General features: G+C 42.7%; 1 protein-coding gene, 2 long non-coding RNA genes, 1 other non-coding gene and 3 pseudogenes across 11 annotated transcripts; 4 read left to right on the top strand and 3 right to left on the bottom strand.

The window, feature by feature from the left end:
* The first annotated feature begins 913 nt into the window (after positions 1-913).
* On the top strand, positions 914-1557 carry LOC140599112 (uncharacterized). Its single transcript, XR_012001851.1, has 2 exons — positions 914-1053; positions 1318-1557. It is a non-coding gene; the product is annotated as an uncharacterized lncRNA (long non-coding RNA).
* A 2802-nt stretch (positions 1558-4359) lies between these two features.
* LOC112925793 (small ribosomal subunit protein eS24 pseudogene) lies at positions 4360-4897 on the top strand (annotated as a pseudogene).
* A 27698-nt stretch (positions 4898-32595) lies between these two features.
* On the bottom strand, positions 32596-34066 carry LOC140598943 (uncharacterized). The gene is made up of 2 exons (XR_012001463.1): positions 33782-34066; positions 32596-33278 (listed from the first exon to the last, which is right to left on the bottom strand). It is a non-coding gene; the product is annotated as an uncharacterized lncRNA (long non-coding RNA).
* Positions 34067-38906: 4840 nt separating this feature from the next.
* Positions 38907-39010, top strand: LOC112925859 (U6 spliceosomal RNA). The gene has a single exon (XR_003236217.2). It is a non-coding gene; the product is annotated as a U6 spliceosomal RNA (small nuclear RNA).
* A 15867-nt stretch (positions 39011-54877) lies between these two features.
* Positions 54878-126456, bottom strand: RALA (RAS like proto-oncogene A). 8 transcript variants are annotated; one of them, XM_072760044.1, is made up of 7 exons: positions 126147-126397; positions 81876-82029; positions 79597-79750; positions 71280-71435; positions 69016-69224; positions 63543-63717; positions 54878-56885 (listed from the first exon to the last, which is right to left on the bottom strand). In XM_072760044.1, the coding sequence occupies exons 4-7, from the start codon at positions 71391-71393 to the stop codon at positions 56763-56765; spliced, it is 621 nt and encodes a 206-aa protein (XP_072616145.1). In that variant the 5' UTR covers positions 71394-71435; positions 79597-79750; positions 81876-82029; positions 126147-126397; the 3' UTR covers positions 54878-56762. The 8 variants fall into 8 exon arrangements, 7 of the variants coding, with proteins under 7 accessions (XP_072616145.1, XP_072616148.1, XP_072616146.1 ...); XM_072760047.1 differs by having other exon boundaries at positions 79583-79750; positions 126147-126379; XM_072760045.1 differs by lacking the exon at positions 126147-126397 and adding an exon at positions 84853-84937.
* On the top strand, positions 57132-58199 carry LOC112925808 (AP-3 complex subunit sigma-1 pseudogene; annotated as a pseudogene).
* Positions 90651-101096, bottom strand: LOC112925838 (aspartate aminotransferase, mitochondrial pseudogene; annotated as a pseudogene).
* Positions 126457-144179: the final 17723 nt, after the last annotated feature.

The following is a 144179-nucleotide window of genomic DNA, read 5'->3' as shown; positions in this document are numbered from 1 at the left end:
CAGGGTTAGAATCCTAGGGTTGGGATCCCAGGGTTAGGACCCCAGGGTTAGAATCCTAGGGTTAGGATCCCAGGGTTAGAATCCTAAGGTTAGAACCCCAGAGTTAGAATCCTAGGGTTAGGATCCCAGGGTTAGGATCCGAGGGTTGGGATCCCAGGGTTAGGATCCCAGGGTTAGAATCCTAAGGTTAGAACCCCAGGGTTAAGGATCCCTGGGTGGCGCAGTGGTTTGGCGCCTGCCTTTGGCCCAGGGCGTGATCCTGGAGACCCGGGATCGAGTCCCAGGTCGGGCTCCCGGTGCATGGAGCCTGCTTCTCCCTCTGCCTGTGTCTCTGCCTCTCTCTCTCTCTCTCTGACTATCATAAATAAATAAAAATTCAAAAAAATTATAGAACCCCAGGGTTGGGATCCCAGGGTTAGGATCCCAGGTTTAGCTGCGCAATGAGCGACCCAGAAACCCAGTCCCGCAGTCCCGCGGCGCTCCGCAGGCCGAAGCCGGATTTGGGGTGCGGGAGGCTGAGACCGAGGCGCTGCAGGCGCGATGCCCTCCCCGGGGTGCGTCACCGGAGGGCGCCAGAGCATCCTTCTCCGAAAGGAATTTCCGTCCACGGAAACCCCATTAGGCTTCGATTCCATCAACTACCTGCCCAAAGCCACCGTCTCCCCCGAAATGAGACAGAAGAGGGCGGACAGGTGGCCGCGCAAGGAGTCTCCCGAGGGGCCGCGAAGTCGTCGACGTCATCCGCTTTGTTAGACACGCACCTGCCTCCCCGCGCGCTCTCCCGGCCTCTACCCAGGGCGCAGGATGGAGGCTCCAGGGGACGCCGGCCTCCCGGCCCGGCTCCTGCAGCCCCTGCGGACGCCCCGGCCTCGGACAGCTTCTCCTCCAGCGTTCCCGGTTCGCACAGGGGAAACTGAGGCTCGAGGGGGCACCGGGACCTGCGCAGAGTCGCCCTACAGCTCAGCCTTGCGGCCGAGGGGATACTTTCCTTTTAACCCATGAGCTGACCCCGGAGTCCCCCGTAGGAAGGGCTCTCGGTCCACTGATGCAAGGGTAAGAGAGGGTCTGCGGCCCAGGAAACGGGGTTCAACGTGCAAAAAGCTAGCGGGGTCTGGGAGGGGCGGGGGGCGGGGGGGGCTGGGAGCAGGAGTCTCCGGCAACATCCCCGTGTGGTGCTGCCATCTTCTGTTCAGCTGGGAAATTAAACCCAAACTGGCGTCAAGCCGGCTTTTCCAACAAAACTGAGTTTTGTAAAAGAACTGGCTACGTTTCTTCCGTGATACTTTTCTCCTAATGCATTTGTTTGGTATTTGCAAGCTGCATGATCATCGCTAGAGAAATACGAGAAGACAGATAGGAAGAGGCCTGAGAATTTGACAAGGATCCACTAAGAAGTTAAATTAAAGACTTCAGTCTCAAACAAACAAACAAACAAACAAACTCCAGTTTCTTCTAGACTCAGCCGGTAGGCGTGTGAAAGGTCTGTGGCTCTGGCATCTTTTATAATGGGCATTTGCAGCATGATCGCTGACTCACGAATTAAAATGATAGAGAACATTTGAGTGTGTACTGTATGCTGTATCTATATTTTATGTGGATAAAGGATTTTTGTGGATGAAATACGTCATGGACACATACCGTGTCCATACTTCATGTGGATTCGTTTATTTAATCCTTACCATAACCCCCTCCCCCAAAGCACATGCCATTATTATCCTCATTTTACATAGAAGGAAACCGAGGCATAGGATGTTGAATATCCCAAGGTCGCACACAGCGGATACTGAGCTGAGCGCCCACCCCGCTGGGTCTGACCTGGAAGCCCATGATCTTTTTTTATTATTATTTTTATTTTTTTATTTATTATTTAAAAAATTTTTTTGGAAGGCTATGATCTTAACCAAAAAGCCAGTGGTTCTCAAAGTGCAGCCCCTGGACCAGCAGCACTATCGCTACCTGGAAACTATATAGCACTGCAAGGGCTCAGACCCCACCCCAGACTTTTCTAATGGGGGGGGCAGGGGGAGAGGGCAACCACCAGAGTTTTAACCAGCCTTCCAGGTGACTCTGCCACAGGCCAAAGCTTGACAACCACTGATCTAGGCAATACCATCTCCAAACACTAGAATATTTTTAAAAAGCAACTCTGGGCCTCGACCTACCCTAGAATTCAGAATGTAGACATCATTACGCTGTCGTTTATGTGACTTCCCGTAATTATGGCCTATTCAAAAGACACTGTCCAGGAATTAAGTAAAAAAAAATTGTTTTTGAACATAATGCTTATATAATTAAGACCCTAAAAAATATTAGCTGCACTTCCCAACCTCCTCAAGAGCTGTGGTGACTAGATGGGATTTTCTGTTGATCATAACTGAGTTTTGACTTTCCTCTTCTCTGGGCAGAAGAGGCCCAAGGACAGGAGTTGCAGGTGGTTCTGAAGCGAAGCAAAGGACTCACCCAAGGCATTTAGACCAGAGGGTGGCAGCAGGGAATAATCCCACCTTCGCTCTGCAACAAAACACAGAGTGAACATTAAAGAGGCAATTCTGTAGGCACTTTTCCCCCCATCGGCTTTTTCTGACACCCCTGGGCCTTGCCTGCCCTGCTGCCTTATCTGCGGGCTGCCGTGGTGTGGGCAGCCCCTGGGCTCACTGCCCTTCCAGCCCCCATGGGGCTTACTTCCATAGTGGAGGGCTTCACTGTTCCTCTAGGACACCCACTTCCTTCCGTGTGGGGTGGGGGGGGCTTTTGGAAAGAAACAAGTGGGTTGGTTCCAGCTTTATGGTTGTCAGTTTGTCTGTCCTTGCTCTACCCCACTTCACAAACATCTTCATCTCTACCTCTAGAGCACCTGCCTTGCAGATTTCAGGCCCCAGGACCAGCCTAACTAGCTTCCACCAAAAATATTGAGTGCCTGGAATAAGTCCCCCTATTGCAGATCACTCCCAGTGGTGGTGGGATTTGTCGCGTTGGACCCCGATTAATAGACCAGAACACAAAGAGGAGACCCCATCTGAGGCCAGATGATGGACAAGCTGGGAGGGGTTCAGGAATTGGGCCTGGCGGAGGAAAAAATATATATATATCCTGGAGACTCCAGATGTCCCGGCCAGCTGAGTGAACCAGGGGATTGGTAGGATGACTCAGTTTTCAGGGGAAAAAAAGATCAATCAAAATGTGGTAATCCTGACTTCCTGTGCACAGGGTCACAGGAAAACCAATGTGGTGGTTTGATGAGAGGATGTTAGTGGGGCCCGCCTGGTCTGAGCAGCCCAACCACCCACCTGCTGAGGGAGCCTGATTAATTTACTGAACCTTCTTTGCATTTGTAAAATGAAGAGGTTAATAGCACCGGCCTCATAGGTCGCTGGGAGGTTTACATGAGTTAATGTGTGTAAAGCCCCTAGAATAATCTGCAGCACACAGAAAGCACGATCTAAATTTCTTCTACTGATTTGTCGGGTATATTCATCATTACAGGTAACTGGGGTTTCACCTGGGCCTCTCGGAGCATCCCTCTTTCCCAGTCTGCCTCCCCTCCCCACATGTGCCCTTGGCCCTGGTGCAAGCAGTTTCCTCCCTCACTTATAACCCCGCCCTCAGCCCTTGGGCAGTTTACCAACCCTTGCCTGGATCTTCTCCACCCTCTTCAGAGAAACCAATCATCCACATCCAACAGCCAAGCTGCAGATCATCCTGTGAAGTCTGAGCTGCCGTCGTGGGGGACGTGGGGAGGCAGCCAGTGAAGCCTTTTCCTGCCCTTCCGCTAGCTCGTGGGGCCCCGGCTGGGTACCCCGCCATCCGGTGGGCACAGTGCATAGAAGGCTTCCTTCAGTCTTTCCACCCTGTTGGGTGATACCCCGGTGGTTTCATAGCAGAAGTAGCTGAGGCCAAGAGAGATTAGGAATCTCTCTTGAGCACCAAGATCATACAGCCAGAGTCATGGGGTCAAGGGCAGGAAAGCAGGCCCGGGGGGTGGGGGGGGTGGGCGCATGGTTCCTAGCCAGAGCTTTTGCTTTCCACTACAGCACCTGCCCTTCAACTCCTTAGTCATTGTTTGGAAATCTTTTTTTTTTTTTTCCTAAAGGTTTTATTCATTTATTCATGAGAGACACACAGAGAGAGGCAGAGACACGGGCAAAGGGAAAAGCAGGCTCCTCGCAGGGATCCCGATGTGGGACTCGATCCCGGGACCCCGGGGTCACGCCCTGAGCCAAAGGCAGACGCTCACCCACTGAGCCACTGTTAGTACATCTCGAAAGGCATATGCACTGCTCTAGGGACAGGAGAGAAGGGGAGAGATGAGGCTTAGTTCTAGAAGGACCTCGGATGAGTTTTTCCTCCCCGGCTGCTTGAAGCTTGGCCACCATCATGAATGACACAGTAACTATCCAGACCAGGAAGTTCATGACCAACCGACTACTTCAACAGAATCAGATGGTCATTGATGTTCTTCATCCCAGGAAGGCAACAGTACCTAAGACAGAAATTCGGGAAAAACTAGCCAAAATGTACAAGACCACACCAGATGTCATATTTGTATTTGGATTCAGAACCCATTTTGGTGGTGGCAAGACAACTGGCTTTGGCATGATTTATGATTCCTTGGATTACGCAAAGAAAAATGAACCCAAACATAGACTTGCAAGACATGGCCTGTATGAGAAGAAAAAACTTCAAGAAAACAGCCGCAAAGAGCGCAAAAACAGAATGAAGAAAGTCAGGGCAACTGCAAAAGCCAATGTTGGTGCTGGCAAAAAAGAAGTGAGCTGGAGATTGGACAACAGAGGGAGTAAAGATTCTGCAGTGGCTTTATCTGTGGTGATTGTGCAGATTTTTCATGAGAGGATTAATAAACTAAGAACGTTAATGTGAAAAAAAATAGAAGGAACTCGGATGAGAGAACAGAAAGCTCAAGAGGTGTCCAGAGGAGCATGCCCATTAGCTGTCCTGCTTCCATTGCTTCCTGTCCCCTCACCCCCAGTTTTGGCCTTGGTCAAGAGCCACCAAGCTCAAACTGCACAAAAACAATTGTCCAACACACCAGGGAGGGCAGGTGGCTCATTGCAAACCCCTAGAAGGTATGTACAGTCATCATCTTACTAGGAAGTATAATGCCTCCTTTTGGTTACAGCTTTGGCTGCACTCCTTTCAACTCAAACTTGGTCAAAGAGGGAGAAAGGAACTTTCTGTCCTGCCATGACTCCAGCCTCTGCAGTTTGTACTCTGCTCTGGAGCTGCCAGGTCAAGGAGACCCATAGTCTGACCCTCGGGCCATGTGAATATGGGGGGTAAAAAAGTCTCATGATGAGTCTTGTGCTTTTATCTTCAAATTCTGAAATTTTTCCAGTATTGTTTTCTTCCTACTGTCCCTCACTTCTTCCTTCTTCATCCTTCCCTCACTTCCTTCCTGCTTCTCTGGTGCTTGTCAACATGTGTTTAGTCTTTTTCCTATGGACCAAGGGAGAGGCTGGAGGAGGAGAGCCAGTTTGGATTTGCTACAGCAATCTAGGACCCAATAGACAGAGGATAGGGTAGGGGCAATGGGGGTGGCGGTAAGGAGAACAGACAGAAAAGAGAGTCAGGGAGGGACACATGCCAGGATGGAATCACCAAGTGGATACAGGGGCTGGGCTCAGGAGGTGGAGGAGGGAAGATTCACTCCAAGATTTGGAGGCAAGTGGGGAGCAATTGGCAGAAATGGCAAGATCTAAAGGAGCAGCCCTAGAGGAAATAATAGAATTGGACATACTGGCTTCCAGAACTAGCAGAGACTGTTTAATAGGCTCTTGTAATGTAGTGCTGGAATTTAGGACCAAGGTTAGAACAGAGGAAAAAAGCCGTAAGCCCAGGTACCAAACCTCAAAGACTGAAATTGAAGGCATCAGTGAGAAGGTCGGAGGCAGAGGTAATCTTTCTTAGAACTTCTAGAACAAGAAGAGAGAGCCCATGCCTAGTGATCCCTGTTCAGTAATCCTTTGCTTATAATCTTATAACACCAATGTCTCAGGGTCAAATGCCTTTCTAGTTAAAGTTTTCCTGATTTTTTTTGCTACATTTTCTACATGGGTTTTTATCTTAGATTTTTAGAAGAAATTTTACTTTCTCTCAGGATTGATAAAGTTTTACTTTCTTTAGGTGATTTTTTTTTTTTTTACCGTAGCCATTTTCTGTCCAAACTATGCTAAGTTGTTTAGTCTGTCCTACAGCAACTTCTTTGTTTCTACAACTCTTGTTTAAAAATATCATGGTAAAGTGTACATACCATAAAATTTACCATCTTTTTTTTAAAAGAAAGATTTTATTTATTTATTCATGAGAGACACAGAGAGAGGCAGAGACACAGGCAGAGGGAGAAGCAGGCTCCCTGTGGGGAGCCCAACGTGGGACTCGATCCCAAGACCCCAGGATCACACCCTGAGCCTAAGGCGGATGCTTAACCACAGGGCCACCCAGGTGACCCTAGAATTTACCATCTTAATCATTTAAAAATGTACATTTCAGTGGCCTTAGGTTCATCCACATTATTTGTGCAGCCGCCACCACCATCCATCCTTAGAACTGCTTTCATCTTGCTAAACTGAAACCTATTCCTCTTAGACACTCCATATTATCCCCTCCCACAGCCCCTGGCAAACCACTGTTCTACTTTCTATGAACTTGACTACTTTAAGCACCTCATTTAAGTGGACTCACAAGGTATTTGTCCTCATGGGACCGACTCATTTCACTCAACACAATGTCTTCAAGGTTTATCCATGTTGTAGCATGTGTCAGACTTTCCTTCTTTTTTTTTTTTTTTTTTTAAGGTTGAGTAACACTTCATTGTATGGATATGACACACTGTGTTTGTTCATTCAGGGGTCAATGGATACTTGTGCTGTTTCCACTTTTTGGCCATTGTAAACAATGCTGCTACGGACATGGGTGTATAAATCACTCTTCAAGATGCTGGGGTATATACTCTTCAATTACTCAATACTTCTTCAGTTATTTGGGGTAGCTACTGGATCATATGGTAAATCTATGTGCTCCTTGCGGGGGGTGGGGGGTGTGTGGGGGCACTGCTGTACTATTTTCTGTAGTGGCTGAACCACTCTCACCAACAGTGCACAAGAATTCCAATTTCTTCACATCCTCACTGACACTTTTTATTTTGTTTGTTTGTTTACTTTTTAAATAGTAGCCATCCTAATAGGTGTGAGGTGACATCTCATTGTGGTTTTGATGTGCACTTCCCTAATGATTCTTGATGTTGAGCATCTTTTCATATATCTATTGGCCGTTCTTCCTTAGAGAAATTTCTAGTTAAGTCCTGAGCTCATTTTTATTTATTTACATGTTTTTAAAGATTTTGTTTATTTATTTGAGAGAGACAGAGAGTGAGCACAAGCAGGGGGAGCAGGAGAAGGAGAAGCAGGCTCCCTACTGAGCAGGGAGCCTGACTTGGGGCTCCATCCCAGGACCCCAGGATCATGACCTGAGCCAAAGGCAGATGCAGGGCTGCCCCGGTGGCACAGCGGTTTAGCGCCGCCTGCAGCCCAGGGCGTGATCCTGGAAACCCTGGATCGAGTCCCACGTTGGACTCCCTGCATGGAGCCTGCTTCTCCCTCTGCCTGTCTCTGCCTCTCTCTCTCTCTGTGCCTCTATGAATAAAAAAACAAAAACAAAAACAAAAACAAAAACAAAGGCAGATGCATAACTGACTGAGCCACCCAGGAGCCCCTTAGCTCATTTTTGAGTCAAATTATTTGCTTTTCTGTTGCTAAATTGTCCATGTAATTCTTGATGGTTGTGTTTCTCTGGTAATTTCTGTCCCTCTCTTCCTTCTTTTTAGTTTTTCACACTCGGCAGCGTGAGTTTCCTTTGAACTCTGTTGTGTAGTTTCAGTGTTTATTTAGGCATGAAAACAACTTAATCAATAAAAATAGAGGAAAACAAAAGAAATGTAGTAGCTTCTAACTGGAATCTGGTGAATTATTACATATTTCACAAGCAAGTCTTATGAAAAAGAATCATTTGACTCATGTAAGCTGAAAAGTATAGGGGAAGATCTAACTAATTTAAAGCTTAGGGCAGGGTTCCAACAAAGTCACCCGGATCCACCTCCTGGCTCTGCTTCCTCTGGGTCTATTCCATTCTGAGACAGCCTTTCTCAGTGTGGTTTTAACACGGTTGCCAATGGCAACTCTCTTCTTTTTCCTCCTCCTCTTCCACCACTTCCTCCTCCCCCTCCCGGGCTTTTTCTTCAGTATACTTTATTTTGACCTAATTACAGGTTTACAGAAGGGTTATGAGAATAGTAAAGAATCCCTTTCTATCCTTTGCAAAGGAAAACTCACTTCCTGTGTCTCACCAGAGATAGTGTCAGATCCCACATGTCAGGGCTCAGTAGGCGAGATTGTGTCTCTGTTTCCAGGTGTCAACCACAATCCACCTGTTTATGATCAACCAGCTATAAATCAAAGGTTCCCATGATCCCCTTCTTGAGCTTAATGACCTTGTTGGAGTCACTCTCAGAACTCAAAGAAACATTTGCCTCTATTTACTAGTTTAGGATAAAGGATATTATAGAGGATTTAAGCAAACAGTTGGATGAAGAGGTATGTAGGATGACGTCTGGAGGGGTCCCAAGGATAAGTGCTTCTGTCCCTGTGGAACTGGAACAGTTCCTACTATGTGGATGCTTTCACCAATGCTGAAGCTCATCAAACCTTGTTGTTCAAGAGGTTGTTTTTTTTTAAGATTTTATTTATTTATCATGAGATATACACACAGAGAGGCAGAGACATAGGCAGAGGGAGAAGCAGGCTCCATGCGGGGGAGCCTGATGTGGGACTTGATCCCAGGACCTTGGGATCACGCCTTGAGACTAAGGCAGATGCTCAACCACTGAGCCACCCAGGTGCCCAGAGAATTTTTATAGAGCTTCATCTTCCGCCCCTTCACCTTTCCAGAGGTTGGTGGGTGTGGCTGAAATTTCCAACCCTCTAATTACATGGTCTTTCTGGTGACTAGCTCCATCCTGAGGCTAACCACGGGGCCCAACATATGTCACCTCATTAGCATAAATTCGTATGCTCCACAGGGGGCCTGTCACAAGTGACAAAATGCCAAGGGTTTTAGCAACTCTGTTCCAGAAACCACAGGCAAAGACCACATATATCTCTTCTTATACCACACCCTTTAACCAGGTTCCTCTGTTGCTAACTTTTTATCCCATTTGCTTTACCCTGTTCTTCAATATATTATCTCTGTGTGTGACTATATGCGTATAATGTAATTTTTCCTGAACCAGGCGCAAAGGAGTTACAGATGTGATGACCCTTTATGTCAGTATACTTTAGTGCATATTACCTAAAAAGAAGGATATCGACCACAATACAGTTATCAAAATATGGGTATTAATGTTGACGTGGGGCACCTGGGTGGCTCAGTTGGTTAAGCATCTGCCTTCAGCTCAGGTCATGATCCCAGAGTCCTGGGATCAAGTCCCATATCAGGCTCCCTGTTCTGCAGGAAAATAAATAAGTTTATCAATGTCAAATAAATAATAATAAAGTCTTAAAAAGAAAATAAAGTTGATACAGTACCAGCTAATCCACACACCTTATTCCAATTTTCGCTAATTGTCCCCAGTAACATCTTTTATGAGAAAAGAAAACCACAGATGATAAATTGCATTCTGTTGTCAGCCTCTCCAGATGTTGCTGAATTCACCTCTGTGAGGCTGTAACATTTTGCATTCCCACCAGCAACGCATGGTAGCAGTAGCTCTGTCCCTATGCACATCTTCTGAGAAAGAGTCCAGTAAGGTCCAGGTCACTGGCCAATTTTTTTTGAATTAAGTCTTTTATGCCCGTTTGGTCCAGTTTGGGCCACATGTTCTTTCCTGAACCAATTACTGTTGTCAGGGGAAATAGAAGGTGCTGGTTCTCTTAGCCTGGGGCACACACCTTGTCCTGGGAGCCCACAGCTGGATTCAGGTTCACAGGCAGCGCTGGGTTCAGTCTCGGGGGAGGGCTGGTTTTCCACAGCAGAATTAGAATACTGTTTCTACAGATTTGAACAGGAAGAAAGCACCAGAAACAAACAAGGAATATCCGATGCATGCTCCTCTTGATGGGTGCCCGACATTCACATGTACCAAAACAGCAAATGCCTACTGTGTGTGGCAAAAGTGAGAGAGACTAAAACCAGAACATAGGTAGGCCCCCACCTAATTTTTCATTTTCATGCAGTGAATATTTTACGATCTCTTCTTTTATTCATAGCACCACTCATTCTGAGAGATATTTTGGTCTGTCTAATTTTATTTTTCAATTGAACTCTCAGCTCTAGGTAGCAGCAGGAAGTTGCATACGTATCCTACTTTTGCAAAGTATGTACTAAAAAATAAGTCTGTCCTCAAAATAATTTCACTAAATGTTACTCGAGTAGATAAATGGAAGTTCAATTTTTGCTCTGGTTGTTCCAACCTATGGGAGATTGTGATCTGTCTAAAAGGACTTGGGTACTATTTTCCTCCCAATTTCTCCAACAAACAAACTTTCATTGTTAGTATGTTTATTTTCCTGCCTTTTCAAATGACAGAGAATTTTCATCTTGCACAGAAACTAAAGGGTTTCTTGGTGCAGGGTCATGATTTGTGGCCGGTTCACATTTCTTCTCATTCTTGTTTTTCTGTGGATTGTAAAGCTTCTAAATGATCAATTGCCATCATGAGAGCCCTCAGATGGGTTGTGTTCCCCTGGGGCAGTTTCTTCAAGCCCAGAGGCATTAACCCTCCCAGATATATCTGTGCCAGAACAAACTGATCTCTTGTTTTACATGCAAAGAGTATTTTGGGAAAATATTTTCTGAACCTAAGTGCTTAGTATACTTTGAAGAACACACATTTTATTCCTGTAGTCATCAAATCTCAAAAAGTCCTACCATTCCTTGATATAGGAATGTACTCGTTTTTATTTTCCACTCAATGGAGCCCAGAAGTACCTTTAAAACAAAGAATCCAATTTAAACCAGCCTCTCTCACTTCTTAATCAACAATTAGACAAATATGAAACAGAGGAAACCCAATGATGGTCTGCCTGCATCTTTTCCTTCAAGTGGGTCTGAAGGAGAAAAATGCAGGGGAGTGTTTTGAGGAGGTGCTGGAGGATGCAGGAAAGGGGCATGTATGAATGAGCCCTTGGAGATGGAAACGGGACACCTGGGTCATAAGGTGGCTGTGTAGCCATGGCCAAGCCACATATATTTTCTGGAGGTTAGAGGATGATACATATTAAAAAAAAAAAAAAAAACCAAGAACTTCAGAATTTAATACCAAAGCCATAATTTGCCCAAAAGTGACAAGGTGTATCTTCCTGAAAAAAACCACCATAACTTTGTGATCTCATAATTCAGATTGCCCAGATAGATGTTATTTGTATAATTTTCCCTAACATAATGATAAAATCTGTCCTTTCAGAGGGATACTTTTATTCTATTTGAGAGGGGAAGGGTGATTCCGGTGACCATGCTCTCTTCACCCAACACAAGGTCAACTTGAGGCCATTTCTTAATATGGAAGATAAGCCCTAGGGAAAGAAAGGAAAAGCAGATAGATGATCTATTCCTTTAAAAACAACTGATCTGACTTCAGATTGAAGGGGCATGGGAAGATCAGTTGAGGCTCTTGAGTGATGCTGGAAATTTCTTATCCCAAATTAAACAGCAATTATGTCTTGGAACCCATTTTTGGGGCCTATATTCTATTTTCTGTAAAATTGGATTAAAATGAGGAAGAATTTTGAACTAAAAGAGAACCAGAATGGGACAAAATAGTCCCAAAAACCTCTTTAAAATAAAACAAGTGGGTAAAATAAATTTCTAGGATGTCAACTGGCAACTCTGGATATTCTCTTTACATGCCAGAGGAATTGTTTCGATAAACATCCACCATGTCTGAAGGCTTTGTCTCCAGGTCTTAACTGAAAAATTATCCCATAATGTACGTTCTTTATTTTTTAAGGCAAACCGTATCTCAACTTTTCTCTCTGTTACCATCACTTAGTCTAGAAATGACACTTAAAAAAATAATAATAATAAAAAAAGAAATGACACCTAACTGACCCCTGTCCCTCTAAAAATAAAATAATTTAACCACCAGGAAATGTCCTGGGAGGGATTCTTATTAGACAATATTTATTCATTTATTTAAATGTTGATGAAGAGCATCTGGGCAGGTGATAATGAACCAAAACAAAGGCTCTGATCTCATGAAGCTGGATTCTAATGAGGAGACACCTACAATAAACAAATAAATATATAACATCAGCTGAAGATGAGTGCTACCAAGAAAAATAAAACATCATATATGGTTGCAAAGAGCAGGTGTGGGAGGGGGAATGACATGTGTTTTATTTAAGTAGGGCAGTCCAGGAAGAGGTGGCATTTGAGCAGAGAGCTGAATGAAGCGAGGGAGGGAAAAGTGAGGTTATCTAGAGTAAGAGTCTGCAATTTTTGTCTGTGAGGGGACAGACAGTAACTGTTTTTGGCTTTGCAGGCCATCCGGTCTCCGCTGCAACTGTCTGACTTCACCCTTGGTGCTAGAAAGCAGCCAAAGGACAACGTGAATGAGCGGGTGAGGCCATGCTCCACTAAGCCCGTAGTTATGGATGGCAAAATGTAAATTTCATGTATTTTTCATGTGTCACAAAATATTAGTTTTCTTTCTTTCTAACCATTTAAAATATATATATATATATAAACCATTGTTGCCTCAGAGGCCATACAAAAATAAGCCATGGGCTGTGTTTGCTGACCTCTGATCTGTGATCACAGATAAACACATTCCAGAAGAGGGAAGAATCAGGCCTTGAAGCAGGAGCATGCACAACCTGATTGAAAGCAAAGCAAAGTGCCATTCAGAGGCATCAATTAGTAGTCATCATGGGAGAGAGCCCCCTACACTCATTCCTAACTATTTTTACCTGGATATGTCAAGCTTCTAACTGTTAACTGTGTTTAGGATGAAGATTTGTTCTGTTGGTCTCCCTTCAGAAGAGAGAGCTCATGTTTCATAGGGGTGGATGGATCTGGGGAAATTTCTCAGAGGAAGTAGGTTTTTTGTTTTTTTCTTTTAAATAATTTTTTTTTAATTTTTTTTTTTTTATGATAGTCACAGAGAGAGAGAGAGAGGCAGAGACACAGGCGGAGGAAGAAGCAGGCTCCATGCACCGGGAGCCTGATGTGGGATTCGATCCCGGGTCTCCAGGATCGTGCCCTGGGCCAAAGACAGGTGCCAAACCGCTGCGCCACCCAGAGATCCCTCTTTTAAATAATTTTTTAAAAATTATTTGACACAAAGAGAGAGAGCACAAGCAAGGAGAGTGGCAGACAGAGGGAGAGGGAGAAGCAGGCTCCCTGCTGAGCAGGGGACCCAATGTAGGGGTCGTCCTAGGACTCCAGGACCATGACCTGAGCCGAAGGCAGAAGCTTAATGGACTAAGCCACCCAGGTGCCCCAAGGAAGTAGGTTTTGCACTGCTTTGACTTAGAAAAATGAGTAATGTTTTAACAGAGAAGCCTGGACAAGGAGAGAGAAAGAATATTCTAGGTAGAGAAACAACCTGAATAAAGACCTGAAAGTAGAAGTAGTGTGTTGTGGTTTACAAGTCCTGTCTCAAGTACTCTTTGTGTGTGTGTGTGTGTGTGTGTGTGTGTGTGTGTGCGTGCTGCATATCCCTCTACCTTGAAATGCAAGCCTCCATGCAGTGGTTCTCAAATTCTGGCCTGTATCCGAATCACCTGGAAGGCTTATGAAAACCCACTGCTGGGCCCTACCTGTGGGTCTCTGATTCAGCAGGTCTGGAGAGGAGCCCGAGCATGTGCATTCCTGGTGAGTTTACAGTGATGCTGATGCTGCTGGTCCTAGGACCCCAGTTGGAAAACCACTGCCCTGCAGGGTCGTCTGCTACAGGGAAAGGGTGGGGTCTGGCAATTGTCTATTGCGTGACTTTCACAATGGGGCAGTGTCTGAGCAGCTATGGATCCCAAGCCCATCATCGACTTCCTGAGGCGTGCATCCTGTTCTGCTCCTGACTTCTTTCCTGCGACTATCCAGAGGGCTTAAATTTTGTACGTGTGTTTCATGTAGTGCTTCTGCTTCCAGATTTTGTGTGTGTGTGTGTGTGTGTGTGTGTGTGTGTGTGTAAAAGCTGTAGAGACATGTTTTTTACCACCACCAACAGACAAAGCAATAACATGGAGTAGCACACAATACACTGAACATTTGGAGACTCCTAGGGTGTCTCCAGAGACAAAGGAGACATTTTGGAATTGACTAACACAGGGAGTTTGTGTATCTTTCTCACCAATCAAAGGCCAAGATGAAAATGAAATTCTCCAGCATCTAAGAATATAATTAAACTTCTTATTATGCATACTATTGATTCTTCTGTCATCACCATTCTTTAAGACTGACAGGTAGCAAAACTAAGCAGCACATTATTTCTTTGAAATCATTCTCTTGCACCAAATTTCTAACGATTTGCAAAAAATCAAGAAGGTGGGCAATTGGAAGATTGATACACTCCAAAAGAAAAATGTTTTTTTAAATGGAAAATGCCAAAAATAAAAATTTTGTGTTCCAAAATTAAACAAATTTTGGAAACTGAAGTGAAATACCCACATGTATTTGGAAGTGGCACTTCAAAAATTATCAAGTTAAGGGGCACCTGGGTGACTCAGTCAGTTGAGTGTCTGACTCCTGATTTTGGCTCAGGTCGTGATCGCAGGGTCATAGGATTGAGCCCCATGTCGGGTTCTGTGCTCTGTATAGTCTGCTTGAGACTCTCTCTTCTCTCCCTCTGCCCCTCCCCTTTTACCCCCTCTATCTTTAAAATAAATAAATATATTTTTTAAAGAAATAATCAATTTAAAGTCTAATTAAGAATATGGAACAAAAACTCAAAGTTTGAATGACCAGTTTCTGCTAAGGAATAAAGTCCTATTTACAGATTCTGTGTCCTTCCCTGCTGAGGCTTGTGTTTCATGATCCTGTCACATGCCCCCAGCTGTGGCTTACTGGGCATTTAATCCAAAGGTGACCCATCTCAGGCAGGCCAACAACCTTGATGTTGGAGAGACTGGGGTTGGCTAGCTATGAGAGCCAATAAGGGCCCACTGTGGACCAGAGCCAAAGTGAGGGTATGAAGAAACCCAGTGGTAAAAAGAGGAGGACAGAGTGGACAGACTCACAGGGAAGAAGTAGAGAGGCCATTAGTGAGAGCTCATGTGGTCTCTATTGGAGAAAGGGACAGACTTGCTCTGGATGGTTCTCTAGTCCCAGGACATGTGTATCCTTAGAGTCAGCTACCTTTTCCTTGAGATAACCAACTCAAGTGGATTTCTTTAAAGGGATTTAATGCAAACAGCAGCTGTGTTTCTAATTACTACTATTATTTCTAACCAGGAAAGGACAGTTTTGTTATTTTAAAAAGTTTTAGCACATCTACTGGAAAAAATGGTTTTAGAAGTAAGCATGAATCTAGATTTTGTGTGGTCTGAAGCTTGTACAGATTAGGTAGCTATTTTTAAGAAAAATAATTCCAGATGACCCATACAAAATAGGTACAGAGCCCTAGAAGAAGAGACCCATGTAGGTGAGGAGACTTAAAGCCTGAGCTTCATTAACTTCACAGTAACTTCAACTCCATTTAGGAATGAACACATGATCCAAAGGGGCAGTTTGAGCTTAGATACTTTCGTCTCCAACAACAACCATGTTTAATTTAAGTAAAAAGTGCCCCCTGCCAAAAATTACATTACATCATCTTCATGCTTTATTTCGGTGTTTTTAAGCTTTAGCAAAAGAACTATTTGTGGGCATGACTGGTACTTTTTAAAGGATGAAATAGATTAGGAAAGAGAAGAAAACATCAGGGTGCATCACAATAACATCAGGAAACTATTGTTCTGTGAGACTTTTCTTTCAGTTTTATACATATAATGCCAGTGAGTCTCAGAATCTCTTCATAGCCTTAAAAAATAGATAGGACCTCCCAAAGTTTTTGCTTATGTGGAATATATCTGTTGATATTTGCTGTATTAGAAATTAAAACTGAAGGCAGCTCGGTTGGCTTAGTAGTTTAGCACCACCTTCAGCCCAGGGCATGATCCTGGAGACCCAGGACTGAATCCCACATCAGGCTCCCCGCATGGAGCTTGCTTCTCCCTCTGCCTGTGTCTCTGCCTCTCTCTCTCTTTTTCTCTCTCTCTCTTTCTCTGTGTCTCTCATGAATAAATGAGTGGAGTCTTAAAAAAAAAAGAAATTAGAACTGAGAATTAAAAAAATTATATAAAATGAAATAATTATTAAATTATTTTAATAATAAATAAATATATAAAATACAAATAAATTGATGTATGTATATATGAATAAAATATAAATATAAATATATAAAATAAAATAAAAAATAAATATATATAAAATAAAATAAAAAATTATATCTATCTATATCTAGTCAAGTGTAGTGAGAAGGAGGAAAGAGTAGAACAAAAAGTTCAATCTGTAACTGACAGTGAACAATCATCTGAGATAACTCACTACCTTCGGGCCAGCCTGGAATATATTAGTTTATTGGGACGCCTGGGTGGCTCAGTGGTTGAGTGTCTGCCTTTGGCCCAGGGCGTGATCCTGGAGTCTGGGGATTGAGTCCCACATTGGGCTCCCTGCATGGAGCCTTTTTCTCTCTCTGCTATGTCTCTGCCTCTCCCTCTGTGTCTCTCATGAATCAATAAATAAAATTTAAAAATATATATTAGTTTATTAATTTTTATATTAATAGCTGTTGTGGTCACTCCAAGGAGGCAGGATGAGCCCAACAGTTGTCACAATGAATGGGGTGTTTAGGTGATGACTACCACTGAGAGTCTCTCTTCTCTTGCTTTGGCTTGCAATCTGGCTCTGCTGCCCACTGCCCAGCACGTATTTTGAGCTGCTGCCAGCTGAGGAGATTGCCCTTTGAACTGTGCTACTTTGTGCTGCATTTGCTTGTCCTATCAAGCCTCTGTTATATAGATGTGACCAACCCAAGTGGAAAGTTTTGATAATTAGCGTTTAGGGCCTGGATTGAGGCCCTCTTTGAAGTAGGCCCGGATCATATGTCTCAGCCTTTGCCAGATGCTACCATGCTGGAGGACCCCTTGACTACCTGGGGAGCCTCTGGGGATCAATAGAGGGAAGAGCAATGGGAGTTTGAACACTTTCCAGACAATATCATCATCATTGCACAGGAAGGAGCTTGCTGGAGAGTTGCTGTTTTCCATCCCTTTACTGGGACATCCTTATTAAGGACGGACACAAGGAATTGGCACAATTAGCTATACTACAGGCAGTCAGCTTAGCGCTGGTCCCTGGCCAACAACTGACCCCAACTGCACATTTTAACAGGTACTAGGGCTATTCGTTGCCAGTGGTCAGCCATCTGGTCCAGTCAATGGCAGCAACAATTCCTTATCCAAGACTACATCCTTATGGATAAAGACCTCTGGAAATCTATTGCTAACAGACACCCAAATTATAAACCAAGGTCACATATATCTCTGTACATACTAAAACCTCGATATGAGGGTTCACCAAAACACTTCTTTGCAGTTCCAAACTTTACTGATAGTGACCAAGGCACACATTTCACTTTGCCAAATACACGTGCCAGGTCCTTGAATGAGGTCTTCAACTGAGCTCCCTACCAGACTCAGGCTACAGGTTGCACAGATAGTAGCTTAGCTGTTATGAGTTCAAATTCAATTAAAGGAATTTTGGCATTTTCCGTCATCAGTCAAATATCAGGGGTGAATTTTAATAATCAGTCCAACTGGAGCACCTGGGTGGCTCAGTGGATGAGCAACTGCCTCTGCTCAAGTCGTGATCCCAGGGTCCTGGGATCGGGTTCCGCATTGGGCTCCCTGCATGGAGCCTGCTTCTCCTACCTATGTCTCTGCCTCTCTCTCTGTGCCTCTCATGAATAAATAAAATCTTAAAGAAAAAATAATCAGTCCAACTTCATTTTTGATATTTGAGTGCTGACATCTTTCAATCTCTCCTCCTCATATTTCCATCTTGCCCACATCTGGGAAGGCAGTAAGAAAGCTCATGAGCTCCTTCCTTTGGTGCCAACAAAAAATTCAGACCACATAAGATCTGGCCCATATGAGGGAATGCTTGCTCCAACCCCTCCTCCTAACCATCATAAAACTCCAAGCCGGTCACCTCTCCCTGATTTCTCAAGCCATTTATAAACCATCTTGAGAATCTGCCCTGCTCTTCCCAGAAAGCCTCATTATGTGAGTAATAAATTGCTTTATGCCCTTTTGGTATAAGTGTGATGCTGAGCCAAATTTTGGGTGTGGGATCTATATATCTCCAAGGGGTGACCACAGCAATACAATAATAAACCCATTACATGTTAAGTAAATTAAAAATTAAAAAATTAAATATTTTTTTTTAATTTTTATTTATTTATGATAGGCACACAGTGAGAGAGAGAGAGAGGCAGAGACACAGGCAGAGGGAGAAGCAGGCTCCATGCACCGGGAGCCTGATGTGGGATTCGATCCCGGGTCTCCAGGATCGCGCCCTGGGCCAAAGGCAGGCGCTAAACCCGCTGCGCCACCCAGGGATCCCAAAAAATTAAATATTTTTAAAAGCAGGAAAACATTCAGTGAGAAGAATGGCATTTTTTTTTACTTTTCTTCTTTTTGCAAATCTCTTTGATGTCTAGTTTAATAGAAGACACTTCGATTCTCATATTCTTCATTCAGTTTATTGCAATGTGCTTCTGCTCACCTTTCTTTAAAGTATTTAAAGAAAATTCATCCTCACTGTTAAACAGTTGGAAAGAGGAAGAGAATTTTAATAATGCCTTTAGATAATCGTAGCTATTTTTGACACTGCCCCAAACTTGACAAGTGATAGTTTCCTAGGTTGCAATGTGGAACCTGAAACCATATTATTGTACTTTTCATACTCTGCTACATTAAAATCCACCCTGAATTTTTAAAAGATTTTATTTATTTATTTGACAGAGAGAGGGAGCAAACACAAGCAGAGGGAGTGGCAGAGAGCGAGGGAGAAACAAACTCCCTGCTGAATAGGGAGCCCAATACAGAGCTCAATCCCAGGACCCTGAGATCATGACCTGTGCAGAAAACAGACAACTGACTATGTGCCTCTCCATCTTGCATTTTGAATGGATCTTTTACCCATGCATTTTTTTCAACATCATGCATTGATCATTTGGAAAATATTGATTAACTGAGTTATACAAATCTTACAAAAGGTGACACATTTCATTATGTAGTATAAAAGAAATCCTCTTTGTTAATATGACTACAGGTCTTATCAGAAAAATCTTTAAATGGGAAACTATCAAGTTCATACTGGTGGGTACAAGTATTCCAAAACTTTAATTTTTACTTGCAAATTCAAGTTGTATCACTGCCAACAAATACTGTCAATCATTGTCCTTAAAATGACAGGCTCACTTCATTCATTTTGGAGGAAGTGCCTGCCAAATATTCAAGTGTGAAAAATGTAGTTTTTCTGTTAGGTGTTCTTTCAGAAAGTAAAAAGGGTGCCCCATGAAAAATGCAGCTAGTACAGTCTGCAATTCAAACAGGGGTTCAAATTCTCTTCTTGGACAACCATTGGATGCAGGATGCAGCAGAATGCTTTATCCATACTTATTTCATACATAGGATATTAAAAAGATGTGTATACAAGAAATAAGATTTGACATAATGAGTGACTTTGTACTACGTTATCAAGAATATTCCCTTTTTAAGATTATTTATTTATTTATTCATAGAGACAGAGAGAGAGAGAGAGAGAGAGGCAGAGACACAGGCAGAAGGAGAAGCAGGCTCCATGCAGGGAGCCCGAGGCGGGACTCAATCTCAGGACTCCAGTATCACACCCCGAGCCAAAGGCGGTGCTAAACCACTGAGCCACCCAGGCTGCCCCAAGAATATTCTTACATGATATTGGCTTTTAAGACAATCGCCAGTGCATGGAGATGAAGAATGCCACCATGACATACAGTTTGGTGCCTCTGCCTTTACTGATACGGAGGCACCAACAAATTTACTGCCACTGTTTTTCACCATAAGTCAACACAGTATTTAAAAAAAAAAGTCAACACAGTACAAAGGCAAATAACATCTGATGTTCAGAGGCAGGTGATAAGAGGTTGTAAGCTGAAACAGTATTCTGGTTTTTGTTGTTAAAAGATTTATTTATTTATTTATTTTATAGAGAGAGAGCATGAGTAGAGGGAGTGGGAGAAGAAAGAGTCCCCTCTGAGCGCAGAGCCCGATGTGGATCCCATGAACCATGAGATCATGACCTGAACTGAAATCAAGAGTCATATGCTTAACCAACTGAGCCACCCTGGCACCCATGATATAGCATCTTTATTTTTTTTAAGATTTTATTTACTTACATGAGAGACATAGAGAGAGAGAGAGGCAGAGACATAGGCAGAGGGAGAAGCAGGCTCCCCGTGGGGACCCCGATGCGGAACTCGATCCCGGGCCCCGGGGTCACGACCTCAGCCCAAGGTGTACAGTCTCCTACATTTGGAAGGTACAAGTGGGCACAAGTGGTAAAACCCTAAAGGATGCTCCCCTATGCGTGTGCATTTCTGTAGGAGAGCAGAGCACATGGAGACCTTGCTGTGCCAATTCCACCTGCGGAGGAATATAATTTTCTGTTCTTTTTAAACTGCTGCCAGATGGTCGGCAACATCCATTAAAATCTTTACACAAGACTCCAGTTCATTTGGAGCTAGGGGGAGCTAGTGAATCCAAGTCAAATGAAAAACCAAGAGGTATACAACTGAATCGAGAAAGCATCTGTCCTGGGTTGAATAGGGTCCCTACCCTGCCAAATCCACGTCTGTCAGAAACCTATGAATGTGACTTTATATGGAAGTCAAGTCTTTGCAGATGGAATCAAGTTGAGATGAAGTCATAGTAGATCTAGGTAGGCCCTAAATTCAGTGGCTGGTGTCCTTCTAAGGAGGGATATTTGGAGACAGAGATGCAGAGACCCAGACACAGAGAGAGGAAGGCCATGTGGCCATGGAGGCAGAGACTGGAGGGACGCAGTGCCCCAGCCGCCAGGAGCTAGAAGAAGCAAGGAAGGTTTACCTATAGGTCCTACAGGTTTCAGAGGCAGCAAGACTCTGCTGCCACCTTGGTTTCAGACTTCCAGCCCCCAAATTGAGGCAATTGTACAAACCACCTTTGTGGACCTTGGTTACAGCAGGCCTCGGAAACTAAGACAGGATCTTACAAACCTTCTGTTTGAGAAAATTTAACATCAGTAATTGTGAAGAGTTCTTGGACATCTTTAGGCCTAAAGGTGTGCATTTGCTGGAAACATGGCCTTGGGGCTGTGACTGGTAATTAAAGATAGCAGTTTTAAAAAGGTAACAGTGAAAACCCATGTCATTTAAACCAGGAGGCCTTAGAGATGTGACCTGTGTTTTTCAGATGCAGGCCACTGGTTCCCTCTCCCTAGGAAGACACAAATTTCCCACACAATTTTAGGAGACCCCAGAGCAGGACCCTGACTGGGGTGAGGCAAAGGGGTGACATGCGTGTTTCCCTCAATGCTGCACCCCAGGGCTGGCTCTTACACCACCTTCAGCTGTGCCCCAGTGTGCCCACAGTGCGCACAAACAGAAGGACATACTGTGAAACCATATCGAAGACACCCTGGGTAAGACTTCCCTGGTGGGCAGGTGGACTCTGCATTTCATGAAACTCTCCAGGTGACTCAAAGGATGGTCCAGGTGGTGCTGGTGGAAGGGGTCACAGCCAGGCCCAGGAATATGATACAAAAATATATATATATATGTATATATATATTTGCTTTTTGTCTTATGCCTGCTATGTTCATATGGGTTTAAAATACAAAGACTCCAAGGGATGTTAACACAGTCTCACACTTTGCAGAGGAAAGTGCTGAGAAGCTAGGGAAGTTGGACATGGCAAATGAATTAAAGACCAGAAAGTCAGGACAGTAAAGGATGATTACATTTGAATAGGCAGATCCATAGAGACCAAGGGTAGATCAGTAGTGGCAAGCGGTCGGTCGGTCGGGGAGAGAAGCATGGGGAGCGAGTGTTTAGTGGGTATGGAGTTTCCTTTTGAGGAGATGAGAAGCTTCTGGAATCTTTGATAGGTGAATGGATAAATAACCCCTCGTTACAACATGAGGTGTTACTGAGTGCTAAAAAGAAGTGAACCATCAAGCCATGGAAAGACGTGTTGGAAATTTAATTGCAAAGTGAAAAAGCTCATCTGGGTGGGCTCATCTGTGGGATTCAAGCTCTACAACGATGTTCCAGTTGCCGGGGAGGAGGGAAGTGGGAGCGATGGCTCTGAGCGAAGCCCAGAGGATTTTTAGGGCAGTTAAACTGCTCAGCTGGATACTGTAAGGGCGGATGCAGATCCTTATAAACACGTCCAAACCCACGGGGTGACGACGGCCAGAGTGGACCCCAGTGTAAGCCATGGGCCGAGGTGGCTCTAATGCCTTGGTAGTCTACGTGAACAACCCCAAACCTAAGCCAGAGTCAGTGCACCCAGAATCCCAGAAAACCAAATTTAAGGACAAACAGCCAACTCATCTATCCCAAATAAGGCAACTACTCAAGCTACCGCTCATCAAATCACTGCTTTGCTCTGCTCGCTGTCTTCTCCAGAAGGACCTTTCCGCCGCCTCCTGCCCACGGAGTGCTCCTGCCACGGAGTGCTCCCGGCCACTCTCTGCCTGATTCAAATGACGCCTGCTCAGATAATCCCCGGACTTGTAACGTGCCTCAGTCTCTTACTGGTCACCGCGGGCAGGTGTGCGCACCGCAGGGGCAGGATGCTGTGATGGGGGCCACCCAGCTCGGCTCGGCGGAGCTCAGACGAAGTCTCAGGTTGGTCTGTCCGTCCTCCTGAGCCCACAGACACTTTCTCTGCCCACCTAGGGTGATGTGGCGCTTTATTTTCCTGCACCTTGCAGTGTATCCCTTGACACTTAATTTTAGAGGTGTTTCCGCATCAGCACATCCTTCCCGACTGCGGTAGAGTCTTACAGCAGGACACACAGGTTTGCTACAAAAAGCGCCCAATTTAGCCCGTGCAATTGATACCGCAGGGAACTCTCGGAGCATAATGGGAATTTCACACGTGCTTATGCGTGATTTCCTTTTCAAGAAATGCCAGGTGACGCAGAAAGCTGCTGGCTGCTGCACGGAGCCACAGCAGGACCTGTGAGCTGCAGGCAAGTGCACACCTCAGGCCCCCTCTGCAGGCAGGTGCACACCTCAGGCCCCCTCTGGGGGCTCGGGGTCTCAGGGACGTGGCCCTTGCAGGGAAATGTCATGCTCCAGCCAGAAGAGAGCCACCCAATCTGCATTTCACTTTTGCAAACCAAACGCCCCGAGCCTCTGTGTCTGGCTAGCTCCTGCCGAAGCACCGGAACGGTGAAGTCACAAGTGGTTGAGACATTTAAAGAGACACTGAAACTTCGCGGATGCAAGAGAACCACATTCCCTTCTGACACTTAAAGGGCGTGGGAGGACCTGATTAACACAATGGGGAGAAAAGTAACAAAATTGTGAGGCCAGGAGGTGGCGCCTGGCACACAGCTGGGGGGCCTGGCAGCCCAGAGGTGGCCTCCTGGAGAAGTGAGGCTCCCCCAGCCATGGGGATGGGGTGGGTGACCTGGAAGCAGGGCCCGGCACGAGGGGGAGGATCTTAGTGACCCAACAGTCCAGACCAGAAACCGGAAGAATGACTTTTTGCCTCTCCCACTCACCCCCCAACAAACGCTAGAGATTCACAGATGCCTTGGGCTGTCCAAGGAAATGGACCCCAACCCAAGATTCAGACCAAAAAAATCTGCATTATAAGCAGCATCGTGGAGATCCTGGTGTGGGCGTGACCCTGAGGTCGGGGCTATAACGATTTTTGATGAAACCAGCACATTTTACAACTTCAGGTTTGAGCACATTAATAACTAGAATCGAATCTCAGCTCTCCAGTTCACACAAGGCTTTCAGTCAAAGGGGGGTTTTTTGGAGACTCAGAATTACCTTTATAAAAAGGAGGAGGAGTCAGGCCAGCGCACCACCAGAGCCTTCCGTTTGCAAAGCACAAGAAACAATGTTTGCAAGGAACAAAGTTTGTTCCTGGGCTCCAGGCAGCCCCCCTCCTAGTGCCCCAGGTCAGGGCCAGACCAGGCCTGGGTTACCTGGATAGTTCTCCCAACTTGAGAACCAGATCACCTGGGAACCTGCTGCAAGTGCAGTTTTGTGGGCTCCCACCCAGACCTATGGGTTGGGAGACTCTGGGGTGGGGTCCAGCAATCTGTGTTTTAACAGGGGCTGCTGACACTGAGAACCACTGAGCTACCTCGACCAGGCCTAAAACCTGATGGCATCCTCAGTGTCCAGCGTCTCCATCACGCAGCTGAGCGAAGGAAGGAGGGATCACAGATGATGGGGGGTGGGGTGGGCAGGCCTGTTTCTAACCTTTCCCTCCAGGCCCGCATAACCTGGTCCTTGGGGCTTGCCTGTTTCCTGCTTCTCTAAATAGCCACCCCCCACCCTCCACCCCCCACCCCCACCCCACTCCCCAGGAAGTTTATCTGAGATCAGATAAACTGCATCAGGGCCCTCTCTGCCAAGTAAATACATCAAATCTTAAACAAATAAAATAAACAGAATGCTTATCACTTACTAACCCACTGCAGCAAATTAGAGGGGGAAGTTATTCCCATCACAAAGGGATTCCCCATTTTTCAAAAGGGTCCCTCTTTTTTATTTTTGGTGTTCAATTTGCCAACATATAGAATAACACCCAGTGCTCATCCCATCAAGTGCCCCCCTCAGTGCCCGTCACCCAGTCACCCCCACCCCCCGCCCACCTCCCTTTCTACCACCCCTTGTTCGTTTCCCAGAGTTAAGAGTCTCTCATGTTCTGTCTCCCTTTCTGGTATTTCCCACTCATTTTTTTTTCTCCTTTCCCTCAAAAGGGTCCTTTTAAGAAGCAGCTTCTCCCCGCACCCTCGCAGACTAACATGCCTAACAGAGGGAGAAACCAAAGGCTGAAGTGTTCCCGCTTGCTGCCTATTAAATAGAATTAGGCACGGCGATCAATGTAATCTGCCATTATGATGCTGAAAAAAGCATTTTTTTTAAGAAAGATTGTATTTATTTATTCATGAGAGACACACACAGAGAGAGAGGCAGAGGGAGGAGCAGGCTCCATGCAGGGAGCCCTACATGGGACTTGATCCCGGGACCCCGAGGTCATGACCTGAGCCAGAGGCAGACGCTCAGCCACTGGGCCACCCAGGTGCCCCTGAAAGAGTATTTTTATGTGTTTCTCCCTCAATGGTCCTTTCACCAGTTATGTGTTTTACTTCACTGGGAAGGAAGCTAAAGTGCCAGATTGTTCTGCTCGATTTTGGCCGCAGGGAGAGGCAGGTGACTGGCAGAAGGGGCAGACCCAGGACTCTGACTCAGTCTCCCCGGGCCCACCCACCTCCAGCCAGGACCACCTGCCCAGCCACCTCCAGCCTCCAGCCCTCCGCCAACCGCTCCCCACCCCCCGGTCCCTCGGGTCAGCCGAGTGGGGAGGGCACTGCCTCCATGTGATCCTGCAGGGCTTCCCCACGCAGGACTGGGCCTCATCTCAGGACAGCCCCTTACCCACTGCATCCGGGCCGCCAGCATCATTCCCTCTGAGTGCACTCAGCCTCTTCCCACCTCAGGGCCACTTCCCAGGTGGTGGCTGGTCTGGAAGGTTCTCGCCTTCACTGGATCACCTCCGGAATCTCTCCCCCCGTGGAAACTGAAAGCTCTGTACGTGCGTTTGACATCATCTGTCTGGTTTATGGTCTTCCTCAGCCTTAGTTCCTGCATGTAGGGAGTATGGGTGAAACGACCCCGTCTTTAGACCTCCCCCCGTCAGCTGGAGTAGAAATTCTGCAGCAACTCCCCAACTGGGAAAGCTTCCAACACCACCAAGCAATTTCAGATTTCTCTGGAATTTTATGTTATCTTTTACCACCATGCAATTAAAAGCCAAGGGGACATGTTATTAAGTCCCTGTGAGCATTCTAAATGGCTGTTTACAAACAAAAGAGACAAGTAAAATTTCTGTAAGATAACTGAGTTTCTAAGCAATACTCATTTATTTCTTTGGCACAGTGTCCTTGAAAGACCTCCCTGGGAGAAGCTCCTATTTACAAAGGCAACCAAAGATTTAAGGTACCAGGGCATAAACTTGAAAAATAAATGCATCAAATGATGTGAAGGAAATTATAAAAACTTCACCAAGAGACATAAAGACCTTAATAAATAAACACTAAATGAGGGGCGCCTGGCTGGCTCAGTCGGTGGAGCGCACAACTCTTGATCTCACGGTTGTGAGTTTGAGCTCCATTTTGGGTGTAGGGATTGCTTAAAAATAAAATCTTTAAATAAAATGAGCACTGGATGAGAATTCTCAAAATTACGATACTAAATTAACCCTGTGCTCTGCGTTATCCAGATCAAAATACTAACAGTTAACTTTTCTGAGGTTTTTTACCAAATGGTAGGAAAGAATATATCTACATGGTATAATGACACACAAAGACAGCCCAAGAATTCTGAAAAGGAAAACTACTGAAGAGGGACATTTCCCCTCCAAATGTTAGAGACATGTACAAGAATGTTCTTGTAGCGTTATTGATAATAGCCAGAAATTAGACATAATCCAAGTGCCCAGCGGCAGTAGAATGGGTAAATAAATCATTGTATATTCATGAAATTATACAGCAATAGAGAAAGAAGTCCTGCTGTACCCAACAATGTGGGTGCATTGGAGAGAAATAACGATGAGGGAATTAAGGCAGTCATCAAAGAGTACACATACTATATGATCTATTTATATATAAAGTTCAAAAATAGACAAAACAAATCAAGCATGATCAAAACCAGAAGAAGGGTTACCTCGGGGAAAACATTGACGGGTAGAGGGCACAAGAGAGGCTCCTGGCATGATGGTTACACATGAATACACACTTTTTATTTGTTTAGTATAATTATTATTAAATATTTTGTTAAGCAATCTCTATACCCAATGTGGGACTTGAACTCACAACCTCGTGACCAAGAGTCACATGCTCCATTGACCGAGCCAGCCAGGCGCCTCGAATATACATTTTTTAAAATTGCACTATTAGAATATACCAAAAAATACATCAGTAAAAAATGAATGAACTGCTGCTGAACCAACAACATGAATAAGTTCACAAGATAATAATGAGTGAAAGAGATCAGACGCAAATGAGTGCACACTTGTATGAGTCCATTTATGCAAAGCTAGAAGAGCCAAAATCAACCTTTGATGTTAAATGTCAGAAGAGTGGTTATAGGCTGCCTGGTGACTCAGTTGGTTAAGCATCTGCCTTCAGCTTGGGTCATGATCTCAGGGTCCTGGGATTGAGCCCCACATCTGCCTCCCTGCTCCATGGGGAGCCTACCTCTCCCTCTCCCTCTGCCCCTTCCCCTCCACTTGTGCTCTCCTTCTCTCTCTCTCTCTCTCAAATAAATGAATACAATCTTTAAAAAAAAAAAAAAAAGGTTACATCCGGAAAGGTGAGAACAGGAAAGGGTGGGAGGAGGGATGAGAGCGGTACTGGTTGTTCATATTTTTCTGTTTCTTGATTTGGGTGGTATTTTTTAAAAAATTTTATTTATATATTCATGAGAGACACAGAGAGAGAGAGAGAGAGGCAGAGACACAGACAGAGGGAGAAACTGGCTCCACGCAGGGACCGGGGTCTCCAAGATCATGCCCTGGGCTGAAGGCAGCGCTAAACCGCTGAGCCACCCAGGCTGCCCCGTTTGGGTGGTATTTGCACAAGTATGTTCTCTTTGAGATTATTATTTTTTGTATATTTTTTAATTGGAATTCAATTTTGCCAACATATAGCATAACACCCAGTGCTCATCCCGTCAAGTGCTCCCCTCAGTGCCCGTCACCCAGTCACCCCATCCCCCCCAACCACCTCCCCTTACACTTGAGATTAGATCAAACTATCCACTGATGATGTGTGCCCTTTCTGTATACAAGATATACTTTAATCTGTAAGTTTGTTTTTTATGAAGTACGTGTATTCCCTTTGACCTTGCAATTTCCCTTTTATCATTTTCTTTCCTAAGGAAAGAATAATAAAATCATCCAAAGATGTACAAAGAAATGTATCAAAGCACTGCTTCTAAAGTATAAAAATAAGAAACAATCTAAATGTCTAATGATAGGGGAATCAGATGAATAATTTAGGAAACATGCATACACTGAGATACTATCCAGTCAACCATAGGTGACACAGATCTACATTTATTGACCTAGAAAAAGTCTCACTACAAAGGCTCAGATGGCAAAAGCTGGTAGATATACTGATGTTTTCAGATATAACACTAAAATGTTTTCTGTGGTAACTTTGGACAAGGGATGATTATTTGATTGCATTTGTATTTGCCTCAATCTATTTTCTGCCTTTCCTATAAAACCCATCTCTTTTCTTTTTAAAAATTTGTTTATTTAAGTAGGTCCTATACCCAGCATGGAGCCCAACGTGGGGCTTGACCTCACGACCCTGAGACCAAGACCTGAGCTGAGCTCAAGAGCCAGGCACTTACCTGATTGAGCTGCCCAGGTGCCCCATAAAACCCGTATCTTTAAAAAGACCTTTAGTCATTTTATTTACATCAAGATGGCCCAGCCATTAGCAAACAGATAACTTGCCTCCCTTAAGAACATAGACTCTGTGGATAGATCCAGAAGGGCGTTCCCGGCTCAACCACTTATGAACCACGCTACCTTGGAGGTGTTGCCTCAATTTCAGAGCTTCCTTTATTAGGCCAAGAAAACTGAAGATAATTGTATTTAGAGGATTTTAAATATTTCAGTATCTGTAAGGCATTTATCAATGGGTGACACACAAAGACACTAATAAATGTCACTGCCCTGCCCATAGTCAGGGCTCTTAATTTCAGAATTTGGATTTCAGATAAAACGATCCTTTCAACAGACGCTCAGTTTCCAGGGAAGTAAGAAATAGCCTACACTCTCTTCTGTTCTTGTGAAGTTGTTTTTTGGCTTGTGTTAACAGCTTTTGATCAAAACTGTTGACAGTTCCGGGACCCCTTTCCTTCGGGAAGGCAAAAGAAATGGCATGACCGGGCCAGAGCAGAATATTCTTGTTTACCCGTGTCAACAGGTGCAGTTACTGCACTTGCGCTCCGAGTTTGATATCTGCAGGGTCAGCAGCCCAAAGGGCTGGGGAGGACCTCTGGTGACACAGCAGACCCAAGGTGGCAGAGAGGTCAGGATCCCGGAGCAGAGCTGCTGGCTCCTTGAGGGTGTCTCTGCATCCAGGACCCATAACCCAGGGGCTTCACGCGGACAGGGCACGGCACGCCCGACGGTCCCTGCCCCTAAAGTGTCAGCCTCGGGCGCCTGGGTGGCTCAATTGGTTAAGCGGCTGCCTTTGGCTCAGGTCATGATCCCAGGTCCCCGGGATTGAGCCCCATGTCGGGCTTAATCCCCAGGATTGAGCCCCATGTCGGGCTTCCTGCTTAGCTGGGGGTCTGCTTCTCCCTCCCTCTCTCTCTCCCTCCCTCTGCCCACTCCCACTGCTCTCTCTCTCTCTCTCTCTCTAATAAATAAATAAAACCTTTAAAAAAATTTGGGAAGATAATCTCTGATGTTGAAACCTGGCTTTAACTTTTATTTTTTTCTTTATTTTTTAAAAAAGATTTTATTTATTTATTCATGAGAGAGCGAGGCCGAGACACAGGCAGAGGGAGAAGCAGGCTCCATGCAGGGAGCCCGACGTGGGACTGATCCCAGGTCTCCAGGGTCACACCCTGGGCTGAAGGTGGCCCTAAACCACTGAGCCACCCAGGCTGCCCTAACTTTTCTTTAAAGGCAGTTTGGTTTATATACAATAAAATCACCCTTTCAAAATAAAATCTTAAAAAAAAAAAAAAAAAAGAAGAAGAGAAAGAAATGCCCTCTCAAACATGGCAAGTCCTAGTGTAAATCCCAGCGTCTTGCTGATGTTCAAGGGAGGAAAATGCGATGATCGAAGCTCCCCAGAACACGAAGCACGTTAGTAAAAGACAGCTACATGCCGTACGAAACCGAAGTTCACCTAGGCTGCGTAAACACTGCCGTGTTCTCATTACGAGGAACTAAAGACAAAGTCGCTGTGAACAGCTTCCTGTGAGGAGACCCCACGGGTAGGGGCAGGGGGCTCCTATTTTATCCACTGAATCAGGTCCCCCACCTGCTCACCCCTCCACGCAGCAGTAACCGTAGCTAAGGCTTGCATCCCACTTGGTGCCACTTCGCTGCACGGACTCGTTTATTCCCCATCGCGACCTGTGAGGCAGACGACCTTCGAGGTGTCAACCCATTAGACTGGGCAACGCAGCCTTGCTGCGTCTCTTCATCATCCAGCTCTTTCAGCCACTTTCGGGCTCTGGCTAAAGACCAGTCTCCCCCAGCCAGGCCTCTTAGCGATCAGCTCAGAGCTGCCAGACCTTGAAACACCCAGAGATGGCTCCCTGCCACCTGTCGACATTGGTGACACTGGGTTGGGTGTAGTTGTCTAGGGCTGCCAGTACTGAGACTGCTGGTCACACTGCCAATCCCAGGATGAGCCACCCAAGTGGAGTCTGACTCCATTGTCCCACTAGGCCGCTTCCACCACTTGAGCAGAAGGGAATCCTGATGATGCCTCGGATCTATCTCACAGTGATTCTCAATTTGAGGGCTGCACATTGGGATCACTTGGGGGAACTTTAAAGAATCCATTGGCCAGGGACAACTGGGTGGCTCAGCGGTTGAATGTCTGCCTTTGGCTTAAGTCATGACCCTGGGGTCCTGGGATGGAGTCCCACGTCAGGCTCCCCACAGGGACCCTGCTTCTCCCTCTGTGTATGTCTCTGCCTCTCTCTGTGTGTCTCTTATGAATAAATAGAATCTTTAAAAACAACAACAACAACAACAAAAATAATCCATTGGCCAGCTGCACGCTAGGCTAATTGCACCAGAATCTTTGGGGGTGGGGACCAGGCATCAGTATTTCTTAAAACTGCAGGTGAGCCCCAGCTGAAATCCACTGTCAGCTGTTACTGACCTCAGCGAAAACAGTCTTGGAACTAAAGTGTTAGAAAACCCAATACAGAACTGTGATCTGGCCCTCCCTTCTTTTCAATTTATTAAAAGTATAAAACTTCTAAATGGGCTAGATTTCATTTTCTTATTACAGAGAACAGAAAGATAAGCCTTCTGTAGTAAACATATGGACCCACTATTTCCCCAAACTAGGAAGGCCTGAAGAGAAGAACCCTCTTGGCTAGACCAGAAAGAACAGTCAAAGAATGGCCACTTTCAGCAAACAGCTCTTGAGCAGCTACTCTATGCCAGGTATTGTGCTTGACGCTGGGGAAGACAGGCAGGCAGGCAGGCAGACAGACAGACAGACAGGCGATCACAGTTCAGCACAATATCTATGATGCGGAGGAATACCATGAAACCGTAGAACAGACAAGATAAACTTTTGTCAGTTGGTCAACTGCATTAGGGACGGCTCCGGGGACTGGAAGGTCAGAGTGTGTAGGCAGGGCGGTTGGCCTTAGACTTCTGCAGGGGGGAGGGGACAGGTTGCAGGGGTGGGGGACTTAACAGTGGGGCTGTTTGGCAGTTAGGGGAAGTCTCCAGCTAACCGGGAATGTTCATCTCTGTGTCTACCTAGTTTCAAGGGGACAAACAGTTCTAAGCTAATCACTCATGAGACACAGAACAGGACATTGGCCAAAGGCAAAAGGGTCTATGTCTGGCCTTGTCACTCCTACCCAAGACTTTGTGTATTAGTGTATGTGTGCTTTTCTCCTCTCTCTCTCTCCCTCTCTCTTTTAGTTGGTAACCTTTCAAATATATGCAAAGGAAGAGAGAATAGTATAATGAATCCTCATACAATAATCCCCCAATTTAAGTATCAAAAGTTGGCCACTCTTGGTCATTTAGCCCTCTTTACTTTTTTCAACGTATTTTAAGACAAATCCTAGACAAAGTGTCACTTCACTTTGATATGCATCCGTCAGTTATCTTTAGCCAATTTTTTGACGTTTGGGAAGTTTTCCCGGACAAAGTGACATCTAAGTTGAGATCAGAAGGACAAGCCGCAAAGAGCCTGGTGAAGATGTAGGTGGCGGGGCGGGACAGAGGAGCGGGAATGTTCTACTCATTCATTCTACCCAAGAGCATGTGCTAGGACTTCATGATAATTTTGAAGAGAAGGGGATCCGTGGGAGATGGGTGCACATAGGTAAGCTGCGGCCCTTTCATACAAGGTTTTGTGAGCCTCAAGTTCTGGAAGGTCTAAGTTAACTAGAGGAGGAGGAGGAAACAGCACATCCAAAGATTTCCCTACCCCACTTGCTCTCTCCAGCTTTGTTCCTCTGGGGTCCACTTTCAGTTCTTTTTTTTTTTTTTTAAGATATTTATTTATTTATTCATGAGAAACACAGAAGCAGAGACACAGGCAGAGGGAGAAGCAGGCTCCCCTTGGGAGCCCAATGTGGGACTCAATCAGGGTACCCTAGAATCATACCCTGAGCCAAAGGCAGTTGCTCAACCACTGAGCCACCCAGGCGCCCCGTCTACTTTCAGTTCTTGCCTGAGGTGGGGACCATGGAATCTAGTGGGTCTCAAGGCATCCGACTAAGCAAAATGCACGGGGGGGGGGGGGGGGGGCCTTCAGTTCTCTCCCTTATCATCCCTCATTACTGCCTGCCAAGGCAGGTGGGCTCCGGCCTGGTCCACCCCCTTCCAGGCTGTTAGGTCAGAATGGAGGCTTCTCTTTCACTGACTTGATGCTCCTGAGCCCCACGCAGAGAAGTGGGGAGCTCCATGTTCTTGAATGAAAGATTGAGGACGTTGCACAGTACACAGCTGAGTCCACACGTCAGGAGAGACCTGAGCTGGCAACAGAGATTTGGGAACCCTCTGCACACATGTGCTGGAGGTGGAAAGGGAGCCCAGGCCCGTGACCGGAGCGAGGCCAATATTTAAGCGCCCAGCAGAGCAGTCACATGACATCTTGGCATAATTTCCTTAAGCTGCATAAGTGCATTGGTTCATTATTTCTCTTGTAATGTGTTCCTGTGTGAAAAACAAAACTATGAATTAGGGTCACCTGGGTGGCTCAGTGGTTAAGCATCTGCCTTCAGCTCAGGACGAGATCCCAGGGTCCTGGGATCAAGTACCACATCGGGCTCCCTGTATGGAGCCTGCTTCTCCCTCTGCCTGTGTCTCTGCCTTTTTCTCTGTGTCCCTCATGAATAAATAAGCAAAATCTTTAAAACCCCCAAAACTATGAATTATGGCAAAGTCTATGCATTTTCTTTGAAACCAGTAAATCTATGAGATGGCAGCAAGTTGGGGTACAGCTGGGGGTGGTGGAGGGGATAATGAAATGATCAGGAGGAGAGAAGCAAGCTGAGTCCCTGGGAATAAGACGTGAGGGTTGGGGGAGGCAAAAGCACCGGAAGCCACACCCGTCAAAGGGGCAAACAGTTAACAGAATGAGCCTGGGGACCCCACGCAGAATACACATTTAACAAAAATCCATTTTCTTTACTAAAAATTAAAGACATCATAATGACCATTTCTTAAGAGCCAGGGGCTTGGCATCTTCTCTCCGTGGTTTCACAGTCCCCGGGACACCCCACCGCGGAGGGATTCACCGTCCTGTCTGCAAATGAGGAGCCGCAGGGGGTGCCTTGCTGGCGAGAAGCGCTGGAAATGACCCGTGTTCTGACTCAGCCACTCGTCCAGCTGTGCCAGCCGGGGCAAGTCGCTTCATCTCGAACCCCTTAAAGACACCTGGCAGGTGAGAGAGCCCCGCTGGAAGCGCCAAGCCACAAGGGCTCCAATGCCCCTGCACCCCCAAGCCGCAGCCCGGACCGCAACATCCCCATTTCACAGATGAGGCCACGGAGGCCAGAGGCAGAGCTGGGTCTGGGATGCTGGGCTCCCGGTTAGTGGGAAGCTCTCGTCGTGAAGCTGCAGGTGCCGGCGCAGCGGCGCGGACAGCCAGTCCCTTCTCTCTGGGGGTGATCCTGGGGTCCTGGGATCGAGTCCCGCATCGGGATCTCCCGCTGCCTGTGTCTCGGCCTCTCCCTCTGGTTCCACATAAGGAAAAAATGCGCAGAGGAGGTGCCACAGCGAGAACAAAGCTGGCGGGGCGCACTCGCAGCCCGGCTGCAGGCTGGGGACCCCCGCCCCCGCCCCACCTCCACTTCTAACCCCACCCCACCTCATCTCTACCCCCACCCCCACCTCCACCCCGCCCCACCCCATCTCTACCCCCACCCCTACCTCCACTCCGCCCCACCCCGCCCCATCTCTACCCCTACCTCCACCCCGCCCCCGCCCCGCCCCATCTCTACCCCCACCCCTACCTCCACTCCGCCCCCACCCCGCCCCATCTCTACCCCCACCCCTACCTCCACCCCGCCCCCACCCCGCCCCATCTCTACCCCCACCCCTACCTCCACCCCGCCCCACCCCGCCCCATCTCTACCCCTACCTCCACCCCGCCCCCACCCCGCCCCATCTCTACCCCCACCCCTGCCTCCACCCCACCCCCATCTCTACCCCCACCCCTACCTCCACCCCGCCCCCACCCCGCCCCATCTCTACCCCCACCCCTACCTCCACCCCGCCCCCACCCCGCCCCATCTCTACCCCCACCCCTACCTCCACCCCGCCCCCACCCCGCCCCATCTCTACCCCCACCCCTGCCTCCACCCCACCCCCATCTCTACCCCCACCCCTACCTCCACCCCGCCCCCACCCCGCCCCATCTCTACCCCCACCCCTACCTCCACCCCGCCCCCACCCCGCCCCATCTCTACCCCCACCCCTACCTCCACCCCGCCCCCACCCCGCCCCATCTCTACCCCCACCCCTGCCTCCACCCCGTCCCCACCCCACCCCCATCTCCACCCCGCCCCCACCCCCACTCCGCGGCCGAGCCCGAGCCGGGGGGATCCGGCTTCCGGCTTCCAGGCCCTATGGACGCAGCCGCCTCTGCCCCGGGGACCCCGTCTCCTGGAGCCGGGGGAGGCCCGGATCGGCTCCTTCCTCGCGGCCCGGCGGCAGTCGCCATGGAAACCGCCGCCCGCGTCACCCGGGACCACAGCTCCCCTCCTTCCCACGCAAGGGGAGAGAAATTTCGACCAATGAGATGGCGAGAGCCCCGTGACGTCAGCAGTCGCTGGGTGGGCGGTCGGGGCTGGAGCCTCGGGCTGGGGCTTGGGCAGGAGGGCGGGCGCGGGGAGGAGGAAGGGTCCCCCGGACGTCCTGCAGGCACCTCCTCTCGGGTTCTCCCGACTCAGCCCTCCCCCATCGCATCCCTCCTGCTCCTCCCCGGGAGCAGGGCCGGAGAAGTCTGGGCGAGGAGTCGGGTCGCCGACTTGCGGGGAGGGTGGGGCTCAGGCTGCAGGGGGGGGAGGGGGAGGGCGGGGGAGGGCGGGGGAGGGCGGGGGACGCCTGGGGGCCGGGGGCGCCCGCCAGCCCCGCGGTGAAGGACGGAGCCTGGACGCCCGCCGCCTCCTTCCTCTGCCGCAGACCTGGGTCTCTAAGCCGCAGAGCCGGCGTGCGCCTTCCTCGCGGCAGGCATCTCCTCCCTGGTGTGTGTGGTTGGGGTGAGGAAGGCGGGGGTCCCTGTCAAGGGTTCCTCGGCCCAGGAGGTTCCTTAGCAGGCCACCGAACCGGCCCAACCCAGCTGGAGAGGCTCCCTGCAGGGAAGCCCCTCCTTCCTCCCTGCGTCCCTTGCTCAGCGCGTGCAGGGCCACCTGCGAGCCAGGCCCAGTTCCAAGGACTGCAGGTGCGGCCGCGCGGAAGACAGGAGGCTCCTGCCCTCCGGAGATGGCACTGGGGCGGCTTCAACCTGCATTCTCCACTCGAGACCAGGACTGCGCTGAAAGTGGCCCTTTGCGCTGAAGGCAGTGAGGAGATCGTGGCCAGACATGGCCCTAAAAGAGGGTAACCCTCCCCTAAAAAAAAAAAAAAAAGCTTTGTTGAGGTATAATCAGCACCTACAATGATAAGATATTTGAAGTGTACATCGCAGAGATTTGACACACATACACGTTGTGGAAGGATCCCCCCACGTAGTTCATTAACACATTCATCACCTCACATGCTTGTCTTTCTTCTCTCTCTCTTTTTTATGTGGGAACATTTACAATCTACTCTCTTAGCAAACTTCAGTAACACAATACAGTGTTTTCAACTGTGGTCACCGTGTTTTACATTTTTAAAAAAGATTTTATTTATTCATGAGAGACACAGAGAGAGAGAGAGAGAGAGAGGCAGAGGGAGAAGCAGGCTCCATGCAGGGAGCCCAACTCGAGACTTGATCCCAGGGCTCCAGGATCACACCTTGGGCCTAAGGCCCCGCCAAACTGCTGAGCCACCCAGGGATCCCCGTGTTTTACACTATAATGCTCCTCAGATCCTATTCATCTTAGAGCTGAAAGTTTATATCTCTTTACCAACTCTCCCTATCTCCTCCCACACCCCAGCTCCTGCAGCCACTTTACTCTGTGTTTCTATGCCTTGGCTTTTTTTTTTTTTTAAGATTTTTTAAGATAAGAGGGGTGTCTGGGTTCATTAAGCATCTACCTTTGGCTCAGGTCATGATCCCAGGGTCCTGGGATGGAGCTGGCATCAGGCTCTCTGCTCAGCGGGGAACTCTGCTTCTTCCCCTCTGCCCCTCCCTGCGCCTCTCTCTCTCTCAAATAAATAAATACAATCTGAGGGACCTGGCTGGCTCAGTCAGTTAAGCATCTACCTTGGGCTCAGGTCATAACCCAGGGTCCTGAAATCGAGCCCCACATTGGGCTCCCAGCTCAGCAGGGAGCCTGCTTATTCCCTTTCTCGGGGCTTATTCTCTCTCTCGCTATATCTTTCTCTCAAATAAATAATAACATCTTTTTAAAAAAATCTGATAGCAAGAGTGATACCATACAGTGTGTGTATCTGGTTTTTCACTAACAAGTGTATCCTTTCTTGATGACATCCTGACCATATCCCCCACACTGCCCTTCCCTGGTGTTGGGTAGGGACTGAGGCCTCAGGGCCAACTCTCCGGGCCCCTGTGTGGTGTCCATCCTCTCTGCCCCAGAACAGTCTCTCCCCTTTGGTCTCAGATGGGAAGATTCACCCAGGAAGAATGAGGCCTCAGTTCAAGCCTCAGCCCTATCCTGAGCCGCAGTCTCAGGAAGGAGTAAGAGGGGTATGGTGTCGAGGTTCAAGGGGTTTGGGGGCTGGCCCAGGGAAAACATGACCATGAAGGGCAGTACCACACAAGATTTAACAAGTTTGCCCTCGGGAGGCGGGGCGGGTGGGGGGCGGTGACCCTCTCATAGCGTGAAACCATCAGAAGCTCTAAGTGAGCTCAATGAGCCACCATCCAGCAGAGGCAGGCAGGGGAGCCCCCAGGGATGTGGGACTCACAGAGGGGGCTTCCTTGTCTAGCTACTGGTGCTCAGCAGCAGGGTGGAGAGTGCCTGGGTCAAAGGGCAGCTTGGGGTCTTATAACTATCAGACTGTCTTCTCTCTGGCTCGCAGATAATGGGGTGAGCTGTGTCTTGCAAAGTGTGCAAAAGCAGGCCAGCTCTAAATGGTTAAAAATCTGTTCGAGCTATTTTTGAAGTATTGGATGTGTAAAAAATTTGAGTTTTGCGCCAGGGATGGGGTGGGCTTTGGAGCTGATGGGTCTCAGCCCACAGCCAAGGAACAGCAGCCTAGGGACTGACCTGTGGAGGCCGTCTTTGGCTCATTTGTGTCACACACAAGCGGAAGGAGCCTAGAAAGATCTGCTGATGGTGAGGGCATCTCACTGTGGGTATTTCCCACCCTCGGAGGACTCGGGAGCCTGCCATTCAGGGTGCTTCAAGATCTGGCCCCCACTGGCTTCTACACCAGCCACTAAGTATTGTAATGGCACAGGGGGGAGACAGTCTCCGTAGAACCACCCTCCTCACATAATTTTCCCCCTCGAAAGCCACCGTGGCCTCCCTATTGTCCACTTTGTCCCACAGGCTGGGTGGCTTAAAACAACCAGATTTATTGTGTTAGAGTTCTGGAGGCTAGAGGTCAGAAATCAAGGTGTTCCAGGACCCCGTCCTCTCTCTGGAGGTGCTAGGAGAGGAATCCTTTCTTGCCTCATCCAGCTTCTGATGCTTGCTGGCATTCCGTGAGTTCCTCGGCTTGGGGGCGAAAATCTGCCTCCAGCATCACATGCTGTCTTCTCCCTACGTGTCTCCCACTGTCTGTGTCTCTCTTCTTACAGGGCCATCGATCACATGGGGTTAGGGCCCACCCTTAATGACCTCATCTTAACCTGATTACATCTGCAAAGATCTTATTTCCAAATGAAGTCATATGGGTGTGGGGATTAGGACTTCAACGCATCCTTTTGAGGGATATGATTCAACCCATAATACCAGGTGACTTACGTCCTGTTGAGTGGCCGTGCTGGAGATACGCAGGTGCTTCCAGAGACCTTTCTTATGAGGCAGCCTGTGGGTTCCCTTTGCTTTGTCACTGTCTCTTCCTCCATCCTGCTACCCAGCACTTGGACTCTGATGTCGAGGCCATGGGAGACGAAGCAGCAACATAGGGGAGCCTGAGTGCTACATGGCGTGGAGTACGCTTCCAGCCCTAGACAGCCAACCTGGACTTTTAATTTTAAGGGGAAATAAATTTCAGGCTTTGCTTTGCTACACTAAAAGTTAGAACTATATTGGGAATGATGCAGAGAAGATTAGCATGGACCCTGAGCCAGGATGACGTGCAAATTTGTGGGGTTCCATATTTTATGGATGGACCTAGAGAGTTTCATGCTAAGTAAAATATGCCAGTCAAAGAAAGACAAATACTGTATGATTTCACTCATATGTGGGACTTAAGAAGCAAAACAAATGAGCAAAGGGGGAAAAAACTACCAACAGAGAGACAAACCCAGAAAAAGGCTCTTAACTCTAGAGAAGAGACTCATGGTTCCCTAAGGGGAGATGGGTGGGGGTGTGGGGGACCCAGAGGAAGGGGTCTAAGGGGTGCACTAGTCAGTGGGGAGCACCGGGCGATGCAGGGAAATGCTGGATCACTATGTAGTACACCTGAAACTAACGGAACACTGTATGTTAACTACACGGGAATTAAATTAAAAAGAATTTTTTTTTGAAGCATGTAAATCCCTTATTGGGGAGAAACCCATTGCAGCAGAAACCTGTTCCAGCGAATACACTTTGTGCCATCCTGGACTTGGGGCTTAGCTGTGGGGTTTGGGTTCCCCTCGGAGTTCCCAAGGGGGAGATGAGCCTGGGTCCTTTCGCTTCTAGATTTCCACACTTACGTGGGGAGTCCAGCCCATACCACTCCCCTTCTGGGGGCCACTCAGCCGTGCCCCGGCTCCCTTTGTGCTTCTTTTTGATCCCTTCCTCAACGCAGAGGGTCTCCCGGGGCAGGGAAGAAATTACTCCCTTGCATTCACCCAAATCTCTGGTTTCTGCCATAAGCTGCCTGCCCTGAGTCCCTTGGGGCTTTGGCTTTTGAAACTCAAAACCTTTATCTCTCATCCTGTTGCCTCCAAGATGTAATCTGCGAGCCAGAAATCCAGGATGGATATTTTTGTGTTGCTGCTGGTCTCCTCCTTTCTCTGGGGTTCTGAGCCCAGGAGGCTACAGCTTATGCTCTCATAGGAGAAAGGTCACGACGGCCTAGGAATGGCCAGGAATGAGGACACGCTGGCTAATTTATCAACTATGACCCTGCTGGCATGAGCCTTCGCCTATATGCAGTGTCAGAAACTGCCAGTACTAGCAGATGCCTTTACGGGTCCTCCTCAAGGGCGCCTGGGTGGCTCAGTTGGTTAAGCATCTGCCTTCGGCTCAGGTCATGATCCCAGAGTCCTGGGATCGAGCCCTGTGTTGGGCTCCCCGCTCTCTGGGCCTCTGAGCCTCCCCCCTGCTTGTGCTCTCACTCATACACGTGCACTCTCTCTCAAGTGAATAAATAAGAAATTTTTAAAAAAAGGAATCTCTGAACACCAATAAAAAAGAAATTTATAAAAATAAAAAATAAGGGAAAAAAAATAAAAAGGAATCTGCCCCAAAAGAGCAGTTCTGGGTTCAAATAAGTTTGAGAAACGGAGCTTTTACTATGCAAATACACACTGTGCAGTAGACAAAGTGCAGTATATCCTAAATTTATCTTCCTTTCCAGAACCATACACAACACACCAAAGCACACGAGAGTTCTGTCTTCTAAAAATACATCTCCACTAGGAATATAGGCGTGTGTTGTCCAGGAGGGAACATAAGCTGGGACCAAGGGTGGCCTCTGGGGATCCGAGGTGGGAAGTAGATTTCCTGTTCACCGTACAACTTTCGCTCTCTGGGGTTTATGCTTTCCGTGTGTCTCTGTTACCCAATGGTCTCTAAGGGGCACTAACTCAGGACGTGAGCGGGTGAGCCCTGGCACTGCCAAGGCGAACTGCCCTGTCCTGGGGAATCCCGGGAGCTGGACAGATCCAAGCATAGCTCCTGGCTGGGTTTGCCAACACTGTGGCTGACCAAACTCAGATAAGCTTGTTGCAAGAGAAGCCAATAACTCAAGAGACAACAGTTTGGAAAAGAGAAAGGGAGAGACTTATTTGGGGTGCTGGCATCTGGGACAGGTGCGACAGAGAGGGCAGAGAGCAAGGGATCCCAGGTGAGGGTGGGGGGTATGTGTTCAGCATGCGATCCAGGGCAGGGCAGGGGACGTGTGGGGTGTGGTCTTCCAGGCATTCCGTTGCTACTGGGGCTTTCCTGAGCTGGCGACTGGAATGTTCGGGTCATTGCAAAACATCTTCGGCGCCTCAAGAAAGTGCAATGAGACATAGGAACACGTGTGGGCAAGCCCCCTTGCTCCCCTATAGACCCCAACCATTGAAATCAGAAACAGCCGAGACCGCTAACTCATGCTCTACCTGAAACCCATGGCTCTCTTTCTCTTTCAAATAAATAAATAAATACATAAAATCTTAAAAAAGTAAAATAGATGGAATAAGTTGATGGAAGCTTAGATAAGCCCCAAACTGGTTATTGAGTTGACATCAATCACATTTAACCGAATCCTCCTGGGGATGGATAGCTGCTGCCTTTTGTCATTGTGGGAAGCATCCTTCAGATGCTCACCACTGGGGGTGAGTGATGTCAGAATGACATTGAGGATGCCGGGAAATAGGAAAGCAAGAAAAACAAGAACAAAATCTACTTTGACTGCTCTAGTCTGGAACTGGAAATAGCAAATGTTTTAAAAGCTGGAATGTGTAGCCAGAGTTGAGACCCACTGGGGTCTGAGAGTAAAATTAAGAGGTCTTCTTCCAGAAGCCATTTCTCTTGTTCTGGATAAGGCAATGGGGTGAATTTATTTATTTATTTATTTATTTATTTATTTATTTATTTATTTATATTTTTATTTTTATTTTTAATTGGGTAAAATTTAAAAAGTGAGTAAAACTTGGCCACTATCTTCAAATGGCTCCTGGAGCTGGAAGTTGCTCTGTGTCTTATCAGAGATGTTTCTGGAAAGAGCCTCTCCCTGGCTCCCTGTCTACCCCCAGCTTCATTACGTAAGAGCTGAGGTTGGGGCTGGGTTTGCTCAGAGCTGACCTGGGGGGTTGTGTCGGCCTTGGGAGACAGCGAGCTTTGGGACACCTGGAGCACTGAGGGCAGCTGGCCCTTCCAGGAACTTCTGGGAGAATTCCACATTCCAGGTCACGCGCGCAGGCCAGGAAATCCAGGCCGGGTCCCTTGGCTTGTAGAGAGACAGATCCAAACTTTGCTCTAGAAAAGCCTTTCTGATCACCAGCCCTCGGACGAACTAACGGTATTTCTTACCAGCCTGGTACAGCAGAGTCACACAACCTTTATCCAACTCTAGCAATGGAGAAATCATCATTTCTCAGGAGAGAGCATTCCAATTTCGGAAAATTCTATTTTATTTTAAAATTCTTACCTCAACATAATTATAGGCTCGCAGGACACGGCACAATTAGTACAGAGAGTCCTGTGTGCCCTTCACCTCACCCACCCCCCCACCACCACCAGTGACATCTTACTGGGTGTGACACAGTTTCAAAGCCAGGGGATTGGCATTGCCCATTACCGTTCTATAGGCCTTACTCACTTTTCATCACTTTTTAAATTAAAAAAAAAAAAAAAACACCCCGCATTCACTTGTGTTTGCAGCTTGTATAGATCCTGTATAGAAATTCCTGTATTTGAGATATAGATCTGTTTCATCACTAAAAAAGAACTCCCTCCCGCTACCTCTTTGTGTTCACACCCACCCATTTCTAGACGGGGAATGTTCTATAAATGGACTCGTACAGTACACAGTCTTTATTTTAACTGTAACAGTGTGGGTGATATATAATTCACAAACCACTCATTTAAAGTGTACAGTTCGGTGGCTCTGAAGATACTAAGAGTTCTGCAACCACCACCATCGTCAAGTTAGAGCCCTACGTCACCCTGAAAGGAAACTTCCCACCAATCAGCAGTTGGTCTCTATTTCTCCCAAAGCCTCAGCCCCAGGCAACCACTAATCTGCTTTTTGTCTGTATGGATTTGCCTGTTCTGGACATTGCATTCAAATGGAATATATAAATATATAGACATAAATTATATTTATAAATATATATAAATAATAAATAAATATATAAATCATATATTTATAATCATATATTTGTAGTCCTTTGTACCTGGCTTTTTTCACCGAGAATGATGTCATCAACGTTCATCCATTTATCGGTTGTTTCCACTTTTGGCTCTGATGAATTGATTGAACTGATTGGCTATTTTATGGATCGAACTGATTGACAATTATGAATTAACTATTTCCGCTTTGGGCTATTGTGAATAGTGTTACTATGAACATTTACATACAAGTTTTTGTGTGGATGTAGGTTTCTATTTTTTTTTTAGGTATATACCCAGGAATGGAATTGCCAGATTATACCGTAACTCTATGTTTAACCGTTTCAGACACTGCTAATGAAGGATAGTTGGAAGAAAGGCAGGCAGGGACAAGGGGCCCCCAGGCACCCCGAAAGGAAACCACCCTTAAAAGGGTTTTACTTCACCCTGGCAGGAGCCATCCACCTTTGCCCACGTGATAGGTAGATGACAAAACCTGATCGGGTGACACGCTTGGGGAGGGTTGATGAGATTAAACCAGCCTGCTCCCAAGCCCATAAAAGCCCCTAGACTTAGGAACTCTGGGGACAACCCTCTTGGGTCTTCACCCTCTTTGGGAGCTTTGTACTATCGCTCAATAAACTTTGCTTTGCTGCCCACCAATCTTCATCTGGTCGGCCTCTTCACTCTTCCTGTGACCAGGAAGCCCTGGCACCGAAGGAGAAGGAACCCTGTAACATTGCCAAACTGTTTGCCTAAGCAGCTGTGCTATTTTCTGTTCTCACCAGCAGTGGATGAGGGTTCTGATTTCTCCAAATCCTCACCAACACTTGCTATTGTCTGTCTTTTTGCTTCTAGCCATCCGGGTGGGTGACGAGTTGGACCTCACTGTGGACTTCTTCAAAAAAAGATTTTGTTTTGGGGGCGCCTGGGTTGCTCAGTTGGTTAAGTGTCTGACTTTAGCTCAGGCCATGTTCCCAGAGTGCTCATGTTGGGCTTCTTGCTCTGCGGGGAGCCTGCTTGTCCTCTCCCTCTGTCCCTCCCCTTGCTCTTGCTCTCTCTCTCAAATAAATGATTAAAATCTTTTTAAAAAGTAAAATGAAAGACTTGACTTTAAATAATCTCTACACCCAACATGGGGCTCGAACTCACAACCCCGAGATCAAGAATCACACACTCCTACCGACTGTGCGGGCACAGTGCCCCTCACTGTGGTTTTGATTTGAATTTCTCTAATGACTAGAGACATTGGGCATCTTTTCCTGTGCTTGATGGCCTTTGCAAATCTTCTTTGGAAAAAATGTCTACTTGCATCCTTTGTCCGTTTTTTTTTTTTTTTTTTTAAATTTTTATTTATTTATGATAGTCACAGAGAGAGAGAGAGAGAGAGGCAGAGACACAGGCAGAGGGAGAAGCAGGCTCCATGCACCGGGAGCCCGATGTGGGATTCGATCCCGGGTCTCCAGGATCGCGCCCTGGGCCAAAGGCAGGCGCCAAACTGCTGCGCCACCCAGGGATCCCTCCTTTGTCCGTTTTTAAATTGGATTATGTCTTTTTATTGTGACTGTTCTCATATAATCTAGATACAAGTCCCTTAGATTTATGGCTTGCGAATGTTTTCTTCCATTCTTCATTCTTTATGCTTTCTTGATGGTATTCTTTGAAGCACAAAATATTTTAATTTTGAGGAAGTCCAATTTATCTATACATTTTTCTTATTTTTTTTTTTTTTGTCTTATAGCCTAGAAGCCTTTGCCTAATCTAAGGCTATGAAGGTTTGTCTCTGTATTTTCTTCTAGAAAAGAAGGACTCTTCTAGAAAAGAGATTTGTAGGTGTAGCTACATCATTTGATCCATTTTGAGTTAAAGTTTGTGTATGGTATGAATAAGAAGTCTGATTTCTTTTGTACATGGATACCCAGTTGTCCCAGCACCATTTTATTGAACGACCATTCTTTCCCATTGAATTGTCTTAGCACCCTTTTCCAAGATAGATTGATGGTAAGTGTAAATAAAGGTTTGTTTCTGGACTCTTGATTCTATTCCAACGATCTGTTCGTCTATTCTTATGACAACACCACACAGTCTGGATTGCACCAGCTTTGTAGTACATTTAAAAATCAGGACTGTTCTTTGGCAACAGTGTTTTGGCTACTCTGAATTTCTTGACTTTACATATGAAGAATCAGTCAGTTCCTGCAAAAAAAAAAATCAGTAGGAATTTTGGTAAGGATTACATCAACTATGTAGATCATTCTAGAAAGTATGGCCGTCTTAGCAATATTAAGTCTTCCACTCCATGAGCACAGGGTGTCTTTCCATTTATTTAGGTCATATTTAATTTCTTTCTTTTTTTTTATTTTTTTATTTTTCAGACCATACATGTTATATTGCTTTTGTTAAATTTATTCCTAAGTGTTTTACTCTTTTGACACTATTGTAAATGGAATGCTTTTTTTTTCCTTGGAATTATTTTTCTTAATTCCAGTTTCAGGTTATTCATTGCTAGTATAGAGGAATACAACTGATTTTTTGGTATATTGATATTGTACTCCCTAACCTTGCTGAACTTATTGGTTGTAATCATTTTCAGTGGATTCCTTAGGATTTTTTTAATTTTTTTTTTTAAATTTATGATAGTCACACAGAGAGAGAGAGAGAGAGAGAGAGAGAGAGGCAGAGACACAGGCAGAAGGAGAAGCAGGCTCCATGCATCGGGAGCCCGACGTGGGATTCGATCCCGGGTCTCCAGGATCGCGCCCTGGGCCAAAGGCAGGCACCAAACCACTGTGCCACCCAGGGGTCCCCTCCTTAGGATTTTTTATATACAAAATGTCGTCTGCAGATAAAAAGGTTTCTTCTTATGCATTTTTATTTATTTATTTATTTTAGAATGAGAGAGAGAGCGAGCATGTGCACGAGCAGTGGAGTGAGAGCAGAGGGAGAGACACAGAGAATCTCAAGCACACTCGGAGCTGGACCATGGAGCTGGACATGGGGCTCGATCTCCTGACCCTGAGATCACCAGCTAAGCTGGAATCAAGAGTTGGAGGCTTAACTGACTTCACCACCCAAGCGTCCCTCTGCGTGTTTTTAAAATAGACTTTATTTTTTAGAGCAGTTTCAGGTTCACACTAAAATTAAGAGACATATACCCTCTGCCCCTATACACATAGGCTCCTTCATTTTCAACATTCCCCACTAGAGTGGTGCATTTACTACAATGGGTGAAGCTACACTGGTGCATCATTAGCACCCAGAATCCACAGTTTACATTGGGGTTCACCCTTGGTGTTATACCTTCCATGGGTTTTAACAAATGTATAAGGACATGAATCCATCATTATGGCATCACACAGAATCTTTTCACTGCCCTAAAAATCCTCTGTGCTCTGCATGTTCATTCATCCGTCCTCTTGAAACCCTGGCAACCATTGGTCTTAACTATTCCCATAATCTTGCCTTTTCCAGAATGTCATTTAGTTGGAATTATGTAATATGTAGTCTTTTCAGGCTGGCTTCCCTCAGTTAGTGGTATGCATTTAGCTCTTTAGAGCCGAACAATATTCCATTATTGGATGGATTACAATTTATTTATCCATCCCCCTACCAAAGGACATCGAGGCTGCTTCCAAGTTTTGGCAATTAAAAATAAAGCTGCTATAAACATCCAAGTCCAGGTTTTGTGTAGATGTAAGTTTTCAACTTCTCTGGGTAAATACCAAGGAACACGATTGTTGGATTGTATGGCAAGAGGATACCTAGTTTTCTAAGAACCACCAAATTGCCTTGCAAAGCGGCTGTTCCATTTTGCACTCCCACCAGCAACAAACGAGGATTCTTTTTGCTCCACATCCTCAGCAGCATTTAATATGGGCAGTGTTTTGGGTCTTGGCCATTCTAATAGGTGGGTAGTGGAATCTCATTTTAATTTCCTTGATGACTTATGATGTGCAGCATCTTTTCATATGCTTGTTTGCCATTTGCATGTATCTGTTAAGGTCTTTGGCCCATTTTTAAATTGAGTTGTTTGCTTATTGTTAAATTTTAAGTGTTCTTTGAGTAGTTTTGGATAATAGTCTTTTAACAGATGTGTCTTTTGCAAATATTTCTCCCAATCTGTGACTTGTCTGTTCATTATCTTGACAGTGCCTTTAATTTGCATTTTTCTAATGGCTAATGGTGCTGAACATCTTTTCATGTGTTCATTTGGCAGTTAGTGTAATACCTGTTTATGCCTTTTCTCTGTTTCTTAATTGGAGTTTGTAACTGTTGAGTTTTGAGAGTTCCTTACGTATTCTTGACATAAGGCCTTTGTTGGATATGTGCAATCATATACTTTAAAAAATTAGTTTCAATCATGTAAGTAGTACATGAATGCATTCTTATGTTGTTGTTTTTTTTTTTAAGTAGGCTCCACGCTCAACACAGAGTTTGAACTCATGACCCTGAGATCAAGACCTGAGCTGAGATCAAGAGTCAGACACTCAACCAAATGAGCCACCCTGGTGCCGCCCATGAATGCGTTCTTTATTTAAAAATAGTAAAACAGGTTTGATAAGGTTTAAACCCCCAAATCCTTTCCTTTTCCGCCATCCTCCCAGGGATGACCATTATTATGGATTTGAGGCGTATCGCATCTAGGTTTTTTAAAAATACTTTTCTCAAGATACACAAACTCACAGAATGTATATGGTGCTGTTTTGTATCTCAGTTTGATAAAAAGGTTGTACTGTTTGTATCACAGTGCAACAGATGCATTTTTGAATTAAGGATATTTTAGAGATTTTCTTAGTGTTGATACATATCTCCAGTCTGTTCCTTCACACTATTGTAAAAGCCTTGCGTTGTAGGACTATGTTATGTTTAGCCACAACTCTGCTCCTCGACTTCCAAGTGGTTCCCAGTGCCTCTCCAGGCAACAGTGCTGCAGTGAACCACCTCATACAGGCCTCTGGGCACGTGTGGGAGTGTTTCTTTAGCAAGATATAGAGAAAGGGAATGTTGTGAACATTAAGGTATGTGCTCTATCTTTATATGTAGTGTGTATATATATATATATATATATATATATTTTAAAGATTTTATTTATTTATTTTAGAGAGGAAGGGACAGAGAGAAAGAGATGGGGCAGAAAGAGGAGAGAGTCTCAAGTAGACTCTGCGCTGAGCATGGAGCCAATGTGGGGCTGGATCCCACAACCCTGAGATCATGACCTAAGCTGAAATCAAGAGTCTGGATGCTTAGCCGACCAAGCCACCCAGATGCCACATGCTTTTTGTATTTTCATAGATCCTGCCAAATCACTCTTCAAGGTGTGCATTTTCCCCACACCTTGGCCAACAACCAAGAAAACCACATCTTCTGAATGTAAGGCACACTATTTTGTAGGCCAACTGCCTACCAGCTGCAATGAAGAAGGCAGTCAGAGGGTCGGGGAGAGGAGTGGGGTTCAGAAACGCTGCCGCCGAGGGTAAGGGGACAGCTCTCACTGGGCCTTCTGTGCCACGGGGCCTGCGCCCACACACTTCCAGCTCCTCTCTACGAGGAATTGTCATTGAGCAGAGGAGACAGAGGAGACATGAGGACTAAGTTCAGTGCGGATTCTGGATTAGAACGTGAAATAGGAGAAGTGAGAACACTGGTGCGACCCCACGAAGTCTGCAGTTTAACTGTTGTGCACCAGTGTCAATTTATTCGCTGTAACCAGCATGCCCTGGTGATGTTAGCATCAGGAGAGGCTGAGAGAATGAAAAACAGGATGTCAGATCTTGGCAACAGGCCTGTAAATCTAAAATTATTGTAACATAAAAATTTGTAAAAGAAAAGACTTGAACGTGCAATAAAATACAATGTGTGGACTGTACTTGGATCCCAATGGAAACAAACCAAAAAAAGAGACTTTTGGGGGGAGGAAACAGCCAATATTTGAATATAGACTGGATATTAGACAGTATTAAGGAATCATTATTAATTTTGTCAGGTGTGATATCATGTTTTATGAACAAAAATTACCTACTGAAGGTGCATGCTGAAGTGTTTATAGGTAAAATGATATAATAGCTGGAACTTGTTCTAAAATATTCAGAAATGATGGGGGTGCCCGGCTAGCTCATTCGGTGGAACATATGAGTCTTGATCTCAGGGCCATGAGTTTGAGCCATGTTGGGTGCAGAGATTACTTAAAAACATAAATAAAATATAAATGGATAACTCTTTTTTAAAAAAGTGAAAATATTCAGAAACAAAAGAGAAGTACTTTTGGTTAAAGTGATATAATCTCTTGGGGTTACTTTAAAATAGCCCAGAAAAACAGGGCACCTGGGTAGCTCACTGGTTGAGCATCTGCCTTTGGCTCAGGACGAGATCCCGGGGTCCTGGGATCGAGTCCCACATCGGGCTCCCTGCATGGAGCCTGCTTCTCCCTCTGCCTGTGTCTCTGCCTCTCTCTCTCTGTGTGTCTCTCCTGAATAAATAAATAAAATCTTAGAGAAAAATAGTCCAGAAAAGAAAGTGTAGTTGGGAAAAAAGATGAAAACCAGTTGGTAAAATGTTGCTACTTATTGAACCTGGATGGAAGATGACAGGGTGTGGGTGGGGGTGTCTATCACCCTTTTCTCTCTGCTCTTAGGAATGACTCAGGTTTTCCGTAAGAAAAGGCTAAGGAGACAACGCTGCCCCAGGATAGGAGTGACTTAGGGACACTCCACTTTTTCTTCTCACCAGACTTTTTCACACTTCCATAGCGCTTCCCACGTTGTTTGACTTCGTCCATAGAACTTGTCTCCTCTCCAGTCTGAGGGATCCTCGTGGCTGTTTCCTCTCTGCACCAACCGCATCCGCCCCGACAAATGCTTGCTGAGCATTAACCTGTACCAGGCCCTCTGCTGCCCTGGCGGGTGCGGGCAGGCAGGATGATAAGGAAAAGCAACTGTGTTGCCAACTCATTGAATTTATCATCCAGGGTGGCTCATGTCCATGGGCCAGGGCCCTGAGTCACTTGGCTCTCAGCTTCTGTTGTCCTACTCGTTTTCTCACTTTAACTTTGACTTTTCTGCCTCCAGCTTCTAAGGACCCTTGTGGTAACACTGGGTCCACCGAGATAATCCAGGATGATGCCCCGTCTCGAGAGCCTTTACTTAGTCACATCTGCCAAGTCTGCTTTGCCAGGTAAGGTGGTGATGTATTCACAGGTTCTGCGGGTGAGGACGTGGACATCTTGGGAGGGGTGTTTTCCAGGCTGCTACATCTTTTTTTGGAATTCTATGTTTAAAAAAGACTTGAAGGGGATCCCTGGGTGGCGCAGCGGTTTGGCGCCTGCCTTTGGCCCAGGGCGCGATCCTGGAGACCCGGGATCGAATCCCACGTCGGGCTCCCGGTGCATGGAGCCTGCTTCTCCCTCTGCCTGTGTCTCTGCCTCTCTCTCTCTCTCTGTGACTATCATAAATAAATAAAAATTTAAAAAAAATTTAAAAAAAAAATAAAAAATAAAAAAGACTTGAAGTCAATGAGATGGTTTAAGTGAAGGGAGGATCTGATGGGATCTGACCTCTGCTCTGATTATTGTATCCAGGATGGACTGGGTGGGGGGTAGCAGGGGAACAGGGTTGGGAACAGTGTTAGGAGGCTGTTGGGATAGCTTAGGTCAAATCATCCAGCTTGGATGAGAATGGAAGGGTAAGGATGGGGAAGAATGAAGAATCATGTTTGATGGATGGAAGGATGGATGGATGGAAGGATGGATGGATGGAGGGATGGAAGGATGGATGGATGAGCGAACAGCCTGTTTTACAACAAAAGGGACCTGCTTCCTGGCTTTCAGTTTCCACTCTAGAAGCACAGTGTGCTGCTCTGCTGCTGGCACGTGCAGCCCTTGGCCATCACAGGACGGCCCTCCTAGGCCCACGTGGCCGATGACCTCAGAAGGCTCCTTGTGCCTTCTTTCCTGGAAACTTTTATCTTTGGCTTCAGGACCATGACCCAGCTGAGGCCTCTCCCAGCAGGGGAGCAAAGACACCCAAGCAGTTGTTCGTAGTTGTGTTTCCACCTCCGTTCGAGCTGAGCTGCCTTCCCAGCTCCTGCGCTGGAAACAGCCCCTGAGTGTTAACCTCAGTTTCAGAATAAACAACTGTGACTCCGGTTTCACAATTTACTTGGCTGATCTGCTCGTGTACTGGGAGGTCCGGCACTTTCCTTCTGGAACTTCAGGCGTGTTGTAGGCCAGTGGCCAGAGCAGCCAGAGGCAAGGTGCGATGTGTGTACAGTGGGGCATGTGCCCACTCCACCCCTTCCGTCATGTGTGGGCCCCTCCAAAGACTGCCTTTGTGACTGCAAGGCGACCCCCCAAATGGAGGATCAAGGTGGAGGCAGGTCATTCTATTTTGGTGTCTGAGTCAGTGTGCCAGCCCCCACTTCCCAAAAGGCCACCTGACTCAGTCTATGAAGTGGGGCCGGCTCGGGCAACCCCACAGACTCTTGGAGCTGGTTCCTTGGATTGCTTTACCAGAAGTCTTGGGCGGGCAGTGGCGCCTGGCGGGCTGCGACGGTGAGTGTGCAACTCTTGATCTCTGGGTTTTAAGTCTGAGCCCTGTGATGGGTGTAGAGATTACTTAAAAACTAAACACTTAAAAAATTCTTTGGGAATGAGACTCTTCAGCTGTGCTCAGCTGTAGCTTCCTGCAAACCAGACGTCAAAATGTGGAATGTTCGGACGGCCCCAGGCTCAGTCAAGGAGGAAGGGGGGGCTCGGCTCGGCTCGGCCGGAGGGCGCTCCTGGGGCCCAGGGACCGCGCAGGCCCCTGCTAAGGACCCCGGCCTTTGCCCCCGCGGTGCTCCCGGGGGGCCGAGGAACCAGCGGCCGCGTGACCTGGCCTTCCTCGGGACCCTCCGACCTCGCGGGGAGGAATTCCTGACCCTCCAGGTCGGGAGCCCCAGGCCAGGGCCCAGCCCGCCCGGCAGGCTGCTCTGGTCCCGCCCCCCGTGACCCTGGGCGACCCCCGTGACCTCGGCCGCTCCCCGTGATCTCGGCCGCTCCCCGCGACCTCGGCCACCCCCTGCGACCTCGGCTGCTCCCCCGCGACCTCGGCTGCCCCTCCGTGACCTCGGCTGCTCCCCCATGACCTTGGCCACCCCCCGCGACCTCGGCTGCTCCCCCGTGACCTCGGCTGCTCCCCCGTGACCTTGGCCACCCCCTGCGACCTCGGCCGCCCCTCCGTGACCTCGGCTGCTCCCCCGTGACCTCGCCCCCCCCCCCCCCCCCCCCCGCGCCCTCGGCCGCCCCCTTCCCAGCCCCTGCGGCTCCCCCTGGAGGCCCCTCCCGCCCCCGGCTTCCGGGGCTGCGGCCCGGGGCTCCCCGAACCCCGCCCTCCCGCCCTCCCGCAGGCCCCGGCTCCTCGGTCCCGCCGCGGACGAGGCACACGGCCTGGGGGGGGTGTTTGCCCGCTTGGTCCGGGCCGAACAGGACGTGGCCCAGGCCGGCGAGGACCTTGCCCGCGTCTAGAATCCGTCCTGGGCGGCCGTGGGCGCCGCCTTCGGCCCGGGGCGTGACCCTGGGCCCGGGATCGAACCCGCGGCCGGCGCCCTGCAGGAGCCTGCTGCTCCCTCCGCTGGGTCTCTGCCCCCCCCGGGTCTCCATGAATAAATAAATACATAAAATCTTAAAAAATATATAAAAGAAAGAATGCGTCGCGCCCCGCGTGCGGCCCCGGCGCACCCCCCCCCCACCCCCGCGGGGCAGGCGGCCCGGGGACCTGGGGACCCGCCCGCGCCCGCGGCCCCCGGAGCACCCCCGGCGGCGCCCGGAAGGGGGCGCAGTGCCCGAGCCGTGACCCGGGCCTCGGCGGGGTCGGACGCGCAAGTCGCTGCGGTCCCGGCGGGTGAAACCCACGAGCGCGGGCCCCAGCCCCGGGCGGCGCCGCAGGACCCGGAAAGGACACGGACGAGCCACCGCGCCCGGCGCGCCGGGGTCCTGCACCCCCCAGGGGCGAGCTCGGCGGGCGCCCCGGAGGCGGTGGCTCCCACCCCCTCCCCTCCAGTCCACCCCACTCGTGTTCCTCGGCCTGGGGGAGCGTCGGGGCTGGGTGCTTGCGAGCACCTGGACACCTCGGCCGCTTCCGTTCGCTTCCGTTGGGGCTTCTGAGCTTTTTTTTTTTTTTTTCTTTTTTTAGATTGTATTTATTTATTCATGAGAGACCCAGAGACAAAGAGGGGCAGAGACACGGGCCGAGGGAGCAGCAGGCTCCATGCACCGGGAGCCCGACGTGGGACTCGATCCCGGGTCTCCAGGATCGCGCCCTGGGCCAAAGGCAGGCGCCAAACCGCTGCGCCACCCAGGGATCCCCATAACATTATTTTTTTAAGTAGGCTCCATACCCAGCGGGGGCTCAAACCCACGACCCTGAGACCAAGACCTGAGCTTTGGCCAAGAGTCGGATGCTCAAGAGTCAGATGCTCCACCAACAGAGCCACCCAGGCGCCCCTTGTTGTTGTGATTGTTTTACCTGTTGACAATCAAGAAATAGGGGGTGTAGCCCAGAGTAAGGAGCCCTGATCTTTTTATTTATTTATTTTTGACTTCCCCTCCTCCGCAAGGGGCACAGAGCTACCTTCTGCAGCATGAGTCTCCGGAATGGCACTGGTGTCTGTCCCTCCCCTGCTGCGTTCCCAGCAGCGCCCGTGCCCACGAGGTGGACACACTATGTCAGAAAAGCACGCAGGAAACCCTCTATTTACCTGCCGATCCTGACTTCCCCAGTCAGCGGCTAAAGGAGGCTTCAACCACTGGATCTAATCAAAAGGATTACCTCGACGACCTCGACGACCTCGACGACCTCGCAGGCACTTTTGGTAAATGCTTTGAGGCTTTTACTCTACAGGTAGTGATGCAAGGTTGCCAAATATATTTTACGTTCTTGTCGCACAATTTTGAGACATGACCCTCTGATTTAGGACCGGAACTTAACCTGACTTTTATTTGGTGTACATTCAGCATCATGCCCCATACTGGTGTTAAGTGGGCCCAGGGGCTCAGCCGGCTAAGCGTTCAACTCTTCTTGGTTTGGGCTCAGGCCATGATCTAGGGTTGTCGGATTGAGCCCCACGTTGGGCTCCACGCTTAGCGGGGAGTCTGCTTCTCTCCCTTTGCCCCCCATCCCACTCGTGTGCTTGTCCTCTCTCCCCGCCAAAATAAATACTTAATAAAAAATGGGTCCAGCGAGGGAGGTTAAAACTACATCAGTTATAACTTACATGTGCTTATGAATTAAGAAATTAAGATCAACTGGATTTTGCAAGGCAGTGCGGAGTCAGCACGGGGCCCGATCTGTTCTAACCCAGGCTGGCCGACAGTTAATACACCATTTCCCACCGGACATGCGACGCCAGACAGAATGAATGATCTGAAGCTTGATGAAATGGCAGCAGGGTGGGGACTCCTGCCACAATCTGGAAATTAAATGATACGTGAGGGTCATTCTGATTAGAAGGTGAATATAAAACCATCACCTCGCCATTCGGGACTCTGGGAGTATTCTGAAAGTACAGCACACACCGTGACCTTCGGGACCACCCAGGGTATCGCCCACGTAATTGTGCACATAGGATTTCCCTGCTTCTGAGCCTGGGCTGCCGCTGACCAATGATGGTGCTGTCTAGGAAATCTGGGGTTACACAAAAGTAAACCCTAAACTGAGAGCTCGAGATTTAGTGTTGTTTTTTTTTTTTTTTTAAGATTTTATTTATTTGACAGAGACAAAGAAAGCGCACAAGCAGAGGCAGAGGTAGAAGGAGAAGCAGACTCCCTGCTGAGCAGGGAGCCGGATCCGGGGCTCGATCCCAGGACCCCAAGATCATGCCCTGAGCCGAAGGCAGATGCATAACTGACTGAGCCACCAGGAGCCCTGAGATTTAGCGGTTTTAAAACCTCTGGTCAGGGTGCCCAGGTTGATAAAGCTGGACGCTGTGTGTTATATATATTATAAACATCAAGTAACACCACAAGCATTTTAAAAAAAGGAAGTTTATTGGTCTTTAAATGGCTCAAATTGCAAATAAACCAATCGGGTAGTGGCATCAGCCTAAGACATGTGATGCATCTTTGTCAGTTGGCTTCATAGCACCTCAGTACCCAGGAGAGGAAAGGTGTCAGAGCGAAGTCACAATGTTAGTGGTTAGGACCCCTGGTTAAATAAGACTGCAATGAGTACACGTGGAGATCGCTGGGCCCGCCGGGCCAGTGTTACATCGGCAACTTTAATTCTGCACATGGCATAGCCTATGAAAAAATACGAAATGAAAGATGTACATCTCAAACCCTTTAAGGACAAATATTTAACATGACAAGTCAGATGTAATATCTAAAGAGCTGAGAGTTCCTAAAAAGCCTATTTTTGTTAACTTTACGTACACACCTGTTACCTGGAATGCCTGAACACACCTTTGACTTGTGGAAATTAGGACTGAGCGAAAAGAAAGACGAACTTTGTTGAATCAACTGCCTTAGCCCCAGTCCGAAGAAGAAAGGAAACCTCTTGACAGTGGTGTATTTCCCATTGAAACTACGTCCCCGAATAGCATGCTAGAATTTTCCCAGTGGGCACACCACACAACGGTGACACAAGCTAACGTCTGGCCTGCGTGTGCCACACGTGCTTTCTGCACTACACTCGGGCTGCCCGCCGGTTGTTAACTTTAGGGAACCGCGCTCTGGCGTTCTTCATTATGAACGCGGACCAGAGAGACTCCCGAGCACTCCCTGAGCCCAAATGCAGCCTCCTGAGCGCACACTGAGAAATGGCCAGGTGGCAAGCACCCAGGCTTTCCCCACGTGTTCCAGTGCAAAGGGCCTCAGCTCTAGTGACGTTCTCCGTGTGCCCCGTTCCGGAGAGACCAACGACCTCACACACGCTCACCACTTGTAGGAAGGGATTTCCAGGGACCGGCGTCTTAAAGAAAAACGGGCTCACTGAAACAGAACTGTGCTGAATCCTCACAGTCTAAAATTATCTTACAAGTAGATGCCGGCCCTTCATTTCACACTACCTTACAGTTAATTAAAAGTAATCAAGGAGCTCTGGAACCTTACTTTCAAGAACCAGAGTATGGCACACATTTTAAATTTTGGACAGACTCCTAGCAGACGGGTTATTTTTCAAGAATCTTCTATACAAAAGTTGTACTTCATACCAAGCAAGCATTCTCTCACCAGGACACACGCGGCGACAGGCCCACGGCACCAGTGAGGACACACCCAGAATGATGTCACCGGGTATTTTTCGGTTTCTAAATTAAGGCATATTCAAAAATTTCCATGTACAAGTTTACACCACTTTTCTACGTTAATCACCAGGTAATTAATGCAGGTTCACAGATGAATTACTCTCAATTTAACTATATGCAACAATCATGCCAATAACTTTTCTTCTATGTTTTGCATAACAATGGTTAAAAAAAGTGGTACAGTTTAACTACCATGTTCACAATTGTCATTTTTCAAGGCAGTAGAAGACCAAGACATTTTAAAATGATATAAAATTTAAGCTTTATAATAAACCAGAGGAAGTAGCCTTTCCTCCCATTCCCCCCACCCCGTCTCAGCTCTAACAGTTCCAGAAAGACTGCCCGCAAAACACAAGCCCACACGCTACATTCGGGACTGCAATAAATGTAGGCAATTATGAAAGAAGTTGAACTTTGCTTCTTGGTGAAGCCACATTAATTTCTTTTTTAAGTGAATTTGACTTTCAGTGCAGTTCCAATTCATGCTTTTAGTGATACATAACAATTTCCAAATTGTTAAAGTAATTTCAGTCAATTGAGCCTTCGATGGCAATGCTTATAAATTATATTTATTAGTATGGTCAAGATAAGAAAGGAGTTTGGGCTTTGATTATAAAATGCAACATCTTTCTCTGATTCTCTTGGCTAAACTTTTCCTCTTCTTTTTTCCATTCTTTTCTTTGCTGTCTTCCATCTTTCTGGCTCGAATTTCTCTCATTAAATCAAAAAATACCTAGAAAGAAGAAAACAGGGTAAATAAAACCAACATATTATATGAGCTTGGTACTTCTTGGAACCAAAGCAGCAAACCTTGGAAATAAACTAAGAATGACGACTTAAGGGTTCCTGTTTGGGGAGCACAAGGAGAAGATGGCACAAAACCAGAGAGACTCGGCGGGAGGGGGCCGGTGGGGGAGGATCGCAGTTGAGATCCCGCCCCGGCCCCCACCCAGTCCCACCCGGTCCGCCCGGCTCATCCATGATCAAGGCGATCCTCAGCTTCAACAACCACGGGAAGCCGCGGCTCTCCAAGTCCTACCAGCCCGACAGTGAAGATACACAACAGCACATCAGCAGGGAGACATTCCATTTGGTAGCTAAGAGAGATGGAAATGTTTGTAATTTCCTAGACGGAGGACTGTTAATCGGAGGATCTGACAACAAACTGATGTACAGACATTATGCAACATTGTATTTTGTCTTCTGTGTGGATTCTTCAGAAAGTGAACTTGGCATTTTAGATCTAATTCAAGTCTTTGTGGAAACATTAGACAAGTGTTTTGAAAATGTGAACTGGATTTAATTATCCATGTGATAAGGTTCACAATATTCTTGCAGAAATGGTGATGGTGGGAAATGGAATTGGAGACCAACATGAATGAGATTGTTACACAAATTGATGCACAAAATAAACTGGAGAAATCTGAGGCTGGCTTAGCGGGAGCTCCAGCAGTGCTGTATAAGCTGTAAAGAATATGAATCTTCCTGAGATCCCAAGAAATATTAACATTGGTGATATTAGTATAAAAGTGCCAAACTTGACCTCTTTTAAATAAAACATTAAAAAGGCCGCTCCCACGTAAAATCCAGGGGGAAAAGTCATCTAAGTTTACCATGCACTTGTTTACCAAAAATAAGAGGAAGAGAGTCTTAACTTTTGCTCTGGATTTAAGTTAAGGTATTGTATAAAAGTTGTGTAAAATCAGTATGGAAGTTCAATGTTGCTTTTCTTGCTCAGTGATTTTGAAGAAATTGAGTAGTTCCAGTGTGATATTTCTCTTTCTTTTCTAAACCGCATTCCTGTGCCCACCTGAAAGCATGCCTCTATGTATTGGCTACTACAGTATTTCAAACAGTGTTTGAGACATTTCTTTAAATTATGTACAATCCACATGTTGGTGTATTGTATGGATCACAAGTGCAGCATCCCATAATTCTTTGTGTTGTCACGGTTGTTATTTAAACAACCAAATATGTATTGCATGAAAACATTATGACCTTTCCTCTTAGTTTAAATAAACTCCAAGGTAACTGGACTTCTAAAGTACCTTTCTATTTGCCTGATATCTACTTTAGCAATAATTTTTTTATGACCCTCTGACTCAACAAAGTAAATAAAAGTATATTTTATCACTGTTAAAAACAAACAAACAAACAAACAAACAAACAAACAAACAAACTCCAGAGACTCCTTCCCCAAGGTACTGGGAAAACTGGGAACTTTCCTGTATTGCACTTTTCGGTAAAATTGTTCCCATCATTAACCTAATCTTCCCATTCCAATTTTCAGGGGGGGGAAAAAAAAAAAAGACCAAAGCCCTACAAATGACGATAGCTCCAAAGTTAAAGCTCAGTGGATTCCATCTGAGTAACTTACAACGAATGAATGTATTTTACCAATTCACATTAAAAGTAATTAATCTAATAAAATTTATGGTTAATAACTATATATAGTTTACATATAGATACACATATAATATCTAGTTAATAACTTGCTTTTATTCAGCTCCATTTTTAGAACAAAGCTGAGGAAAACAAGTGCTTTCTTTATGATGCAAAGAAAACAATTTCTTTCAACATATTTGAGAATTTATCAATTCTGGTGCCTAGAAACTGGCAAATGAGAGATATTTGCATAATAATTTAAAAATTACTAGTGTAACAACTCAAAAGTTAAATGTCAGTAACAAATGTTTGAGGGCAGACAGGTCTACAGGGACGTGGGCTCACACTGCCTGGTCATGAGTGTGTGTGCGATGCCTAGAAGAATGACTTTCATGGGTTACACTCTAAAATTCTGAATTTAAAAAAATTATTATAATTTCTATTTTATTTTTCTCATGAGCATGAAATAAGATGTGACATCACACCGATGTATTAAGAACTCAACTGAAATCAGAGATTTAGAAAACCCTAGTTAGCTTGTGCATTGTTGAGTGTTGTAAGTAAGCAAATGTATGCTATGGAATGGCTGCTGGGCCTTTTCAAACACTCCTCCAGCTGTCTAAAGGAAACACTAACTGGAAAAGAGAGGTGCTGTCAAGGATAGCAGAGAGCTACCTGCATGTGTGCAGAACAGGAGCTATGTGGATTTGCCTGCATTTGAAATGGAAACAATGAAATGATAAACCAAACACCAATATTATTTTCAGGATGAAGAGAACAGGGGACACGGAACAGTGAGGCATCTCTGAATATACCTCGTCATACAACTTCTACTTTGGAAATGTAAATGTTTTACAGCTTAAAAAACGAAAATAAACACAAAAAAGCAGCTGCCCAAAACTGCAAATCAAACTAAAACAAGACTAACTACATGTTCATAGTTATATATAAGATATATACAAGTATATATACAAAAATAAAAAATTAAACCTCAACAAATAACAAGAAAAATCTTAAACTTCACTTTGTAATTTAGCAGTTGATAGTAACAGTGGTATTACTCTTTTGGAAGAATTTTATATATACGTTGCGGGATAGTGTATGAGCAATTATGTGGGTTAGGAATGACGATTTTCAGTGCAAGAGAGAAAATACATCTTTCTTATATCTAAGTAAGATATAAAGTCAAAGAGGTAGGGGATCCCTGGGTGGCGCAGCGGTTTAGCGCCTGCCTTTGGCCCAGGGCGCGATCCTGGAGACCCGGGATCGAATTCCACGTTGGGCTCCCGGTGCATGGAGCCTGCTTCTCCCTCTGCCTGTGTCTCTGCCTCTCTCTCTCTCTCTGTGTGTGACTATCATAAATTAAAAAAAAAAAAAAAAAGTCAAAGAGGTAGAGAATCCTGAATGCTAAAACTGAATTAGCAGTAACAGTATGATCTCATGATTTGTTTTCTTTCAATCATACGCATTTCCCAGCACTTCACTGAAAGGCCATGAAGCAATGACAACCCAACAGCAGTAAGCACATTAGTCCTCAGGCTGTTGCTGCTAAACACCATTCCTCCCAAGAGAACCAGTGTTCCTTAGATAAACGGCTGATTCCTGATCTGAAGCAAGAAACAGAAAGTAAATCAGAAGGCAAGGAAACTATTGGGGGGGGAAAAAGGCAAGGAAGCGACCAGAGACTAATGGCTTAAGTCAAACGGACACGGGACCAACACACAACAGGGAAAAATTGAGCAAAGCAAGCCCACGGAGAGTGCAGGAGACTGAAACACATGGGTAACACGACCCCTGGGGTCTCTGCCCTCACTCCTTGCATCTTGGCTTCCCTGCGGCGATTTTAGAATGTCTGTGCTTGGAGTGCACAGCTGGCCAGCTCGGGCAGGAAGCTTCCAAACTAGCTACATATAGTATCAGAGGACTTGCTTGTGGCTTCCTGATGCACACAGATCACTATGGAGTGAACTTCAGAAGAAGGTTTTTTTTAAAGTAGGCTCCGCACCCAGCATGGAGCCCATCACTGGGCTTGATCTCATGACCCTGAGATCACGACCTGAGCTGAAATCAAGAGTTGGACGCCCGAACAACTGCACCACCCAAGCACCTGTTATAAAATTTAAAAAGCAAACTACAGAAATGGATGATCTTCATACACAGAAATATTTTATATATATACAACATATATGTGTGTGTGTATATGTGTATATATATATTTATTATTTATATAAATAAAAGTACTATATATAAAAATCCTATTTATACAGGGAAACACAAGCAAACACAAGCTTTCCCTTAGACTCTATATATTGGTCTTTAAATGCAGATAAACGTCTGGAAAGACATACTTAAGTTAGTAGTGGTTACCTTAAAGGAAGGGGAGTGGAGTGGAATTTGGGTGAAGAGTGACTCATAGTTTCTCCTTACTACGAATTTTTCTTATACAATAAGGTGTTCACGTTTTTAATGACAAAAAAATTAAAAATACAGTACATTTCTTCTAAAATTCTTTTCCCAACATAAAATTGGCTCTCTTTATGTAATAAATCATATTCTCCTTTTTGACATCTACTTGTTCAATCTCTTTCCATTCCTCCAAGATGTTCCTTAAAAATTAAGAGCAATCTTGGAGTTATGCATTAAAGAACGAGGACACTTAGCCAGAAGGCCACTAACAAGGTCATGAAGTGAACCTGGCACCCAGTGAGTCTAAAAGCAGGTTTGCCAGGTGGACCCTTGCCTCTGGGTGACTCTCTGAGACAGGTGAGGCCCTGGCTGGACCACTCAGATGGTCATGAAGCTTTTTACAGGGTGGACTCAAAATCTGCCTCTGAAACTTCGATGTGATGGTCTATTTGGAATCCAGATGAGGACACGGCATGAGCCCTTAATGTCTCGTAGGGGAGTTGAGCGTTTGTTTTCTGTGACAAAACAAGATACTACCTAATATAGGAGACAATATTAACACTCACTACCCAGAAAACTTGTACCAGGCTTCATAGTGGGTGACGTACACCCTGGGAGATACCACAGGTACTCCAACCAGGCACTTGAGTCGGCCACACCCAGAACCAGCAGATGCCATCACAGGCCTTTTGAACTCGAATCGGGTATGTAATCTCTCTGCATCTCAGTTTCCTCATCTAAAAGAGTGAGCATGGGAAGAGTACTTACACCTTACGGGGTTAAAGATACCTGGTTAGTGCTGGCTACAGTGCCTGCGTCTTATAAACACAAATGAAAATGTGCTCTTCTATTAACATTATTTCCTTAGCAAGAAACCAAATATAACCTAATTCTAGAAACTGGATAGTTGCTGTAAGTTACTTTTATTTAGCCACTGAGGTATTTTATCTGGCATTTACACTCTTCGGGCTGTTGTGGTACGTGAAATGACGGTATTTATAAGACGCCACATTTAATGTTATTTTGTTTTGGAGAGGTGACCCCTGACTACAGACTACATTTCCCCAAACTGGCCACAGCAACACCCCCCTTCCCGCTTTTCCAGCACCTTGCCACCCCCATCAGGAAGTGGAGTGGATTCCCCTTCCTCCTGAACCTGGGCGGGACTCTGTGACCACTGCAGTTAACAGGACAACGTGGAAATGATGCTGCATAACTTCCGAGGCTAAGTCATAAAAGGTGATGTGGTTTCTGCCTGGTTCTTCCCTTGTGACGCTTGCCCCTGGCGCTCACCGTGCCACCCTCCTACAGGGACGGGTTTTTGTTTGTTTTGTTTTTTAAAGATTTTGTTTATTTATTCATGACAGACAGAGAGAGACAGAGGCAGAGACACAGGCAGAAGGAGAAGCAGGCTCTCTGCAGGGAGCCCAACATGGGACTCGATCCCGGGTCCCCAGGATCACGCCCTGGGCTGAAGGCAGTGCTAAACTGCTGAGCCACCTGGGCTCAGCAAGACGCCTAAAGCACGACACGTGGAGAAGGTCCCATGGTGAGGAACGGAGGAGTCCCTGTACAACAGCCAGCATCGACTGGCTGACTCAGACACGTGTGAACAGTCTTGTGAACCTAAGCGGAGACGCTTCCAGCTGAGGCACCAGATACTGTGGAGCAGAGACAAGCCACCTCCACTGGGACCCGTCCAAATTCCTGGCCCAGTGGTTCTCAGAGCATAGTAAACGGTGGTCTGCTGGTGATACAGCCAGAGTAACCAAAATAGCCTATATCCAGCCCCGCCCCCGCCAGGGCCGCAGTCTGCACCACTGGGGAGCTTGCAGGAAATGCAAATTCTCAGCTCCCACTCATAGCACAGGAATCAAAATCTCTGCGGGTAAGACCCAGGAATCCGCGTCCGTGAAGTCTCAGAGACAATTCTACAGCTAGAGTTGAGAGGCACTCGGCACAGCCTAGATGCCGGGGGCTGGCAAAGGCCCCATTGCGGGGCTCAGGGAGCCTGCCCCTGCCTCAGCCGATGGGCAGTCTTCCGGAAGACGTGCGTCTCCGACAGGAGGATGAAATAACGCACCTGGGCTGGCTCCTGGAAAGGAGGCAGGACTCAGGGAAGGGCCACCTGAACGAAGGGAGAAGATCGGATAGAGGAAAACAGGGTGGGGAGTGGAGGCGTAGTAATAGATTTCGAAGCCCTCTTCTGTGGGGCTCCTGTCTCGGGAGGCACCTTTACTTCGGAGAACCGGCATGGGGTTGGGCAGGTGTCAGCTCAGCGGACTTCTGCCACGCCTTTTAAATTATCCAGCCGATCAGGATTAAGAAAAAAAATTTTTTTAAAAAGGCAGGGATTCAGGTCAGAATCCTGTCAGCAAGAGGAAAAAAGTCTCATGTTGCAGTGTCTCTCGGGAACCTGAGGACAAGGTGAAGTAGGAAATTCCTCACGTGCTGCACTGGAGCATTCAGGGCGGATACAAATCAGCACATGCTAAATCACCATTTGCAAGTTTCACAAATCTCTAGACACAGTGGAGCTGAGACAAAGCGAATCAACTTATTGTTAACATGATGTGCAGTAAGGAGGGCCACCCTTTACCTTGTCAACATTAGCTCGGGTTTTCGCAGATGTTTCCACATAGTTAACATTCCACTGGTCGGCTCTGGTTTTTGCCTCTTCTACAGAAACCTGCCTTTTATCTTCTAAGTCTGATTTGTTACCAACCAGCAGAAATGGAACATTCTCATCTTCTTTTACTCTTAAAATCTGCTCCCTGGACAAGAGAAAATGAGAAAGAAATATTAAAATTACCCCCACATGTTATACTAACAAAATAACAAAACCCATCTGCAATTAGCATTTGTTTACATGTTTCTTTACAATAGCAACTAGCGTAGGAAATGAGCCGCGCTTCCTCCTTATTCCACCATCCGTCACCCGAATTACATACTCACTTCACGGATGAAGGAAAAATGCACTAGCGAGGAGAACACAAATACGGCAGTAGAGACACAAAATCCAAGTGTCAAATGCAACTTTCTCCTAATGCTTTTTAAAAATCAACTTCTACTGGAAGGATGGTTTTAGATGTGTAGGACAGTCGCAAAGACGCTAGAGTTCCCATACCCTCGCACCCAGGTTCCCCTTACGGGCAACATCTTACGTTAGTGTGGTACATTTATCACAACTAATGAGCCACTCTTGAGACGTCTTTATTAACTGAAGTTCAAATTTTATTCCAATGTTCTTAGTTTTTACCTAATGTCCTCTCCCTGTTGAGGATCCTGTCCAGGATCCCGCATGACATTTAGTCATCACATCTCCTCAGATCCCACGTGGTTCTGACAGTTCCCAGACCTCCTTTGTTTCTGATGACCTTGACAGTTTTGAGACATGCTGGGCAGCTACTTTGTAGAAAACCTCTCAGTTGGGATTTGGCTGATGTTTCTCTCATGATTAAACTGGGGTCACAGGATTGGGGGAGGATTGCCTCATATCACGGGTCCCACTAAATGTTTCTAAAAACCCCACACAGGCCATACATCTCTCGAGTACAGGTGTTGTTTATTATTATTATTATTTTTAAGATTTTATTTACTTATTCATGAGAGACAGAGAGAGAGGGAGAGGCAGAGACACAGGCAGAGGGAGAAGCAGGCTCCATGCAGCGAGCCCAACGTGGGACTCGATCCCGGGACTCCAGGATCAGGCCCTGGGCTGAAGGCAGCACTAAACCGCTGAGTCACCCAGGCTGCCCAGATGTTGTGTTTAGAGAGAAGTTATGTGCCATCACCAGTTTTAAAGGTGTCATGGTTCTCGGCTCTTCCCAGTCATGTGACTCTGGGCAAAAATGCTTCTTTGCCCTGGTCTCCTCACATGGAAAATGGGGCTAACCACAGAACCTTCTTCACCCAGGTGCTATGAGGATGAAATGTAAAGTACCTAGACTTGTGTCTGGCACACAGTGAATCCTCAACGAATGATAGTTGCTCTTAGTGATTGCTGGAGAAAGACATTTTTTTCCTAAATCAACACTCTGGCTATCTTACTGACGCCCCTCCTTTGAAATTTTTAAGGGATTTGAAACTACAGGAACAATATTTTAGACTAAGAGAAAAGGAGATGAGTAATGGGGTTATTAGCATGACAGATTAGCAGAGGACACTGACTTTGCAGTGATCTCTCGTGATGTTTGAGATGGAACACGAATCTTTGCCAAGCCTTAATCTCACATTTGTCTATTCTGTGCTTCCTTGACAGCATCGCCTGAATACCACCACCACCTCCACTGCTGCTAGCATTTTACAGAGTGCTCGCAATGGCCATGGGCTTTAAATGTCACTAACTGCACGCGTTATGTTATGCACCACTAAGAAAAACTGCTGCCAGTCATAATGAAAGATGTTCTACTAGAAGACATGGGCCTGATTTTAAGAGATGATAAGATGTAAAAGAATGTGTGTTTTAGAATCTATGAAATTCGCTAGTATCCAGCTCGTCTTGTTCATCTTGTTCACTGAGAGCAGTGCCTGGTACGAGGTGAGCACTGTGTATTAGGCAGTGTTATTTTTAGTATTCCTTCATTCACCTGGTTACGGATGTTGTCGTAAACATTCCAACAGACTCAGCGATTGCAGGCAGCTGTCTGGACCTGAATTCCTAGTTTTCTAGCACGAGCAGATTATGGACCACACAGTCACCTCCATCTTTCACTGATCTGTACTTACCTTAACCACCCTATGAGGAAGGAACCAGGTCAGCTGGGCCCAGTAACTGGGGGACGTGTGCTAAGCTGTACAGGACAGGAGGGCTGTGATGTTTTCCTCCACTCACGTGACCTCTTGCAAAGACCATGGCCACACCACCATTACTCCTATTAAATTTACGTGTTCGTGAAGAGGACATTGGCCAGTCATAATCTTTTTCCAGTGTTGGACAACAATGTGCTGTTACCTTCTTAACCAGGTTCCTTTGTGATCAACAGCCTCAACGAAGATGTCAACAATAGACTTACGACTTGATCTCACTAACTACCAGAGACTGACTCTGGTTTCTTTGACTCTAGTACTTCTGGTCATATGTATACACAGTCATTAATTTATTTCTTAGTAAATATCTACTAGGCTCTCTGCGTCAGGGGCTTCAGGAAGACCAATACTTCCTGTTACTGTGTGATGAATGCTACCACAAATGTGGCCGTGGAAAGCCCATGGACGTCCTGGGTTCAGGGATGAGAAGACATTATTTCTTAGAGTGAATTAGTTGGTTTTAATTAGCTACTTTCCTGGATGTCAGAGAAAGGCAATGCTCGTCTTCATTCACATTTTACTTAATGTGATGCTCCCTTTAAATAGAATTTAAAGGCAACTATAGAATTTTAGAATAGGAAAGTACCTTTACAAACTGGTCCAACTTCTTCATTTTTGACGTGCGAACTAAAAAAAATAAGAGTTTTCTAACATTTCTTTCTTTTTTTTTTTTTTTAAAATTTTATTTATTTATTTGAGAGAGAACCAGAGTGAGAGAGTACAAAAGCAGGGTGAGGGGCAGAGGGAGAAGCAGGCTCCCCGCTGAGCCTGACGTGGGGCCCCATCTCAGTATCCTGGGATCATGACCTGAGCCGAAGGCCGATGTTTAACCTACTGAACCACCTAGATGTGCCTCTAATGTTTCTATCAAACGTTTACTCTAATGTTTCTATCAAACGTTTACTAAGCATGCCCTGTATGATACATGCCAGGAACTGTGCCAAATATGGGTACTAGGGATACTTGGCTAAGAAACAGGTCCTGCTCTCAAGAGTTTTCCCCTTGTCAGAAAAAGCACACAAATCAAGCTGATTCTGAGGGTGCTAGTGGTGCTGTTGCAAGCATACCGCTCACGCAGATGAGGAAACGGGGGCTCTGCCTCGGTGATGGGAGGCCCAGGAAGGCTCAAGAGAGGCCCTGCCACTGGTGCTACACCCTGTGGGCGAAGACTGTGTGGTGTGTAACCATTCAGACGGTCTCAAAAATGTTTCCCTGTTGCTGCTGAGTCACTGGGACTATTTTTATTTATGGGAAGGGGAACACGTCGGAGGTACAATAGAAGAGTAATGAATGATTCATTTATTTTGTCACAGCAGTGCCTAAGATTCTTACTCTTGGCAGAAAAATACCTTATTCCCTTAAGATACCACTTTGTCTTCGGCAACTATGGTGACAACATTTATCCCATTACCTAGACCAGGACTTGCTGCATAACAAGCACTCAGATATTTGCTAAATGAGTGAATAAGCACCGACATTTAAATTAATTTCCAACATGTCTCCCAAGATTATAAGTTACCAGGGCCTGCCACCCTTTGTACTTTATCATATATGAAACTCTTTCCTTAGAGAAACCAACAAAATTAATTTTATAAATTAATCTGCATTTTAAAAGTTTCTCAATGACTTTTTTTTCTACAAAGAATGCTCTCTTAAATTCCTTCAGTTCTGGGACTTTCAAGTGTATGTGAAAAAGAAGCTTTATATAAAGCCAGGTTCAGTTTTTGCTCAACCTCCAGAAAACTTCTTTCCTTGTCTGTGAAAATCCTTCTTATCCTTCCGGCTCACCTATGTTACAAAAGCCTCCTGGATCCCTGTAATGAGCACTGTCTACGTCTCCTACTCTGTTACTACCTTGCTCTTGGTTTCATGGTTTTTGCAGCTAGGCTGTGTCAATCTTTAAAAGATACACTACAGGGGCGCCTGGGTGGCTCAGTGGTTGAGTGCCTGCCTTTGGCCCAGGATGTGATCCTAGGGTCCTGAGATCAAGTCCCACATCTGGCTCCCTGCATGGAGGAGCCTGCTTCTCCCTGTGCTTATGTCTCTGCCTCTCTCTCTCTCTCTCCATGTCTTTCAGGAATAAAATAAATAACATCTTAAAAAAAAGAAAAAGATATACTACATGCTCGCTTCTTTTGCATCCCTCATACCAAGGCAAACTTGAAACAAAAAAATAAAAAAATATATAATTAAAAAATAGTTTTTTGGGGGGGGGCCTGGGTGACTTGGTCGGGTTGAGTGTCCAACTTGGTTTCAGCTCAGATCATGATATCAGAGTTGTCAGATCAAGCCCCGCACTGGGCTCCATGCTCAGTGCAGTCTGCTTGGGAGTCTCCCTCTGCCCCTCCCCCTGCTCGCACTGTCTCTCTAAAATAAATAAATAAAATCTTTAAAAAAAGGGATACTTTTGATTACACATGTAATATTTGAGACTATTCAAGAACTTATTTATGCTGTATTTCTCTTATAACCTCTCTCCCCTTTACCAACTGCACCCCTGCAAACCAAATGGATGACAGATTTTGATTAAGCAAATGGTAAGATATAAAAAATATTATATAACACAACCTCGTGTGCCAATCTATGGTATTATTTCTATTGAAAGGAATCAGGGGTGCCTGGGTGGCTCAGCTGGTTAAGTGGCTGCTTTGGGCTCAGGTCATGATCTCAGGGTCCTGGGATTGAGTCCTGCATACAGCAACCTGCTCAGAAGGGAGTCTGCTTCTCCCTCTTCCTCTACCCCTACCCCTGCTTGGGCTCTCCCTCACTCTCAAATAAATAAATAAAATCTTAAAGGAAAAATCAGTGTGTGCTGTCAGGGGATCTGTGTTGAGAGGAGGATGGCGATGTGCCTGCTGAGCATTACACAGGGGCTGTAAAACTGGTGACTAACACAGAAAGATCTACAATCTGGGTCAGAGCTCTATGATGTGATCCAAATGTCAACCATTACGGCAGCAGTAGTATTATACTGCAAAGAGAAATACTTCAGTAATGCATAAGAGACCTTTGGTACTGAGGCTCACAAACTCACGCTCCAATACAGCTGGCACTGCGACAGCTTTAAGATTACTCGAGGTATACTGAGTATCTGAGTGTAAGTACACCGTGGGTGGAGTCACAGACTGCCATCAAAGAGGGAATAAGCACAACTACACACAGGGTGAAAGACTAACAAGTAACAAGCTCTAGTTGTCCACTTGTTTCTGGGGATGACACCACTGCGTGGTATGCTGGTGCAAAGGCATGAGTCCCTGCCATACCTGAAGTCGGCTGTGGCTGCAAAGGATTCCATTTCTGTAATAGAGAAGACACAGAGGAAACCCTCCCCACTCCGAAAGTAGTTGTCTCTAATTGCAGCATAATCCTCCTGCCCAGCTGTATCCAAGATATCGATCTGCACTTCCTCCCCATCCAGCACTACCTTCTTCCGATAGCTGTCTGCTTTGGTAGGCTCATAGTCCTCCACAAACTAGAAGAGAGGAAATATAGATTCATGTGAAGTTGCCAAAACAGTACAGAGAGGTCCCATGTACTCTTCCTTCAGCTTTCCCCAATGGTAAAAATTACACTAATCTACATTTCATTTTAGATAATTTGGTGGCTTCCACTTTTATAAAAAGCAAGGTTGAATGATGAAATCTAGATTGTTTACAGCTTGAAAACTGTGCCTTTTCCTTCCTGAAAACACCATACCTGCAAAAGTGATTATATGTGTATTTAATCAAATACATAACAACTCCTTTCAATGTGATTCTCTATATAAATTTTCATGCCAGAATTGTAGAAATAACTTGAAAGTGAGTCAATTGAAAGCTGCTGTGAAATCTCTTCGCTAAAATGAACCAATTCAATAAAGTGGCTTATGCTACTTACTTACAGCAAATCACAAACCTTGAGGTCGCTCTCTACATGCCTCATTTTTTAAACAGTACTATTAAACAACTTTACATTCCTCCATCTATCTTCAACTCTGTAAATCTCACCTTGATATTTTTGATCAGTGTATCATTGCTAGCATGTGTGTATGTATACATACTTTTGCACGTTTTTAAAATTAGTTCCTATAAATATTTTCATTTTCCTTATCTGATATTTTCTTATTTATTTGCTCAATGTCCATATCCCCCTACTAGAACATAACCCCTGGGAGCAGGGACCCTGACTATTCTACTCATTACTCTAGCTCCCCGATCTACCTGGTACAGGGAGGATACTCAATATGTAATTATTTTAAAAAAACGAACACAGTGTATTTGTAACCATAAAGGCTACAGAACAGTCTACCCATATTTACATACTAATTTTATAAGTATTACATATGATGATTTAACAAGTACACATATTCTGATATCAGATACTACTGTGAATATTAATATTTATGAATACTAAGTGCGAGCTTAGCCATTTATCACTCATCAGGTATGTGAATAGTTTTACCTTTGACCTCTTCCTTATTATTAAGAAGGGGCCCGACTGAGCGATTACTTTGAAAGACTATCTATTAAAATGAATAGTATGGAAAACAGATTGAGCACTTAAATCAGCAATTTCATTTCAAGTATCATTTCAATCTTCTTTCTTTCCAAATGTTTTATTATAGTCACCATTGAGCAAGAGAGCTGATTAGATTTAGGCTTTTTTTGTGTGTGCCAAAAATGCTGATGAACAGGCAATGGAAGGAGACAATGGGTGGTAAGATCTGCAGGATTTGTTATCAGGAGACCAGGCTTTGGTTACTCATTGGAGATCACTCCTCTGGGGCAGGTTGAGAAAACTCTCTGAGGTCCTGTTTTCTCATCTGTAAAATGGGAATATCACCTACCATGCAGGATTGTTTGGAGGATTAAGTAAGAAAGAGTAACCATAAAACGTTGCTTCTATATTGGAAGGAAGAATTGAGAATAAATGCTTAAACCAGATTATCAACTCTTAAATTATTTAGGCTTGACAAAAGTCTTCTGGGGAAAGAATATATTGCTGTATATAGGCTATGACCTTAACTCTGGGCAGTAAAGTCTGATATAAATACAGGCACACAAATCTGTAACCTTCTCTTAATTATATTTTAGGGACACAGCTTTTTGCCTAATGGTGAGTGTAGTGCCATGCCAGATACTACTGATTGATTTTTTCACTATTATTAAAATCATTACTGTTAAAGTTACTACAGGACACCTTATTAGGCTAACTTTAAGTCTCAATTAGATACTATATCTACCACTTCTATTAATTCAAGATGGGAACCTCCATTAAACATTTGAAATGAAAAAGTCAAAAAGTTAGATTGCTTAAAAAATAGGTACCGTTTCCAGTTTTGTTTTTAAAGTGTAAGTTCTTAAGGATCTTGAGTTATTGATTTGTTAAGTCAAGATATGTACAAATGCTGGCTCTAAATTTAAAAATGGGAAAAACAATGAGTAGCTTTCAAGGATTCAGGTATACATTTAAAAGAGCACCAAAACTAAACTACTGAAATACTCTCTACAGCCCGAACTTTGATACCCATTATAAAACCGGCACTTACCTCATCATACATGAACTGTAGGGTCAGTGCGGACTTGCCCACACCACCACTGCCCACCATGATGACTTTGTGTAAGGCCAAAGAATTCTGACCCTTGGGCTTGTTTGCAGCCATCTTGTGTCACAGAGTGATTTTCAGCAAAGGATGAAGAAGAACCTAGAAAGAATGAAAAACTAAGTACCAGCCAGTACAATCTTCTTCAGAGTTCCAAGTGTAGGAAAGAGATACAGTGTCCTTGGGCTTCAAGATACAAGTTTTCATTTTCATAAAATCATTGTGGCGATTTTAAACAGACAGCAAAGTATGCTCATTTAGAGGAAGAATGACTTATCAGAGAACACCATGACGATACAAGTATACAAGTCAAGGGCATTTCTCCTATAACAGCTAGCTTTCAGTAATGAGCTGTGACCCAAAGTGAAGATTTCCCAATGCAACCACACGCAGACAATAATGGAGTATTCAATGTATTTGAACAGAATCACACAGATTATGAAAACAGTCTCAACAATCACTTTGTTCTCACATTAGCCTTTATGGGCAATAATAAAAGATAGTTCTTTTAATTCTAGTAAGAAATAACTGATTCCCCTGCACCCTGCCCTCCTCCAAAAAAGGTTGCTGATTCAAAGGTTCGCTCACTGTCAGTTTATAAATGAAGAAATCTCATCCCAGGAACTTGGCAGTAGAATTACAGACAGAATCCAATGCTGTCTATCACACCTCCCATGGGACATCATGGAGTGGAGGGCCAACCTAACTTAAGTACCTGGATTCTGCATTCCCTCATTTTCTTCAGAACATGCGTCTGTTTGCCACTTTTACATGCTCCATGTGGGAAGACCAGGTTCCTCCAGAAGCTGCAGTGCCACCGTGTGCCAAGGGCACCCAGGACCATGCCTTAGAAAGAGGCCGTAAGGTGGCAGCAGCCAGCCTGTGTGCAGCCCGAGCTAGGAGACTTTCTGTTATTAGAGGTTCGAGGGGGTTGGGTTGCAGCAGCCTTTCCTCCCGGCATCTTCTGACTATTTGGTCACAGCACAGCTTTCCCAAACTGCAGCTCCTGGAAACCACATTTCATCCTGCCTGCCTCTCTGTCCTGTGCCAGTGTCTCCCAGCTCGGCTGCATCGCCTCCCCCCCCCCCCCCCCCCCCCCGGCCTCCTGCAGTCCTTCACATACTCTTCTGTGCCTCTTGGTCCCTGCCTTTTGGCATCTTCTCATTCTGTCTGGCTAAGACCTCTCAGTTTTGGGGGTCTCAGCCTTACCTGAAACTCTCAATCTAAATCAATTAGGCTCTCCCCTGCCCTGTGCTCTCATATAGCGTCTGATACTCTCCCTCTCAACCATTATTACAAGTTGAAACTACTAGAATGTGTTAGTTGCTTATTATGAGTCTTCTTCCCTAATACACCAGAAGCAACCCAAGTGCAGAGGGTCATGTCTGCTTGGGTTACTTTATGTTGATTGTGACTACCATGGCTTGGCAAAATCAGCCATTCGGTACACAAGTGTTGAATGAACAAATAAATGTTCTCAGTCTGACAACCATGGGGAGTGATTTAGACTGTACTAGTAATAAAGCATCATTGCTACTAGAAATTCAATCACAGGTCTGGGCAAGGACAGTCTGCTGTGGGTCTCTGCCTCACACAATGGCTTAAAGGCACCCAAGAGCTGGGCAATTCTTGGGCTGTGCCCAGAAATCAGGCCCATATGACTATTTGCCCGAACAAAAGAGTTGGTTGTTGTTGTTGTTTTTTAAGATTTATTTATTTTACAGAGAGAGAGAGAGAGAGCGCACGTGCTGCTGAGTGGGGGTAGGGTAGAAGGAGACATTCTTCGAGCATACTCCCTGCTGAGGAGTCTCCCACACCACACAGAGTTTGATCTCACCACCCATGAGATCATGACCTGAGCTGAAACTAAGAGAGCCTCGTGCTTAACTGAATGCGCCACCCAGGTGTCCCCTAAACAGAAAAGTCTTAAGGAAAAAACAAACAAACAGCAATCCATAATCTTATCTATTTAGCAACATGAACATGTTATACTTTGAGACTGCTTTCAATCTATAAGGAGCATAACTTGAGCTGACACTATATATGCAATTTCTGATCCTGTTCTTATTTTGTAACAAACATTTTAGCAGAAGCAGCTTTGCGCTGTCAAGTGTAAAGAATCTATACTTAGAGGCTAGCAATTCGATCGATTTAACAAACAAGAATTGATCCCTCCCTTTTTTTGGGTACCAAGGACATGATCATTAGATTATGAATGACTATCACTGCTCAGAAATTGAAAAAGAATAGCATATTTCAGGTAAGGAACTAAAAGCCTGAAGTCTACCAAGCCTAAGCAGTTGATGGAACATGATGTTCCTACACGAATCAGGAAATGACTTCTCACCATTATGATCCTTACTTGCTGGTAGCTGTAATAACTTCATGACTATGTGCCTACTGTCTTATTTTTAAAACAGTTAAGTATACTCTAAGAGCTGTGTGTGTTTTGAAAGCAAAGCATTTAGCAGTCACACCAACTGAGAACACTTTTATTTCCAGAACAATTTAAAATACTGTTTAAATATTTGAAGTATATAAATAAATATTTATATTTATTTCATATAACTATTTAAATATGTAAAATATTTAAATGTGATAAAATAGTGACTTAGATATAAAGAAGGAAAAGTCCCAGAGATATTTTTCCAAAGTGCAATCAGTCCCTAATAACTATGAGCTGCATATCCCATACTTTCAAGAGGCAATGCAAGACAAGAAGCTCCCACGGAGGAGACACTCCTCTCTCCCCATTTCAAAAAGTTGGCATTCCACAATTTAGCTCCCAATCCCTAGTTTAGATGTTGTTTTGATGGTAAACAAACTGAAGCCTGTGCCTACCTAAAACTGAAGGCAAACAGAAACATAAATAAGAAAATTCCATAGTGCTAAATGTAATAAAGACGATGACGGGCACAAGATGAAGAGCAAGGGATGGGCAAGTTGAACCAGGCCACTCAAGGATGACTCCTTCTCAGAGGTAGCATTTGAGCTGAGACCTGAATTTTATGAGAGAACCAGGCAGCTCTGAGGGAAGAGCATTCCAGAGGAATGACAAGTGCAAAGACCCAAAATGGGAGAGTTCAGCATGTTCTAGGAACCTGGAGGAGGCCAGAGTAGATGGAGACTTGGGGGTAATGGTGGGGAGAGTAACAGGGGTGAGAGCGAGAGGAAGGGGAGGCCAACTGACAAAAAGCGTTGCAGGCCATGGAGAGGTGTCTGAGTTTTATTATAATTGTAATTGGAAGCCCCAGGGAGTTTTTAAGCAAGACAGTGACATAATTTCACTTATATCTTGAAAAAGATTAGCTTGGCTGGTGTGTGGAGAGCGGATGGTGGAGGAGCAAGAGCAGAGGAGTCTATCTTTAGTCCATGCTAGTGAGGGCAGGGGGCTGGCCTATAGCAGCTGTAGCCCAAATGGTAATAATATTAGTATCCATAAGTAGTACTTGCATAACTATCAATACTACCTGTACTGGGGACAATGACGACAAACCTTTATGATGACAAAACTTCATGTTCAGAGCATCATACATATATCAATTCAGTTGGGCACCACATGTTATGAATGAACAGTCCTATGAGATGTGTACTATTTTAATTTCATTTGAAACCTGAAGAAACTGGATCACAGAAGTTGACTTGTTCAAGGACAAGTCAGGATTCAAACTGAGGCTGCCTGGCTCTCCCAACTACTATGCTATCCGACATACTTCTGGAAAAACAGCTGACATGAGGAAAATGGGGGGAAACAAGAGTATCTTTTAAACATACTGAATATGTGGTGATACCATTACCTGACATGGAAAAAGACAGGAAGGAATAGGTCTGGGAAAGAAATCCCAAGCTCTGCTTGTGTACTAGATATCCAGTTGGGAGTTGAATAGGAAACTGGATGTTCCAGTCTGGAGTTCAGGAGTGAAGGTAGAGATGGACACAGAAATTTGAAGATGAGTTCACAGATATATTTAAAGATATTTGATTTGATGTATGTACGTACATATGTATGTATGTGAGAGAGCCCATGAGTGGGAGTAGAGGCAGAAGGAGAGGGAGAATCTCAAGCAGACTCCTTACTAAGTGTGAAGCCTGATGCAGAGCTTGATCTTACAATCCTGAGATCATTACCTGAGCTGAAATCAAGAGCTGGACACTTAACCAACTGAACCACCCAGGTGTCCTGGTTTATAGATGTATTTAAAGTCACAAAACTGAATGAACTCACCTGGGGATAAGATGCAGATGGATAAGAGAAGGTGGCAGAGGACAGATCCCTAAGATAACCCAACAGTCTTGTTCAGGAGGAGGAGTGGCCACTCAGGAGGAAATCCAGTGACTGTACAGTCATAGAAGCTGGTTAAACTGTCAAATCCTGCTGAGAGACTGAGCTGAGATACGAGATAGTTTTACAGAGAACTGATTGCTAGATTTGGCAAGATGGAGGCTGCTAATGACCTTGGGAAGAGTCATTTCACTAATGAAGTAGGAATCATTGCCTGAATAGGGTAGGTTAAAGAGAAAACAGGAGGTATACAAATGCCCTTTGACTCTAAAGATGAAATGGGGCCATAGAAAGACAAATTTTGTTTGACTGCTTTTAAAACATTAATGGATGTTCCTATGATAATCATCTAAATAAGAGGCAGAAACACATTAACAAGAAAAAGGATAAAAATCAGATAGGCATCTCAACAGATGCAGAAAAAACATATGACCAAGTACAATACTGAATTTCATGATAACTCTCAACAAAGTAGGTTTAGAGGGAACATATGTCAATCTAATAAAGGCCACATGAAAAACCCATAGCTAACATCATATTCAATGGCAATAAATTGAAGAGCTTTTCTTTTTTTTTTTTTTTAAGATTTTATTTATTCATAAGACACACACACACACACACACACACACAGAGACACAGGCAGAGGAAGAAGCAGGCTCCATGCAGGGAGCCCAATGCGGGACTCGATCCTGGAACCCCAGGATCCTGGGCCGAAGGCAGGCGCCAAACCACCGAGTCATCCAGGGATCCCTAAGAGCTTTTCTTCTAAGATCAGGAACAAAACAAGGATTTCCACTTACCACTTTTATTCAACATAGTACTAGAAGTTCTAGCCACAAAAATAGGACAAGAAAGGGAAATAAAAGGCACCCAAATTGGTAAGGAAGAAGTAAAACTTTCACTACTTGCAGATGACATGATGCTATATATAGAAAATCCTACAGTCCAACAAAAAACTACTAGAACTGATAAATGAATTCAGTAAAGTTACAGGATACAAAATTAACTTACAAAAATGTTTTAATTTCTGTACATTAATAATGAAGTACCAGAAAGAGAAATTAAGAAAACAATCCTATTTACAATTGCATCAAAAACAAACAAATACCTAGGAATAAACTTAACCAGAGAGGTGAAAGACCTGTGCTCTGAAAACTATGAAACACTGATGAAAGAAATTGAAAATGACACAAATGGAAAGATATTCCATGCTTATGGATTGGGAGATCTAATGTTATTAAAACATCCATATTGCCCAAAGCAATCTACAGATTTAATGCCATCCCTATAAAAATACCAACAACATTTTTCACAGAACTAGAACAAAGAATACTAAAATTTGTATAGGACCACAAAAAACACTGAATAATCAAAACAATCTTGAGAAAGAACAAATCTGGAGATTTCAAGATTTACTACAAAGTTGTAGTAATCAAAACAGTGTGGTACTGGCACAAAAACAGACAGACAGATGGAACAGAACAGACAGCTCAAAAGTAAACCCATGGTTATATGGTCAATTAATCTTCAACAAAGGAAGCAGGAACAGAGAAAAAGGAAAATACAGTCTCTTCAACAAATAGCGCTGAGAAAACTGGACAGCTACATGCAAAAAAGAATGAAATTGGACCACTTTCTTCAACATACATAAAAATGAACTCAAAATGGAAAAAAGAGAACCCCTCAAAATGGACTAAAGACTTAAATGCGAGACCTAAACTAGAAAACTCCTAGAAGAAAACATAGGTAGCCATCTCCTTGATATCAGCTGTAGAACCATTTTTCTAGATATGTCTCCTGAGGTAAGGGAATAAAGGCAAAAGTAACCATCAACAAAACAAAATGCAACCTACTTAATAGGAGGAGATATTTGTAAATGCTATATCTAATAAGGGAAGCATGGAGAATATCTCAATAAATGGACTTGGGACAATTGGTGAGCTATCTGGAAAAAAAATAAAGTTGGATTCATTTTCTTCACACCAATATAAACTTTAAGCGGATCAAAGATTTAGATGATAAAATAAAATCACAGTAGCACTGGGGTGCCTGGGTGACTCTGTTGGTTAAGCATTCAATTCTTGATTTCAGCTCTGGTCTTGACCTCAGGGTTGTGGGATCAAGTCCTGCAGTGGGCTCCTCGCTAAATGGAAAGTCTGCTTGAGATTCTCTCTCCCTACATCCCTCTCTCTCTTTCTCAAATAAATAAATCTTAAAAAAAAAAAAAAAACACAAAAACATATAAAACACCAGAGGGGGAAAGAAAACAATCCTGAAAGAGTTGTTTGATAATCTCAGAATGGGAGGGCCTAAAGTATTATATAATACTCATCAGCAAATAACAAATTTTACTACTCGGGCAGCCCGGGTGGTTCAGCAGTTTAGCGCCACCTTCAGCCCAGGGCCTGATGATCCTGAAGACCCAGGATCGAGTCCCACGTCCGGCTCCCTGCATGGAGCCTGCTTCTCCCTCTGCCTGTGTCTCTGCCTCTCTCTCTGTCTCTCATGAATAAATAAATAAAAAATCTTAAAAAAACAACAAATTTTACTACTCAAAACATTTCTAGTGAACAAAATCTTTTATGAGTAAAAGACAAAACTGAGGAAAATGTTTGCAATTCATTTCAAAGAGATAATTTCCGTAAATGAAATGTTACTATATATAAGACCAATAATTATAGGAAAATGGGCCAAAAATAGGAATAGTCACAGAAAAGGAAATATAAATGGCTCTAATATGCTCTACTGATAAGAGAAATACAAATAAAATACATTGGGACACTATTGTTTTACCCATCAGGTTGATAAGTTTGCAAAGGTCAGCAAACTATAGCTCCTTTGGCCCACTTTTTGTATGGTCCATGAGCTAACAATGGTTTTATGTTTTTGAAGCCTTATAAACAAAACAAAACAAAGAATATGCAACAGAGAATGTATGTGGCCCACAAGTCTAAAATGTTTACTTCTAGTCCTTTTACAAAGTTTATCTATCCCTGGTGTAAAGAAATAGGCACATTCATTCATTGCAGTGAAGTGTAAACTGAATGCCTGGAGTAATCCTAACCACAAAAAACAAGGATGTTCTTTACCCAGTGATACAGAGGGAGCTCCAACATACTGTTAAAGTGGAAAAAAAAAAAAAAAAAGACACAGACAAGATACAGAACAAGTACAGATGAGGAAAAGGCTTTTTTAGGAATTCACTTGTTTATTACATCAGAAACGATATAAAACAGTGGTTAACAACACGGTTGCCAGTGAGGATGGAAAGGAAGTCACTGGTGGATAGAAGTGGGACAGTGGCTTGTAATGTATACCATTTTGTACATTCTGGTTTTTGTATCATGTGTACATATGTTTTAAGCAAAGAACTAGTCATAAAATAATAATATAAGCTTGTTTATTTCTTGCACTCACTTGACACAAGTGCAATTAACTACCTTGTTGGAACTTTCATTCAAATTAGGAATTGGGGGACTGAATCTACATTTTAAATAAAATATGACATCTCCATGTATGTGGATTCATTTCCCTGCCTCAACTAATGAGACAAGAATCTTTGAATTTCAAATGGTTTATCTGGTTTCTCAGTTATCTTCTACCTTTTACTGTTTAATTTTTTCAAAGTGATATCCTAGAATAAGACTACAGAACATATCCGGTTATGGGTGGGTTTCAAGTTTTCAACCTTACTGTTTTTCTGCTTCATTCAGAAACCAGACACCTATACCATGCTCAAAATATTTGTGTGAAATATGAATTCCCTGATTTTTCCTCCCTCCCTGCCTTCCTTCTTTCTCTCTCTCCCTCCACAAAGACACTGTTCTCAGGGCTGGGGTGTGGAGTCGAACTCTACAGGTCAAGGCCTTGCCGCTGATGTTTAGTGGCTGGGTAGCCACACTGTAGGAGTTTCCTGTGGCTGCTGTAACAAACCGCCACAAACCTATAGTAGCTTCGAACAACATACATTTATTGTCTTACAGTTATGGCTGCCGAAATCCAAAATGAGTCTTAAGGCTCAATCAAGGTGTCAGTTGGGCAGATTCCTTTTGGAGGCTCCAGGGAAGAATCTGTTCTTTGCTTTTTCCAGTTTTTAGAGACTGGCTTTCCTTGGCCCTTAAACGGTCTTAAATCCCTTTGCAAAAAAAAAAAAAAAAAAAAAAATTTAAATCCCTTGGCTGAATCATTACAATCCCTGCTTCTGTGGTCATATCGCCTTCTCTTCTACTGTAGTCAAAACCTTCTCTACCTCCCTCTTAAAGGATACTTGTGATTACACTTCAGGCCAAATTCTCTAGAATAAGCATCCCATCTTAAGATCCTTAATTAACTTTTTAAAAAGATTTTTGTTTCGGGGAAGGAGAGAAAAAAGAGTGGAGGGGGGAAAGGGAAAGGAAGAAACAGACTTCCCAGTAAGCAGGAAGCCCAACCTGGGGCTTGATTCCAGGACCCCAGGACTATGACCTGAGCTGAAGGCAGACACTTAACTGACTGAGCCACCCAGGTGCCCCTCAAGAGCCTGAATTTAATCAAGTTCCTTTAGCCATAGAAAGTAACATTCACAGATTTCAGGGATTAGGTATAGATATCTTGGGTTTATTCAGCCTACCACCTACAGAAAGGGGGTCAAGGTGCTTCAGACCACAAATCTTCAATCCAAATTCTGCTCTGTATTTTCAACTTCAAGAAACTTTCTAACAATCAATCAATCTAGCTCTCCAATACTGAATAGAGAATACTCTTACCAAGTAAGATATCAAACACTCTCTGCCCACCAAAACTGAAAATGCTAACAATCTTCATATTTCCAGAGTTCATTATTGTCTTTAGACTTTCCTAATAAAGGCACTTTTATTAGGCTTTAGTCTAAAAAAAAATCAGCTGTAAACTTAATGAGAGATTCCTTGTAATAAAGAGGTTAAATGAAGTATTTACTTCCCCTCCAATTTCAAAACTGCATTAAAGGTTTATGATCACTAAAGTTTAGTTCCTATCAAACCATTACTAATCACAAGTAGGTAGACGTCAAATTAGTGACTCATTCTCAAAAAAGTATTTCTTTTTGGGCAGCCCGGGTGGCTAGGCGGTTTACTACCTCCTTCAGCTCAGGGTGTGGTCCTGGAGACCTGGGATCGAGTCCAGTGTCGGGCTCCTTGCATGAAGCCTGCTTCTCCCTCTGCCTGTGTCTCTCTCGAATAAATAAATAAATAAATCTTTTTTAAAAAGTATTTTTTTTAAAGATTTTATATTCATCCATGAGAGACACACAGAGAAAGGCAGAGAGATAGGCAGAGGGAGAAGTAAGAGATAGGCAGTAGGGAGCCTAATGGGGAACTCAATCCTAGGACTCCGGGATCACGACCTGAGCCTAAGGTTGATGCTCAACCACTGAGCCACCCAGGCGGCCCTGTAAAGTATTTCATACAGACAACTCATCCATGACACTCCCTATCTGCATTAAGAGTATCTGCTCAGTAAAAACAAAAACAAAACAAAACAAAAAAAACCCCACCAGGAATTTAGTATAAAATTAACAATTTTAGAAGAGTTAGAGTATACTTGAGTAAGGAAACAAGATATACTATTCTTTTTTGAAAGGGATTTAAGACTATTTAGGTTTATACCAGGCACAAATAATACCACTGGTACAATTTTCCAGCCACTTCAGGAATGGGTGAAGGAACTGGGGCACCCAGGTGGTTCAATCAGTTAAGTGGCTGCTTTCAGCTCAGGTCATGATCTCAGGGTCCTGGGATTGAGCCCCACCAACCACTGGGCTCCCTACTCAGCGGGGAGCCTGCTTCTCCCACTCCTCCCTGCTTGTGCACTTTCTCTCGCTGTTTCTCAAATAAATAAAATCTTTTTAAAAAATAAAGAACGGGTATTATCAATACTATTTAATGTTTCAGAGAATGTTTCCAATTATCCTCAGAGATCTAGGTTAACACTGATGAAGTCTTAACAAAGAGACTAAAGGAAATGTAGATTAACTGACCTATCATGTGAATACAGGGCAAAACTTTAAATAAAAAATGTTACCATATAGAATCCAGCACATTAAAGAATAAACCAAAGTGACCAAGTGGGGTTCAACCAGATATTGCAAGAATAGCTTTATATTTTAGGAGGTCAATATAATTCCTCATATTAATAGATGAAAATAATTGTATTAGTATATTTATAAGGTCTAGAATATTTGATAAAATTCAAAGTCCACTACTTATAAAAACACAATAAAGTAGAAATTTATTGGTACTCACTTAATAACAGAAACTGGTGACCTTAAAACTAAACCCTAAAAAAATCTCATCATGCTTCACGATAAAATAAAAGCATTTCCATTAACGCTTTTGTCAGGAATAAGATAAGAATGCCCAGTACCATCACTCTTTTGCATTGTCCTGGAAGTAGCACCTGATGATATCAGAAAGAGATATAAGGAGTAAATGATCATTAACTGGTAACATTTAAGTCAAAGAAATCAACTGAAAAACTGCTCTAACGAGATTTCAAAGGATAGATGATTCTATTAATAACTTTGTTATATAAAAAATAGAATTCTTTTTTTTTTAAGATTTTATTTATTTATGATACACATAGAGAGAGAGGCAGAGACACAGGAAGAGGGAGCCCGATGTGGGAATCGATCCCGGGGCTCCAGGATTGCGCCCCGGGCCAAAGGCAGGCACTAAACTGCTGAGCCACCCAGGGATCCCCCAAAATAGAATTTTTTTTCAAAGAACCAGTTAGAATGTACAATGGGAGAAGGGGTCAAAGCAATTAGATGGTGGGAATGACAATCTTTGCAACAAATGGCCCTAGAACAATTGTATAAACCTTGGGAGGAAAGAACCTCTATGCATGTCTCACACTACACCAAAAAATTAATTTGACATGTATGAAAGACTCAAATGTTAAGCTAATGTATGAAATTTTCAGAAAATAGGAAAATACCTTTGAGACCCTGAGGGAGAAAAAAGATTTCTTAGAGAGGACACAAAATATATTAAGTACAAAAAAAAAAAAAAAAAAAAAACAACAACTGAAAAACTGAACTATTAAAACTAAAATCCTCTGCTCATCAGAAGAGATTGTTAGGAAAATTAAATGGTAAGCTACAGGCTGGGAAAAAATATTCACAACATATATGTCTGTAAAAGGGCTTGCATCCAGAATAGATAACTCCAACAAATTAATGAAAAAATAAAAGCAACCCAATAAAAACTGGGCATAATACTTGAGCTTCATAAATACTTCATAAAAGGTATTTCTTTGGCCAAAAAGTTCATAATAAGTTGCTCCACATCAGATGGAAATTCAAATTAAAGTGACAAGGATATCCTACTTCATGCCCACTAGAAGTTAAAGTTAAAAAGACAATATTGAATGTAGGCAAGGATGCTGAACTATGAGAACTCTTATGCTTTGCTGATGGAAGTATAAGAATGGTACAATCGGGGATCCCTCAGCGGCTCAGCGGTTTAGCGCCTGCCTTTGGCCCAGGGCATGATCCTGGAGTCCCAGGATCCAGTCCCACATCAGGCTCCCTGCATGGAGCCTGCTTCTCCCTCTGCCTGTGTCTCTGCCTCTCTCTCTCTGTGTCTCATGAATAAATAAAATCTTAAAAAAAAAAAAAAAGAAAGGCACAATCATTTTCAAAAGTGGCTATTTCTCAAAAAGCTAAACATACACATATCCTACGACCCAAAGTTCTACTCCTACAATTAGGTACGTGACATGAAGACATATGTCCACAAAGACTTGTACAAGAATGTTCAGTTTTATTCACAGTAGCCAAAACGGGAAACAACCAAATGTCTAACGATTTTTTAAAAAAGTTTATATATAAAATGGAAGAAAAGCCTGAATTTACAACAGCTTTCACAAAGGGTACATAACAGAATAAGATTAACAAAATGGTCTTAGATATACATGAGAATTTAATAATGTACCTAGGTAACTTTATAAAGGGTGACTCAAATAAATGAAAATAAGATCCTGTTTTGGGGGCAAGATTGTATGTTGGTAAAGGCACAAAATCTGGTAATGAAAAATACTACTATTTCTTTAATATATAAGAATTTATTAAAAAAAAAAAAAAGACCACTAAATCAAGAGACAAAGGACCTGATTTAGGAGTCCTCCGATCTATGTCCTAGAGTTTTCTTTACCCTTAATTTTGTGAAGATATGGGGGCCTGGGTGGCTCAGGTGGTTAAGCATCTGCGTTCAGCTCAGGTCATGATCTTTGGGTGCCGGGAGTGAGCCTCATGTCAGGCTCAATCAATCAATCTTTAAAAAAAACTGTGAAGATAATTTCTGATGTTGAAACCTGGCTTTAACTTTTCTTCAAAGGCATTTTGGTTTAAATACAATAGAATCACCTTTTCAATGAATTTGGATAAATGTATAGTCATGTAACCAACCACAATCAAGATACGTAACATTTCCATTCCCCCAAAACGGTTCCTCTTACCCCTTAGCAGTCATGCTTCCCTTCTGACCCCATCCCCTGGCAGCCACTGATCCAACTTTAGTTCCTATCACCTTTTCCAGAACGTTATATAAATGGACCATATTATACATATAGACTTCTGTGCCTGGTTTCTTTTTCTTAGCTATGGCTTTTGAGATACATCCATATTGTTACATGTACCAGTAGTGCATACATCTTTTTTTAATGTTGGATGGTACTCAATTGTCTGGAAGTAGCACAATTTGCTTCTCCATCTACATTTATTTGGGTTGTTTCCATTTAAAATATGTTAAAGATGAAGAAGCTATAAACATACAAGTTTGTGTGTGTGTGCGCGCATATATGTGTATGTGTGTGTGTTTCCACTTCTCTTGGGTTAATATCTAGGAAAGAGACTGCTAAACTGCATGGTAATTTCATGTTTAAATATGTTTTCCAAGTTGCTATGCCCTTCTCCATTTCCACTAACATGTATATGATTTTTAGTTGCTTTCTATCCGGGAACTGTCAGTCTAATAGTTTGAGTAACAGTATTTCACTGTGGTTATAATTTTCCTAAAAACTAATCATATTGAGCATCTTTTCATGTGGTTGTCTACCATCTATATGTCTTTGGTGTTCAAATCTTTTGCCCATTTTTAAAAATTGGGTTTTTGTTTTTTCAGTGAGTTTGAGTTGTAAGAGTTCTCTATATTTTCTTGTATAAAAAAGCCTTTATAAGAAATATTTTCTATCTGTAGCTTATCTTTTCATTTTCCTTACCTGTTTTTTGAAGAGAAGAAGCTTTCAGTTTTGATGAAGTCCAATCATATTTTTTTTATTTCATACTTTTGGAATTCCAATAAATCTATGATAAATTTTAAGTGACAAGAGAAACTACTGTTTTGAATATTTATAAGCAAAACCTTATTAATTAGTCATTATGAAAAAGAGAAGGTGGAAGAAGTCCAGGTGAAATAATAAATAACATTAGTAGTAACTGACACCCTAAACTCATAGGAGATCTTCATTTTAAAGTATACAATCAACATCCAAGTTAGAAAGTCCCTGAGGCACTGTTTTATTTTTGAAATGTAACAACATAATATTTTCCAATTCAAGCTGCATTGAATAAGGAGGATACAAAATTACAATAAAGACTGAACTAAGGAAAATAATACTGTTATAAGGGTACAGTAGCTGGAAACTGCTTAAAGATGGTCTAACATTTTGCCTTGTCGCATAAATTTATATGACTTGCCAAACATGAGAGATATCAAATTACACCCTTAAAATCACGAAGGCTCGAATTACTTTATCTCCCTGGGTCTCTGCTCATTTGCAAAGCCAAAGTTAACATGAACAAAACAGCATTATGTAAGATGTCTAATATGGTAAGTATAGGAAATAAACATTCATCTTTTTAGAAGATCCTACCTTTATATGCAGCATATATTCAGCCCAGGGCAAAATTACTAACAGCACCACAAAGGTAAAGCCCTTGCGGCAGTTAAAACTAACAAAAATTCTCTAGAACAAATGAGGAAGGGTGAGACTTGAAAGACAAAGCATTAGCTGACCAGGTGACTCCCAGAGTGAGAGTGAGAGATGAAGCCAGAAGTAAAAAGGGACAGAAACAGAACTTTATGTACTAGGGATTTAGATTCCTGTCCTCCAAGCAGTGGAGACCCACCAGGAGTTTTGAAGCGAGAGACTATGACTCAGAGGCAGGCAGATGGCTGGAAGGCTACAGGCCCACGTGGACTTGACTGTGGACCAGGGAGAGGGTGTGGATGGATTCAAGAGACACTCAATATGGGGACAGATTAGATATGAGAGGTGAAGGAAAGGAAAAGTTCAATCCAAACCACCCAACTTTCTGCTTAGAATGGACATGGGTAAGAAAAAAGAAGAGGAACAAGCAGCTTTTTGTGGTGGTGAGAATTCATGAAAGGAAATTATGGAAATCAATACTGATCTTTTAATAGATCAAAATAATTTAAAATAAGAATCTAAGTATAGCCCAAGTATAAGTGTTTTTTCCACCCTGGCCTCAGTGGTTTTGTTACCACTTCATGACTTGATTCAGTAATGCTGAGAAATAAATAACAGGGTGGAACCCGAAAGGTAAAAGAGTAAAATAGCTGTAAATCACTATCTACAGCTATTTTAACATCTGTCTTTGAACACCTAAATGCGCTTCTGAAATAAGATTATGTAGTTTATTAGGAAAACAGCAAATAATTATTATAAAGAATATACATATTGCTTCTGTATTCCTATGCTAACTCTGGAAGGATATACAACAGAAAGTAATCATTTGAATTTTGAACCATGAGAATGTTACTTATCTGAAAATTAAATACATTAAGTGTTATTTACTGAATTTACCAGCTACAAAATTGGATAAAAAAATAATATTCAGAGCCTGGATGCTTAACAGCTCTAACAAAAAAGTATAATTTGGGCAACTTATATTTGCTTTAGGTTCTACTGTGTGTGAGCTATAAATTAAATATATATGTGTGTGTGTGTGTGTATAAATATAAATATAAATAATATACACTGTTATAGTTTCTCTTGTTTATAGATTTATGAACTTCATACTGTCTATGGAAGCTTTGCTAATTTAAAAAATGCAACCAGTAAAAATAATTGAACTAATTATATCTAAATGATCCTGCTTAAAAATTATTCAACTAAATAAGACTTATATCAAACCTTGGTATTAGAGGGGTGCCTGGGTGGCATGGTCAGGTGACCAACTCTTGGTTTTGGCTCCAGTCATGATCTTGGGGTTATAGGATTGCGCCAGGGTCAAGCTCTGTGCTCAGTGCAGAGTCTGCTTGAGTTTTTCTTTCTCTATCCCTCTGTCCCTCTCCCCCTATATGCGCATGCTCTCTTGCTCTCTCTCTCTCTGAAATAAATTTCAAAAAAACCCCCCTAGATATTAGAAGAAATACTGACAAAAAGTTTAACAGTAAACAGTCATTAGCACATGAAATATTTTTAAGGAATTTAAGTTCACATGAAGACATCTGTTAAATTCCACTTCTTAATGCACGTTTCATTAGTAAGTTAGCTCTCTGTGTAAAGTGGCTTCTCTCATCTTTTGGCTTATTTTTGGATTTCCTTCCTGTTTTTTCCTATGCCCATCTTCTGAGCCAACATATAATTACTGAGGGTCAGGTACCATGCTAAGGCATGGGGTGGGGGGCAGTAGTGGGTGGGCACAAAGATAAGCAAGTCTGGATCCCTGACTTCAAGGATCTCACAATCAAGTACTGAGACACCATGGGAAGAGGTTATAAACACACAAGTTTGCCTTCTGCATCCCTTTCCACTTAAGTCATACTTGTTCTTCTGGGTTGTTCTATTGATTTCCTGGCTATAATTCTTAATGGCTATTTAGTATGTCATTCTGTAGATGTATTATAGAAGCTTACTTACCAAGACCTGTAATATAAAATGTTATAGCCGGTTAGAATTATTCAGTGTAACGATGAATGACCATCTATTTCTACATTTAAAATGCTTTCATGAGGTAGACTCCAAGAAACAGATGAATGAATGAACTGTTTAAGGTTTAGCAGACATAATATTCAACTCCTTTTCAATAGGACTGTATAATTAACTGTTCACAACATTCCTATTAAGCAATCAGAATTCTTTTAAAAAAAATCTGCTTTTATATTAGAAAAAAGATCTCATGGTTATTTCTATTCCATCTTTGATTACATGAAAAGGGTGAATATTTTTTCCATTTACTTAGTTATTTTGTGAATTGTTAATTCACATCCTATACTAATCTGGCAATAATAGCATACTACATTTTATTTAATTTCAAGTCACCACTGGCTAGGCTTTCTTCCTCTAGCTTCCTCAGTCCAGCAAAGCAGGTTTTTCTGGTGGTGACTAGATCTCCTTCCCATGACAGATCTGGAGACTTCACGTTCGCTGGCATTTTTACAGAGGAGCTCACTTCAAGGTTCACAGGCAAGGAACAGGTTGCCAGGTTAGATTCTTCTCCAAAAACCAAAACAAGCAGAGGTTTACCTTCAGTCACTAACACTCACTGGAACTCCCAGTCCTCCTCAAAATGAGAGTTTAAAAAGAAACTTTTTTCAAAAGTAGATTTCCAAAATTAGCACAGGAACCAATGTTACTGCAACCCTTGTATGGGCTGGTATGTGGGTAGGATATCCAGTTAGCTCTTAATATACACATATATAATACCTTGTCCTATCATCTCTTCTGCTCTGTTCCTACTGCCTCAGCTTAAAGTCTCTTCAGCAATCTATGGGGAAGAAGAGATTCCACTTGCAGCTTTCCTCATGGGTATGCTGGCCTGGGGCTTCCTCTACCCTGGTTCACCCATCAATGCCATCTGCTTTCTGTCTTCTAAAACCTGGAAAGCCTCTGCTTTGCTGATGGTCACTCCATCTGTTCTCATTCTCAATGCTGTTATGAATTTACAAACTTCTGTCTGTAAATTTTATTTTCCTCTGTCTTTTCACTGGGAGCTGGGGATACAGATGAGTGAGTCTATGGCTTTCACTACAACCTGAGTTAAAATCCTCAGTTGGCTTATTTGAAATCCCAAAATATTTCAAATTCAGGAATTATGAAAATCTCAAAGTCATCTAATTAAAATTAGCCTCAGTCTTAAAAGATCATGTATTTATTTACTTATTTGAGAGAGAGCAATTGAGAGTGCACGAGTTAGGGTGTTGGGGGGTGGGGGAGAGGCAGAAGAAGGAGAAGCAGAGTCCCCACTGAACAGGGAATGATCCCTGGGCCCTGACACGGAGCTCAATCCCAGAACCCCGGGATCATGACCTGAGCCAAAGGCAGATAACCAACTGAGCCACCCAGGCACCCCAAATCAGCCTCAGTTTTAAAGAAAACAATTATTCAGTACCAATTTTAAGACTAAATAGGTTTTCTGAAATGAGTGGCCAAATCATCATAAATAAGGAAAAAGTTAAGATTAGACAATATCTGGCACAGAAAAGGAGTAGGAGTGAGGCACAAGCGGGAGAAAAGAGAAAAGAGAGCCAGTAGTCTTCACTGCTATAGAGAAGTGAAGTGATTTTTTTTTTTTTAATGTTTTCTTCATAGCACTGAGACAGGTTGGCTAAAAGTAAGAATTTATAAGGGCCATAGTGATCAGTCATGCTCTGCAAATTAAGTACTGAAACTATTTTTATAAACCAGGAATTTATTTTTAAAAAATATTTTATTTATTTGGGGGCGGGGAGAGAGAGCACGCACGTACAAGTGGGTAGAGGGGGAGAGGGAGAAGCAGACTCCCTGCTGAGCAGGGAGCCCAATGTGGGGTTTGATCCTGGACTCCAGGATCATAACCTGAGCTGAAGGGAGATGCTTAACAGCTTGAGCCACCCAGGCACCCCATGAAACAGGACAGATGAACTCTACAGCAATAAAGAGAAATTCCCTTTGTACCAACTAACCTCTACTATAGTCTTTAATTGATCACTTGCTGAGTTTCTATTTTATGGAAATGTGGTTGAATAGCCAATGCTTTTTATTTTTTTTTGGGGGGGGTGCTATAGAAACTTTATTATAACAGAGAAACCAGGCTGTAATAAGTCTACATGATTGGAGCAGACGGTGGTGATCTTTCCAAAGGGTGAAGCCTGAGTCCAGCCGGCAGCACACATAGGTTAAAACCAAAGCCCAGATACTCCTCTGCCCTGGTGCTGCCCTGCCCTGCCTGCTGCTGATGTGAGATGAGAGACTCAACTACTGCACTGAATGGAGGAAGAGGTCCAACCAGGCAGAGGGAGCATCCCGACAGGAGACAATCACTGAAGAGGATGCTGAACTAACCCCTATAGGCTGGGGTTGATGGTCAATCGAGCAGTAGAACAGGATGAAAATCGAGGCTAGTTATAAAGCTCTGTGCCAAAGGGAAAGAACAGCAACGCGAAGGGAGAAGAGAAGAACATTAAAATGCCCAAAAGCATTAAACAGCAGAGCTTTTTCTTTTTCTTAAATAAGACAGGAAACAGCATCTTTTATTTCCCTGGCTGCAGCGGCAGCACGCTTGCTGGTTTTCATGAAACAGATTTCTGTAACGAGGTGTGTGGATAAGCTTGCTCAATCACGAGCAGACAAACATGAGGCTGCCTGCTAATGTTAGAGCCAGGTCTTCCCGCAACGCCTCTCGTAGGTGCTATTCTCATGCTGGATCTACAGAGGTGTCCCCAACACCATAATGTGCTGCAGTTAAAGCTTCTGGAACTTCACAATGGCATGATCGATGGGGTTTTTTGGGCCATGTCTTTCTTGTAAGCTCTTCTGGAATAGCTGGAGTTAAAGGACGAGCAGGAGCTTGGTTTTGAGCCACAAAGTTCAGACACCCACCACAGATGCCTCTGCCCTATTTCACTACATGCTCTTTTCTGAGAAACTTATTCAGTGGTTGAGTGTTTAAGTACTGTGGTTGAAAGAATGACCTGCTTGCCACCATCCACCCTCCTTCTTCTTCCGTGTGAATCTCACAACAGTGGAGGCTGTAGACAGGAAGGTCGGCTCTGGTCCCTCTCACAGGGAAATTACTCAGTGACCTGGAGAAAGGGTTGGGCAAGGAAGCCCCCTGCCGCGGGGGTGTGTCCATCCTTTGTCATGCAGATGAAGAACTCCTTGGCCTCTCCACCAGCTCAAGCTTTAGTCCCCTGAAATAGAACATGGCAGTCATGGCAGTCCAGTCAGTGATGTGCTGCTGCCGGTGTGGAAGGAGCCCTCCCTTCTTGAGGCTGGAGACCAGCTGAGTCCACATGATCGGGACTTGGCCAGCCAAGCCTTTTACTTCCTGCCACCGCTGTTTTTGTAGGTCAGGGCTGGTCAGGATGGTCGAGGCAATCTGGCCTCCACTGATTGGGAAGGGCTGGAATACATGGGACAGATCAAGATCTTCAACTGTGACTCCACCCTTCTGGCTTCATCAGCATCTTTGCTGACCACAGTGAAGGCTCCCATGTGCTCACCAGATGGGCCCATGATCTTGGCATAGGACTGGCAGGGACCAACATTAATGCCGTTCCACGAAGTGGCATACAGTCCAGGCATCTTTGTTGCCATCACTGTTGGCAAAGCCTTGGGAGGCCATGTCAAAGAACGTCAAGAGACTGTTCCTTTTCATCACTGTTGCCACTTCCTTCTACGGCTCATGGCGAGGGTCCACTCCCATGGGGCAGTGGGCTCAGACAGGAAAGCAGGAGAAAATGTTGTGGCATTTTCAAAATGTCCTCCACAGAGACTGTAAAGTCAAAGCTGCACGTCTTGGGGTTATTGTATCAATTAATCTTGTGGCTGCATGCCAGCATCCCTGAAGATGGGTGTGTGATTTCCCCAGGGTGGTTTGGACAGAAAGACACCTCGGCTGAACTTAAAAAAAACCTTTGCAGAAAATTGGCTCCAGTCCTCAGGCCCTAGTTGCAGAAATGGTCTGCAGGATGACATATCTGCTGCTTTTCAACCTTTAGTTGTTCTCTCCTGGGGCTAGTTTTGGAGCTGCCTTACAAAATTCAGCAAGTCTCACAATGGGTAGGTATTCTTTGTCCATATTGTTTGCAGCAGTCTGGGCTTCTGCCTTCTGGATGCTGGGGAGCACATAGGCTTTCCATTATCATCTCGGTAGGCACCAACTCCCAGATTCATCTTTTTGCTGTTGGTGTCTCTCTTAAAGACTTTGGGGACTCCCAGGATGGGATTTGAAGACCCTATTTCCACAAGGGTCCACCATGAGCTGGATCTGGAGGAGGCTGCAGAGTGAGACCTGGGTGGAAGGCCGTATTGAACCCAGACAGCATGTGGGGCGGTCAGAGTGCAGTAGGGCTATGCTGGATGAAGAGAAGGCAGCGGGTAGCTGCAGGGCAGAGGGGAGGGCCAGCAGCCAATTCTTTACAGCCAATTCTTTTTAAATAATAACAGGGAGTCATTCAAAACACAGAAAGAAAGAAAGAAAATGTAAACTAGTAACCTCTGAAATTCTGACTTGATATTATACATGGCACCAGGCATCCATCTAATCACATTAAGCTTTTGGTATGTGCTCTATGATGCTTACTGTGTAAGTAAGGCACAGCAAAAAGACAAGAGATATCACTGTTTTTAATTTTTAAAAAAATTCTTTTTTTTAAAATTCTAACAGTGAATATAAGAAATATCCAATCTGAACTTAGGTTTAATAACAACTTGAGTATTTATCAACTAAATTTTCCATTGCAAATCTGTTTACTACAGACTCATTTCCGAGGGTTATCGCAAGTGCTGTTGAGTACTTTTTTTTCTTTAAAGATTTTATTCATTTATTCATGAGAGACACATAGAAAGAGAGACACAGACAAGGGATAAGGACAGGCAGGCTTCCTGTGGGGAGCCCAACTCAGGACTTGATCCCAGGACCCCGGGATCACTCCCTGAACCAAAAGCAGACACTCAACCTCTGAGCCACCCAGTCGCCCCTGTTAAGTACTCTTAATGTTATCATTAGCGTTGATCACCCTCCTGTGCACACGTACGTGCGTGTGCATGCACACATGCATACACATTGGTGAGACATGAGCTCCTCATTCACTCAGTTTTTCATGATGATTATAAAAAGTAACATGTACTCATCATATAAAACTTGGGAGAGTAAAGGGACAAGGGGAAAGTTTACCTGTGTGGTCCTATTACCTAAGGTTAATATTTTTAAATTTTTATGTTCTTCTAGGACTATCTTACAGAGCATTCAGCCAAATATGGTTCAAGAAGCTGGGAGAGGGTCACCTGGGATGAAGCCCTGTGTGGGGCTCCTTGCTCAGATGGGAGTCAGCCTCTTTTTTTCCTACTCGGCCTGCTTGTGCGCTCTCTCTCTCTCTCTGTCAAATAAATAAAATCTTAAAAAAAATAAAGAAGCTGGGAGAAAAATTCCAAGGAAAGTAGGAAAAAGGGGGGGGAAAGGACAATTAAAAAAATACCTGGAGATAAGACAATAACATTGGAGGAAAATATTTTCATCTATTGAGTATTTATATTAGACATTTTTTCAACTACTTGATTAATCTCAAGACTATTAAAGGACATTAAAACCATTACCCACATTTTACAGCTCAGTCACACAGAGTTTTAACAGGTGTCCAAAGTCACACTGCTGGTATGAATCTAGGACTTTAAAAAATATAGATCCTAAGTGTTTACCATCTAAACTTTACTATCATTATGGAAGAAACTGGCAAGAATGACCTCTCCACAAGGCTTGAGCCCGAGACAATTTTTGTTTGTTTTATATGTACTCTATGATGATTTTATTTATTCATTTGAGACAGATTTTATTTATTCATTTGAGAGAGAGAGACAGAGAGAGCAAGAGCATGAGTGGAGGGTGGCAGAGGGGGAGGGAGAAAGAGAAAGAATCTGAAGCGGACTTTGCACTGAGCACAGAGCCCAATGTGGGGCTTGGGGCCTGACCCAACAATGGCAAGATCATAACCTGAGCCAAAATCATGAGTCAGAATCCACTGAACCACCTAGGTGCCCTGGGATCCAGACAGTTTTAAAGGTAATTTCTCTTAAACATGAAAATATAATTCTCATGGATAGCACAGAAAAGCTACCCAAAACATTTCATTTGGGTAATAAAAGTCAGTGGTACCAAAATAGCAATAATCATACAAAAAAAAAAAGGTCTCATTACAATTTCACTAATAAAGAGACATATCATAAAACACAAATACTTGGATTTTACCTCTTAGTAAAGAAGAACACATTACAGTTAAGTATGGTTTTCTTTTTCCAGCTAAATGTGTTTTATCCCAGAAATATTAACAGCTTAATATTAAGAATGCCAGAATACAATAAATAAAATATGGTCACATGAATAAGCCAAATGCGAAAACCCATGTAATCAACAGAAGAGAGAAGAAGGCATTAGGTAAAATTCAAAATATATTAAAATGAGAACACTAAATATGTGCACCTAAATTCAAACTGGGGGGTTAGAAGCAAATTTGTAGCATCTCATTATCATGTAAGACTCACAGGCTTCAGTATAGAGGACAATCTGATAATCAGAGAGAACATCTGGAAGGTCCAACCCCCTCAGAAAGTGAGATTTACCTAGGGACCTCATCCAATACAATATCCCCTTCAGTATACTAGCCTATTTCTTCCAATTTTACACGTGATAGGGTTTAACAAGTTATTTTCATTCTTACCTCAAAGTTTCACTGTGAGATGTTAAGTCAAGTAAATAGAATGTCACTGAAAACCCACAGAAGGAAGTCTTAAAATAGTCTAATCTTCTCATCTTTCATAAAAAGAAAGAAGAATTAAGTCACTTGCAAGAAATTCCGCAGAAAGTTGTGGCAGAGGTAAAACTGGAACTGACCCAGGATGGTATGAACCAGCAGAAACTATGTGTCTGTGTCAGTGTGGTTAGAGCAGACATGAAATCACTGCGTATTCACAAATGACTTTTGAAGCCAGTATTCTAATCCTCATTTTTTCACTCTATCCCAAAACCCAGGGTTCAGGTCAAGGGATGGGCTGAGCGTGTTTACCAGGAACTGGTACCTACTTCTGGGCTTCCACAGCCACCAATCCATCATACTGGAGGGCTGAGTTCAACTAACCTCCTGAAGAACTGGTTTCATATGCTCTCTAGTAGTTTCGTGTTAAGCCAGGTGTTGAAAAACACGGGCAGTGACAGGTGCTGTATGAAGACAAAGAAACTTTTAATAATAAACTCTCTTTTTCAACAAAGCATTCCAGTTGCCAGAAAACTGGCTGCTGCTCATAAATTACCTTTATCCTTTCTGGGTTCTTGCCATCTCTTGCTGACATCAAGAATCAGTAGTGCCTTACAGAGAATCATATCTAACCAAAATTAGTGAACATTGACTCAAAGTTTGAAAGGAAGAAAAATAAAATATTAAAACCTCTCACATGCCCTTTTTTTTTTTTAAGATTTCATACTGAAAAACAGTAAGGATGAATACATGAAGCCTGTATTTTATTCCAGTAGACTAAATTCTTAAGCCTAAATATAGTTGTTATTCTCATAAATCCAAGAAGCAGAAGCAGGAAAATTCAGTTAGTTCTGAACTCTTAATTGCTAGTTATATTTCAGTAGATGGGATGCAACTATAACGTACAAAGCCTGGGAAAAATTAAAGTACTGGAAGAAGAGCTTTGACCCTGCCACCCCAAAAAACTATATATTAACTAAAATACCAAAGCGACTGATACGAAGCCCCTTACTGTTAATACTGCCTGCCTTTTTATGCAACCACACTTATCACATTAAAAGGGAAATTAGTTTGACATGGGTTAGTTAAAATTTTCAAAGACTCCATAGTGCTCTAAGGTTAAAATCTAAGTTCTGTAATACTTGTCTCCTTTTGTCATCTGCCCCTGATCATTCCTTTTATACACTTCTCCCCTTAAACCTTATGTATCTTGACCCTCTGCATTTTTCAGTTTCTACTAGTGAAGTATGTGTGGACATTTAGGGGAGTCTGAGTTAAATGGATAACAAAGTGGGTTGTTGGTAGTTGAACAATGGTACCAAGGAAAGACAAAAGACTCTATAGAAACTGGCATGACATAAGGACTTAAAGAAGTAGAAGGTATACCTGAAGTGAGTTTACAATGATCACATTTTCTGAATGCTATATGTTGAGACCTATACACCATTTTTTAGTAAGAAGAATAAAATGGAGGCTATAGTATGAAGAAAAAATTAAGGAATAAGAAAGAAAAATTTTAGATACAAAAGTTTACTGTGGGGGCACCTGGGTAGCTCAGTCGGTTAAGTGTTCCCTTCAGGTCAGGTCATGATCCTGGGGTCCTGGGATCGAGCCCAACACTGAGCTCTCTGCTTCTCCCTCTTGCTCCACCTATGCTAGTGCTCTCTCTCTGGCTCACACTATCTCTCAAATAAATAAAATCTTAAAAAAAAAAGTTTATAGTGTTATTCTATAAAATTTTAAAAATTTTATTTGTAACAGCTTTATTGAGGTATAACATATAATAAACTGGACCTATTTAAAAATCTGACCCATTGTAATCTCCCCTTCTATTGCCACTTTCCTTAATACATTGAATTAGATATATTATTTTCTATATAGACTAATTAGCACTTTCTAGAGTTTCTAGAATTATGCAGTATGTATCCCTCAGGCTTCTTTCACTCCACATAGTTTTGAGATGTATCCCTGTTGTTGCCTGTATCAGCAACCTTTCTTTTCCTTCTATTAAGCCCAGGACTCCACTGTATGGATACACTACAACTAGTTTATCCATTCACCTGCTGGTGGAAAAGTGGGTTCTTCAGTTTTTGACACCTGTTGACAAAGGTGCAAAAGGCAATGCAGTAAAAGAAAGGATGGTCTTTTCAACAATGATACTGGAACCATTACGATATCCACATGTAAAAAAAAAAAAAAAAGGTAAGTACCCATACAAAAGTTACCTCAAATTGGACCATTCTTTTTTTTATTTGTTTTTTTTTAAATATTTTATTTATTTATTTTATTTGTTTTTTTAAAGATTTTATTTATTTATTAATGAGAGACACAGAAAGAGAGGCAGAGACACAGGCAGAGGGAAGAGAAGCAAGCTCCCTGTAAGGAGCCCGATGCAGGACTTGATCCCAGGAATCCAGGATCAGGGCCTGGGCCAAAGGCAGATGCTCAACTGCTGAGCCACCCAGGCATCCCAAATTGGACCATTCATAAACGTAAAGCCTAAAATTGCAAAACTTCTAGAAGAAAGCATAGAATTAGGCATGTGGCCTTGGATTAGGCATGTGACCCTGGGTTAAGTAATGATTTCTTAGAAATACCAAAAGCAAAATCCACAAAAGAACAAACTGATAAATTGGACAACAAAATTAGAAACTTCCACTCTTAAAAGACAGTTAAGTAAATGATTACACCGTTATCCACTATATTCCTATGGTGTGCCTTTTATTCCTGTGATTTATTCATCCCATAATGATAAGTGGTAGCTACATTTGTGGTGAACAAAGCATCACACAGACTTGTTGAATCATTATGCTGTACAGCTGAAACTAATATACTGTTGTGCATCAGCTATACTCAAATTTAAAAAAAATTTAAAAAGTATTTTCTGCCTTCAAAACATAAACGACAGTTAAGAGAATAAAATGAGGGAGGCTTGGCTGGCTGAGTTGGCAGAGCACGAGACTCCTGATCTTGGGGTCATGACTTTTTTAAGCAAGCTCCATACTCAGTATGGAGGTTACTTTAAAAAAATGATGCAGGTGGAAGAACAAAGTGAAAGATTCTATAGAAAGGTCCCAGTGGAGAAGCAGAGGTCAACACAAAATCTGAAATTTTCAAAATAGATACAAAACTGTCTCAGTACTGTAGACAAATAAACAAGTGCATTGCTGTGAGCGATGGTGTCGCGGAAAGACGTATCTCCTGATAGCCTACACGGCGTATTTCCATCTGAATATGTACCAACTGTTTTTGACAACTATGTAGTCATGGTTATGACTGGTGGAGAGCCACATACTCTTGGACTTTATATTTTTCACTGTTTTCTCTGTCCTCATTCAAAATGTGAAAGAAAAGTTGAGTGCCTGAGATAATTCACCACTGTGCAAAGACTCCTGTCTTGGCTGTTGGGACCCAAACTGATCTCAGAGATGACCTCTCTACTACTGAGAAGCTTTAAGAACAAAGAGAAGCCTATCACTCCAGAGACTGCTTGAGGGCTATCAAGTATGTGGAGTGCTTTGAACTCATACAGAAAGGCCCAAAGAATGTGTTTGACCATGCAAGACTGGCTGCCCCACAGCCGGAACCAGAGGAGCTCCTGGTGTGTGCCACTATGAACTTATCTCCAGAGCCCTTGCCGCACAGCTGGTGTAACATCCTACTAAGGCCATTTTTAAATCAGACTAAAGATGAAAAATTAAAATCTGTCTTTCCAATCACAACTAATACCCTGAACCTTGCCACATGCACTTGTGTGAGACTAGGCCCATCGGTTTGGCCCCTTTGCCTCCGATACTAATTAATTCTGAGTAGTTCTGTATTGTCAGAAAAATGATCAGTACTAGTTTTTGATCTGTTGTTTCAAAAAAAAAAAAAAGTTTTTGTCATTGTTTAAAAGGCAAGTCATACTTGTGATGACTGTTAATGGACTACTTTGGATTGCCGAAGCTGCTCCCTGATTCTGCTCTGGAGAATAACCAGGGATATCTTGGTGGTATTTGTTTCTCTTCCATTTTGGGGGTATGTGTTTGGTTTTTCTTTGATCTTTAAAAAAAAAAACAAAAACCAAAGTTATTAACCAGCGGACAGCCCTTAAGGTGTAGAAGATAGACTGATTCCATTACCTAGATCTAGTTTAGAAAACATGTCTTCCCCACCCCACTCCTGCCCAAGTGCTCTTAGGAAGGTGTGTAGTAAACGCCTCACATATTCCTTTTTGAGAGCTGACTTTTCTGTCCACCCTTGAGTAGGCAGTATTTAATGAATCTCATAAAGGCAGGTGGTATCCGATCTGTCCCTCCTCTCTTCTCTGTATGTGACTGTGACTTCCAAGGACATTTGTTCGCCATTTGCTGAGTTTTCTTTCTTTTTTTTTTTTTTTTTATTTATTTATGATAGTCACAGAGAGATAGAGAGAGAGGCAGAGACACAGGCAGAGGGAGAAGCAGGCTCCATGCACCGGGAGCCCAACATGGGATTCGATCCCGGGTCTCCAGGATCGCGCCCTGGGCCAAAGGCAGGCGCTAAACTGCTGTGCCACCCAGGGATCCCTTCATGCAATTTTCTTAATAAATTAATATAAACATGTCAATGTTATATAACATCTGACTACAAAGCAATTCAATCTGCTGATAATGAAGTCATTTACTAAAATCACTATAGCAAGTGGCAAATCTCTACAAACATTTTTTTGGTGCTTACCTTACATATATAAGATTTAGGAGTTTGGGGGGCATTAGATGTACCATGCTCTTATATACAACCCAAGGTTTATGTAAGATAAGTTTAGTCATGGTAAGATAAGTCTGTAAGATAAGTTTATGTAAGATTAGTTTATAGTCACTGACCTATTTCTGCAAACTGGTGGAGGACGTGAATATTCCAGCCACTTCTGAGAACCTAGTAACATCTCTGGACCCTCAACACAGAAGCCTCATCATGATCCTATTTAAAAACTAATTTATATATAACAAAGTTTATACCTACAGTTTTTGCTTTTGTTGAATTTGTATGTGAATTATTAGTAAGAACTGATACTTAAAAAAAGGATATCATAATCAGGGTTGTATAAAAGAAATATTTACTGTAACATTGTTCATAATAGTAAAAAAAATGAAGAATTAAATTATGGATAGCCATAAAATGGGATTACGAAACAATCATTAAAAATGACACTGAGTACTGAAGGCCATTGAAAAATGTTCACAAAATATGTGAAAGCAGCTCACAAATAATGTGAAGTATGAAAACAGATTACATATTAGTACAAATAGGAAAAACAGCAGATAGCAAAGTAAAATCTCAGTAAGAGTAATCTAAACAGAGGCACATGAAAAGTGTTTAATTTCCAGAGCTTTTTACTTATCTGAATTCCAGTTTTCTATCATGAATGTTTCTTCTATAACCAGAAAAGAGAAAAGCTTAGGAAAACAGAAAAAATATTTAAACCGTGTTTGTGGCTGGGCTTTAATATAATCAAACTGTCACTAATAGCTGCTGTGGGCAGTAATGAAAACACTGGTCACACCTGGCAAAGCTGGAGGCACATGACATAGTTCTGTAGACATTCAAGCGAGTCTGTGTAGTCAGCCTCCAAGATAGCCCCCGACCATCCCCACCTCCTGATACTCACACCCTTCGGTCCTATTAAGGTTAAGATGTCAGGGTTGAGCAGTACGATCATTACAATACAGCAGAGGTGAAGGCATGTCACTTCCAGAACTATGTTAAAAGATTAAGGCTTCTGTCCTGGGCACTCTCTCTTATCTATCTCTTGGTGGGGTGCAGTGGGGGGACCACGTTGTGAGTCCCTGGCCAGGCATGGAAGCCTCCTGCCAGCAATCATGCGAGTGTGAGAGGAAGCCAGACCTCTAGACCTAGCCAAGTCTCAGGTGATGGCAGTTCTGGCTGACACCTTGACTGCAGCTTTGGGAGAGACTGGGTCAGAACCATACCCCTAAGCTGCTTCTGACTCCTGACCCACAGAAACTGGGAGATAATACATATTGGTTGTTTAAAGCCACTGAAATTGGGGTCATTTGTAACATAGCAGTTGCTGCCTAGATGGTTAGCTTACACCCCTGGAGACTGTGGTCCTTCTAAGAACTCACCTTAAGAAAAAGCATCTAGGCTGTAACTCATTTTGCTCTAAATGCAGAGTTCTGATTTCCTTCTCATCTGACCCAAACCAGAAAAGACATTCGAATACCTCTTACAAAATGTTCAGTTCCTTAGATCTACCTTCTAATTCCCCTCTCCCACTCATATTTCATCTCCTCTTTCAGTTACCGTAAATCTAAGCAAACTCCTTCTGCAAAGAGCCAGGCAGTAAGTATCTTAGGCTTCTCTGTAGCAACTTTGCAATTCTATCACTACAGCTTGAAAGCAGCCATAGATGATATCTAAATAAACTGGCAAAGCTGCATTCCAATAAAACTTTATTTCAATAACAGGCTGATTTTAGCTCCAGAGCTGTGGCTTGCCAACCTGCTATAAATGACAACTAGTAAGACCAATACTCCAAACTTGTGCAGCAGATCCCATGCCCTTAAGCTGACTCCAGATATTGCTCCAGGAGGCCCAGAAAACCAGTATATTTGTCTGTCTCTACTGAATGTAATCACGTATTTCTTTCTTAAAAAACAAAATTAAAACAAAAAACACAAAAAATAAACACTCTCAATCCTGATTCCATTTCTCCAACTCCCTAATTTTCCTCCACTCACCTACTCTTATCAGGCTTTTGTTAAGATCATCAATGATCTTCATGTTGCTAAGCCCGACTAATTCTCAACCTTCACTATATACTTCACTTAGCAGCAGCTGGCCCAGATGATTACTCCCTTTTTCTTAAAACACTTTGATTTCCAGGATACCATAATCACTTGTTTTTCCTTAAATTTCTATGGCTGCTCCCTTTCGATCTCCTTTGTTCAAAGTGTGGTGGATCTCATAGTTCAACTTGAACCTCTGTTTTCTGTCTCTAGTCATTCCTTCATAACCACACTCAGTATACTTCTGTATGAGATGACACCCAAATTTATTTATTTATTTTTTAATATTTATTTATTCATGAGATACACACAGAGAGAGAGGCAGAGACACAGACAGAGGGAGAAGCAGGCTGCTCCATGCAGGGAGCCCGATGTGGGACTCGATCCCAGGACCCCAGGATCATGTCCTGAGCTAAAGGCAGGCGCTCAACCGCTGAGCCACCCAGGCATCCCAACATTCAAATTTATAACCCCAGATTTTATCACTCCCCTGAAGCCAGACTTACATTCAGCTGCCTACTCAACATCTTCAACTGGTTGTGTTCCAAACTCCCAAATGTCCAAAACTAAACTCCTAGTATCACCTACCTCAACCTGCCTCCCTCTCTGTTCTCCCCTTATCTTAGTTAACAGCAACCCCATTCTTTGTGTTGCTCGGGCCAAAACCCTTGAGTCATTTTTGCCTCCTTTTTCACAGCCCACATCTGATCTGCTGGCAATTCTGTAAGCTCTACCCTCAAAATAGATCTACTCCTGAGAAGAATTTCCATGTTACTCTGAATAACACAGTCTTACAATGAAATGTAAGGTCCTAAGTTATCCTGCCATCCCTTCTAACTAGGAGATAAACACGTGGCTTACTCCCTCACATCACTGAGGCCTCCTCTGCATAGAATATGAGATTCATGGGGGCAGGGAATTTTTCTTTGTTTATCGTGTCACACCTCCATTATTTTATATAGTGCATAACACACAGGAGTAGATCCTTTAGTAGTATTTGTTGAATGAGTGAGTTAACCGTGAAAGAGATTAAAAAAAAAATACTTTCTAAGTTGATGGTAAACCCACTGGTAAAACAAATTGGGTATGTTAACTTTTTTTCATTTCCTACTTTCACAGTGTTTTTTAAACATAATCAAAGTCCCTGGTAACTTACGGCACAAAAAAGACTAGAATATGAGTCGGTGGTTCTAGATTCCACCACACACTAGCCTCTAAAGTCTTTAGTTTTTCTTTGATGACCATGTATACAGGGACAGATACTCTCCACACCCACAGGCCTCTGACCACAGCCTCTATAAAGGTATGTTGATAGGGAAGTGTAAGGCTGACTTCCAGGAAAAAATGTCTGTCCTGCTGTAGAGGAAAAACATCAGCGCAGCTGATAAGCTGGTGACTCGAAGGTGAAACACACACTTATTTAAGGGCTTTAAATGTCCAAAGCTTTATGTTAGATACAATAGTAACAGGAAAGTAGATCTTCTTGGTTTATTTATTATTTTTAAAGATTTTATTTATTTGAGAGACAGAGATAGCAGGAGTAAGGGGAGAGACAAGTAGACTCCATGCTGAGCAGGGAGCCCGACATGGGGCTTGATCCCAGGACCCTGATATCATGACCTGAGCCGAAGTTGGATGCTTAACCCACTGAGCCACCTAGGAACCTCAGGAATTTTCTTTGTTTAGATTTTTGTAACAGATCATGTAAATGAGCGCCCAAAGTTATGTAACATGTCCAAGGTCACACAGCTAATAATGGCTAAACCATTTATTCAAATACAGGTTTATGAAATTCCAAACCTACACTATTCCCAATGTATCACACACCAAAAGTTTTAATTACAGGGACACAACATATCTGAGATAGCAACAGAAACCAATGAAATATTTTTATCAGAAAGACAACTAGCTGGACTCTATCTCTACTATATTTACAAAAATTACCTTCATAGCTAGAGTCATGGGTTGAAGGATAGTTCTAGAATTCCCAGAATAAGCCCTATAAGGTAGAGGCTATGTAGATTTCCTATTAAAAAGAATCTGCTCATAAGCAAACAGGGACACTCAGTTATATTTCTTAATGCAAACTAATACATATTCCTACTTATATTTTTTCTACTTATTTTTAAAGGAAAGGAAGCTAAATTTTGTGGATGAATACCTGCAGTGTTCTAGTACTTTGCAGTATTTATCAAATGACCTTATAAGGCAGGGATCACATAAGTGCAAAAAACAAGACTCAAAAGACTGTGTAAGAGATTATGAATCTTTGATATTAACTGAGTGGGGATGTGAATAAAGCCCATCTGTTTCCAATATGTTACTCATATTTATTTGGGTATTCACAGACAACTGAAACTCAAATGATGTTGTTTTTCCTTCTATCTGCCCCATTTCAATGAATGCCATCCTCGTTCATTCAGGCTCAAGGACTCATACCAGAAACTAGTTATTCTTGATGCCTCTCCTTAACTTTCCATGTGTAATTAACCACTCAAGCCCTACACATTCTACTTCCTCGGTATTTCAAATCCAACTGCTTTTCTTAATTCCCCTGATCCTATTTAGGACATTATCCTATCAACCTGGGCTGTTCTAAGAGTCATATCATCCCAGTCTGGTAGCCTGACCCCTTCCAGCACATTCTCTAGAACACTGACCTTGAGAGTAGGCTTATGTGTACCTTAGCATGCATATAAAATGAGCCATTAGAATATGGGAAAATATTAGAACTTGTATTTACATGTGTTTCTAACCTTCAAAAATGAGGAAGAAATTAAGCTTTACTAATAGCCAACATACTGCCTGACAACTGGCATCCTCACTGGGCCTCTGTCAAATGGAGAAGGTACATCTGGAGTTTGAGCAGTCGGACCTATGGGAAGAGTGAGCAACCAGAGAGAGGTGGAGAGCAGTGCTCTCTCATAGCTGTTCACTAACTGTCAGGATATGAGGGTGTATTTTAGTTTACATGACCCAGGTAGGTAGAGACAAAAAATATTATCTAAGTTTTACCTAAAACATTTTTACCAGATAGATAATTTAATAAAGCTTCCCGAATAGACACCATGAATTGAAAAGATTCATGCAAGCAGAGGTGAGCAACAAGACAATGGCAGAGGGTCAATTCATTTTTACTTCTAATATAAGCTCTTCATCAGTTTCATGCAAGAAAACAATGACAGTAAATCAGATCTGAGAGTAGGCCAAATGACAAACTGAAATCAAAGACGGAAATGGTAATATGGATTTATGTATCTAATTCTGTGTTAGGTTTATGTCTGGCTGCTAATGACAGAAAACCCAAAGTAACAGTTAAAAATAGAAATTAATTTCCGAGATGATATAAGTATACAGAGATAGGCAATCCACGGCTGATAATGTGGCTCGCAAATGATTTAGCAGCCGGCATGCTTCCGTTTTTTTAGGGGGCCACTATCCCCACAGAGGATTCCTAGTCATTACAAGTAAGTTTAAGTGTGCAACCCTCTCTCTTTTTTTTATTTGTTAAAGATTTTATTTATTTGACAGAGAGAGAGCACGAGCAGGGGGAGCAGCAGAGGGAGAGGAAGAAGCAGGCTCCCCACTGAGCAGGGAGCCAGATGTGAGGCTCCATCCCAGGACCCCAGGATCCAAAGGCAGAAGCTTCACTGACTGAGCCACCCAGGCACCCACGGTGGGTAACCTTCTCAACTTTAAGAGCCCTTCCTGGAGTTTCACAAATCATTTCTGCTTGATCTCATCGGCCAGAAATTAGTCACCTGGCCACAGTTAACTGTAAGGGAGAGTGGGGTTCACAGTGTTATTCTGGGCAGTGGCATGCCCTATTAGGGTCTGAGAGGAAGGGGAATGCCGACATCAGAGGACTCTAACTCATATACAATAACCCTCACTGCTGTTCCTCACTGTTAACCAACAGTGAGCCGTAGTATCACAATACAAAAAGGTCTGAATAATGAAACTTTTTCCAGGTAAGTATGGTGCAAACTGATGTGAGGCCAAACCTAAACTGAACAAGAGACTATTTGTACTATTGATTTGTTTAGTGTGAACAGTCATACATTTTGCTGTAGAAATATTATTTGATTAATGGGTACTACCCCAAATTATGAAAGTATGAACTATTTAGTATATGTATAAAATTATCTTTCTTAAATTCTAAGAATTCCAAATCCTAAAACATATTCATTTTTGGATAAAAGGATTATGGAATGGTAGTATGAAACAATTAGAATTATGAAGGTATTTAAAAACTAAGTGTCTAGAACAAGAAGAAAATCTCCATGTTTTTTAGTCATCTTTACAGTAATGCAATACTGAATCAAGACTTCATATAATTACTCTGAACTTAATGATAAAGGTTCACAAGGATCCATTAAGGCTTCTTACTTAATAGCAAAATCCACATGATATTCTACTAATACTTGTTCTTCCTGCCACAGTAAAAACATCTAAAATAACACAAATAACAAAAGGCAAAATTAAAATGCAAATACTGCTGGAAATCATATAGGTTTTAGGGTTAACATGAACAAGATTCTTGGACAGGTTAGACTAAAGTCCAAAAGTTTCTAATGTGTCAGCTAAAATATTTTCTGGATTCTAGAATAACATAACACACAAGAGCTGCTTTTTATTTGCTAAAAAAGCAAGAGGTACCAGAGAAGAGACCTCTGAAATTAAATTACTTCTTTCATAAAAACAATGTGTTACATGGAAAATTATGTAAATATGTTACTGATGGAACTAGTAGGACGAATAAGAGGAGGATTCTAGGATAAGCAGACATAGGACCACATCTGAACTTTATTCTCTGCATAATTCACAGCTAGTGTGAAACAAAACTGAAACTGGAAATGCACAAAATTCTATGCCATATATATGGTTCGTTTTATAAAAAGAAGACCCTTAAAATATAGAAGAGAAGAAGAACCATATCCCCATTCATTTTGTAATACCTACATAATCTTGATATGAAAACCTGAGAAGGAAAAGAAAGACAATTACAGGCCAATCTCTCCTAAACACAGATATAAAAACATTCAAAATTATTAGCAGACCAAAACCAACGATACATCAAAAAAAAAAAAAAAAGTACATCATGAGCCAACTGGATTTATTTGAGGAATACAAGGTTCACATTCACAAATTGATGTGTAATTCACAAAAGAGAACAAAATCATATGATTATCTCAACAGATGCAAAAATACGTATCTGACAAAATTCAACATCATTCATAAGAAAAGCCTTTTAGCAAACTAGAAACAGAAAGAAACCTCTTTATACTGATAAATAATATTTATAAAAACTTTACAGGTAAAATAGCAAATGTATGCCCCATAAGACGAAGGATAAGACAAGACTGCTTACTATCATCACTGCCAGTCAGTAAGGTCCTGGAAATTCTAGTCAGTGCGATAAAGCAAGAACAGAAATAAAAGGCAGAAGATTTGCTTTTTCCTAGGAAAAAGCAAAATTGAGATTATTTATAGGCAACATTCTGAAAGAATCAAATTATCAATATTAACAAGTGAACTTAGCAAAATTGCTGAAAATATGGTCCTAACTTACAACATTATATTTCAATTACTTTAAAAAGTAATTACAAGATCAAGGACCTAAATATAAGACCTAAAACAATAAAACTCTTGGAAGAAAACAGGGCCAAAGCTTCACGATATTGAATTTGGCAATGGGTTCTTGGCTACAATGGCAAAGGCACAGGTAACAAAAGAAATAGACAAAATGGACTTCATGAAAATTAGAAGATTTTGTGCAAAAACTAAAAAATAAAATAAAATAAAATGAAAGATTTTGTGCATCAAAAGATGCTATCAACAGAGTAAAAAGGCAACCCACAAAACAGGAGCGGCTCAGTCAGTTAAGTTTCTGACTCCTGATTTCAGTTCAGGTCAGGATCTCAGGGTTGTGAGGCTAAGCCTTGCGTTACGGGACATGGAGCCTGCTTAAGATTCTCTCTCTTTCTTTCTCTCTCTCTCTCTCTCTCTCCCCCCCTCTCCTTCTCCCTCTGCCCCTCCCCTGCTTTCTCTCTCTCTCTCTTTCAAAAGAAAGAGAGAGAGAGAGAAGAGTAAGTTGCTGATATGATGCTTTGTCTCACCTGAATATTCTGAGTTTATCTCCAACAAGAACAATCCCCCACAAACCATAATAGGGTCATAATAGGGTCATCACCATTGGGATATGAACATTAACACAGTCCTATCATAGGATCCTCAGACCCTATCCAAGATTCCGCACTGACTTAGAATCATGTGTTCCATTTAGTTGTTGCATCTCTTTGCCCTCCTTTCAGTTGGGAACAATTCCTCGCACTTTGACTTTCATGAATTCAACAATTTTGAAGATTACTAACCAATTATTTTATAGCATGTCTCTTAATTGAGTTTTGTCTGATGATGAGATTCAGATTATGCATCTTCCATAGGAACAACACAGAAGTGATGCTGTTTCTTCTGTCCACCTTTCTTTTTAATAGACTTTATTTTTTAGGGCAGTTTTAGGTTTATGGCGAAATGCTTCTTTTTGTAAATAAAGTTTTATTGGGACATAGCCACTCCCATCTGTTTATGTACTATGGCTGCTTTTTATTACAACAGCTGAGATGAGTGGTTTTAACAGAGACCATATGGCCTGCAAAGCCTAGAGCTGACATTTAGACCCCTTGAGAAAACCTTTACTGATTCCTACTCTACTGACAATGAAGACTTCTCATAAAGCTAAAGTATTTAAGACAACATGGTATCAGTGAACGGATACATCAGGAGTTCAGCAAGCTTTTATTGTTATGAACGTAAATGTACCCACTTTAAAAGATAATCTCACCTGACCACCAGCTTGAAAATTTCTAACCTGTTTAAAACTGTAGTTTCACTGGATTTTGAAAACATTTACACACCAAAAAGGAAACTCATTCTGATGAGTTTCCAAGAACTGACATCAGAGAACATGGAAATCAGCAAGACAAATTTCACTAAAAATCTGTCCTTTAATTGTTAGATAAAATTAAAAACTGAGGACTATCATTAAGCCGACACAATCAACATCATTCTCCTAATTTTGATCTACATCTTAAAGAGGCATCTATCTCAAATGGGGCATGCATGAAAACAAACATAAAACAGACTGCACCTAAAACCAAGCCTTTGAATCACCATTTCACAAAGTGTTGATTTTCACTAGAATGAAGATAATATAAGCAGAGACTTTTTTTTTTTTTTTTTTTGGGTATATATTATGGTCTACTGTGTCCTTTGGCACCTAAATAATACTTGTTTTTTTACTTATCTTTTTCCACCTTTATTGAGGTAAAATTTCTATTTGGAGAAACTGTATGCAACATGATGATATAATATACTATTTATTTATTCTATGAATGAACCAAGACTTGTAAAAGTTTTAATAAAGCACATTTGACCACAGTGTTTTCACTAAGCAATGTTTTAGTATCACCGAAAATTTTTTATACTATTAAAATTTAATTTTTTTTAATTTTTAAATTTAAAATAGCTTATATAACCTCCCATTACTTTCTATTTTAAGATTTATAATGTATATTGTATAACCACACAGCAGTATATGTGTGTGATTTAAAAATAAATATACACATGGGAGTTTCTAGAATTCTATAGTGATGGTGTATATGATCAAAAGGAGGTAACTCCTCTGTAGCAGAGGTAGCCAGAACTTAACTAGTTAATGACCAGGAAAGAACAAATCTGAGAGTATATCTTTGGAAACTTATAGTGAAACTTAGAAATAACTTTATGTCTGTTCTATCTAACTTTTGAAATGGGCTTTTGTTCTTAAAATTCCTTTTTTTTTTAAGTAATTCATCTTTATTGTATTTTAAAATCTTCTCAATCTAATACATATTGAAAATTTTAAAAATAGTTCTTCACCAAAGATAATTTCAGAAGCACTGGTATAGAGAATGATAAAAACACAAATCTGATCATAATGCTCCTAAATTTATTTGCTGGCTCCCCAGGGGCCTGAGATGAAGGGCCTTGTGATCTGTCTGCAACCCTTCCGTTTCCCCAGGGCCTTTTCACATGCTCCTCCTTAGCCCTCAGGAATACGCCACATTCTCTCAAAATCCATGGCATGGATTTGATTCCCTGGTCCTGAATCCCCAATGGCCAATTCAACCCAATCCTGATTTCTTTTACCAAATTCCTATTCATCCTCCTGGTGGTCACTTCAGAAAACCCCTTGTTCCTAAGCCTAGGTTGAGTGCCTGTCCTTTTATGCGTCCAGCACAGTACCTGCATACAACAGGTGCTTCTTCAACAAGTATTTTATTAAATGAAACCTAAGCCCATGTCACCACACCATACGGTCTCTCCTCAAATCTTCTATACTTCTCTTCAAAACATTTCATTCTACAGACAATAAATGGATGTCTACCAGCTTCAAATATTAAAGAATAAACAAATTATAATTTTCTAAAGGGAAAAATGCCCTCAATTACTATCAATCTTCCCTTTCTTCTTTCATTTATGAAACATTATTGCCAACATGTCCAAGTTTTAGAATGAAGAAGACACATATTACTAACCACTTTTATCTCAAAATTACTTTCATATGATTGCTTTAATAGGAAATGCTTCCTGGGGCGCCTGGGTGCCTCAATCAATTAAATGTCTGACTCTTGAGTTCAGCTCAGGTCAGGATCTCAGGGTCGTGAGATCCAGCCCCATGGAGGGCTCTGCTCTGGGCCCCAAGCGTGCTTAAGATTCTCTCTCCCCCTCCTCCACCCCCCCCATAAGCTCTCTCTCACAGAAAAAGAAGGGAATGCTTCCTTCTAAACCCTCCTGCCCCACCTTCAACATTGTGACACAGACCTAAAACAAGTTTATTGACTAATCTAGCAAAAATAAACTACAAAAAGGAAATCTGCTGTTTATCCTTGGCCCAAACTTTCACTTTACGTGAAAATATTTTATACTGACAGTAAGCCGAAAAAATGAGTCCTGAGTTCTGAATCCAAATGATGTTACAATTACAGTCTCAGTACTTTAAAAAAAAAAAAAAATTATTTGACAGAGAGAGAGCATGAGCTGGGGGGAGGAGCAGAGGAAGAAGGAGAAGCCAGCTCCCCACAGAGCAGAGAGCCCAAAGCAGGACTGGATCCCAGGACCCTGGGATCGTGACCTGAGCTGAAGGCAGACATTCAAGCGACTGAGCCACCCAGGTGCCCCACAGTCTCAGTACAAGATGCCAAAGAGCACGTCACACTTTTAGGAAAGTTACTGAAAAGTCTGGATGTATCATACTTCTTAATCTATCAACATAAAGAAATAGCACAAAGTAATTTATAAACAGGTTGGTTTTCCCACATTTTTCATGCATCTGTCACGTAATGAAATACATTCTATACTGCATGACAAACTGTTCTTAATATGAAGTTACTAAAATTTCACTGAAAGCAGAGATAAGTTTATGATTTTATACTTCTCAAAGGTAGCAATGTTCTGATAAGATTGCTAGGTTTTAAACAACCAAAAGCCAAAAATCCCAACAATATTTTGGCACTATACATTTTAATCTTTCTTTGAAGAATAAATTGTCAATATGTGCATCAAAGATTTAAAGATGTAGTTAAATTAGAGATAGTTGAAACATATAAGAATAAAGGGCAGCTGACTACTTACATCAAAACAGCAACCAAAACAGCTGGGGTTTGGAAGAAAAGGAAAAGGAGGATAAAACCTAAAGTATTAGATTGCTAGGTTTTAAACAACCAAAAGCCAAAAATCCCAACAATATTTTGGCACTATACATTTTAATCTTTCTTTGAAGAATAAATTGTCAATATGTGCATCAAAGATTTAAAGATGTAGTTAAATTAGAGATAGTTGAAACATATAAGAATAAAGGGCAGCTGACTACTTACATCAAAACAGCAACCAAAACAGCTGGGGTTTGGAAGAAAAGGAAAAGGAGGATAAAACCTAAAGTATTTTTGGAGTGATACAACATTATACTCTTATTTCCTAATCCAAAAGAATGCAACTCTTAACTAGGTAATTTTAAAAGTACTCACATACATTTTTATATGAAAATTTGAACTGTTTTTGCTTAGTCTAACAAGCAGGGGAAGTGGACCAGAATGTGCTAACCCACAAAGGGAAGACAAATTGTAATGAACCGTAACACATCCAAGATGGAAGAACCTTGCTTATTCAGCTAAAGTTATAGGAAATGACAAATTCTATGTACAGATTACCTCTCGCAATCAATCATCAACAGATGAACAGCTACTATTTACTGAGCGCCTTATTTTACTAAATGCTTAACATAAACACATTAAGAAAATAATCAAGAGACTTTAGTAAAGGGGATAATCGATGAGAAACAAGCAATTTAGCCATCAGAAGTAGTATCCAGGTAGGATAGTATTTTAATTTTATTTATTTATTTATTTATTTATTTTTATTTATTTTTTATTTTTATTTATTTTAATTTTTAAAGTGTATTCAACAAAGATTTTGAGTTCAGAATTGTATGTCTTACAAATTCTTCAACTTAACTGAACAGTTTTTTTAATTCCTTGATAACCTAGAATCATAACTAGCAACTATTCTCCTGCCCTTAGGAGCTATTATGAATTGCCCTGGAATGCGGAACTCTGAATTCTCATATGGTCATGTTATTAAGTCTTTCTGCCTCTTGCCTTCCTTTCACAGTTGTCCCTCACTGATCACTACTGCCTGCGGTGCTTGCCTTCAGCAGCATCCTTTCACTCCTACAAATTGTTTGGACGCAAACTACCAGGCTTACTGTAATTAGATATAAAGTAAGAGTTCTGAAAGATGGCCTAATTATTCTCTTGAACAACAGATGTTAATAGCCTTTAGTGCCAGGACCTCACATTTCTACTTTGGATGTTCAAAGCTATGTTGTTTTTTCTATTTCTTTATTTTTAAGCTTTACTTCCTGATTCTTACTGCCTTTAAGTTTCCTCATCTACCCCATCTAAGTGAATCTGGATAATTACATGGAAATAATAAATCTGAAATTGCTTAGGGTCAGGGCCTGGCCACAGAAGGAATCTACAGATTCTAGTTTTGTCCTTCCTCTTTCGGTGTATTTCAGATTTTAAGTTGTAAAATTTGACCTCAAAATAAGTGTCTGTTACTGTCTTATTTTTGGAAGCCTGTGATCAAGATAGTCAGGAACTAACTAAAGAAATGAGGGATGTTTGGCCTGAGCAGGCAGGCGATGGGGAAGCTGGCAAAGGAGTTGTATCACTGCCATCTTCAATTACTTGAAGAAAGGTATCTGTAAAATTACTGTTCTCGATTCTGTCAACAGATGTACTGTTTAACAAGGGCTCAAAATAGGTTTGTGTAATAAGTGCTTCTTCAGAGAACAAACCAGGCACAAAGAGAAGTCACAGGATAATACACTTCAGTACAAAACAGGAATGAATCTTTAAATGAGAACATCCAAAAATGACCCAGATTTCCACAAGATCACTGCAAGTGTTTAAGCAATGGCGAGTGGTTGGGTAGTTTTGAGGAGATTTTTGCAAACAATGGAAGAATACATTAGAAAGTCTTTCAAGGCCCATTCTTCTCACTGTATGAGAGATGATACATTTTATACAGACAGCCCCCAAACCATAAGTTCTCATTTCTGCATTCAACTTTCATAATGAAAACAAATCTTAAAGAGTACTGGAAAAGTATGGAAGCAACACAAGAGCCAAATAGTATCCAGAGTTATTTGTTTAATTTCATGACAGTATTTATATAGCAGTTATATCTATCAAAGACTTTAGATAAGAAACATTTTAAGTGATAAAAATTATTTCATTTTTAGAGCAGGAAAATCATAACTACATCAACAGCATCGTCACCCTCCCCATACACATCATACACCCAATGTCATGAAAAGGAATTGGGAACTATCTTTACTTAAAAAAAAAAAAATCACTTTGAAGATGAATCATACAACATATGGACACTGACAGAGCTTGAGAATCCAAGTAAATGAAAGAGGAGAGGAAGGAAACTAATTATAAAAAATTGATTTCAGCAATCTGTAGGAATGTAGGAACTCCAAGACAGTTGGATATAACCCCACTCAGAGAGCTAAAGAAAACTACATGAAAGAACAAGACAAGTACAGAAAAATCAGACATGATTACCAAGTTACCACTGTTAATGTTAGTTGTTTCCTACCTCCACTGGAGAGTGAAACAGGAATGTGGAATGTTTTTTTTTTTATAATGTAATTTTTTTTTAATTTTTATTTATTTATGATAGTCACAGAGAGAGAGAGAGAGGCAGAGACACAGGCAGAGGGAGAAGCAGGCTCCATGCACCGGGAGCCCGATGTGGGATTCGATCCCGGGTCTCCAGGATCGCGCCCTGGGCCAAAGACAAGCGCCAAACCGCTGCGCCACCCAGGGATCCCGAGGAATGTGGAATGTTTTAGTTTAAAACTGATATCATGATCCCTGGGTGCCTTTGGCCCAGGGCGCGATCCTGGAGACCCGGGATCGAATCCCACGTCGGGCTCCCGGTGCATGGAGCCTGCTTCTCCCTCTGCCTATGTCTCTGCCTCTCTCTCTCTCTCTCTCTCTCTCTCTCTCTCTGTGTGTGACTATCATAAATAAATAAAAATTTAAAAAAAAAACTGATATCACATCCGTTTGTTTAGATAAGGAAAAGTACTACCAGTAAAGCCTCATTTAGCATTAAAATTAATCAGATAACAAATGTGATTTTTTCCAAAAGCTCCAGATGTCAACTTTCTACGTATTACTTTTGGTTTAAGTTCATAAAAGTGGGCAAAAAATGCATGTTACCCTTAAAGTAGCAGACATACGGTTTGTCTGCCCAGCATCCCTTCTCTTGGAGGGAACCACCCTCTCTTTACTACATTACAACAGGACAGCAAATCTGGATGCTCTGCCTCTCTCAAAAGTGGCCAAGATACGCAGGCTGGCCAGAGTGCTCCATTCCCTGGGCTAGGAAGAAAGACTGGCTCTTTCCACTAAGCTGGGAAAAACTGAATATGGAGATGAAAGTGGCCACCATGTGAAGAGTCAGTCAACAGAATGAAGAAACAGGTAGAGCTGGAGGAGGGAGAGAACACCAAACTTCTGTTTTGCTGAAGACAATCTAAACTGGATTTCTGGTTCTTAAAACTGAGAGAACCCTAGTATCTGTAGTATCTCTGTTTGCCTTCAGAAGGAGTTCAGAAGGAGTTTCTCACTGTTTAATTGTAGAATGAAGATGAAGGTGACTATCATTGTCTTTAATTACTTCCTCTGCTTCTGTACTAGCTAGACATGTGGAAGAATTAAGAAAACATTTAGCTTTTATTCCAATTGTCTAAAAAAGCCCCGTGGCAAATGATTTGAAAAAGTAAGCAAGGCTCATGGTTAACATCATTACAAAAACAAAACAGTGTTCTCTGGGAGAAAATCTTTGCAAATCACATGTTTGATGAAGAACTGTATCTGGAACACATAGAGAACTCACAATTCAATAACAAGCTAGATAACCCAGTTTAAAAAAAAAAATAAGAAAAAGATTTGAGTAGACATTCCACCAAAGAAAATTTGTGAATGGCTAATAAGCACATGAAAAGATGCTCAACACCATTAGTCATTAGGGTACCACAAGATACCAATTTATACCCACTGGAATGGCCGTAATAATTTCTAAAAAGAATATAACCACTGTTAAAGATGCAGAGAAATCGGAACTCTCAAACACAGCTGGTAGAAATGCAAAATAACATGTAGCCACTTTGGGAAACAGTTTAGCGCCTCCTTAAAAGGTTAAACATAAACATTCCATACAACTAAGCATTTCTCCTCTTAGGTATATACCCAGGAAAAATGAAAACATATGTCCACACATAGGCTTGTACATGAATGTTCATAGCAGAATTATTCATAAAAACCAATAAAGGGAAACAATCCCAATGTCCCATCACCTGGTAAATACATAAGCAAAATGTGGTATATCCATTTAATGAAATACTTACCTACCATTCACCAATGAAAACAAAAGTTATGGGCCCATGCCACAACATGATGAAGCAGAAAAAAACCCAAGGACTATTTCTAGAATGATTCCATTTGCCCAGAAAAGGCAAAACTGTGGAGACAGAATCTAAGTTAATGGTCGCCTGAAGCTGGAGGTGGGAATGGGAATTATTAACTACAAATGGGCAAAGGAATTTTGTTGAAGTGACAAAAATATTTTAAAACTGGATTATGGTGATGGTTACACAACCAGCTACTAAAAATGACTATAAACTTAAACAAGTGAATTTTATGATACGTAAATTATATCTCAAAAAAGTTTACTAGAAAAAAATGAAATAAAAGGGTAAAGAAGACATAATAAGGAAACACAAATCACAAACCTTGATTAGGCCCTGGATCAGAGGAAAAACAGCTATTAAAGGCACTGGCTGGCAACTAGGCCAGGAAATCTGAATCTGGGCTACATATTAGATGATGTTATGGAATTATTACTAATTTCCTTATGTGTTAAAATAGCATTATGGCCATACAGGAGAATGCCTTTATTCTCAGAAGATGCAAGATAAAATATACAGAGGTGAAGTTTCCTGAGGTTTCCAGCCTTCTTTCAAACAGTAGAGAAAAATAAAAGCATCTATACTTAAAAAGATCAAGCAAAAGGGGCAAAATAATTGGAATCGGTGACTGGGAAATACAAGTATTCGATATAAAACTCTTAACTTTTCTGTAAGTTAGAATATTTCAAGATACAAAGTTGGGGGTGGGAAGGAGCACTCTTATTTTAAAATGTAACCAAATGTAAAAGAATCACCAATGTAGTTCTTTACGCATTTCAGAAAGAGGCATATAGTTGAGATATAAAGACTGTCATCTCTTTATTTTATAACTGTGTTAACATACAGATAATAACAGGGAACAGATGGGAACTAAAAGTATAAAATAATTATGCAGAGAGACTTAGCAAGTTAGAGCTTTATGAACATACTAATGCTAACCAATACTTCTTGAAATAATCGTTTAAGACAAAGCAACATAGTTACTAGTTGATGTGGAAATCTTTAGGTTTATAGGTATATCCAAGAAAACACTGTTGAATGCAGGTCAATAAATTTTCCCATCCCAAAGAGCACTCATCCCACCTATATCTTTTGGCTGATAGAAAGATCAAATGAGATTGTGTATATATATGTAGATACACACACAAAGTTTCAATTTAAAAAAATTTAGTCACTTACACTTTGAAACTTCCTGGTAAGAACAGGAATACAAACATAGGATTAAACCTAGTAATTTCTGGTTACTCTTTGTATATAACTGGTGTTCCTCAATTTTGTAGTCAACACTGCACCAACAAATCTTCAAAACACTGTCAGTGTTCATTATGAGTGATTCCCCTTCACTCTGTAACTTAAGGTATTTTGTCTACTTCTAATGTCACAATTTTTAACAGTGTGCTTTATAACAATTTAAAGTTATAACAGCTTGAAACTCATCAGACACACTAATGGAAAACAGAAATCTTGTTATGAATCAAAAGCAAAGTTCACCTGGAAGTTCAAACAAAAAGCCACGTTTATTGTTTTTACAATAAAGAAAACATTCCAGGAATTGGACCTCAAGTTAAAACGTCTAAGAAGAAAAAGACATAATACACTAAGATGTACATTAGTTCACATACACTGGGCAGCTCAGACAAAGTATTCCAGCAGATGAAAGAAGATAATCACACTCACTAGGATGGCTGTAATTAAAACTATGGGCTATAACAAATGCTGGTGAGGATACAGAGAGCCTAGGAAGCCTCAAACACCGACAGTGGGTAGAAAACAGTTTGGCAGTTTTCTCAAAATGTTAAACATGGAGTTACAACACGACTGAGTAATTCCGTTCATACACACACACACACACACACACACACACACACACCCAGGAGAAATGAAAACACATGTCCATGTACATCAATGTTCATGGCAGCATTATTCAACATGAGCCAGGTGGAAATACCCAAGTGTCCATCAACTGATAAATGAATAAACAAAATCTGGTATATCCATTCAATGTAACATTACTCAGTCTTAAAAAGTAATGAGGTACTGATCCATGCTATAACCTGGACAAACCTTGAAAACATTATGTGGAGTTAAAGAAGCCAAACACAAAAGGCCACATGTTGTATGATTCCATTTATGGAATCTAGAAATGTTTAGAATGGGAAAATCTGTACAGATGGTAAATAGATTATTAGTTCCCTGGGGCTAGGGGTGGAGGGAATCAGGGGTGATGACTAATGAGCATGGGGTTTCTTTCTGGTGTTATGAAAATGTTCTTACATGAGACAGCAGTGGGGCACCTGGGTGGCTCAGTTAGGCATCTGCCTTTAGCTCAGGTCACAATCTCGGGGTCCTGGAGTCGAGACCTACATCGGGCTCTACGCTCAGCAGGGAGTCTGCTTCTCCCTCTCCTTCCCCCTCTGTTGCTCTCTCTCTTTCTCTTGCTCAAGTAAATAAATAAAATCTTTTTAAAAAGTCAGATAGTGGTGATGGTTGCACAATTCTCTCACTATATTAAAAACCACTGAATTATATTTTAAGAGAATACATGTTATGGCATGGGAATTACATTTCAATAAATCTGTTATTTTTTAAATCCAGCCCCTACATTCCCCACAAATAAGCAAATGACATAAAAAGACAATTTACAGAATTAAAAATATAAATGACAAGTTACTGTACAGAGTTTAAACAGCTGTACCAAATAAACTTTAAAAAACAAAACAAAATATAAAGACAAGAATGAGTTTTATTATCTGAGCCAAAGCAAAGAATAATAAGAAGAGATAAACAGAGCAAATGGCCAAGTTTTGTTTATTCTGAGTGATCAAGAAAGTTACCAAAACCCACAAGCAGCAAATAAGAATTAATGAAGTAACAGACACATAGAATTATCTTAGTTGTAGCATAAAGACATGGAAATAGGGACACCTTAGAGACCAACAGGGTAGTAGGAAAGTCACTAATAATCCAAGCATTAAGACTAGAGCAACCAAAGACCTCAGGGAATGAGGATTTTCTGTCACAGAAATAATGTCTTAGGCAGAAGGACGGGGGGAGACAGACTGTCCTCAGACTTAAAAGACGAGGATAGGTGAAGGAACCTTTTTACCTCATTACTTTCCCCGTGAAGGAACATTTTTTCCTTCTGAAAAAAAAAAGGAACAAAAAAAATTTGCTTCCTCCCCAAGCTCTGCTATCAAGGTGCCATCAATGTACTGGAGGGTGGGACTTGAAGGTCTTCAAGGCAGGACAATCCCTACACCCCCTCGAGGCTGAACTACATATCAGTGAGGCAACATGGCCCAGAGAGAAAAAGGCAACAGTCCTAGGAAAGTGCAGATGGACAAATGGCCATGGACTACTCACCTGGTGAGTGAGAGCTCTTCAACCTAGGAAAAAGAAGAGATTACAGCTACCTACAAGTGTTTCTGGGACAGTGAAGATGGCAAACAGGCCATGGACCAAGAGTTGTAGAAACTTCTGGGGAGGAGCTCCTCAGCATAACAGGCAAGAAATTAATAAATATCCTATCTCCCGGCACTCCTGGGAAAGGAAGTACTTTACAATGATAAAGGCAACACAATGTGGATTGGGAGTTCACAAATGGACCTAGATAATTGTGAAATTATAAGAATCTACAGAAAATATGCTACTTAAACTTTTGGGGTGAATTAGATGGCAGTGAATGAAAGCAGCCTCTAGAACCTGGGAAACAGCACTGGTGTGTATCTTAATTGACATGTAGATGGAATGTGTGCTGATGTCCAACACTTGATTCCGGACAAACATACACTTTCAGCTAGAGGACTAAGTCTTCAAAAATGAATTCTGGAGAAAGAAAAGAGGTTCCAAGCCCTACAAACTTGTCTGGAACCACCCCACATCTGTGTACTTTAGGTCACCCCCATGTGTAAACTTGTCTAATTACAAACCTGCCTTGCCATATGAACTACCGACCCAAGAACCCAAGCAAGCCATAACCACATCAATACAAGGTAAGCCTAATTTACGGTCTATAACACAAAAAAACCACCTGAGGCTGCAAAAGCCTAGAAGGTAGCCCTCAGATTGTCATAGACCCACGGCAGCTTTAGTCTGGAGAAAATGAGGTCACCCTGTGGCATCCATGACTGGCTGAGAGATGATTGAAATGAAGTTCAACAGAACTGTGTGGCAAGATAAGAACAAAACTTAGGACCTGCTGTGTGAACTGGAAAACTACAGATCAGTCCTTACCTTGCTTATCTTTGTACTTTGCTCTGCCCACTAGCAAAGTCCATCTTTCCTGCCTCTCACCACAGGCATCTCCATTTAGAATCTCTTACAGAGACAGCAAAGGACTGCAGTCTCTGAAAGGCATTACCATATCTAGGTTAATATCTAGTACAATGTACATCTGTTTATCCACAGAAAAAAATAACAATCAGAATCGCTCTTATTAAAGACTTGTTATACTGCAGTTTAACACTGTTCTAGAGATATTAATCAATGCAATTAGATAGGATAAACAATTAGAAGCATAACCATTGGTTATTGAAATCTCTACAGGTGACATGACAGCATATCTAAGCCTAAAAGAAGCAAAGATAAAAATAACTCAAATGATAAGAATTTAGCAAGACAGCAGGAAAACATGCAAAAATCTGCAATATTCATATACATGAATAATAACCAGTTAGAAAATAAAATGTATAAGAAATTCTATTTATATAACAGCAACAACAACGATAAAATGCTGTGGAATAAATTTAACAAGAAATGTTCAAAACCTATATGAAGAAAACTATAAATCATTCCCCAAAGACACAAAGGAGATTTAAGAAAATGAAGAAACATTGCTTATTCTAGGTTAAGACATCTTAAGATGTCTCCATATCATCAAGAAATCAGTTCTAAGTTAAATCGTAAGTTCAATGCAATCTCAATAAAAACAGAAATGAGCTTTTTAATGAATGGACAAATTGATGCTGAAGTTCATATGGAAAAATAAAATCTGCAAGAATAGCAGGGACAATACTGAAGAGGGTGAGCTATAATGGGGACTAGGTCTACCAGCTATGAAATCACATGCCATGGGCCTCTCTGATTAAAACAGTCAGGGTGATGGAATAAAATACACCCAACTCCATACAGAAATCTAGTATATGATAAAGGGAGCAAAGATTAAAAAAAAAAAAAAAAAAAAAAAAAGCACTTGTGGTAAGATTACATCCATTCTTCACATAATCTACAGAAATATACTCCAAATGGATCAGAAAACTGAATGTGGAAAATGAAACTACATGAACACTAGAAGAAGACATGACTGCATTCCAGATAAAGAAAGGCTCTTTGATAACTAAAAATCCAGATGTAATAAATATAACAATATATTTGGCTACATGAAAACAAACTTTTGCATGTCCAAAGACACCAGAAGCAAAGACAAAAGATGACTGGGCAAAATACTCGCAACATATATCAAAGTTAAATGGTTAACATTCTTAAATATGGAGAACTTTTTAAATCTGAGTGGAAAAAAGGACAAAAATTATTTAACAAGTGGGCAAGTAATGTGAACAAATTATTTTTTTAAATGTAAAAAATGGCCCTTTGATATACAAAAAATGTTTAATTCACTAATTAAAACTATACTGAGATACTATTTCTCACCTATTAGGTTGGCTGCAATTCAGAAGCTTGACAGGGTACTCGGCTGGCCAGGCCATGGCACTCTTACGTACTGCTGGTAGTATTCCAAATAGTACAGCTCCATTAAGGAGAAGAATTTGGCAATATCTAACTAAATTTATATATGCATTTATCCCGAATACTTACCTCCAACAATACAAAGACACAGATACATAAAGATTTTCATTATAATGTCATTTGTATTTGAAAAATATTGGAAAAAACTTAAACGTCCAAGTACAGGAGGCGGGTTGAATAAACCATGGAGTACTATGCAGTTAACAAAGAAAGTTATCTAATTTTTGTTTATTATTTTTTCAAATAGCTACTAGATTTTTAGGACGTAAATACTTATTAAGTTGTTTGGGCCTATTTAATAAACCGTTAGGTGTTTCTTTTGATCTAGGGATGTTGTGAAAAAATTATTGATATGATAAGGATGTCGTGAACTAAGAAAGTTTGGGAACTTCTGATAAAGCCCTGTGAAGGCTTTTAAGAGTATATTTATGTGTGTAGTTATGAGTTATGTGTGTAGTTACTGTGGATTGTGGTCAACAAATTTATAATAGACTAATGAACGCATTGCCCATAGTGGTAAAAGTCCTATGTTGGATTTTATGGCAGCCCATAAAAAGAGCAACTAGCAACTTGAAAGTTGTTGGGGTTTTTATTTGTTTGTTTTTTGTTTTTTTGTTTCTGAGGGATGAGATCAAGAAAAAGGATCTAATCAAGATTGGTTTTGGAGAGGTATACCCTACTCTGAGTGCTGGAAGACAAGCCAGCATGTATGAGGTTGGGGTTAGGAGAAACAGCTACAACCACAAGAGAAAACAGGGCACTAGAAAACACTAGCATTGCAGAAGCTTGGTGTTGCTGGAACAGAATATCCTGGAAGAGAAAAGATGGGGCTCGAGAGTTAGGTAAAGAGTAAGTCTTGGACGTTTTGCATATGAGATGAAGGACTAAAGGAGTTTGGATGTATTAATAGGCAAGAAGGGATCTGCAGAAGGGCTGTAAGCAAAGGAGCATCACGTCTGCCTTAACTAAGTGTGGAGAAGAGATCAGGGTGGGGTGGGCAACAAAAGGCCAGCAGACTGCTGCAGTAATCCAGAATAGATCTAGACAGGGAGGCTGAACTAAGGCATTTGCAATCAGTAGTGGGCAACCTTCACTTCAATGAGTTACTATGTTAGCTACTCAACCGCATTAGAAAGCAGGGATCCCGTGGCTTAGAAGACTACAATCATGATCTTTGTGGAAAATGGAGGTCTCTGCCCACCCTTCGTGATGCATTTGGGAGTAGAAGTCGTTTCATAATCTTGCTATGTTTTATCCTACAACATGACATTGTCAAACCTTGATATTTAGTTTCAATAAGTGAATTCAGCAACCCAACTGGAACCCAGACTTCAAAAAGATTATGTGTGTCAAACATTAGGGGTGTTAAATCTAATAGAGAATTCTAACTGAAGGCCTTTAAGAATAGTATCCTAATATTTTTATGTAAGCTTGCTGTTTTGTGCTTGTACAGACTACCCTACTGATGTTGAGGAATTATACCTTCAGGTATAATCACATCAAAGATTCAAATTATCTTCTAAAATTTATTCACATGACTCTTAAAACTCATAGAACTTTAATTTCATTTTTCCTATATTGTAACCAAATGCTTTTAAGTGTAATAAGGTAGTAAGAGAGGTGTCTTAGAGCTAAAGAAATAAAACAAAGAATAACTGTAACTAATGGGGGCTGGAGAATGAGCCATTTTTTACTTAGAGCTAAATACCTTTTCTTCCTCCTTTTTTTTTAACCAGGAGATGAACACATTCTTCAAATTAAGCCCATTAAAAGTGCATATTTCAAAAAAACTGCACATGCTTGGAAAGAGTAAAGAGAATTCCAGCACTGAATAGAAATTAGACCTTTACAAGAGCTCTGTCGCTTTAAGCCTCTATATTAAACCCAAAGAGAAAATGACATATAGTTTGAAATGGTAAAAACAGACCCAGGATACCTCTACCTCTCTTACCATTCTTCACAATTACCCCCACAACCCCCCTCCCCCCCGCCACGTCATTTAGTGAAAGAACTGAAAACAAGATTTCAGAAAAGGTCACTACAAAATAGGTTTTCCAAAGTCCCCTCAAGTAGGGAGCATTCAGGTATTTCAGAGGTAAAAAACAGTAATCAACACCAACTGCTGAGTTCCTAATACTCTACTCCTCCAGGACACCTATCTGAATCATACCCAACCACTTTTTCATCATGGCACACATAGTGGATGGTATCTGTAGGCAAGCTGGAGATAAACAGGGTAACCCCAGGGCCCACCTGATGGCTAAGAGTGCTGAGATCATTAGATCGATGTTCCTGAGGCTCAGCTCAATCAGAAACTTGTTTTTCCTGAGCCTTTTAGGATTAAGTGCAATATGCAATGCTCTCAGAAATCATTACTTTCAAATCCAGACTCTCCTAATACTAGCTTCCAGCCTCTAGCCAATCACTTCACTTAGCCTTAGTGAAGTATGGAAAAACTACCTATCTTACAGAGGTCCTGTGGAGATTAAAAATAATATAACTAAAGCTCTTATCACAGTGCGTGGCAGGCAATCAATGTATACGGATTGTTATTACCAAGATGGTTGCTGAATTAAAAAAGAGAAATCTGACCTCTGTACAGTGGTGATGTTGCTGAGATAAGAAACTGCAGACTTCCCACTATGTCTAAGAATTAAAACACTTTACAAAACAAGGAAAACCATAAACTGTCTCCCTATATCATAATGTTTTCTCCACTAAAAATATATACTATATAAAAGTGATTGTCCTTGCCACCCATCTACTAAGGATTAACAAAGTGAGTAACACTGATACACACATATACACATATATACAATAAGTGATTCTGGTACATTCATTCATATCCCACAGAAGCTAAGCTCGGAAAACCAGTACAGGACCACAACCAGACATTTGGAAAGGAAAGAAGGTATCAGCACTTTTTTTTTGGGGGGGGGGGGGGGGGGTGGATCTCTAAAGTGAAAATAACCCAACCTTCTACAGACAAAAATTATTCCCCCACACAAATGGTAAACAAGATTCTTCCCTATAATTAGCCCTTTTTTTTCCCTTGAAAACCCTGCAAAGAAAGGGTTGTACGAAACTACTTTAAAATAAGTGATACAGATGACTGCATATTCAGCAGACACATTAGAGAACATCTGGATCTCTGCAAAGAAATGTGAAAGTGGCTACTGGTAAATCATGCCAAGGTCGTATCAGGATGTCAGAGGATTTCACATACCCAGGGGAGAAATAAGCCACTATAAGCAATTCCGGGACGTATCAACGGTTTTCCAAACAGTGGTGACTCCCAATTTCCTCTTTTTGGTTAAGATAAGTTATGGTTATCAACCTCCAAACATAAACTATCACTAGGAAATCTCTTTTTAATAACCCAGGATATGGGCAGCCCAGGTGGCTCAGTGGTTTAGCGCCGCCTTCAGCCCAGGGGGTGATTCCGGAGACCCAGGACTGAGTCCCGTGTTGGGCTCCCTGCATGGAGCCAGCTTCTCCCTCTGTCTCTGCCTCGCTCTGTATCTCTCATGAATAAATAAATAAAATCTTTTAATAATAATAATAATAATAATAATAATAATAACAACAACAACCCTGGATAAACTTGCTTAATTGACAATTATTGACGACTGGAATACACTGCCCAATCACAACACCCTAAATATAAATTTTAACCTTCCAGGGGAGGATAGCTTTGGAAGGACAACAAAGGATTCTTCTTGAATTGTCCTTAAGCTACGCCAAGAACACATTTAAGACAAAGCAAAGTCTTTGCGCCAAGAAACTGGAACACAACACAAAACCAAAGAAATAAATGACTCCTGAGGCAGCTGTGGGATCATCTCCACATTCATTCATTCAGTGAAGAAATACTGGAGAGCTCCTATGTTCCGGTAATCACCTGTGAGCAACAGGGATGCGTAAGACACGGTTCCTGCCCTGAAAAAATCCAAAGCCTAAAAATAATGTCTGAAGAGTCACAAGAATCATTTTACAATAATACTGTATTCACAGACACAGAAACGAGTAAGATATACGTTTAAATATATTAATAAAGGAGCTGGAAACAAACCAAAAAAAAGGCCGTCTACTGCGAGTTTATTAACAAATTTTGTTATATGAGTTAAGGGAACGTGATGACCAAAGTTGTAATGTACTTTCAGGGCAAAAATCAACTTAGGGCACATGTTTTACAAAGGCCTCCCTACTCCCCCACCCCCCACCCCTCGAGACACACACACACACACACACACACACACACACACACACAGAGCGACCACAATCTGCAAATTGGGTGCTTTTCAGCTTGACACGTCGGGCGTGGCACTGGAGTTCTCGCACAACCCCGGAGACACCTGGATAAGCTCGCACAAGCCTGGACATTCAGGTTTCCCAGCAGAGGCCAGTTAACTCCCTAATTCTCCCTAAACCTTGAAACAACACTGCCACCTCTCTGTGCTGTCATCCCTGCCCACTTACACACAGACACCCAGGCTAAAAGCAAACCACAAATCACATCTTCCACTCCTTCAGGAACAAATCTCCAAGAGGAATTACCCCCTCACTCAAACAAAACAAAACAAAACAAAACAAAAACCCTATATTCTCTCCCTCGCTTTACAGGCAGGGGGATGCTCATAGGGGCAGACAGACCTGTGCAGTTCGAGGCGGAGCATCTAAGGACTTCAGTCTGAGAAAGCCATTGCTTTAACTGGCACAAAACCCTGGCGGAGGTGCCTCAGAAGCAACTGCTCTAGTACAGGCGAGGAGTGGAGGAAAGGAAAGGAGGGAGAGGGGCGGAGTGAAGCGCGGGGACTGCGGCGGGGGCCGGCGGGTCCCCCCGGGTCGCGGGCACCGCCCAGGCGGGGACCTCGGCGCGGCGGCCAGAGATGCAGGGTGACCTTCCGACGAGGCCGGCTCGCGGAGAGGCCGGGCTGGGAGGACCACGCCGCGCCTCGCGGCCCCCGGCTCGCGGCCCCCGGCTCCCGGCTCGCGGCCCCCGGCTCCCGGCGGTGCGCTCGCCCGGCCCCGGCTCCCAGCCCGGGCTCGTCCCGCAGCTCGCTCCCGGGCGGAACGCGGGACGTGCAATCTCGGCGTCCGGGCCCTGAGCCTGGGCCTCGGGCCGCCGCCGCCCGGACACACCCCCGCCGCCGCCGCCGCCGCCCCGCGGCCCCGACCCCTCCCGCGGCGGCCCGGGCGGGCATCGCTCACCTGCACCGCAAGCCGGTCCGCCGCCCCGCGGGCTTCGGGCGGACAGAGCTCGGCCCCTGTCGTCTGGGAGGCTCCCCGCCGCGGGCGGCAGGAGGACGAGTCCGACGGGCGGCGGCGGAGCCCGGGCGGCAGGAGCGGGAGCAGCAGCAGCAGCAGCAGCAGGAGGAGGAGGACTCGGGGCGCTCCGCTCTCCGGAGATCCACCCTCCTCCTGGCCGCTCTGCAGCAGCCGCCGCAGATCACTTCCGGGGCGCCGGGGAGCGGGGCGGGGCCGGCTGGGGAACTACTTCCGGTCCGTGGGCCGAGAGGACGGGGCCGGGGGCCGGGGCTGGAGAACAATGGCCGGCGGGGCGCGGGCTGCCTGGCGTCGCCCGCTGCGCTGCCCCGCGGGCGGCCCCACCCAGGCCCCCGCGCCCGGCGAGGAGGGGGTCGCCGCAGGCCTCGCGGAGGTGCCTGGATCTCGGCGTCCTCGTCTCTCTTGTGGGGCCCGGGCGGGGTTCGCGGGGAAGGAGGGGACGCGGAGGCCGCCATCTTGCCCCGGCGGCGGGCGTTGGAGGTGGTTTGGCGGGTGGCCGCCCGGCTGGCGGGCTTCGGAAGTGCGGGGCCTCGGTCCGCGGAGGGCGGGGCGGACGACCCGCGGGTGCCTCGGGTCCTTCAAGGTCAGGGCCCCCCGCCCTTCCCCCCCCAGCGCAAGCACAGGGGACGGGGCGGGCGCATCCACGTCCCCACAAAGAGGACATGCGGCACGCGGCGAATCGCGTGTCTGGGAGTGTGGGCAGCGATTCGAGGACTTAAGAAGGTCAAGCCTGGGTTGCTGGGGAAAAGGTGATCGAGACGCAGGGACCAAATGTCTTCACTCCTCGGTGAGGCAAGGAGGAGAGGAGTGACCCTGGACAGCTTTAGGGGGGAAGTGGGGCCACAGGGCCTGTGCACGAGGGGCCGGCGCAGAAGTCGAGGGAAAGGATGGGGCCGTTGTGTGGGTCGCGGTGAGCGTCCGATTGCAGTGGGTTGCTGGGGCCAGATTCTCGGTAAGCGAATGGAAGTAGCAATAGTGATGCCTGGAAGAAGCAATAGTGATGCCTGGAAGAAGCAATAGTGATGCCTGGAAGAAGCAATAATGATGCCTGGAAGAAGCAATACTGATGCCTGGAAGAAGCAATAATGATGCCTGGAAGAAGCAATAATGATGTCTGGAAGAAGCAATAATGATGCCTGGAAGTACCAATAATGATGCCTGGAAGTACCAATAATGATGCCTTATTTTGCTTTTAGAGGAGGGTGAGTGAGGGTAAGATCTACCAAATGAGATAGGGAATGGCGGGGATGGGGTCAGGGAGTGCCGTTTTGGACCTGGCCCATTGAGTGCGGTCTACTGGCAGTTGCCTGTGTCTAGAGCTCTGGGGAAATTCTGGGCTGAGCTCAGGGACACCACAGGCTCGCGTCCCCACCTCCAAGCCCACTGTAGTCTCCTCTCATTGAGCAGTCTCAAAACCACTCCTTTTCCCTACCTTCTTGTGGGAAGATTGCTGAAATAATAACCTTTTTAAATCCCCCGTCTGGTAGTACATGTCCATCCACACATGCTAACACCCAAATGTCTCCCTGGTCAAGACTAGAAAGGTCAGGCTTACCGAAAACCCAAATATGGCCATGTTAGCTAGTGTAGCAGCACAAACTCCTAAGATGGAATGCCATTGTTAACGTAAAAAAAGTCTTTAAGTTTAATCATTGACGATAAACAGCTTATTTAAAGCAGCCGCAAAGGACTGTGATGTGAGGTTGCGCAAATACCTGTCGAGTGGAGAGCCAGGGGGTTGACTTCAAGAAAAGTGAGCAATGGGAACACAATGACAGTCATCCTCGAGTTGATTAGTCAGCCTGTCTCAGCTGCTGCTTGGTTGTTGAAAGCCACGCTAACCTACCTGAAGGCAGAAATAGAATGGGTCGTTTTCAGCAAAGGCTTCGGAAAGCTGCAAATAACAAAACCCCTATAAATAAGAGCTGCAACAGCAAACCAAAGACTATGGGTTTTTATTTGGCACTTTTGAATGTAAACCACGAGGGACTCTCGCCTTTAGTTCTTAGATTATTCAAATACATTATTCTCAGTTTTCTTAGAGTGGAAATACATGTAGGTGTATTAACAACCAGCTAATGGATACCATACTGAACCGGAAATGAGAACAATGATCCCGAGGCCCCTTTCTGTTCTTTGTTCACCATATGACCCTAGCACAGTCACTTAACCTCTCCATGCCCTAGTTTCTTTGTAAAATAGAGATAATAATAACCCTCTACTGGCCTGCCTCTCGGAGATATTATAAGAAATAACAAATTAATGCTTTAAGAGCTCTTTGAGGTACTTGGATGAAAGGGTATAATTGTAACTATATATTATTAATAATTAACACTAATATCCAGTAGAACTCATGAGCATTCCTAAATTTGCTGCCTGGGCAACTCCAAGAACATGAAGGATTCTGTTTTTAAAATAGGCTTAAGTTTACAACAACAACAAAAAAGATAGGCTTAGATTTATTCCTGTGTTTAATTTTCATTATTTATGGTCAAACCTTGTGTATTAAACATAGAATAAGTAAAGAGTAAAATATTTTAGTAACTAATTCTTATGTTCACTGCTATTATAGCTAATCTGTGTTTTGGACAGATACACAGGTAGGTATGCTTTTGTCAGAATCTTGTTTTAGAATTAGTCATTAGTTTACTGCAGTCATTTAACTGGAATCTTCTATGAAAGCATTACTCATGTCCCTATAGAATAAAAACAGTTTTACCTGCAGTTACATGTTTGTCTGAAACATGAAGCATTCCTGTGAATTATCTGTCATTCTCATCATTGATTAATCAGAAATACAAAATAAAAAATGTAAAAAATGTATAGGCCAATGAGGTTTTGTCCAATGTCTACCCTGCAGTAGATGAAGTTTTGCCCATTAGATTAGTAATTCACGGGGCTCTGGGTGGCTCAGTTGGTTAAGTGTCTGCCTTGGGCCCAGGTCATGATCCCGAGGTTCCAGGACAGAGCCCCACATCCGGCTCCCTGCTCAGTGGAGAGTCGGCTTCTCTCCCCGCCCGCCCCCCCACCCCTGGTTGTGCTCTCTTGCTTGCTCGCTCTCTCAAATAAATAATCTTAAAAAAAAAAAAGATTAATAGCTTCATTATTTCTTTTTTGAAAGGTATATGCATATGTGAACACATTTAAACATTCATGGCTATGTAATATGCATTTTTATACACATATGCCAATTTATAAAAATATGAAGGTACATTAACTACACGTATAGTAACAACTGTCAACGACAAAACCCTCTTTGGGTGTATTGGCCAGATAAGAAAGCAGTTGGTTATTAGCAATTTGTCACTATTGATGGAGAAGCAACTCAAAATACATGTTATTGTCTATAATATCCATGATACCTTTAACATATTACTTCGTTTTGTATTCAAGGTTACTCCAGAACCGTAAATAGAGCCAGAATCAAACTCAGATCTTGTAAGTCCAAGTTAAATATCTTTTCACTGGACTTTTACTGATTACATATGACAGAGTAGGAGAGAAAAATAGCAACTTTAATTAAAAAATTTTTTTTACCATATTCTGTTACATGGTTTTATTTTTACTTATTTTTTTAAAGATTTTATTTTTAAGTGATCTCTAAACCCCACATAAGGCTCGAACTCGTGACCCCGGGATCAAGAGTTGCGTGCTCCACAGATTGAGCCAGCCAGGTGGATGCCCCTCTGTTACATGGTTTCTTTTTTTTTTTTTTTTTTTTTAATTTTTTTTTTTTAATTTATTTATGATAGTCACAGAGAGAGAGAGAGAGAGGCAGAGACACAGGCAGAGGGAGAAGCAGGCTCCATGCACCGGGAGCCTGATGTGGGATTCGATCCCAGATCTCCAGGATCGCGCCCTGGGCCAAAGGCAGGCGCCAAACCGCTGCGCCACCCAGGGATCCCTCTGTTACATGGTTTTAAGATTAAATGAGTTTCTACCTGTAGGGTGCTTAGAACAGTACCTGGCATGTGGCAAGAAGTGTATGTGTTAAGACTGATAAGACTGTTAGATATAGGCATTTTCTGTGTAGAGAAAAGGTATGTAAAGAATGGTGGAATTGGAATCCTCAGTCTTTTTTTTTTTTTGGTCATAGAAGCTCTGAATGTGTAGAGCTGAAAGTATTTCTATATTGTTTCTTTTCGTCTTTCCATACCTTAATAGGTATGTTTTGGACTTGTAGTTTTATGGTATTTTCATCATTTTCTTTAAGATACAGTTATAGTTAAGGTGCCTGAGAGGATGCACTATATTTTATATTGTCCTCCTATCATTAAACTAGTTTCAAAATCAATTCTTATTGTTGTGTAATTAAGTATTCATCATTTAGAAGCCATCAGTTGCTGGGATTCATCTTTGAAATGAAATATTCTTTGGAACGAAGTATTAGAAGCTTGGTTCTATTTATTTTCTCTTCTCTACAGGTTTCTCTATAGTCTTTCAACCTTAAACAAATTTTTATACTTGTTAACTATGAATAAAACTGTGCATTTTCATCCCTAGTAAATGAAGAACCCAATTTTATATTTTTAAGGGCTTTTTGATATAGTTTGACAAACTCCGTGAAAATATGCCTTTGGTCAGCCTCTGTGACTGTGAAAACTCCTGCCCATCTTAGTTTTTGTTCAATTTTATAAGTTGGATTACTTTTCAGAGGAATTATCACATACCCAGCAGCAGTTTATAGTGTATTCTTTTGTGTGGCAGGGGAGGGGGCCAGGGTATACACAGAATGTCTTCACATCTTCATGCAGACTATGAATTTAGTCTTTAATATACTTCATTAAAATGAATTATACTGTCATAAGTTGATTTGTCCTGGAAAAGGGTAGAGGTGTGGATAGGCCGGAACAGAAGGTATTACAAAGTCAGGAGGGACCTGGTAGGTAGAACAAATCCTATTATTCCCTGCCTTTTAAAATGCTTATATTGGGGGTGCCTGGTAGGCTCAGTCAGTTGAACATCTGACTTTTGATTTCAGCTCAGGTCATGATCTCAAGGTTTTGAGATCAAGCCTTGCGTTGGGCTCCATACTCAGCGAGGATTCTGCTTGTCCCTCTCCCTCTGCTTCCCCCCCTTTCATACTCTCTCTCTCTCCCTCCATCTCCTTCCCTCTCTCTCTCTCTCTCTCTCTCTCTCTCAACTGGATGAGTGTATAAAATCTTAAAAAAAAAAAACTGTATATGGGTGGCTCAGCAGTTTAGTGCCACCTTCAGCCCAGGGCCTGATCTTGGAGACCTGAGATCGAGCTCCCCGCATGGAGCCTGCTTCTCCCTCTGCCTGTGTCTCTGCCTCTCTCTCTCTCACTCTCACTCTCTCTGTCTCTCATGAATAAATAAATAAATATTTTTTAAAATACTGTATAGTTTATTAAAAGAATTAAAAATTACATGAGATAGTGCTTATTATTATAATCAAACCCACATCTTTTGAACCATATCCATTCCTTCTTCATTCTTCCCACAGTAGAAGATCATCACTCTGTCTGCATCCTGAATCTCAACTCCTCCTGTCTACTGGAGGACCTAGCTCCATTAATGGTTTTCTTTTTGTTGTGTATTCACCCTCTCACTCTACTGGTTCCTTGCCATTAGTATTTTCATTTGCCGAAAGTATCTCCTCATATCCTCCCTCCCTCTAGCTTCTACTCAGATTCTCCTTCCTTTCACTAAAGAAAATTTTCTAGAGAATTTTCTGTGCTTGCTATCTCCCCTTCCTCTCCTCCAAGTCACTCAACTATTTGTAATCAGGCTTTCATTCCCAACACTACTTTGAAACTACTCTGATAAAGTCTCCAATATAACCCCTATTACATGATGTCCTTTTTTTTTTTTTTTTTTTTTTTTTTGAGGGTAATGGTGGGCAAAGGGAGAGGAAGAGAGAGAATCTTAACCAGGATCCATGCCCACTGTGGAACCCAACACGAGGCTTGATCTCATGACCCTGAAACCATGACCTGAGCCAAAATTAAGAGTTGAATGCTTAGCCAACTGAGTCACTCAGGCACCCCATGATACCTCTAACTTTTTGATGTTTCAATAGCATTTGAATTCTTTGAGCATTCCTTTCTTTTTGAAACAATCTGTTCCCTTAACTCCTATAATACCACACTTCATTGTTTCCTTTCTGGCCACTTCTTGTTGTCCTTGGTCCTTCTGTCTTTGTTTAAATTTTGTCATTCTAAGGAAGTCTAAGACTCTTATCACTCTAGTCTAGTCCACACATTCTTCTTGGATGATCTCATTCGTGTCCATGGTTTTACTATCCGTATATAGATGACTTCTTGCCATGAGCTCACTCCTGAGCTTGAAACTCGTTTTTTTTTAAAAGACTCACTGTTGGGGGTCTCTGGGTGGCACAGCGGTTTGGCGCCTGCCTTTGGCCCAGGGTGCGATCCTGGAAACCCGGGATCGAATCCCACGTCGGGCTCCCGGTGCATGGAGCCTGCTTCTCCCTCTGCCTGTGTCTCTGCCTCTCTCTCTCTCTCTGTGTGTGACTATCATAAATAATAAATAAAAATTTTAAAAAAAGTTTAAAAAATAAAAAAATAAAAGACTCACTGTTGAAAAATTTATTTGGTATTTTAGTTGGTATGACAGTTGGTTGCATTGTCTTTTTACATTATATGCGCAATGTATACTATATAGTACACAAAATAAGATCCTTTAGAAGAGTTATGCACAATACATGCAATATTGAATTTATACATTGGATCCTGGGATGTGACTGAAGAAAAAAAGATGGACTAGGCATGTCAGGTGTTGGGGTGAAGGAATCAGAAGTTACAGAACAGAGTAAATACACATCCGTTTTGAGAAGTAACTGCAGGATACATGACATTGGCAGTGGTGCCTCCGAGATGGTGGAACTATATTACGTTAACCAATTTAGAACTACACAAGACAGGTACCATCCAGCATCAGGATACAGCTGCAGGATTTTGTGAACCATTCGCATTTGTAACTTTCCTTTTCTGATTCTGCCTTGTTCAACTCCCTTGAGAATTCCTCCACTATTGCTCATGCCTTCCGTGTTGGTGCTCCCAGTGTTCCATTTTTGGTTCCGTTCTTGGAAACACCCTATCTCTTGGATGTTTCATAGGCATCCAGCTCAAACGCAGAATGTCCACACTGAGCTGATGCCATCACCCACACAAATGCCCAAAACCAGAAATCTAAATGTTTACTTTCCATTTTCCATCTTCTTGCTCAACATCCACTCTATCACCACAAGCTTTTAAACTCTCCTCCTTAGTATATCTCAAAGCCATCCATTCCACTCCATTTCTCCTTCCACCTTCCTAATCCGAACCACTATTACCTGCTTACTATTACTGCAGTACAGATGAGTGGCTTCAGTGTATTTCCCCCTCTTCAGTGTATATCCACTCTTCACGCTGCAAGCCTCATGATCTTCTGGAGACAAACAGGTTCATATAACTCCTCTGCCTTAACCCTTTCAATACTTCAGTAATCTCAGGATGGGCTAAATTCCTTTGTGTGTCTTACGCAGCCTTATACAATCTATAGTCTCATCTCCGGTCACTTACTTACCCTTTCCCTCATCACACACACACACACACACACACACACACACACACACACAGAGACAGATCTAGCTCCTAGAATACAAGTAGTTGTCTGCTTCTGTACATACTATAGTCCCCCAAAATATGTGAAAGTTAAATAAGCAAGAGGTAAGACATATTATACCAGATTATAATAGAAATACTAGAATATTCCTAATTATTGTACAAGGGTTTTATTTTTTAACTCCTGCCATAGGCATACATAATATATTTTAAACCTAGGTTAAGGGCAGCCCCGGTGGCTCAGCGGTTTAGCGCCACCTTCAGCCCAGGGTGTGATCCTGGAGACCTGGGATGGAGTCCCACATGGGGCTCCCTGCATGGGGCTGGCTTCTCCCTCTGCCTGTGTCTCTGCCTCTCTTTCTCTCTGTGTCTCTCATGAATAACTAAATAAAATCTTAAAAAAAAAAAAACCTAGGTTAAACATTAAAGGTGATAAATTTCTAAATTTCTTTTTAAATTTAGATTCAATTAACATATAGTGTATTATTAGTTTCAGAAGTAGAGTTCAGTGATTCATCAGTTTTATATAATTCCCAGTGCTCATTATATCACATGCCTTCCTTAAGTCCATCTCCCAGCTACGCCATCCCCCCACTCCCCTCCCCTTCAGGAATTTTCACTTTGTTTCCTATGTTTAAGAATCTCTTATGGTTTGTCTGATTTCATCTTGTTTTATTCCTCCGTCTCTTCCCCTATGATCCTCTGTTTTGTTTCTTAAATTCCACATGAGTGAGATCATACAGTAATTGTCTTTCTCTGATTGACTTATTTTACTTAGCATAATACTCTCTACTTCCATCCATGTCATTACAAATGGCAAGATTTCATTTTTTTGATGGCTGAGTAGTAGTCTGTTGTGTGTGTGTGTGTGTGTGTATATATATATATATCACATCTTCTTTACCCATTCATCTGTTGACAGACATCTGGGCTATTTGCTTGGCTATTACAGACATAGCTGCTATAAACATTGGAGTGCAGGTGCTTCTTCAGATCATTCTTTGTAACTTTGGGATAAAGACCCAGTAGTGCAATTGCTGGGTCAGAGGATAGCTCTATTTTCAATTTCTTGAGGAACTTCCAAACTGTTTTCCAGAGTGGCTGCACCAGCTTGCATTCCCACCAGCAGTGTACGAGGGTTCCCTTTTCTCTGCATCCTCACCAATATCTGTTGTTTCCTAACTTGTTAATTTTAGCCATTCCAACTGGTGTGAAGTGTATCTCACTGTGGGTTTGATTTATATTTCCATGATGCCAAGTGATCGTGAGCGGTTTTCATGTGTCTGTTGGCCATTTGTAGGTCTTCCTTGGGGAAATGTCTGTGTCTTCTGCCCATTTCTTGATTGGATAATTTGTTCTTTGGCTATTGAGTTTGGTAGGTCCTTATAGATTTTGGATACTAGCCCTTTATCTGATAAGACATTTGCAAATAGTAAATATGAGAAATTTCTTACCACACATTCCAGTTCTCCCATTTATGGTGGCATTTAATAGACAAAATTCATTTTCATGTTGGAAAGAAGTTGATGTATATTTTGTAGAGTATTGATCATTTCTGTTAATGTCTTACAAACTTTGGAAAAGTACTGAAAGAAACTTGAATTCAGCTTTTTCTTGGTAGCAGGTTTATCAGTGAGGTGCATCCCTATTCTGTTTGCACCATGTTCTTTTATTTTAGTCATGGGAATCCTTAAGGACGGCAATTATCAATCCATAATTTTAACCATCTCTCCATTTCCTTTGTCACTGTATCTTATGTTTGAAACACAACTGTCAAGGGTAAATTTCCAGTATTTTCTAGATGTGCTTAAATATAGTTCTTTCCTTTCATTGAACTCACAGGAAATCAACTTCCACAAGCATCTGATTTGGGCTAAAGATTCACAACATGAGGAAAACCTAATGACTTTTTTGGGGCCTTTGTCTCAGTTATACTGTTAATAACAACATTTTAATTTTTTTTCATTAATTTTTACAAAATATAAAGTTCTAGTGCAGTAAAATGTTCAAATAACTGCACAAACCCGGCTGCACAAAGATGGCATTATCTGAAAATCAGCTGTTTGTTGGTGATGAACACCACTGTGTAATAACTGCTTCACATTCTTTTCAGTGAGTATGTTGTGATCTCAGTTCAGCCTAGATGAAGTAGAGGGTGGAGTGGGATTGCATTAAGTGAAGTCTAGTACCACCCGCCGTGGTGTTCTTGTCCCTGGAGAAAAATCTCTCTCCTCCCCCTCCAACCTCCTACTTCCCCTTAGCTCCTCTTTCATATCACTTCACAACGACTCATCACTACTTTCTATTCTCCTTTCACATCTCATCTTAGATGTCACTGCATCTAAGAGAACTTTCCACACCTTCCCGGACTACCGCAGGTGACCTAGGCATATGCTCCCTTTGTGTCTCTGGGTTTTGCTTAGCACCTATCACTGTGTATTGGAATCACTTGTTTGTATTTCTTACTCGTTAAAGAGGGTAGGAATTATATCTACTTTGTGTACAGTTACATCTTATCTTAGATTGATATCAACCCTTTAAAAAAAGATTTAATTTACTTATTTGAGAAACAGAGAGAGAGAGAGCAAGTGCATGAGTGAGGGGAGAGGCAGTGGGAGAGGGAGAAGCAGACTTCCTGCTGAGCAGAGACCCAGGACTCCATCCCAGGACCCCCACATGGGACTCAGTACCCAGGACCCTGACACAGGGCTCCATCCCAGGACCCGGAGATCATGATCTGAGCCAAAGTCAGATGCTTGCTTTGGACTGAGCCACCCAGGCACCCCAGATATCAACTTTTTACATGAATGAATCATGGGGAGAATTATTGATGTAAATGCCTTCTGTACTAATCAAGATTAGCTAGGCTATACTGCGGTTACAGAACATTTTGCTATCTCAGCGGCTTAACATCACAAAAGCTTATTGCTTGCCTGTGCTCCACGTCTGGTGCCAGATTGCTGGCATTCTCTGCTCTTTGCTGTCCCTAGGAACTCAGCAGTTGGAGGCACCAAGTGACATGTGTTTCTACAATCACCGCAGGCTCAGAGACCCCAGCGCATCCTGCACTGGCTCTTAACATGACGTATTTCTGCTCTTGATTCATTGGCAAAACACATAGTCGCGCCAACTACATTTGATGAACTTTAGATTGCAAATCACTAAACGGTTTTATGTGGCTTCTCAGAGCCACCATATAATGCTCTCTCAGATTTTGAATTTTTTAGATATCTGGGTCTTCTAATTTGCCTCTCAATCTAGAGAGAAAATACAGGGCATACCCTTGTGTCTGCACAAATATAGCGCCTGGGATGTTGTCTGTATCCCACCATTCACCTGGTTCTACCTCCATGCTCGGAAGAAATCACCCAGGTAGAGTACATTTATGCAGCACAGAATCACTTTTTCTTTTTGTTCTTGCTGTGAGCACAAAGAAATTGCTGTCAAAGAAAATGAGAGTAACAGCCTTTGTTCCTTTTGTATGTGATTTCCTAATGTTAAAATAAAAACTGCAAGTGGATATTGAATAACATTCTTTTCATTGCTGGAAATTCATTTAATGAAATATGAAGTCTAAATCCCAAATATCTATATTTTTGAATTGGTCATTTTAAAATACAATCTATTGTTCTCTCTTTTCTACTTCTGACTCATTTTGCTCAAATTTCCTTTTTCTCTGAGCACAAAAAAAGTAAACCTGGAAGTCTTAAAGAGAAAAAAATTATGGAACCAATAAATTAATATAATAATGGGATTTTGATGTTCTAGGAAACTTTTGAAGTGGTCTAGACCAGAGAATTTCTCAAAAGTTGTTTTACCATGACCTCTGGAGAAAGGGCAAAAGATTCAGGAGTCTGGTCCATTTTCTTTTCTTTCCACTTTTTTTTAAAGATTTTATTTTTAAGTAATCTCCACACCCAGTTTGGGGCTTGAACCCAGAAACCTGAGATCAAGAATTGCGTGCTCCACTGACTGAGCCAGCCAGGTGCCCCTGTTTCCATTTTCTAATGAGAACTCAACAACGATGAATGGATCAATAAAAATCAAAGTTGAACCAGAATTCTAGTTTTCCCCAGACCAGCAATAAGTAGAAAGGATAATCTGCAGAACATGAATCATTCATCTGTAAGAACTGAAGAAAAGACACTCACTTTGTGAAAAATTGTCCATCCATGTATGTCAGGGTTCTCTAGAGAGACAGAACCAACAAGAGTTATCTATCTATCTATCTATCTATCTATCTATCTATCTATCTATCATCTATCTACCTATCCATCTATCTGTCTATCTTATCTAGAAATTGGCTCACACAACACGGAGGCTGAGAAGCTTCAAGATCTGTGGTCAGCAAACTGGGGACATAGAAGAGCCAATGATATAAGTTGCAGGCCAAAAGCCAACAGGCCAGAAACTCGAGAAGAGCCAGTGTTTGTTTGTTTGTTTGTTTGTTTTTAAATTTTATTTATTTATTTGAGAGAGAGAGTGCATGAGAGGCAGGGGAGGGTCAGAGGGAGAGGAGAAGTTGGGCTCCCTCCACTGAGCAGGGAGCCCAACAGGGGACTCAATCCCAGAACCCTTGAGATCATGACCTGGGCCGAAGGCAGACACTTAACCGACTGAGCCATCTAGGTGCCCTGAAGAGCTAGTGTTTCAATTTGACTCTGAAGGAAGAAAAAAGGCTGATGTCCTAGTTCAAAGCAATCAGGTAGGAGGAATTCCCTGTTCCGTGCAGGAGGGTCATCCATTTTGTTCTACTCAGGCCTTCAACTGATTGGATACAACACACCCACATTAGCGAAGGTAATCAGCTTTACTTAGTCTCCTGATTGAAATATTAATCTCCTCTAAAGACACCCTCACAGACACATTCAGAATAATGTTTGACCAAATATCTGGGCATACTGTTGTCCAACGAAGTTGGCACATAAAATTAACCATCACAGCCCATGAAATAGGGTGCCAGCTTACAGGAGGTTACAAAGTCACTCTGACCTGGTTTCCCACCAAAGCAAGAATTTCTCAATAGCACTGTTGTGAGCTGTCCATGTTCATTTGACCTGAAGGGTGTCTCACTGTAATTTCAGCCAGTTGTCCTACTTCTAACCTGTGGAACTACTCAGAATATATCTGTACTGTATTCCACATACTGACTTTTTGAATAAATTAAGACCCCTATTCTCCCAAGCGTTCCAGTCCCCCCAGGTTAAATAGCCCCAACTTATTCTTCTAATTCTCACAGTACAGGATTTCTTTCATACACTCTACTTTTGTCAGTTTTCATAAAATGTGATGCCTTGAACTGAACACACTTTCCTAAATGGGTTCTAAGTCCTTTATGCTGAAAAAAACCAAAAACCTTTGAGTCTCTGTTTATATTCTTCCCATAAAGCAAAAGGAACTTGTGAGAACCACTAAAACCATTATTTATGACTAATAATCAAACTAGCCTTAATATAGAATATACTAAGTGTATATGTGTGTGTGTGTATGTGTGTGTATACACACAAACTACAAGCCATATATATGTGTGAGCATAGCTCTTACATATCCTACAATGTATCATTTTCCCTGAGACTCAAATACTGGTGGAGGTTACCAGTGTATGTCCAAAATCTTGATTTTTTTTTTAGGTATCCACCTATACCTGCCTTGTGACTCAGGTGCAGATGACTCATTCCCAATCCAGGAGTAAATCTTGATTGGTCTAAGCCAATTACGGTGTTTCTGGGTGGAAGCAATCTCCCTAGTCAGGAGATTGGTTTAACGGCAGGTGTGTGATACAGTTCTGGCAAATTAGATGTGTATGGAAGTCTGCTGGGGTTGCTTCTTGGAAAGATTTCCTCATTCATAAAAAGGATATTCAGAGAAATGGCCTCTTTCCTGCCTCTGGATATTATATCGGGATGTATTGCCAGGAACTGCATTTTGCTGTCAGCTGGAAATGTCAGAGTGAAGGTATTGAAAGCACCTAAGTCCTTAATGTCAACCAACCCCTCCTCCATATTTTCTGCCCTTCCGACTTACAAGTATATGAGATAATTATCTTATAATTTAAGTCAGACTGAGCCAGGGTTTTCTGTCACTTGCATCTAAAGCCCTCTTAATTGATAAACTCTGCCCTTGACCTATTTCAAAAACTGGGTTAACCCTCATCTCACAGTTGGTGGGACATCCAGAATCCTCCCAATGTTTCTTTGGAGCTCCTTGGGCTAACATTCTTCATGTCCAACTTCTTGATTCTATTGAATTCTTGATCACTCATCTCGTCTCCTGTGGCAAAGTGTTTCCTTACACTAAGTGTTCATCCAGCCATGGAACATGACTTCTTTTCCTCACTGTGAGTTTTAAATAATATGTTCCTCCTTCTAGCATTCTTGTAATGCTAATACAATCAGTGTGTGAGAATATTTGCAAAGTGAATCTTCTCAGAAACTTTAAATCTTTTTGTGCGCTAAAGACCTGGACAGCAAAACAAAACAAAACAAAACAAACCTGGACAGCATGGAAATTCCTCCTATTCATGCTAAAACTTTGAGTAATATAAAACATGACTTTTAAAAACTCTTAGAATCATATTGTCTGCATACCTCTCTGCAAGTGTCTTAGGTATCAAGGAAGCCAAACTGTGTCACTGTTTTTGCTTCGATGATCTATTGGCTGGATTGGGCTAGAGTATGATGTCTTTCTGGCAGCAGCAGATGAGTGAATTTTCAGGGAGAGACCATATAGGCTTTGTGAGTGCTAAACTTAACCATGTCTCTCTAACCAGATATCCTCTTAGGTCTCCTTTCTGACTGGCTCTTTTTTTGAGTCACTCTAGTCTGTTTCCAAAAAGGATGGAGGTAGCAAACATGAGAATTCAAAAGAAATAGTGCCATAAGCAGATTTGCTTACTAGTGCTACTTGGCTCTGTAAACATTTTATAATGTTTTCATAAAAGCAGTAGAGGTGATTACAGAACTTGGACTCCAGTAAAATGAAACAATGAGATTTATTCTGTTGCTGACCTCAGTTTGCTTCCTGTAGCTACCCGCTTGGCCAGCTGTCATGTCAGATACTGAGCATGCTCTTGGCATGGAGCTTAGCAATATGATGCCATTTCCAAAAAACTTAGATAACTTTTTAGAATTGTGCCTACCCAAAAAGTGACTTCATTTTGCTCTTGATTATGTTTGGTTTGAATAACATTTGCTTATGCAAAATAATACTAACTAAAGCTTCTCTTTCAGAAGAGATTCAAACCACCAAGAACTATACTTATAAATAAACATACACAGTTATTTTAAAGATGATGATGCAACTAACTTATTGAATTCATTTCCTTAGGCTGCTCTAACAAAGTGCCACAAACTGGGTGCCAGAAACAAGAAGACTACACAGTTCTGACACTAGACATTTAAGTTCAAGGTGCGGACAGGGGTTGGTTCCTTCTGCCAGGATGGGATTGTGAGGGAGAATCTGTTCTGTGCCTCCCCTCAGGTTTCCCTTGGTCCATTGACAATCGTGGGTGATCCGTGGCTTGCAGACACATCACCCCATACCTGTCTGCATCTTCACAGGATGCTGTCCCTGGTGTATGTGTCTGCCCCCAAGCCTACCCTTTCAATAAAGCTATCAATAATACTGGATTAGGGACCTACACTTCTCTGGTATGACCTCATCCTAGTTATATCTGCAATTTTTCCAAATAAGATCACATTCTGAAGTACTGGGGATTAGGACTTCAACATAAGAATTTGGGGTGGGGAGGGGCACCCGGACAGCTCGATGGGTTAAGCCTCTGACTCTTGGTTTCAGCTCAGGTCATGATCTCAGGGTCCTGAGATGGAGCCCCGTGTCAGGCTCTGTGCTTAGTGGGGAGTCTGCTTGAGATTCTCTCTCTCTCCCTCTCCCTCTGCCCCTCTCCTCATTTGCTCTCAAATAAGCTAACAAATAAACAAAATCTTAAGAAAAATAATTTTGAGGGGACACAATTCAACCCATAACATGTGTAATTAAAATTATGTTTTGTAATAATTTTTCTTCCATCCCTCAGCAAATATTTCCCATTTGTGCGGCAAGCACTATGGTAAATACTGGCAATACCATAATAAATAAGATATACACCTTGCCTTCAAAAACCTTTAGTTCATGGATTTGTGCCCCTTTTCACTTCCGAGAAAATGAAACAAAACACAAAGGGACTATAAATGATCATAAACCATATGGCAGGATAGCTAAAAACAATAATGGCCAACATTTGTTGAACACTGTGCAGTGTCATCCTGTAGATGATCTCATTTAACCCTTAAAACAATACTACAAAGCAGGAATTATTATCACTTCTACTTATAGATAAGGAAACTGAAGCTCTGGGAAAGCTAACAGATGGCCGTGTAAGAACTTAACCCTAGCTGGTCTGGCACTCCAGCTGGATTCCCCTGCTACATAATCCATACACTGACACACATCTTGTAATGGCTGGAAGAATCGAAAACATGTCTTTCCATCATCTTCCAATGGTGTGTAAAGTAATACCTATGGTTAATCCAGGATAGAGTTATAATTCCTTCTCTTTCTCTTTGTTGCTTTCTTTCTGACTTGTCAACCTTCACAAAACCATTTGTTTCTTCTGTCAGCATTTCTTCCTGTGTATCTTACTTTGCCTTTCTCCCCCTTTTCTGTAGAGGACTTCTCTTTCTAACCCGAAAGTGAATTTGTGCTGCACAGTCTGTGAAATCCAGGTTCTCTACTGAGTTTATTTTTCTTTAAAAGATTTTATTTGTTTCTTCATCACAGACACACAGAGAGAGGCAGAGACACAGGCAGAAGGAGAAGCAGGCTCCCTGCGGGGAGTCTGATGTGGGACTTGATCCTGGGACCCCGGGATCAGGCCCTGAGCTGAAAGCAGACGCTTAACAGCTGAGCCACCCTGGTGTCCTCCTACTGAGAAGTTTAGTGGGAAGGTAGTTGGCATACTATTCTAGGTCCGGGAACAGACAGCATCCTACCTTTTAGAGATAAACCTTTTGGAAAGTGTAGGGGTGGGATTAAGTTCTTTCCAGAATAGAAAATAATCCTGTTTTCAGGCTGTATCTATTGACTCCACCCCTTCCTCCATCAAAAGCCCAGTATATTGGTGCTATTGCTAATACTGGTTTCTTATTGACCTGGTGACAGTAGATAAGGGGTTGCTGTCTCATCAACGGTGTATTTTTTTCTCCAGGATTTAAGGCAAAATCTTAACTCAGCAATGGTACCTTTGTGAAAAAAACCAAAATGCAATAAACTGAGGCCAGCTAGTTCTTAGAGCTGATAAGTCTCCAAAATTAAACTTATAATAAATTAACCAAGTGTCCAGTCATACATTCCACTGTCTCTTTTCTAATAAGTGACACAATTCTGAGGGTGAAACCATTTTGTTTGATTATGTAGTGCATCTTGGGTAATACAAGAAGGGTATCTGGACTAAATATATATATATCCTTTTACATTTCCTAAAGACTTTAATAGGATTCTTTCTACTGTGAAGAAGGCACAGTTCAAAAATAACTCCATTTTAGGGACAAGTCTTGGATTTCCAATCTGTTAAATGATGGCAAACCCCACAGTTACTGTGACTTATTCCAGAAATGTCTTTTAAAGTTTACTTACTAAGTATCATTGGAAGCACAAGTGGAAAGGTCAACTCCAGTTGATGTAGAATCGTATTTGTTTCTAAAATCTTTTCCTTGAAGTGTTTATAGATATGTCCTGTTTATTTATTGTAATGGTAATTAATTTCCCTACATTAGTTGCAGCTTGGGCACAGTCATTCATTTATTTAATAAACACGTATTGAGGATCTACTTTATTTCAGATACTGACCTAAAAGCCAAGGAATCAAAGTGAAGTGAGAGATAAGAGCATATCCTTAAGGAGCAGAGTGCCTAATAGGGAAGACACGAGGTAAATAGGGCATTTTGATGCAATGTAGGAAGTCAAAGGATGAAAGCATGCACAGAGAACATGCAAGCCATAGCCTAAGCCAGGCTAGTGAGGTGAGTGGAGTCAGGAAAGTGGCCCAGGAGATGGAAACATTTAAGCTACCTCGTGAGTAATATCTATTATTAGAGGTTACTTGCAGATCACCGGATCCGGTAAAGTTAGATTTTGTCAGTCCCCAAATGTTCCAAATAATAAGTGCCTTCCTTTTGCAAACTCTAAAAAAAAGTATTGTTTTGATGATGGAGAATTCAGCCATGTGTGACTTCCTGGGACTTCTCTGGCTCAATTAATTAAGACCAGAGATATTAAGAAAAAAATGTGTTCAATCGGAGAAGGACAATCATTATATGGGCTCACTCATACGGCCAATATAAAAAATAGGGAAAGGGATTATAGGGAAA

This window comes from Vulpes vulpes, chromosome 5 (genome assembly GCF_048418805.1).
Source record: "Vulpes vulpes isolate BD-2025 chromosome 5, VulVul3, whole genome shotgun sequence".
Taxonomy (NCBI): Eukaryota; Metazoa; Chordata; class Mammalia; order Carnivora; family Canidae; genus Vulpes; species Vulpes vulpes.
This window is presented reverse-complemented; position numbering and strand designations above follow the sequence as displayed.

What these genes read in the sequence shown, in the direction of transcription:
- RALA (XM_072760042.1), bottom strand. Translation starts at nt 71,393, where the DNA reads ATGGCTGCAAACAAGCCCAAGGGTCAGAATTCTTTGGCCTTACACAAA. An exon ending in GCAGCCACAGCCGACTTCAG is followed by an intron (nt 63,718 to 69,015) that starts GTATGGCAGGGA and finishes TCTCTTGTCCAG; the next exon opens with GGAGCAGATTTTAAGAGTAA. An exon ending in CCCGAGCTAATGTTGACAAG is followed by an intron (nt 56,886 to 63,542) that starts GTAAAGGGTGGC and finishes TCTTCTTTCTAG; the next exon opens with GTATTTTTTGATTTAATGAG.